General features: G+C 42.2%; 1 protein-coding gene across 2 annotated transcripts; it reads right to left on the bottom strand.

The window, feature by feature from the left end:
* Positions 1-72,064: 72,064 nt before the first annotated feature.
* C2CD4C (C2 calcium dependent domain containing 4C) lies at positions 72,065-136,289 on the bottom strand. 2 transcript variants are annotated; one of them, XM_089667017.1, is made up of 2 exons: positions 136,159-136,289; positions 72,065-74,674 (listed from the first exon to the last, which is right to left on the bottom strand). In XM_089667017.1, the coding sequence occupies exon 2, from the start codon at positions 74,640-74,642 to the stop codon at positions 73,347-73,349; it is 1,296 nt and encodes a 431-aa protein (XP_089523143.1). In that variant the 5' UTR covers positions 74,643-74,674; positions 136,159-136,289; the 3' UTR covers positions 72,065-73,346. The 2 variants fall into 2 exon arrangements, with proteins under 2 accessions (XP_089523143.1, XP_089523136.1); XM_089667010.1 differs by lacking the exon at positions 136,159-136,289 and adding an exon at positions 135,398-135,662.
* Positions 136,290-144,179: the final 7,890 nt, after the last annotated feature.

Below are 144,179 nucleotides of genomic sequence, written 5' to 3'. Positions count from 1 at the left end.
TGGGTCGTTTCTCGGTTGTTCTGGTGGCCATCTCTCCGTTCTGACATCGCCTCATATGTAGCAGCTTGTTCGGTCTGTGCCCAGAATAAATCTCCTCGGCACCTTCCATTGGGCCTTCTGCAACCCATTCCCAATGGGGAGCGTCCCTGGTCACACCTGGGAATGGATTTTATTGTGGATCTTCCTGCGTCTCAAGGTCATACGGTCATTCTTATGGTGATCGATCGTTTTTCTAAGATGTGCCATTGCGTTCCATTCAAGAAATTGCCGACTGCACAGGAACTGGCTACGGTTTTCGCCAAGGAGATCTTTCGCTTGCACGGGTTGCCCAAGGTGATTGTCTCGGACCGTGGGAGCCAGTTTGTGTCCAGGTTCTGGCGCGTCTTCTGCTCCCAGTTGGGTATCGAGCTTTCCTTCTCTTCGGCCTACCACCCTCAGTCCAATGGGGCTGCGGAGCGTTCCAACCAGGCCCTGGAACAATTCCTTCGTTGCTATATATCGGATCATCAGGACAACTGGGCCGATCTCCTGCCATGGGCAGAGTTTGCGAGGAACTCGGCTGTCAACTCCTCCTCTGGGATGTCCCCCTTCATGGCCAACTATGGGTTCCAACCCGCTGTATTGCCTGAGTTGTTCTCTCCACAGGACATTCCGGCTGTGGATAACCACCTGGCTGCTCTGCGCTCCTCATGGGGGCAGATTCAGAGGTCCTTGAAGGACTCAGCACAGCGCCAGAAGCTCCAGGCTGATCGTAGACGGTTGCCCGCTCCCTCATACCAGGTCGGAGATCGGGTGTGGTTGTCCACTCGCAACCTCAAGCTTCGGGTGCCCACACCAAAGCTGGCCCCCCGTTTTGTTGGTCCTTTCCGCATTCTTCGCAGGGTGAACCCGGTTGCCTATGCCCTTGCTCTTCCTCCTGGGATGCGCATCTCCAATGTCTTCCACGTATCCCTGTTGAAACCTCTGATCTGTAATCGCTTTACTGCCTCTCTGCCTCGTCCTCGTCCTATCAGGGTCGACGGTCATGAGGAGTATGAGGTGAGCCACATCTTGGATTCTCGGTTGGTCCGCGGTCGGGTACAGTTTTTGGTCCATTGGCGTGGTTATGGTCCCGAGGAACGTTCCTGGGTTCCTTCCGCGGATGTTCATGCTCCTGCCCTCCTCCGCGCTTTTCACGCCCGATTTCCTCAGAAACCTTTTGTGGAGCCACGGAGGGGGAGAGGCCCTTGAGGAGGAGGTACTGTCAAGGTCCTACCTTTCTTCAGAGGTTGTGCATCTCCATGAGCTGGCCTCCATCTTGGTTTTCTGCAAAGCATGGTGGGAACCTTTATGCCTTCAGGCTTCTGCGGCTCCTCCTCAGAAGGGTGTGGTTGAGCACATTTAAACCTGCTGTCTGCAAGTGTGCTCTGCACTTGTGTCCTGTATGTTGCCCTGTTGCAAGCTCTTGTGTTGTTCCCATTGCTCTCCTGGTAACCGACTCGGCTTGGACAAGACTACTCTCTGCGTTAACCCTTTATCTGACCTCCCGTTGTTGAACCCGGCCCGTGACCTGAGTATTCTTTGCCTACCGTCTAGTACTGTCTGCTCCGTTGTTATTGACCCGGCTTGTCTGACTACTCTACTCGTGATCCCATCTAGCTCCCACCAGCTGTACGCCATTGGCGGCAGTCGTTATCGCAGCTGGGGTCACTCGGGGGCCGCGACCTGGTCTCAGGCTGCGTCAAGTCCATCCCCACCATCAGGGGCCCTGGTGAAGGGTAGCCTGGGGCTTAGACTCCGCGCCCTGAGGGACTCTGGTCTGTGGGTAGTGGCTGTCGTCAGTCGCAGCGTGACCGTACCATAGGCCTGCCTGCCCATTCCAGCGTTCCTGCCCTGACATGGAGCCAGGGATACCCCAAAACCACGGAATAGTGTGGAGAAGAAATTACCTGGAAACAGGCCAACTCCCTGTGAACATCCCCAATAGCTACTTCAACCGGCAGGGTCTTGTGGGTAACCTGCGGCGGTTGCAGGGGCCTGCCATCTATCGCCTCGAGAACCAATGGGGTAACTCGAGCCTGCAGGGGAATGGAGTACTGGGCAGCAAACGAGCTGTCCATAAACAACCCGCCAGCCCCAGAGTCTACCAACGCCTGGGCCATCACCGAGCCCTCCGCTCAAGAGAGGACAACAGTGATCAGTGGTTTATCTTTGCGGGACGCCGGGGACAAGGAAAATCCACCCAAGATCTGTCCCCGACTGGATCTCAGGTGCAAGCGTTTCCCGGACGGACCGGAAGGACTACCGAAAGTGCCCACCGAGGCCACAGTACAGGCAGAGACCCTCCCGACGCCGAGTGGTCCGCTCCTCCTCGGAAAGGCGAGCAAACCCCAGCTGCATGGGCTCACCACCAGATAAGCCATCCCCAGGAGGAGTGGGAGGAGAGGGAGGAAAGGGTGGGACAGAAAACGCAGGCGCCAGTCGGTTGGGAGGCCTCCGCAGGCGCTCCTTGAGTGAAGGCCTCTCCCTGAGCCTGGTGTCAATCAGGATTAGGAAGGAAATGAGTGCTTCCAGCTCCACAGGCAGTTCCTTGGCTGCAATCTCGTCCTTCAACGCATCTGAAAGGCCATGAGAAAAAGCAGCCACCAGAGCCTCATTGTTCCAACCCACCTCTGCCGCCAGGGTACGAAACTCTATGGCATACTCGGCAACGGTTTGTGAACCCTGATGCATGGACATGAGCAGCTTGGCAGCCGAGGCGGAGCGAGCCGGTACGTCAAATACCCTACGGAAGGCGTCGACAAAACCGGAAAACTCGTGAATCACCGGGTTATTGTTCTCCCATAAGAGATTTGCCCAGGCCAAGGCCTTGTCTGAGAGCAGCGAGATTAGGAAGCCCACCTTTGACCTCAGTAGGAAAAGCGTGGGGTATTAACTCAAAATAAATGCCCACCTGGTTGAGGAACCCACGACACTGACTCGGCTCACCCCAAAGCGCTGTGGAAGAGGGGCTGAACCAGTCATACCTCTGGGCACCGCGGGTGCAGCAGCAACTGTGGCGGTAGGCGCAACAACCGAAGCAGCAGCGGGAGCGACCACCGGAGTGACAACCGGCCTAATAGAACCGGGAGCAAGGTGCACGGTGTGTGCAAGCAGAATCTGCAACGCCTGAGCGAACTGATCCAACAGAAGATCCTGTTGATCAAGTCTAACATGGGAAGCGAAGGTGTACCTGCACCATCAGGATTCATGGCATTCATGTAATGTCAGGGCAGGAGCGGTGGAATAGACAGGCAGGCCTAATGGTAGGGTCACGCACCGACTGACGACAACCACCACCCACAGACCGGAGTCCCTCAGGGCACGGAGTCTAAGCCCCAGGCTGCCTTTCACCAGGGCCTTTGATGGTGGGGATGGACTTGACGCAGCCAGGAACCAGGTCACAACCCCCGAGTAACCCCAGCTGCAGTAATGGCCGCCGCCAATAGCATATAGCTGGTGGGAACCAGATGGGAAACGATAGCGTAGTTGGACAGGCCGGGTCAATAACAGCGGGACAGACAGTACAGAACGGTAGGCAAGAATACACAGGTCACAAGCCGGGTTCAGCAACGGGAGGTCAGATAAAGGGATAAGGCTGAGAATAGTCTTAGTCAAAGCCGAGTCAGTTTCCAGGAGAGCCACGAGAGTAGAACAAGAGCTTGCTGCAACACAATCATACAGGACACGAATGGAAAGAGCAAGTGCAGACAACAGACTTAAATGTGATCAACCACACCCCTCTGGGGGATGGACCGCAGAGGCCTGAAAGCACAAAAGGCTCCCACCATGCTTTGCAGAAACCTAAGATGGATGCCAGCACATGGAACAGCATAACCTCTGGGGAAAGGTATTACCTTGACAGCAGCCTCTTTCAGATCAGTCTCTAGCAAGAAAAAGCTACCGTTTGCACCTGATAAAAGTTCCACATAAACCCGCAACACTCTCACTCCCCCCGGCTGAAAGCTCTATGGGATGCCATGGATTCCCCAGACATCCTCCAGGAAGATCAGGAGCAAAGGTTTGGCAGATATTTTGAAGTTCTGGAGCAACAGGCAGTGAAGGTAGAGGAGTACCCTGTTGTGGCTGAAGAAATCTTATGAAAGCAGCCTCAACGGCTTCAACATTGGAACCCAAAATCATATGAGCATACTCACTACCCCCGGGTGGAGGGCTCACATAGGCAATGACTTAAAGTGGGGGATCCTCATCAGCTGTCACACCAGGAATGCGAAGCTCAACTTCTAGACAACCATCCATAAAAACAGAATTTTCTCCCACACCATAAACAGGCATAGAGTCCATAGATTTCAAAGGGAGGTGGCTTAAGTGTTGCTGATAGAAGGGCCTGTAGATAAGTCAGCTGAAAGCCAGTGTCAAACAGAGCAGTAGTGGGTATATCATTGACAAACAATTTGAAAGTACAACTGCGGCCTACTCCAGCCAGTTTTGTGAACATTTTTTTTCTTGATTTTCCCTGTTTTCTTTTATACATTTGTCCAGCTTTACTGTGAAGTTCAGAACTATCAGCAAGCAGTGGACACTGACGAACTGTGTGGCCTGCTTGTCCACAGCGGAAACATTTAATGTGGAAGAGAGACTTATCACTGGAGGTTTTATCAGTAGATAGAGCTCTAGGCTGTGGAAGTCTACCAACTTCTTTGTTTATAGCAACAGTCTAATTTTTGTGCTCACCTGAAGAACTCTGATGAACTTTGCTTTTAGAAGGGGTACTAAAGAGGATATCAGCCTCCTGTTTTTTTACTTCAGTCATAGTTTCAGTAAAAGTAAAGTTTTTCTCTCTCAAAACAACTCTTAGGACCGGTGACATTGGGTGATGCGGCAGTAGCCCCTTTATGATTTGAGCAGTCCTTAATTTATCAACATCTGTAGGAGAGATGACCTTTTCAGTGAGCAATCTTCCTAGGAGCACTTCTAGCCTCCTTACAAACACAGAAACATCCTCTCCCTCTGTATGCTTTGTCTGTTTAAAATCAGCAAGCATCTGATCCAGGTCACGGTGCAGTCCATAAGCATCTGTCATAATATCAATATATTCTTGAGCAGTGGTACTCACATGTGTCTTTGTAACCTCGAACAATAATGGATGCTGGTGGTCTTAAGCTTTCCATGATGAGCTGTTTTTTCTTTTCCTCTGAGCAGGTCCATTCATCTATCATTTGTTGCGCAAAATCTTTCCACACTTCAAAGCTTTCTTCACCAGCAGGGACAGGTAGCACTCCTGAAAAAGCCTTGAATTTGCGGTAAGAATCAGCATGTAAATTCAGTGACTTTTAGCAGCAGATGCTCAATATTCGTTTCCTGCTTAGTGGCTGTAGCAGGCAATATTCCAGTCCCTCCTGATGAAGCAGTTGTATTCAATGGTTCACCCTTTGCAGGCAGGGCTGGTAACTTTCGCCTTACTGGAGGTGAAATCACTGGAAACGCTACAGCACAACCAATTGCTTCAGCCCCTTTTGGATTTATGCAAAAGAGCCCTTTAACTGAATTTAAATCCACCTCACTGAGACAGAGATAATAAATATAAAGTATAAAGTTCAAAACTCTCATCTTCTTCTCTTTTATCCACAAGAGTGGCATACTGCAAGGTTTCATTTGCTTTTAGTGCCTCCTGCAGTCTGTGGGAACTCATAGTGATAGGCACATATGAAATAGCAAAATGTCCTTTTAGCTGGCAGTCCATCTTCCAGGGCCCACTGCCTCACAGCTTGTTGATAACAGTGACATGGTCATTCCTTAACCCCTTGCCTACTGGGCACTTATACCCCCTTCTTTACCAGGCCAATTTTAAGCTTTCAGCGCTGTCGCATTTTGATTGACAATTGCGTGGTCATGCAAGATTGTACCCTTATGAAATTTTTATATTTTTTTTCTCACAAATGGAGCTTTCTTTTGATGGTATTTATTCGCTGCTGGGTGCTTTACTTTTTGCGTTATAAACAAAAAAAGTTCAAAAAATTTGAAAAAAAAAGTTTCTTTGTTTCTATTATAAAATTTTTCAAACAGGTAATTTTTCTCCTTCACTGATGTGCGTAGATGAAGCAGCACTGATGGGCACTGATAGGCGGCATTGATGGGCACTGATAGGCAGCACTGAAGGGCACTGATAGGCGGCACTGATAGGCAGCACTAATGAGGTGGCACAGATAGGAGGCACTGATAGGCAGCACTAATGAGGTGTCACGGATAGGCGGCACTGATGATGGGTACTGATAGACAGCACTGATAGCTGGCACTGACTGGCATCACTACTGGGCACTGACTGGCAGCACTGCTAGGCATTGACTGGCGCAACTGCTGGGCACTGACTGGTGGCACTGACTGGCAGCACTGCTGGGCTGCATTGATGGGCACTGGTGGGCACAGGTGGGTGGCACTGGTGGGCACAGGTGGGTGGGCACAGGTGGGTGGCACTGCTGGGCACAGGTGGGTGGCACTGCTGGGTGGCACTGCCGGGCACAGGTGGTTGCACTGCTGGGCACAGGTGGGTGCACTGCTGGGCACAGGTGGGCAGAACTGGTGGGTGGTGCTGCTGGGCACCGATCATCAGGGCACTGATCATCAGTGCCCTGATGATCGGTGCCGATCCCTGCTCTGACAGCGTGAGGAAAGTGCAGGCGAGAACCGGCAATTGCATTTCCTGGTGATCAGCTTGTCATTGGACACAGCTGATTGTTGGGAATGCAACATCATGTACTATATACACAGTATTGTGTGTTAATATCACTTGACCAGTAGATGGCACTGTACACTAAGGTTACTAGTTGTGCATATCTGAAAACTCATTGGTTATCTCTCTTCTCTCTCTCTCCTTATAACCAAGATGTCTGCTGTTACAGATTACTGAAATGTTTTGTATGTTTGCAACTTAAGCCACACAAGTAAACCAAGTTCTGCCTCATCACAAGCTACTAGTGTCTTCTCTAACTCATAACCAACAGGTTATGGGCCCAGCTCCAGACACTGGAAAAAGGAAAACTACAAGCAAGTAAGTGCTGCATTTACAATCCTACCAAATCCTGTGTGAGGAAACAAGAGCTGTATCCAATTCACTGAAAGATGGCAAGTGCTTCAGATATGAAGTTTACAATAGCAAAGCTCAACAATACCAACTACCAGCTATGGAAGTTTAAGCTTGAAATGCTGTTATCCAAAGATAACTTGTGGCAGGTACTAGATACACACAGACCCAATGACAACCCAGAAGAATGGGACAGAAAAAACAGGCAAGCAAAAGCAGTCATAAGCCTGTTAGTGGAGGACGATCATCTTATTCATATAAGGAAAGAAAGCACAGCTAAAGGTCTGTGGACTGCATTACAAAAACTGCATGAACGTGCAAACCTAAACAGTAAGCTATATCGGCTGCGCAAACTGTACAAGATGAGGCTGGAAAAAGGGCAGAAAATGGGTGAACATGTAAATGCTATGCTAGAAATTGTGAACCAGCTGGGTGCTATAGGTGAAGAAATGAAAGACAATCATGTAGTAGCATTACTGCTATGCAGCCTTCCAGAATCATACAGTGCCCTTATAAATGGTCTAGAAACTAGACCGGAAACTGAACTGACGCTAGAATATGTTAAGGGTATATTAATTGGTGAATACAGCAGAAGAAAGGAAAATTTGCATAGTGAAGAGAACGAGAGACCAGAGGCAGCTCTGAAGGTCCATGAAGGCATAAGACAAAGCAAAGAAACCAGGGTATGTTTTCGCTGCAAAAAGGCCGGTCACCTGAAAAAGAACTGTTCAATCTGGAAAGCTGAGCAGTGAAAGCGGGAGCTACCCACAAGAGAAAGAGCTAAAGCGGTCATGAAAGCAAATGAAAGTGCATCATGGAGTGGTACTTTTAAAGTGACTCAGAATAGTGCCTCGCACAGATGGTACATTGATTCAAGGGGCAACAAGTCACATGACAAGCGACGAGACATTCTTCACAGAAATTGATTTTAGTGTAAAAGATAAAGTCTTCCTGGCAAACAGGAAAAGTATTACAGTGGAAGGTAATGGTCAGGGATTTCTGAACTGCAAAACGCCATCAGGGGGCAAGCAGAGCATCCTTGTAAAGAAAGTTCTATATGTTCCAAGCCTAGAAGGAAGCCTCCTATCAGTTAAAACCCTTGCAAGCAATGGACTCACTGTCCAGTTCAGAGGTAATGAATGCACAATTCAAAATGGAAAGCAAATTCTAGCAATAGGAAGGTTAAATGAACATCTGTACAAAATCGTCACTGAAAGTGAGAAGGCTAATGCGGCAACTCATAACCCACATGACAAGTGCATCCACCTGTGGTATAGAAGATTGGGGCATCAAAACCCAGAAGCTATAAAGGACTTTGCAAAGAGAGGTCTATCAGAAGACATGAAAATATTGCCTTGCCACACACTCAGCAAGTGCACGTGTTGCATCAAAGCAAAGGACACCCGAACCTCTCTTCCACAGACCAGTCAGAGTAAAACCATTAAACCCATGGAACTGATACACAGTGGTGTGTGCGGACCAATGAAAACCATCACACCTGGCGGGAACAGATATTTACTGACTTTCATTGACGATTATTCCAGGTACACAATAACGTATCTAACGAAGCACAAAAGTGAGACATTAGAAAAACTTCAAGAGTTTGTAGCTATGACAAGCAACAAGTTTCAAAGGAAACCTGGAATAATACGCACTGACAATGGAGGGGAATATATGAATAAAGAGATGGAATCATACCTAAAGAAACAAGGTATTATAAACCAAACAACTGTACCATACACTCCTGAGCAAAACGGCGTAGCGGAAAGAAAGAATCGCACTCTTGTAGAAATGACCAGATGTATGATTTCGGATGCTGCCTTACCTAACAAATACTGGGGAGAAGCAATAATGACTGCAACATACCTACAAAACAGGCTCCCATCAAAAGCTATTGAGAGTACACCATATGAAATGTGGAATGGATCAAAACCTAACGTAGGACACATCAGAGTGTTTGGCTGTAAAGCATATGCCCACATTCCAAGTCAGAAACGCTCCAGTTGGAGAACAAAGCCATAGAAGGCATTCTGGTAGGCTACAGTGAGCAGAGTAAGGGATATAGAATCCTTTGTCCAAAGACCAACAAGGTCACAGTAAGCCGCAGTGTTTATTTTGATGAAAGTGAAGCACCAGATAATACAATTCTTGAAAAATGTGGAGAGGATCTACGCGCTTAATCGGCAAGAGACACTGACCCATGCACAGCAGGACAAGAGCCAGAACAAGAAGTAGAACTTACAATCAACGAGCCAATAGAACCCACTGAACAACAAGAAATCAGAAGATCCTCTTGAATGACAAAAGGGATACCACCCTGCAGGTTATCATACGCTGCTAAAACACAAACACAGGAGCCAACATCCTGGGAAGACATAGAAACTTTGCCGAGAAGGGAAGCCGATCAGTGGAGAAAAGCATCTGAAGAAGAAATAAAATCACTTCAAGAAAATAAAACTTGGTCACTAACAGAACTCCCTCCTGGTCGCAAAACCATCGGAAGCAGATGGACTTTTAAAGTGAAATATGATACAGAAGGAAAAATATATAGATACAAAGCAAGATTAGTTGCCAAAGGATACTCCCAGAAATTTGGAGAAGATTACGATGAGACATTTGCTCCAGTTGTGAAACATTCCACCATAAGAACACTCCTTAGTATTGCTGCCAGAAAGGGAATGCAAGTAAAGCACCTAGACGACAAAACTGCCTTTTTGTATGGAGACATCAAGGAGGATCTGTACATGGAACAGCCACCAGGATTTGAGAAAGAAAAGAACCTGGTATGCAAACTGCAATAGAGCATCTATGGGCTCAAGCAAGCGGCGAGAGCATGGAATGAAAAGGTGAACAAAATACTCAGAAAGGAAGGGTTCTCAAAAAGTAAAGCAGGTCCATGTCTGTATTCAAAGAATCAAGAGAACAAATGGACATACATCCTAATATACGTCGATGACATCTTGACGTGTTTTGAACAAGAAGGGGACTATGACCAAATAGTTCGCAAACTGAAACAAAATTTTGAAATTAAAGAGTTGGTGAACATTACTCACTGCCTAGGAATTCAAATAGAGCGGGAAAAGGATGGAAGCTATCTTCTTAACCAAAGTCAGAAAATTACAGAAATATTAGAACAGTTTCACATGCAAGATGCAAAGGAAGTGAAAAACACCAATGGAACCAGATTATCCAAAAAACAATGGAACAGAAAACTTGTTACCTAACAATGATTATTAACGCAGGGCAATCGGAAAATTGCTATACATCGCCACCGTGACAAGACCAGACATCGCCGTAGCAGTGGAAATACTTTGCAGGAAAGTCACAACACCGTGTCAACGTGACTGGATTGCAGTAAAGAGGGTAATGCAGCACCTAAAGGGAACAAATCGGATAAAGCTACGACTTCCAGCATCGTCAAACCCAAAATTGATTGGATATGTGGACGCCGATTGGGCTGGAGACACCACTGACCTCAAATCTACAAGTGGTTACATCTTCCAGTATGGACAAGGAACCATAAGCTGGTCTAGTCGGAAACAAGTGACTGTTGCACTCTCTTCAACTGAAGCAGAATACATAGCAGCAGCACATGCATGTCAAGAAGCCATTTGGATTCGTCAACTTCTACTAGACATGGGACTGAATATGTCACAACCCACACCCATCTTTGAAGACAATCAGGAATGCATAAAGCTTACACACTCTGAGAAGATTAACCCAAGAACCAAGCACATTGATGTAAGATCTGCTCAGAGACATGCAAGAACAAGGGGTTATCGACATCCAGTACTGCCCATCAGAGGAGATGACTGCAGATGCACTCACCAAACCTTTGCCAAGGGAACTACAGAAGAGACTAAATGTCATATAATTATGCACATGCCGTTGAGAAGGGGTGTTGGGAATGCAACAGCATGTACTATATACAGTATTGTGTGTTAATATCACTTGACCAGTAGATGGCACTGTACACTAAGGTTACCAGTTGTGCATATCTGAAAACTTGTTGGTTCTCTCTCTTCTCTCTCTCTCTTTATAACCAAGATGTCTGCTGTTACAGATTACTGAAATGTTTTGTATGTTTGCAACTTAAGCCACACAAGTAAACAAAGCTCTGCCTCATCACAAGCTACTAGTGTCTTCTCTAACACATAACCAACACTGATCACATGGTAAAAGGCCGCTGTGATTGGCCTTTTACCACATCACGTGATCAGCTGTGTCCGTAGGACACAGCGATCATGGAGATTGCCGGGTGCGTGCCATATGACGCCCTCCCAGAACTCGCCGGCCTTTTAAGGAGGAATAAGCTACTGCCAAGCAAAGCTGCCCTCAATTTATTCATTGCTATATACAGTAAGCTATATATAGAGAGACCACACTACAGGGAGAGGCTTTGACAAGGCAGTGTGGCTTCCTTATATGTCTGCAAATGTGTGCAGAAAACCTGTTTTTAGCATAAATTGCTAGACAGTGTAATTTTTTTGCTGGCTAAGTCGAAAGCATAGGTAACTGCAAACATACGATTCAAATAATGAAACTTAAAAATTACCAGCTACATTCATAAAAGTGAAATGAATTAAAATCTAAGTAGTTTTATTCTTATTCACGTATAAACATAATTAAAATAATGCTTGACAAGATTTGGTGCCACTTTAAAGATGATCATTTTCATATCCTCCTAAAGTCTCAAAACCTACTGCTCGGCTCATATATATTATGCCTACTTATTCATCTGAATTCAATTGTCTTTTGATTTTATTGCTGATACTTACAGAGGGATGAGACCACTTCTCAATGCATTTCCCAGTTTTTAAATTTGCTTCCTCAGGAGATAAGTTGTAGTAGATAATTTTATTTTTGCACTTAGCCAACCAGACGCCTAATCCAGCAACATCCCAAAAGTGGGGGAAGATGGCTTCAGGGGATATGAGAATTTTCAAGGGCAACAATAACCCAGAGGTGAAGATTACACAATTATACATCCATATGTTCCTAGCTGGTTGTTCTGCTGCCAAAAGTTAATCACAGTTAATCCATGTTTAGAAGTCGCTACCACCAGTGTGTGTAAGAAAAACAGTGTAGACTGTAACATGTGGCACTACCTCAATCAAAAGAAACATAAAAATATAAAATAGGACTTTTGAGGTGCTAGAATCATCAGGAATGAACAGAGATCATTTATAGCTTAAAAGGATCTTGATTTATTAAACATTATATGTTAAAAGGTGATAAGCAAACGTTAATCAGAAAAGCATTGAATGGGCATTGTAGCCTCATAGCATGAAGATCTCATATCAAGACAATCCACATTGAATACCACCCCACCCACTTCTAGTGCAGTAACAATTACATCTAGTTTATATAGCGCCAAAGGGTTTGCTCAGCGCTGTACAATAGAGGGGTGGACAATACATGAAACATTACAGCACCTACAAACAGCACACGAGGGGTTATAGGGCCCTACTCTTTCGAGCTTACAATCTAGGAGGGAGGATAACAATAATATCTAACCAACAACCGCACAAACCGCTACCTAGAATACATAAAGAAGCCAATGTACTGTAGATCAAATATTGTGTTGCTGCCAGAGGGTGGCGGAATTTTCACATTTTAATGTGTTTCATGGTCTAAGCCTCTTCAGGAGACTTTAAAGTGAAAAAATCATACATAGTAGAGAATGATAAGTGGCGCTGCACAATCAAATGCCAGGGGAGGAACAGAGTCACAGTGTTATGACAACCCAAGGAAGTTGGGCAGGCATCTGAGGGTGCTCCAAGAGAAAACAGCAAGAGCTAATGTGCCACAAAGGAGAAAATCCCATTCCCACTAGTGTGTTCCAACAGCCAGGTATAACGTTCTCCATTTCACAGTGGCAAGCATGCATCTCCCCATGGAGTAGTACCAACCACCACCAGCAATGTGGAGATCATGTGTCTAATCTCTGGTATCAGGTATTTTGGTTAAATGGTTACTGCTCCCTAAAGAAGAAAGAGGGTAGAGAGTCCTCCTCACTCTTGTCTCTCAGCAAGTATCAGTTAGAAGATAGAAAGACAATCAAGTTGAGATGAATAAGTAGATATAATATACAGTATGTGAGCCTAGCAGCAGGTCTGGAAAGTTTAGAATTATATTGTTTATGAATATTAGTGCATAATGAAAATGTTGATATTTGAAATGGCACTTAATATTGTATGATCTTATTGATGTTTTTATGGAGATAAGAATAGAAGCTTGTATATTTTTAAATAATTTATCTTTTGTGAATATATCCTTTTTTTAACACTGGTACCTTTAAAGTTTCATTATTTGATTGGTGTATTTGTGGTTAGGTTTTTTTGGATATGTGGAATTGTCATTGCACATCAGTTCAATAATATAAGTCAACTGAACTGAAAGCATAGCTGTTGAAACAGATGTAAAAGTACTTATTTATATTTTATACATGTAACCAGAACCAGTTACTGGAATGAGCAGGTTTTAAAATGAATTATTAAGTTAACATTTCCTGAATGTAGTTCCCCTTTCTTATCACAAGTTGGAGCTTCTTTGGACTTGGAGCTTCTGATTTTTTTCAAGCACAGAGCACTGAATTCTGGGAGATGTAGTTTGGGCCAGCAGAGGTGCCAATACTATTACAGGCAAAATTACATGATTCAGTGTGCCTGGAGGCAGGAGGACTCATATAATTACATAATTAATCTGGCTGAAAAAAGTACATCCAGTTCAACCAAGAGAGAAAAACCCACGCACACACAAACAGAAAACCTCCATATACACTATCCAATACCCACAGTTGATCCAGAGAAAGACTAAAAACCCCAACAAAGAATGATCCAATTTGCTCCTGCAGGGGGAAAAAATCCTTCCTGATCCCCCGAGAGCCGGATATTCCCTGGATCAACTTTACCTATAAATATTAGTATCCAGTTATTTTATGTGCATTTAGTAAAGAATCCAGGTCTTTCTCAAAACAATCTACTGAGCTGGTCAAAAGCTGCTGTAGCCAGGTGCCAGCTGCAATATGATGAATGCACTGGACATTACCTTCATTGTTCCAGTTTTCCCACTAGTGCTGCACTCACACTGCTTGCATCAAATTCCTGAACCCAGAAGCAAAGGACAGTGGGACTTGTGTTCAGCCATAACTGGACTCCTGAGTCTCTTAGACTACATCTCCCAGCAAGCTGCTAATCGAAAAGGGGGATTCTGGGAAAGGCTATTTAAAGAGCTGTATTCAGCAGGCTCTCTTCACTCTGGGATCCATCATGTACTTCAGAGCTGCTGTTCTGCTACTGGGACTGCAGCTTACTAGGAACCTGTGAACCAATGCTGTTCCTGCAAACGTAAGCCTGTGCGGCATTAGGAGACCCTCTGTCCCCCCTGCAGGCGATCGGCGGACCAGACTGCTGTGTTCACATCTGACCAATCTACTGCATCCATCCTTCCTCTGGCTGGGGTAAAGACCTTGCATTGCTTCCTGTGTGTGCTGACTACCTTCAGGTTCTGGTGAATGGGCTCATGCCCAATCCCCTATTCTTCAGGAACACTCAGCACATGGACATTGCATGCAGACATCATAACCCAGATCACAAAGGAACTTGCCACATTTGCTATACCCATTACTTGCTTGCTGACTACTTGAATCTTTCCACCTCTCTGCGGATATCCCTGTCAACATTACTTAGCTACAATGTGCCAACAAAGACTGTGTTCAGGTGTTATTATTCATTACGGCTTGCTTTTGTGGGTGTCCAACCTGCACCCCTCCAGCTGTTGCGGAACTACAAGTCCCATCATGCCTCTTCTTTTGGGAGTCATGCTTGCAACTGTTAGCCTTGCAATGCCTCATGGGTCTTGTAGTTCTGCAATAGCTGGAGGGCCGCAGGTTGGACACCCATGTCTTAAGGTAACGAATTGCCGAGTATGTCGGTCAACCAGCCGTGGATGCTGTCCCAGGGTTTGGCTGACTGACACATTTGAATCCACTGCTTTGCTTTGGTCAATACAGACATTTGTAGTGTTCAGCTTACATTGTGTCTGTGGTTCATTTAAAGGGGTACATATCATGTCAGAACCTAGAGTTTCAGAAGGGCTGGGAAGTTCCCAGGGTCAGGGCAGCACAAGAGGACAAGCAATATCCAGCTTCCCTTACAGGGGTAGTGCTGCACAGCTCTTGAGGGAGTCTATTCTATGTTTTCACAGCTGTTACTGTGAGGAAGCCTTTCTGTATTTGGAGATTAAATCTTTTTTCCTGCAGATAAAGAGTGCCTCCTTGTCATCTGTGTTGACCTTAAAGTGAATACACCAAGTTCACTATATGGACCACTTATGTGTTTATACATGTTGTTCACGTAGCACTACCCCCTTGAAAGCCACTGGTTTTGCACCCCCCTTATTTCCTGCACAGCCAGCCAAGACACATTTTCCAGGCACAAAAAACAGTCCATGGTCTTGGTTTTTAGAATTTATTATGGAATTCAACTTGAATAAGGTAAAGGGGTTATGGGATGCCCAGCTTGAATGAGAATAACATAAATGAGGACAGTTTCCTTCGCTAGAAAACTGCTAAAATGGCAGATATTTGACTGCTTCAAAGCTGGAACCACAACAGTCTTTTAGCAAAGTAATCCCCTTCTAGGAGTTTGGTGTCCACTGAGTGGATTTTCAGCCAAGTGACATCTTATAGGAGCTCCGAGTCTCCTTTGTGAACAAAATACCATCCCACCTAGCTATGGTATTCTGCCTGGGATTGGTCAGACTCCCATATATATGCAGATCAGCCCCTCCTCACCTCCACCTGACTTCTAGAAGCTTCTCCAAGCTTCTAGAGCAGGGGGAGGCACTAGAGGGCTGACCTGTAGAGCCCTATAGCTTTACCTGAAGTAACCCTCAGTCTAAACCCAGGCTTCTAGTAAACCTCTAACTACACTAAACAAACTATCTACACTAGAGGGTGCTATATTCATATCCCCCTCTAATCTCTTTTCAAGAGAAAATGCATTTAGTTCCTCTAATCTGTCCTCATAGCTGAGCTCTTCCATCCGTGCCTTTTATCAGTTTGGTTGCCCTTCTCTGCACTTTCTCCAGTTTCACAACATCCTTTTTGTGAACTGGTGCCCAAAACTGAACTGCATATTTTAGAAGAGGTATAACTAATGATTTAAATAAAAATCTAGAGATATAAATTATATAAATAGAAGAGCTCAGGAAAGAGCAGGGGCAACTGGGAAATAGCTCTCATTGTATGGAGAAGGGAATGTCCTGTTGTGGTTTGGAGGAGAGAGCTGAGGAATCTGGTTAGAGAGTGTTGCACCAGTAGCAGGACTATGATCCCCCAAGCATGGGGCGATCCGCTTTTTACCGCTGGACAGAGATAAAGACAGGGTCCTACTGACTGCTGTGGTCAAGTACTGCACTGATGCCTGCCGCTTGTACCATTAGGCGATCTGGAGCACAGAACCCAGGCTAGCTGATTGATGCCGTTGCCTCCCAAGGTCCAATTAAAGTCGGCTGGTGCATTGAAGAATCCATCATTCATCTGATCACTGCAGGAAGCCACCTTGGAATATCATCTTAAAGCGGACATTCCTCCATGAAAGAAAGCCTGCTTCTACAGATACAGTGGAGCTGGTGAGTGGGTCATTGACCCATCAGTGATCCATTGTTTGACCTGTGCTTATTCACCTGGAGAGCTTTATTGTTCTTTACCTTACTGACATCTCTTACCTGCTTAATACTGATCACTGTTAGTCCTGCTGGCCAGAGTATACATCTCTCATCATTTCTCAGAGTCCTAATTCTTGTCTGGCCCCTCCTATATCATTATTCCAATAAGCTCCTTGTTTACTAATACTGGTACTGACATTTTTGCAGAGATATCCCTCCCTGCAACAAGCATGCCAACTGTTTTCAAGGGCCTCAGCATAGCCAGCAGAAGACCAGACTTATAGTAAGTTTACCTACCATTGATTACAGTACTCATTGCCTTATCAATTCTATTTGCAAAGGCCTAGGCTTAGCATCCTCATTGTAAGAGCTCAAAGGCAACTTAACCCTGATCTGTGTTTGGTACCAAGCTCATTGTTGTTGTGTACTGCTCATTAGTGAAGAGAGCTACAGTTTATGCTGGTCAATTCTGAAATCATACATAAAGTACATACATAAATTACATAAAGTGTATTTTGTACTTTGTCGTACTATACATTGTAGCTCTCATCATTCGTTTATCTGAGCACTATCTGGCAATATACTCAGTTGTTTGTTGCAAGGACTTGAGTCTTATTTCAAGGTAACCTTAAAAAGGCTCTTCAGTGTCCTCCCAAAATATTGAAAGTTAGCAGCTACAAATACTGTAACTGCTGACTTTTAATGTAAAGACACTTACCTGTCCAGGGATCCATCGCTGTCCTCAACCAAGCCAGTTCTTCACCGGTCTTCGGGTCCCTTATGCCAGAATGTTTACTAATGAAAGCCAACTGTTTGTCCTAGTGGCTTCACGGCCGGTTTCCTACTACTCATGCATGAGTCATGCTGTACTTTGTGGATGGTCACACAGCTTTCTGGAACCTGTGACGTGTCCTAGAAAGCTGCAAGCAAAGGGGGGGAGCTAAACTAGGTGATCCAAACCAAAGTGGGAGTGGGTAACTGTCAAAACTGGGTAGTCAAAAAATAAGTTGTTGAAAGCCAGAATGAAACTCCAAGGAGCCTCAGTGAAGGAGCTAACAAGAACCCGCAACCTGTTGAGAAATCCAAGATAAAAGAGACCCAGATGCTGGAGTTGAGAACAGAGAAATTAGTCCCTGTCTACCCTTCTGAAAAACAATTTAATCCATACAATCCACCCCTAATGTCAGGGCTCCTGGGTGTGACCAGAGGTGTGTGACTGACGCAGGGAAACGCAGACTTCAGATATGTTATAAACAATATAATTTATTAACACTAACAATACAAACATAAACGCAGTGCAATACTAAAACATAACACAGTGCAAACAAACCAAACCAAACCACCCACAGATAACAGTACATACAATGCAAGCGTCGTCAGGCAGGCCGGGTCAATATCAATCGGGCAGGTAGGTACAGGGGGAGCAAGCGGAGAATGGTCGGGGTCACAAGCCAGGTTCAGCAGGTAGCGGGCAGCGTGGTACAGGGGGTCAGGCAGAGGAGAATGGTCAGACAAGCCAGGGATCAGGAGCAGGAGAATGGTCAGACAAGCCAGGGATCAGAGCAGGGTCAGCAGAGAATCAGACAGGAACAGGAAACAGGGCCCAGGAGAAACACAACACCAAGGCAGAGTATGCAGGTCTGAATGTCCCTTAAATACACCAGTATAATTAGTTCCAGGTGTTTGACTGGCTGCAAGGTTGAGTCTCTGATTGCTGGGAGCACCCGCTGGCCAGCCCTGGTACTGCAGCTCATGAGGCAGGTGAGTCCCACTATTGCTGGCCAGTCCATTCCTGACAGTACCCCCCCCTCAAGGAGCGGCCTCAGGACGCTCCAAACAGTCCTAGCTGGACAAAATGTTCCACCGCCCCGGTCTGGTAACTGGCGGGATATCAAAGACTGGCACACCGGGCAGGACTCCGGGCAGCGGCACACCGGGCAGGGGCACACCGGGCAGAGGCACACCGGGCAGAGGCACACCGGGCTGGACTCCGGGCAGAGGCACATCGGGCTGGACTCCGGGCAGAGGCACATCGGGCTGGACTCCGGGCAGAGGCACATCGGGCTGGACTCCGAGCAGAGGCACTCCGAGCAGAGGCACTCCGGGCAGCGGCACACCGGGCAGAGGCACTCCGGGCAGAGGCACATCGGGCTGGACTCCGGGCAGAGGCACATCAGGCTGGACTCCGGGCAGAGGCACATCGGGAGATTACCAGGTGAAGCAGCAGGCACCGGCCCCCAGGCGGGGCGACAGGCATCGGACCCCCAGGCGGGGCGACAGGCATCGGGCCCCCAAGCGGAGCGGCGGGCGCCGGGCCCCCAGGAAGGGCGACAGGCGTCGGGCCCCCAGGCGGGGCGACAGGCATCGGGCCCCCCGGCGGGGCGACAGGCATCGGGCCCCCAAGCGGAGCGGCGGGCGCCGGGCCCCCAGGAGGGGCGACAGGCATCGGGCCCCCAGGCGGGGCGACAGGCAACGGGCCCCCAGGCGGGGCGACAGGCAACGGGCCCCCAGGCGGGGCGCCAGGCATCGGGCCCCCCGGCGGGGCGACAGGCATCGGGCCCCCAAGCGGAGCGGCGGGCGCCGGGCCCCCAGGAGGGGCGACAGGCATCGGGCCCCCAGGCGGGGCGACAGGCATCGGGCCCCCAGGAGGGGCGACAGGCATGGGGCCCCCAGGAGGGGCGACAGGCATCAGGCCCCCAGGCGGGGCGACGGGTGCCGGGCCCCCAGGCGGAGCGGCGGGCGCCGGGCCCCCAGGCGGAGCGGCGGGCGCCTGAACCCCAGGCGGAGCGACAGCTCTCGGGCCCCCAGGCGGAGCGGCGGGCGCCGGACCCCCAGGCGGAGCGGCGGGCGCCGGACCCCCAGGCGGAGCGACAGGTCTCGGGCCCCCAGGCGGAGCGGCGGGCGCCGGCCCCCAGGCGGAGCGACAGGTCTCGGGCTCCCAGGCGGAGCGACAGGCATCGGGCCCCCAAGCGGAGCGGCGGGCGCCGGGCCCCCAGGAGGGGCGACAGGCATCGGGCCCCCAGGAGGGGCGACAGGCATCGGGCCTCCAGGTGGGGCGACAGGCATCAGGCCCCCAGGCGGGGCGACAGGCATCAGGCCCCCAGGCGGAGCGACAGGTCTCAGGCCCCCAGACGGAGCGACAGGTCTCAGGCCCCCAGGCGGAGCGGCGGGCGCCGGACCCCCAGGCGGAGCGGCGGGCGCCGGACCCCCAGGCGGAGCGACAGGTCTCGGGCCCCCAGGCGGAGCGGCGGGCACCGGACCCCCAGGCGGAGCGGCGGGCGCCGGACCCCCAGGCGGAGCGACAGGTCTCGGGCCCCCAGGCGGAACAGCGGGCATCGAGTCAACTGGCGGAACTGCGGGCACCGAGTCGTCTGGCAAGACTGCGGGCACCGAGTCGTCTGGCAAGACTGCGGGCACCGAGTCGTCTGGCAAGACTGCGGGCACCGAGTCACCTGGCGGAACAGCGGGCATCGAGTCAACTGGCGGAAGAGCGGGCACCGAGTCGTCTGGCAAGACTGCGGGCACCGAGTCGTCTGGCAAGACTGCGGGCACCGAATCACCAGGCACGACAGTGGGCTCTGACTCAATTGGCACGACAGCGGGCACCGGGTCATTAGGTACCGGATTGTCTTGCTCGACAGCGGGCATTGGGTCACCAGGTATGACAGCGGGCACTGGGTCACCAGGCATCAGGTCATTTGGCTCGCCAGCGGGCACCGCGTCATCTGGCAAGGCAGTGGGCACCGAGTCACCAGGTACGACAGCGGGCTCTGAGTCAATTGGCACGACAGCGGGCCCCGGATCAGGTACCGGATCATCTGGATCAACAGCGGGCATCGAGTCAATTGGCCTAATAGGATCGTCAGGCTGGATCAGTTCATCATGCTGGGTAGAGGCATCAGGCTGAATGCAGGCGTCCGGCTGAGTAGAGGCTTCAGGCTGAGTAGAGGCATCAGGCTGAGTAGAGGCATCAGGCTGAGTAGAGGCTTCAGGCTGAGTAGAGGCTTCAGGCTGAGTAGAGGCATCAGGCTGAGTAGAGGCTTCAGGCTGAGTAGAGGCATCAGGCTGAGTAGAGGCTTCAGGCTGAGTAGAGGCATCAGGCTGCGTACAGGCATCAGGCTGAGTAGAGGATTCAGGCGGAGTAGAGGCTTCAGGCTGAACCACGGAAGGCAGGTTCACCGGTTTGGATACTGGCAGGATAGTATTGGTTGGAAAGAATTTTCGTTTTTTTCTGGTTTTAACTACTGGAGCACTGCAAGTAAACGCAGGTCTGCAAACGAATGGAGCAGCTGGAGACAGAGAAGAACTGGAGGATTGAACAGGAGAGGGAGCAGTTGCTACAGAGGGCTTTTTTACAGGGTTAAAGGCAGGATAGGTGCAGCGAGTGGGAACAGGGTACTGACATGCGGTAGATAGCAGGGCAGGAGGAGCTGTTGGGAATGCAGGAATAGAGTTTTGAGGAAATAGATTAGAAGCAGGACTGGGTTTTTGTAAGCTGACTGAGGCTGGGTGCAACAAATCTGACCATGTCTGCAGTATGGGTTGAACAAAGCTGAGCTTACACAAAGCCTGTCTGACCAAAGACTGCACTGCGTTTATACAATCTCTTAGTACCTGTGGTGAACATGCAGCATAATGCTCCAAGAAGCAATCCACATCATCCTCTAATAACCATACCAGGGACTCTACCTGGTCGGCACTAAATGGCGGCAAAAATTCATCCCTGCATTCGGGGGAACCAGATGAAACCAACTCCGCACAAATCTGAATCAATGGCTGCACCTCAGAGAACTCTGCGCCCTGATCTACTAGAACATGAGCGAGCCGTATACATTCTAGCAGTTCATCCCGGGGATACTCCTTCAGAGTTTGATAAGCATACTCTCTGTCATCAAACACTAGCAGATATAAATACACAACCTCATCAAGATCCATCCTTCCCATCAACAAACCAAGATGGCTTCCCTGTGCAGCCACTTCTGGTCAGGATTGGCCTTGGTGAAATGTCAGGGCTCCCGGGTGTGACCAGAGGTATGTGACTGACGCAGGGAAACGCAGACTTCAGATATGTTATAAACAATATAATTTATTAACACTAACAATACAAACATAAACGCTGTGCAATACTAAAACATAACACAGTGCAAACAAACCAAACCAAACCACCCACAGATAACAGTACATACAATGCAAGCGTCGTCAGGCAGGCCGGGTCAATATCAATCGGGCAGGTAGGTACAGGGGGAGCAAGCGGAGAATGGTCGGGGTCACAAGCCAGGTTCAGCAGGTAGCGGGCAGCGTGGTACAGGGGGTCAGGCAGAGGAGAATGGTCAGACAAGCCAGGGATTAGGAGCAGGAGAATGGTCAGACAAGCCAGGGATCAGAGCAGGGTCAGCAGAGAATCAGACAGGAACAGGAACAGGAAACAGGGCCCAGGAGAAACACACACCAAGGCAGAGTCTGCAGGTCTGGCCATCCCTTAAATACACCAGTATAATCAGTTCCAGGTGTTTGACTGGCTGCAAGGTTGAGTCTCTGATTGCTGGGAGCACCCGCTGGCCAGCCCTGGTATTGCAGCTCATAAGGCAGGTGAGTCCCACTATTGCTGGCCAGTCCATTCCTGACACCTGGTGAACAGGCACGGGAGGCCAATGCACACTATTTATACACACATATTATAAAAAGAGACAAATACAAGGCACAAAGAATGTGTGGGTACGGACCACAGAGTCCACTCAGAATAAACTGCCTGAATTCCAATTCAAGTAGAAGGAATATACTGCAAAGCGCTGCTGGATACGGGGGCACAAGTGACACTGCGATATTGAGACTTCTTCAATTTGTTTCTGAAGCATATACTGCTCCAAATATGAGAGGAACTAGAGATCTGAAGGATTGGAACACAGAAGTTCCGTTATGATGGGTATGTCCTGATCAAGCTAACCTTCAGTTCATCAGTGGCCGGAAAGCCCAAGACCTTTGACACTTTGGTTGTCGTATGCCCCCTCTTTCCGAGTCAAAACAATTCTTTATTGACAGAAACGAATACTTACCTGGCGAGGAGGATACTCACCCCCATAGCCATGAAGAATGATGTGCCAGCAGAAAACATTCCCCATAGTTGTGTTACAGAGAGAGCAGAAAGCTCGACCCTGGAGAGAGAGTACTACAGCCTGGTGAAATTGCTTGCTTGAGGGCCACAGTCAAGCTAACCTGGGATCAACCTGGACCCTTTGTTGAAGCCATTTCTTGGGGAGAGGGCACTGGGGTTGAGGTGATTCTTGAAGTAATCTCCACCAAGGCCCTTCACCAAAACCATGGGAAGGTACCTATCATAGTTACATAGTCTGGCTGAAAAAAGACAAAACTCCATCCAGTTCAACCATTAAAAAAAAAAGTTATAATCCTACACCCACAGTTGATCCAGAGGAAGGCAAGAAAACCCAGCAAAGCATGATCCAATTTGCTCCTGCAGGGGAAAAAAAATCCTTCCAGATCCTCCGAGAGGCAATCGGATGTTCCCTGGGACAACTTTACCTATAAATGTTAGAAACCAGTTATATTCTGTGTATCCCAGAAAGAATCCAGGCCTTTTTTTAAAACAATCCACTGAGCTTGCCAGAACCAACTTTTGAGGGAGTCTGTTCCACATTTTCACAGCTCTTACTGTGAAGAAACCTTTCCATGTTTGGAGATTACATTTCTTTTCCCCCAGATGTAAAGAGTGCCCCCTTGTCCTTTGTGATGACTTCAAGGTGAATAACTCTACACCGAGTTCACTATATGAACCACTGATGTATTTATACATGTTGATCATATCCCCCCTTTATCTCCTCTTCTCAAGAGAGAATAAATTCAGTTCCTCTAATCTTTCCTCATTGCTGAGCTCCTCCATGCCTCTTATCAGTTTGGTTGACCTTCTCTGTACTTTCTCCAGTTCCCCAATGTTCTTTTTGTGAATTGGTGCCCAAAACTGAACTGCATATTCCAGATGAGATCTTACTAATGATTTGTACAGGGGTAATATGATATCTCTCTCACTGGAGTCTATACCTCTTTTAATACAAGAGAGGATTTTGCTCGCTTTAGAAACCATAGTTTGGCATTGCACAGCAATATTAAGCTTGTGATCTACCAGAACTCCCAGATCCTTCTCCACCATTGATTCCTCCAGTTGTACTCCCCCTAGTATGTATGATGCATCCATATTCTTAGCCCCCAAGTGCATAACCTTACATTTATCAGCATTAAACTTCATTTGCCACATAGTTGCCCAATTAAACAGTGCATTGAGGTCGGCTTGTAAGTTGAAGACATCCTGTAAGGACGTTATTCCACTGCACAGCTTGGTGTCATCTGCAAAGACTGGAATGGTATTTTTAACCTCAGACCCTATATAGTTTATCTTTTAGCCAGTTTTCTATCCATTTACATACGGATTTTTCCAAGCCTGTGGACTTTACCTTACACATTAGCCATGTGTTGGGAACTATGTCAAATGCTTTTGCAAAATCCAAGTATACCACCTCCACCCCTTTGTCCAAGGTTTTGCTCTCCTCCTCATAAAATGAAATCAGATTTGTTTGACAACTTCTGTCTTTCATGAATCCATGCTGTCTGTTGCTTAAATAATTTTTTTCCAGCAAGAACTTATCCATGTGGTCTTTTATTAAACTCTCCAGTATCTTCCCAACTATAGAAGTTAAACAGGTCTATAATTACTTGGTAAAGATTTTGACCCCTTTTTAAATATAGGAACTACATTGACCTTACTCTATGCCAGTCATTAAAGAGTTCCTAAAAATGAGAAACAATGGCTTTGAAATGACAGAGCTCAACTCATTAAGGACCTGTGGGTGTATGCCATCTGGTCCAGGTGCTTTATTCACCTTTATTCTGTCTAAATATTTTTGGATCATATCAATTGTGAGCCAATGTGGATCATCTGGGGCTGTGTCAATACCATGACTATTATGGTCAAGAGCTCCCACATGCTCCTTTGTATACACAGAGCTTAAGAAGGTATGCAATAAATTTGCTTTCTCTTTGTCCCCAGTCACCCACTCTAGATTATTTTGTAAAGGACCTACGTGCTCGGACCGAACCTTTTTACTATTAATATATTTGAAGAATTTTTGGGGGTTTATCCTGCTATCTTTTCCAATCTATAATTTGTTTTAAATTTTTGCGGCCTTTATTTCCTTTTTGCATATTCTGTTATATGCTTTGTAATGTTTAAACGATGATAGCGTTCCTTCATTGTTATAGTTAATAAAAGCTTTTTTCTTATTATCTATAGCCTTTTTAACTTTGGCTTTAAGCCACATATGCTTGATTTTCGATGGGAATATATTTTGCAGTGTGTTCGCATACAGTCTATCAGTGTGAGAAAACAAAACCGAATCTCCAATTAGGCTGAAACCCCGAATGCTGCTCAGGCAGGTGAACACATCAATCCCAGTAGGCACAACCGGTCCCCCCTCTTCTCCCCCCCGCCTGGAGTCTGAGCCTAAGCTCAAGGAGGAGGTGATTGAAGAAGCTGGAAGTGAGCCCACACATTCACGAGAGCCAAAAGAAAAACCTTTCATTAGGCCCCCAAAAAGACTGATGTATGATGTGCTCGGTGAGAGCTCAGAAGAAGTTATTCTTTCAAGTCAGCAGACTCTTGGTGAGCTAATCCACTGCATGAGCCCACCCTATGACACCTCTGGATGAGTTATCCCTGAATCAGTAACTTGCAGACAGGATAACCTCACTCCCTCTAGCAACTGGTGGGAGGTTTCCACTATCAAATCTATACCATAATGTAAGTTGTCTAGGTGTTTGTTCCTGCTAACTAAGGTTTCCTGCTTTTTTCACATGCAGTAAAAGCTTCTTTCTGGCACCTCGACCAAACAGCTAATTTTTGTTCAAGTATCACCATATTGTACTCCTTCAAAACAACCACACCATCTCTTTCCAGAGCAGCCTGTATTTTTTTGAGGTTGCCTGTGGGTTTTGCTTTGAATCCCGGACAAATCTTCTGTCAGTTATGGCTGCAATCTTTCTTGGTCTACCTGACCTTGGCTTGGTATCAAGAGATCCCTGATCTTTCCACTTCTTAATAGGTGATTTAACAGTACTGATTGGCATATTCAAGGCTTTGGACATCTTTTTGTGTCTTTTTCCATCTTTATAAAGTTCCATTACCTTGTTGCGCAGGACTTTTGACAGTTCTTTTCTGATCCCCATGGCTCAATATCTAGCCTAGTCAGTGCTTCCACATAAGAGCTAACAAACTCATTGACTATTTATACACTGACACTAATTGCAATTTAAAAAGCCACAGATGTGGGACATTAACCTCTAATTGGCATTTCAACCCGTGTGTGTCACCTTGTGTGCCTGTACCAAGGACAAACATTTCAGGGTATGTAAATTTTTGATCATGGCCATTTGGGTGATTTCTGTTATCATAATGATTTAAAAAGAAGCCAAACAACAATTTGATAATAAATGGCTTCATATGATCATTATCCTTCAATAAAAGAGCATCTTTTGGCATGATCAGTCATATTTTCAATATCAATGCCAACATTTCACAATTTCTGCCAGGGTATGCAAACTTTTGAGCACAACTGTACAATGGGTCTATTTATAAAATTGTATACAATGGAACCTATATTAAATGGGTCTATAAAATGTGTTCCAGAAAACAAATCATTTATATCTTAGGGAGATTACATTGTTAGGACTCTTCCAGAAGAGTTATATAATAGTAGCCTGTAATTTTTAATTTAAATTGACAATGCCAGTTTTTTTTTTCATTTTGAAGAGGGTTATAACCCCTGTAGGTTTTTTTTGCCATCTGTGTCCCATTAGGGAGAGTTTCCTTCTCTTCCTGTTCCATGTCCAAAACAGGAAGTGGAAGAAAATCCCTGTAAATTAAGAGATCCATTTCATCTCTATTATTTTTCTGGGGACAATCCAAAATGTGTGATTTTCTTTCACTTGCAATGATAATGGTAAACAGGACAGCTAGAGGGAGTGAATTTCCCTAACGGGGCACAGACAGCTATAAAAACTTACAGTGTTCTAATCCATCTCCACTCTATCCAAAAGTACAAAAAAAATTGCCTTTAGGTATACTTTAATGACCGGAGGTTATTTTCTGGTCTAATCTTTTCTGCTCTGCCTCTAAAGTCTTGTGAGTTTTTAGCTACAGCTGGGAAGGAAAGAGATGCTGGCATACCATATCACATGAATAATGTATCAGGATGTCTAGGTTGTTTTATCACTTTGGCACTGAGACATGTCAAGTTGCAATCAGCAATATTGAGAGGGCAGCGACAGCCATCTAAAACCCAAGTGTTACACAGGTATTGATTTTACAGATTGGCTTTAACATACTGAGAAGAAAACATAGCTTGTACGGTTATAATTTCATCTTTTTCACACTCAAGTCAATCTAAGGACGCAGAATCAACATAGGCCCTGTGGTGTTTCACAGGTCCAAAAATACTAAAGAAACACTTGAGCCAATTTCTGATATGTTCACCAAGAAAGGCCAGTGAAGCTAAATTTTACATACAGTCAGGTCCATAAATATTGGGACATGGGCACAATTCTAAAATTTTTGGCTCTATACACCACCACAATGGATTTGAAATGAAACGAACAAGATGTGCTTTAACTGCAGACTGTCAGCTTTAATTTGAGGGTATTTACATCCAAATCAGGTGAACGGTGTAGGAATTACAACAGTTTGCATATGTGCCTCCCACTTGTTAAGGGACCAAAAGTAATGGGACAATTGGCTTCTCAGCTGTTCCATGGCCAGGTGTGTGTTATTCCCTCGTTATCCCAATTACAATGAGCAGATAAAAGGTCCAGAGTTAATTTCAAGTGTGCTATTTGCATTTGGAATCTGTTGCTGTCAACTCTCAAGATGAGATCCAAAGAGCTGTCACTATCGGTGAAGCCATCATTAGGCTGAAAAACACAAAACAAACCCATCAGAGAGATAGCAAAAACATTAGGCGTGGCCAAAACAACTTTTTGGAACATTCTTAAAAAGAAGGAACGCACTGGTGAGCTCAGCAACACCAAAAGACCCGGAAGACCACGGAAAACAACTGTGGTGGATGAGCGAAGAATTCTTTCCCTGGTGAAGAAAACACCCTTCACAACAGTTGGCCAGATCAAGAACACTCTCCAGAGCTAGGTGTATGTGTGTCAAAGTCACCAATCAAGAGAAGACTTCACCAGAGTGAATACAGAGGGTTCACCACAAGATGGAAACCATTGGTGAGCCTCAAAAACAGGAAGGCCAGATTAGAGTTTGCAGAACGACATGTAAAAAAGCCTTCACAGCTCTGGAACAACATCTTATGGACAGATGAGACCGAGATCAACTTGTACCAGAGTGATGGGAAGAGAAGAGTATGGAGAAGGAAAGGAACTGCTCATGATCCTAAGCATACCACCTCATCAGTGAAGCATGGTGGTGGTAGTGTCATGGCGTGGGCATGTATGGCTGCCAATGGAACTGCTTCTCTTGTATTTATTGATGATGTGACTGCTAACAAACGCAGCCGGATGAATTCTGAAGTGTTTCGGGAATATTATCTGCTCATATTCAGCCAAATGTTCACAACTCATTGGACGCTTCACAGTGCAGATAGACAATGACCCAAAGCATACTGCAAAAGCAACCAAAGAAGTGGAATGTTCTGCAATGGCCAAGTCCATCACCTGACCTGAATCCGATTGAGCATGCATTTCACTTGCTGAAGACAAAACTGAAGGGAAAATGCCCCAACAACAAGCAGGAACTGAAGACAGTTGCAGTAGAGGCCTGGCAGAGCATCACCAGGGATGAAACCCAGCGTCTAGTGATGTCTATGCGTTCCACACTTCAGGCTGTCATTGACTGCAAAGGATTTGCAACCAAGTATTAAAAAGTGAAAGTTTGATGTATGATTATTATTCTGTCCCATTACTTTTGGTCCCTGAACAAGTGGGAGGCACATATGCAAACTGTTGTAATTCCTACATCGTTCACCTGATTTGGAAAAATACCCTCAAATTAAAGCTGACAGTCTGAAGTTAAAGCACATCTTGTTCGTTTCATTTCAAATCCATTGTGGTGGTGTATAGAGCCAAAAATGTTAGAATTGTGTCCATGTCCCAATATTTATGGACCTGACTGTATATGGTAATGAAATTCCAATTTAAGGACCTTTTTTTTTTTTACATACACATTCTCCTTCAGTCTCAGGCTCTTTCTTTTTTTCCTTAAAGATAATTGATACTCTTATCATGTATGTAGCGCTACCCCCATGGGAGCTGCTGGTTATACCAGGTCCTGTTCCTACCTTGATCTTTGCAAATGTCTCAGCACCACTGACACCTTGGGTACACAGGGTAATAGAGACAATTTAGTAATTCTGTTCTGTTGAACGGTAAGGTCACCCTGAAATGAGACCTTGTAGCAAATAACAGATAATGCCCAGATGAACAAATGATGACAGCATCTCAGCAACATACACCACGTTCCAAATTATTATGCAAATTCTATTTAAGTGTCACAAAGATGCAATATTTTGTTTTCAGTTTAACTCATGGATGGCATTGTGTGTCTGGGCTCTTTTGATCACTGAAAACAATCTCGGACACCTGTGATAATTAGATTGGCCGGTGAGCCCAATTTAAGGAAAAACTACTAAAGGACGGTGTTCCACATTATTAAGCAGAGCACCATTTTCAAGCAATATGGGGAAGAAAAAGGATCTCTCTGCTGCCGAAAAGAGTGAAATAGTTCAATGCCTTGGACGAGGTATGAAAACATTAGATATTTCATGAAAACTTAAGCGTGATCATCACACTATTAAGAGATTTGTGGCTGATTCAGAGCACAGATGGGTTCGTGCAGATAAAGGCACATTGAGGAAAATTTCTGCCAGATCCATGCATCGGATCAAGAAAGCAGCTGCTAAAATACCATTACATAGCAGGAAACAGATATTTGAAGCTGCTGGTGCCTCTGGAGTCCCACGGACATCAAGGTGTAGAGTCCTCCAGAGTCTTGCAACTGTGCATAAACCTTCTATTCGGCCACCACTAACCAATGCTCACAAGCAGAAACGGCTGCATTGGGCAGAAAAATACATGAAGACTAATTTTCAAACAGTCCTGTTCACTGATGAGTGCCTTGCAACCCTGGATGGTCCAGATGGACAGAGTAGTGGATGGTTGGTGGACGGCCACCCTGTTCCAACAAGGCTGCGACATCAGCAAGGCGGTGGTGGAGTCATGTTTTGGGCCGGAATCATGGAAACAGAGCGGGTCGGCCCCTTTAGAGCCCCCGGAGGTGTAAAGATGACCTCTGCAAAGTATGTGGAGTTTATGACTGACCTCATTCTTCCCTGGTACAAAGGGAAGAACTATGCTTTCTGTAACAAAATAATGCTGCAAAGAATACCTCTGCATCAATGGCTGTTATGGTAATAAAAAGGAGAGAAAGTCATGGTGTGGCCTCCATCCTCCCCTGACCTCAATCCTATTGAGAACCTTTGAAGCATCCTCAAGCAAAAGATCTATGAGGGTGGGAGGAAGTTTACATGCAAACAGCAGCTCTGGGAGGCTATTCTGTCATCTTGCAAACAAATTCAAGCAGAAACTGTCCAAAAACTCACAAGTTCAATGGATGCAAGATGTGTGAAGCTGCTATCAAATAAGGGGTCCTATGTTAAAATGTAACATGACCTGTTAAAATGTTTAAAAAGTTAAAATGTTGTTAAAAGTTTGATTGAAATAGCTTTTGATTTCAGTAAATATGCTGCAAACACAACAAATTACAATTTTCAGTTCTTTACAACCTATAAAGTGTTTTGAAACTTACTGTGCGTAATAATTTGGAACAGTGCATTGTAAGTGTTTTATGTTTAAAAAAAATCCTGTTATCATTAGGAGGTTTGTTCAATAAAATTTGAATTGTACTCTTAATAGTTGATAACATGAGAATTATGCTGACTGTTATTTACATCAATTATTTAGGTAAATGAGAAAAATATTATTTGCATAATAATTTGGAACACGGTGTATACTAGGACAAAGACTCCATGCCTTAGCACCACTGACACCTCTGTTCTGTTGAACCTTAAAGTGTAACTTCACCGAAAAGGGGAAGTTCTGCTTTTCCCCTCATCCTCTAACACTTTTGAGCACTATTTTTTGAAGGGGAGGGGGATCGGGTACCTAGTTTAGACAGGTACTTGGCTCCCACCTCTGCTCAGCTCCCCTCTTCTTGCCCGCAGCTTTCTGGGACACTTCACAGGTCCCAGAAAGCTACTGGGACCATTCACAAAGCGCCTCGAGCATTCAGAGAGTGACTCGAGCATGCACAGTAGGAAGCCGGCTGTGAAGCCACTATGGCTCACAGCCAGCTTCCATTGGTAAACATGCCAGTGCTGGGGGATTTGAATACTCAAGTGAGGACAACACTGGATCCCTGGACAGGTAAGTGCCCTTATATTAAAAGTCAGCAGCTACAGTTTTTGTAGCTGCTGACTTTTAATGTTTTTTTTGGGGGGGAGGGGGAGGGCACTGAAGATCCTCTCTAAAGTCACCCTGAAATGAAACTCGAGACCTTGCAGAAAATATTGTATATTGTCAGATAATGGTCAGATGAACAAATGATGAGAGCTCCAACATATAAGACAAAGACTCTCTTGATGTAATCAGGTAATATTATGAATTCAGAATTGACCAGCATTACCTGTAGTGCTCCTCACTAATGAGCAGCACAAGGAAACAGTGAGCTTGGTATGAAACAGATCAGGGCTAAGTTGCCTTTGAGCTCTTATAGTAAGGATGCAAAACCTAGACCTTTGCAAAGAGATTTGTTAAGGTGACGAGTACTGTAATCAACAGTAGGTAAACTATGTACAATCTATAAACCTAGTCTTCTGCTGGATATGTTGGGGCCATTTAAGACGTTGTCACTCTTGTTGGAGGCAGGGATATCCCTGCAAACAGTGAGTCTGTATTAGTAAACAATGAGCTTTCTGGAACACTGATGTGGGAGGGGCCAGACAAGAATTAGAATTCCGAGGTATGATGACAGATGTATACTTGGGCCAGCAGCACTAACAGTGCTCAGTAGTAAGCAGATAATAGATGTCAGTAATGTATCATTAAAGATCTCCAGGTGAATAAGCCAAATCAAGTCAAACAATGGATCATTAATCAGTCAATGACCCACTTACCAGCTCCACTGTATTTGTAAAAGAAGGCTTCCTTTCACAGAGGGGGGCCCCTTTAAGATGTTGTTGGTTCCAAGCATCTTCCTGCTGCGATCAGATGGTGGATTCTGCAACGCAGCAGCAGACTTCAGTTGGAGAGCAATAAGCTAGTGTGGATTCTGTGCTCTGGATCCCCTAACGGTACAAGCAGTAGGCCTCTCCTGAGGGCCCCACTACTGGTGACTCAGTCTCTAACCAGACTCCTCAGCTCTCTCCTCTAAACCACAACAGGACCTTCCCTTCTTCACACTGGTGACTATCTCCCAACTGCCTCTGTTCTTTCCCAGGCTTTTCTATTTATATAAAACTTATGCTTCCAGGCACACTGGGCCCCGTAGTTTATTTTGCCTGTAATAGTACCTCTCCTGGCCCAAACTACATCTCCCATCATTCAGTGCCTCATCCTTGAAGTAATCAGAAGCTCTAAGTCCAAAGAAGTTGTGGTGAGAAAACAGAACTGCATTCAGGAAATGTTAACCATAATAATGCACTATAAAACTGAACATTCCAGTAACATTGACTCTGGTTACATATTCCCCCCACTAAATCTCTTTGGACCCCAAACAGGAATAATATTTTCAAACATGAAAACACTATGGTGTTGATTTACTAAAGGTAAATATACTGTGCACTGCAAGTACACTGAAAGTGCAGTTGCTTTAGATCCGAGGGGGAGGTGTGAAATGAGGCTCTGCTGATTTCTTTCATCCAATCATGTGCAAGCAAAAATGCTTTTTTTTATTTTCCTTCCATGTTCTCCTCAGATCTAGAGCAACTGCACTTTCAGCGTACTTGCAGTGCACAGTATATTTACCTTTAGTAAATCAACACCATAGTGTTTTTATATTTGAAAATATTATTCCTCTTTGGGGTCCAAAGAGATTTAGTGGGGGGAATATGTAATGCCTATTTGCCTTTAGAAATGGTATAGGGTCACCCTGCTTGCCTGATTTCAGTGATAATACCTAAGAATGAAATCAAAAGCACAAGTTCTGTTCCTGTGCAAAACAAATGATACCCTCTTGATATGATCTAATAGCATAACTTAAGGCAAAATGTTTTTGGACAAAGTGGAAAGGGGTTTGATCCCCTGTCAGATTTTTTTGCTGTCTTTGTCCTTGTTAGGGAGATTTACCCTCTCTATTTGTCCTGTTGACCATTATCATTGTAAAAGAAAAACCAACATTTTGGGTTGTCCTCAGAACAGTAATGAAGTGGAAAAATACCTATGGGAACACTAGTTCTGATGACCTGGAAGGTCCTAAAAGATTCCCTTAATTTGCAGAGATTTCCTCTCACTTTCTGTTTTGGCTATGGGACGGGAAGTGAAGGTAAATCCCCAATGGGACACAGATGGCAAAAATAACTGACTGGAGTAATATCTAACCAAAATGAAAACATGTTGCCAACATTCCCAAAAAATGTTTAGGGAAATTTTTTTGTCATATGTCCAACGAGCCATTGTAGGTGGAGCATGTACTTTAATTAGGGGCAGGGCATTTATTTAAAACAGGCTTGGTCCGGCAAGAAGCATACCACTAACATATTAATTTATTTATTTGTTGCAGTCATATGTAGTGCCTTCTACCCTATACCATTTCTCAGATACTAGAGAACTACAGGTCCCAGTATTGTCACTTATTACCTAGGACAGACAGTTTGGGGAGTTGGTGCACTTTTGTTACTAGTGTGTTGGTAATCTGAGGAACTACAAGTCCCTGGGTGGCGAGACAAACGAAATGGTGAAACTTTCTGTAACGTTGCAGACCTGGGACAATTTTGCCTTCTTTAATGTTGAGTAACTACAACACCCAGCATGCCCATGTAATTATTTTGCACACATATGTTCCCAAATGGAAAAATGAAAAACGTACCAAAACAAAAAATTCATGTAAAGCACTTCAAATACCTTGCAAACTTGTGACCTGTAACCTGAATAAATTCAGTTCACCACTGCAAATCTCACTCCACCACCCCTCTTGTGTTCTTACATTATAGTTAGACCTAATTGATATTAGGCCATAATCACAATCCCTTTTAAGTGGGGGTCTCATATGTTACAGATGTACTCCTTTCTCAGGTACCCGGGTGCTCCTTAATCTTCTTCAGAAAACCTAGAACAATTAAAGAAATAAAAAAACTTTCCTTGGCCCCAGTTGTTTAGCTGCAGGGGGGACCGCAGCAGAAAGCTGACTATTTTTCAATTTTCGGGTGCTGAGGAGTAATCTTCATGCAGTGGCTCCAAATAGAAAACGAAACTCCCAGCCTCTTCTACATCTGTCCGCTGAAGTGATGCAGCGGATTTATATTAAAGAGGCCCGGACTTTAGTTTATCTATTGAGGGCCGCTGCATGAAGATTACTCCTCCGATCCCAGAGGAAAAATAGTCCGCTTTCTGCAGCGGTCCCCCTGCAGCTAAACAAATGGAGCCAGGGAAAGTTTTTATTTTTTTTAATTGCTCTAGGTTTGCCGAGTAGTAGGGAATCCTATCTGAAGTTGTCCCCACCCACAACCCTGATCCCAGATTCCCGGATACAGGCCAGGACTGAGCAATGGCAGGACAGAATCCAAAAAATCGGGATTGTCCCAGGCAATCCATGACAGTTGGCAACTATAGTTTTACTTTAAGCTTGGGTTCACATAAATGCAGTGCGGTATATAGCATGTGATTCGCACAGGAACCGCACCTGTGTAAATCACATGCGATTTGTGTGCGGTGCAATTGGAGCCATATATTTTGTATAGCTCTAATCGCACTGCACCGGCACCAAAAAGGAGCAGGACCCTTTTTTGGGTCCGCACTAGAATTGTATCTCATGGGTTTTCACACCTATGCAATCCGATTCTGCACATCGCACCACGCTTTGCGGACTGCTTTTGGGGTGTTGTTAACTTAACATGCACACCCGCAACGGTTCGCATGAACGGGGTGCGATTCTGATGTGGTGCGGAATTCGCACTGAAAACGCTGCAAGTTCCGCACCGCATCAGTGTGAACCAGGGCTTAGATCCGCTTAGAGAAAGAAAGGAAAGAATGGAGAGAAAAGAGAGAGAAGAGAGGAAAGAGAGGAAAGAGAGAAAAGAGAGGAAAGAAAGAGAGAAAAGAGAGGAAAGAAAGAGAGAAAAGAGAGGAAAGAAAGAGAGAAAAGAGAGGAAAGAGAGAAAAGAGAGAAAAGAGAGAAAGGAGAGAAAAGAGAGAAAGGAGAGAAAGGAGAGAAAAGAAAGAGAGAAAAGAGAGGAAAGAAAGAAAAGGAAAGAAAGAAAGAAAGAAAGAAAGAAAGAAAGAAAGAAAGAAAGAAAGAAAGAAAGAAAGAAAGAAAGAAAGAAAGAAAGAAAGAAAGAAAGAAAGAAAGAAAGAGAAAGAAAGAAAAAGAAAGAAAGAAAGTGATTTAAGTAATGTACTGTATATCATATCCTTTGGGGTTTCTAAAGATACATTGTATGATTGTGTGTTTGGAAAGCTGCTGCATTAATGCAGAGTGCTTGAAAGTTGACTTAGGACAGATAAAGTAAAATTCAGTTTGACAAAACTTAACAAAGCTTCTTTTGGTTCTTGCTTTCTTCACACTTTTGGGTTTCTGGTAGTTGAGATGAGCCCTTTTCATACATCATACGAATAATCAATACCTTTATGTGTGTTTAAAATATATTCAGTTTGTCATTTTTTCACTGTCTAGAGCAGAGGCACAACTTCTTCTGATCTTGTGACCTGCAGCCACATGAAATGTGTACAAGTGCAGTGTCTGTGACGGTCGCTGACAAAATGTCAGCGAGAGTTATTGCTGCTCATGTAGTGTGTAGAGATAGGATGTCACAGGTTAGACATGTCCTTACTCTATAGTAATGTTCTGTGTGACACATACATTTAAAGTGACATTCTCTAAGCATCAAGTAAAGTGTATCATTCAAAATCTCAAAAGTGGTAGAGGTTCCCGCAACCGTGACACTGTCACATTATACTACAAGTACTGTATTTCCAAATGCATGTTTTTTATCATATTGGGGTTTTTTTTTTCAATAATTTTTATTTCAAAGAATATCAAAGCATACAGGCAATCTGTCAGACATAATTCTGACATCACTTCATGTAAAATTCAGTGAACTATTCCGGTACATTAAACAATACTAATGGTGCACCGAAATAAAATTCTGGTGCCAAAACCGACTCCGAAAATTCAGAATGCATGTGGCCAAAAACCAAAACCAAAATGTTTGCGTATGTGGGGGTGGGGAGGCTCATTATTTTTATTTTTTTTAATTTTAACCACTTGCCCTCCTGATTATTTACCCCCCTTCTTGACCAAGCCATTTTTTACATTACGGCACTGCGTTACTTTAATTGACAATTGCGCGGTCATGCAATGCTGCATCTAAATGAAATTTATGTCCTTTTTTTCCACGAATTGGGCTTTTGGTGATATTTGATTGCCTGTGCATTTTATATTTTTCGCGCTATAAAAAAAAAAGACTGACAATTTTGAGAAACAAACAATATTTTTGACTTTTGGCTATTAAACATGTCCAGTAAAAAAATGTAAAAAAAAATCAAATTTCATCATAAATTTAGACCAAAATGTATTCTGCTACGTCTTCGCTAAAAAAAAAATCCCAATAAGTGTAAATTAATTGGTTTACGTGAAAGTTATAGCGTTTACAAATGGCGGTATAGACACTGGAATTGTTTTTTTTTCTTTTTACTAGTAATGACAATGATCAGCAACTTATAGCGGGACTGTGGGACTGCGGCGGGCATTCTGACACTGGGGGGAATTGACTTGGTGTCACTGACATCCCCAGTGACACCAATACAGTGATCAGTGCTAAAAAAAACTACCGACACTGTACCAATAGCACTGGGCAGGAAGGGGTTGACATGAGGGGCAATCAAAGGGTTAACTGTGTGCTGAATGTGTTTTACTATGCGGCCATGTGTTTGTGCTTCACTGTAAGCACACTGATTTCCATGGCTGTGCTGTGCACAAGCTGACAGGGAGGAGAACTGTTTGGAAACAGGAATCACCGGCCGGGACCCGGTGATTGACAGCCGCAGCTGCAAATGGCAGTGCGGGTAAGGCGTGCATGCCCCCCTACCCGGAAATGCTAAATCACGTATATATACATGATTTGCACACCCGTGCTGCCCTGTAGCAGTATACCTGCTATAGGCCAGTCAGGAAGTGGTTAATGTGTATTTTTTTAACTTATGATTTTATTGCTATCACATAGGGGACCAATAGATGTGATAGCATCTGAGTGACATGTCCTCTTTTTTTAGAGATGGGGTGGGGGGGAAGTGTGTGCAAGGAGTGGGCAGGAGAGGAACAGTGTATATAGTGAGGGAGCAGTGTATACACTCCCTCACTGGCTGCCCCTATATTTCACTGCGGGGTTTAAATTCAATTACCATTTTTTTTCCCTTCACTATAGCTCCAAGAATGAGCTGTCATTTTCCTCTCTGCTAAAGGAAACTAAGGGGAGGGGTCACTGGGCAATGTCACTGAGTGACCCCGCCCCTTAGTTTCCCTTAGCTCACTTTTGGAGTTATAGTGAAGAAAAAAAAAGCCGGCAATTACATTTAAAAATTATGCTGTTTTTTAAATCTAATTACCAGCTTTTTTCCCCTCCACTATCTCTCCAAGAATGAGCTGGCATTCTCCCCACTGCTAAAGGAAAGGGGCGGGGTCACCCAGTAACATTACCCAGTGACCCTGCCCCTTAGTTTCCTTTAGCGGTGGGGAGACTGACAGCTCATTCTTCGAGAGATAGTGAAGGGAAAAAAAAGCCGTTAATTACATTTATGTATAAAATGTCAGAAGGCACTCAGAAAAATGGTTATATATAAGTAAGCTGCTAGCACTAAAGGGCCACCCTTTGTGTCCTCAATAATAATAAATGCAGAAAAGGTGCAGCTCTTGCGGTATGAGTTAAGTATAAATGTATATAATAAACATATATCTGAGTGATGAATAGGCTGCAATACCTAATATGATCACAGTGGGGCGCTCTGATCAGCGCTATGGTGGCATATATATATATATATATATCATAATGTGTATGTGTGTGTGTGTATATATATACACACACACACATTATGATTTATATATATATATATATATATACACATACACACACATACATACATACATACATACATACACACATACACACACAAAAAAGTCGCACGATGGCGCTATAATGCAATAAATATAGTGAATAAAGTGTGACATTGAAAAGTCAGTGCTATGGTGATTATAAATTAGTGACTGTAGTGGAATGAGTAGACAGAAAACAGTAAATTATAAAGTTCAGTAATAATTGAATCCATGAGTAATTGGTGACTTCCAGTGATAGGTAGATCCATGAGAATGATACCTTTATATGCACTCACCAGAAGAGCATATACAATGCTCATATACAGCAAAAAGGCACTCTCCTCCACAGGCAGGTCAGTTGTCCTGTTCTGGTAACAACTGCAGAAGTATAGGTTTCTCATAATTTTCTGTCATAGCTACAATGGTCAACAAGACTAAAAGGGGGTTACACTTCTCCAGCTGGTTGCAACAAGGGTCCCACCAAAAAGGTTTACCCCTTTTGATATACCCTAAGCATTAACTAAGTCTGAGGATTAGGAGTAAAAATTTGGCTAAGGTTTAGAATTTGAGGCTAGAATTAAGGGATAAATGCACATCCAGAGGTCTTGGTGTCAATGCAGCACACCACAACCTATGGCAGTGTGTTACCATGTGTTATGGTGGGCTGTAATGCATGCACAATGGAGCTGTGTTGCTTTAAGGCGTTAGGGTACCATTCAAAATAAAAGGCACCGCACCACAATGCATTAATGCACTTAACATGCATTTCAGTAATGCGTTTGCACGCTACCTACCAAAAGCAAAATAGACTGTTTTCAGCCTTAGCATTGGGATTAGAGATATTTTACTTAACATGATAATGTGTACCTTGAGCATCAGTAGTAAATTCATTGTACCAGTGGCCAGGGGTGGACTGACCATTTGGAAACTCAGGCACAGCCGAAGGGCCTGGGGGGTCAGTAGGGGGCCCCATGAGATGCCCATGGTACCTTTTTCATAGGCTTTTTTGAGTTTGGGCAAGGACACAGGGGCCCCATGATCACCTATTGCCCGGGGCGCCATGATTTGTCAGTCCGCCCCTGCCAGTGATGTAATGTGGGTTGCCAGCAACCAGGGCAAGGCAAGTATGGCATCCTTTTCAGGGCAAAATACCAGTGCAGGGATTTTGTGTCAGACCGTGGCGAGTTTATTGGTGTAATACACAGGCTGTTGACAGGTATGTACAGTGCTTCAGATGAAAAATCAAAACAAAGCCTAGGCTTGTCTCAGCTCTCCACTTTCTACACTCAAGGCAATCCTAGCTATCAAGCAGTTCAAGCTTACTGCTTGTCAGCCTCCATAAACAAAGTTTGTGTTCAATAACCTTTTCTTTAGCTCTAATACACGACCTGTCTGTTCCCCAGGGCTGTAGAGCACTGACTCTGAGTTTCAGGTAATCTTAAATGGTCTGCAAGGAACAGGTAAAAACAGGAGTGGACAGATTATCAAAAATTGTGGGACAGGTATCCAGAAGATGTATAAATCCCGAACAGGACTTTTCCAAGCTCCTTTCGAGACACTCTGCTACTTTATATAAGTACCTGAAATAAAAATATATATACAGTATATGCTTATATACACACTCACAGGCCTCTTTATTAGGTATACCTGTTCAATTGCTTGGTAACACAAATTGCTAATCAGCTAATCACATGGCAGCAACTCGGTGCATTTAGGCATCTAGATTTGGTGAAGACAATTTGCTGAAGTTCACCCTGAGCATTAGAATGGGGAAGTAAGGGGATTTAAGTGACTTTGAACGTGGCATGGTTGTTTGTGCTAGATGAGCTGGTCTGAGTATTTAAAAAATTGCTGGACTACTGGGATTTTCACAGACAGCCATCTCTAGGGTTTATAGAGAATGGCCCGAAAAATAAAAAATATCCAGTGAGCAGCAGTTGTGTGGACAAAAATGCCTTGTTGACGTCAGAGGTCAGAGGAGAATGGGCATGCTGGTCCAAGATGATAGAAAGGCAACAGTAACTCAAATAACCACTCATTACAACCAAGGTATGCAGAATACCATCTCTGAATGCACAGCACGTGGAACCTTGAAGCAGATGAGCTACAGCAGCAGAAGACCACACCGGGTGCCATTCCTGTCAGCTAAGAACATGAAGCGGAGCCTAAAATTTGCACAGGTTCACCAAAATTGGACAATAGAAGACTGGAAAAACATTTCTTGGTATGAGGAGTCTCAATTTCAGCTGCGACATTCAGGTGGTAGGGTCAGAATTTAGGTAAACAACATGAAAGCATGAATCCATCCTGCCTTGTATCAACAGTTCAGGCTGGTGGTGGTGGTGTACTGGTGTGGGGGATATTTTCTTGGCACACTTTGAGCTCCTTAGTACAAATTGAGCAGCATTTAAACACCTACCTGAGTGCTGATGCTGACCATGTCCATCCCTTTATGACAACAGTGTACCCATCTTCTGATGGCTACTTCCAGCAGGATAATGCACCATGTCACAAAGCTCAAATCATCTCAAACTGGTTTCTTGAATGACAATGAGTTCACAGTACTCCAATGGCCTCCACAGTCATCAGATCACAATCCAATAGAGAACCTTTGGGATGTGGTGGAAAGGGAGACTCGCATCATGGATCTCCAGCCGACAAATCTGCAGCAACTGTATGATGTCATCATGTCAATATGGACCAAAATCTCTGAGGAACCTTGTTGAATCTATGCCAAAAAGAATTTAGGCTACATTCACACTAGCTTTGTCAGCAAATGTCAGACAGGCGTTTGAAAAGCATTAAAAATGCTTCCGAAATGCCTATGAAAATTCTGCAGAGAGTGAAGAGACCCCCTAGTGGGAAGAGGGATAACTCCATCCATTCATCCGCCTCCAGGAAAATGGAGTTTAGGAGACTTAGGTCTGGAGAGATGCTTGGCCAGTCCATCACCTTTACCCTCAGCTTTTTTAGTAAGGCAGTGGTCATCTTGGAGGTGTGTTTGGGGTCGTTATTATGTTGGAATACTGCCCTGTGGCCCAGTCTCTGAAGAGAGGGGATCATGCTCTGCTTCAGTATGTGACAATACATGTTGGCATTCATGTTTCCCTCAATGAACAGTGCCGGCAGCACTCATGCAACCCCAGACCATGATACTCCCAACACCATGCTTGACTGTAGGCAAGACACACTTGTCTTTGTACTCCTCACCTGGTTGCTGCCACACACATTTGACACCATCTGAACCAAATAAGTTTATCTTGGTCTCATCAGACCACAGGACAAGTTCCAGTAATCCATGTCCTTAGTCTGCTTGTCTTCAGCAAACTGTTTGTGGACTTTCTTGTGCATCATCTTTAGAAGAGGCTTCCTTCTGGGAGGACAGTCATGCAAACCAATTTGATGCAGTGTGTGGCATATGGTCTGAGCACTGACAGGCTGAGCCCCAACCCCTTCAACCTCTGCAGCAATGCCTGCAGCACTCACACGTCTATTTCCTAAAGACAACCTCTGGATAGGACGCTGAGCACGCCCACTCAACGTCTTTGGTCAACATGGCGAGGCCTGTTCTGAGTGGAACCTGTCCTGTTAAACTGCTGTATGGTCTTAGCCACCGTGCTGCAGCTCAGTTTCAGGGTCTTGGCAATCTACTTATAGCCTAGGCCATCTTTATGTAAAACAATTCTTTTTTTCAGATCCTCAGAGAGTTCTTTGCCATGAGGTGCATGTTGAACTTCCAGTGACCAGTATGAGAGAGTGAGAGTGATAACACACCTGCTCCCATTCACACCTGAGACCTTGTAACACTAACATGACACTGAGGAGGGAAAATGGCTAATTGGGCCCAATTTGTAATCCTAATTAAAAAGAATTCAACTACAGGTGTCTAATTAAACAGGTGTCCAACAGACAGTTGATTATAAAAGGGCGTTACTTAAAAAAAGAAAACCCTTTGCCATTTCATGCTGTCATCAATGGTACCACATAGTTACATAGTTAGTGTGGCTCAAAAAAAGTCCATCTAGTTCAACCATAAAAAAAACTAAAGTTATAATCCTATACCCACAGTTGATCCAGAGGAAGGCAAAAAAAACCCCCAGCAAAGCATGACCCAATTTGCTCCTGCAGGGGTAAAAATTCCTTCTTGATCCCCTGAGAGGCAATCGGATATTCCTTGGATCAACTTTACCTATAAATGCTAGTATCCAGTTATATTCTGTGCATCTAAGAAAGAATCCTGGCCTTTTTTTAAAGCAATCTACTGAGCTGGCCAGAACCAACTCTTGGAAGAGATGGAAGAAACATTTCACAAGATCTGAGAGAGAAAATAATTTTGTTACACAAGAAAGGTAAAGGCTACAAGAAGATCAGCAAAGCTTTACTTATCAGTCAGGATACTGTAGCAAAAGTGATACAAAAATGTAACAAAGATTGAACTGCAACCATCTCACAGAGACGTCCAGGCCGTCCACGGAAAGGAACACCTCAAGAGAAGCGTCTTCTGATGAGAAGGGTTGAAGAAAATCACCATGCAAATTCACTTCAGCTAGATAAAGGAGTAGAAAGCTAAACTGGGTTGATTGTTTTGCGTTGTTATGATTTTGATACATATATTACCAAAGAAATACCAGTCCATAAGACAGTTATGAAACACAAGCAATTTCTTAAGAAACGAAGTGTCTTTTCTTTACAATAGACCATGTAAAACAAAAGACATTCAAAATTGTTGACCGACCAGAAGCACTTAAGAAGAAAATGTTAACCAAAACGCTATGTTGACTGAATATAAATGACCTATTTAACTCTTAGGAGCACAAAGAAGTCACACAGCACTGAACCGAAATGACTTGACCCGTGTTGACCAAAAGTCATAAATGTTCATTGTGAAGACAAAGCATCTACGTACCTGGATCATGAGACGAAATCACAAGTAAAGACAATAAGAGACCTTGAGAATGGCTCTTCCCAAACAACCTTATTAACTAAGTAAAGCTTCCAATAAATGTTATAATAGTTAAACAGGACAAGGATATGAGCCTGTCGGGAACGTTAACACCCATTATCAACAGAGTCAAATATCTGCTGGAAGATCAACTGAATGTTTACCAATGAGCTACATAAACAATGGCCCCAGCTACTCTTACACTCCTCAGCTGTTTACATAGACTACAAACTATACAATTCAATTAACGAGAACTAAGGTTCTAAACTCAGCAAAATACTTAGCTGTTAGAGGGTTAAGCAGATATATAATTTTCATTCATGGAACATGACTGCCTCTAGTGGACAGGTAAAGAACATCTAGGATAAATGGCATTCTTGGCTATCCAATCATCATATAATATGGGTGGACCCAGTAGACAATGGATATCCACAGTATTTATACAGGAGGAGAGAAAGGGAACTAAACTTGGCCGATATACAAAAACTTGACTTGATTCTTTGAACTTTTTGCCTGTGACGAGACACACCTTTTTGCTTGAAAAGAAACATTTTTACCAACCTGCTGTTCCACCCAGAGATCTCCAAGAATGCTGTACCTGGGAGTGGTGAGATATTGTGGCCAAGTATCAAAACTTTCATTAATTGCAAAAATTATTACTAGAACTTTACTAATATTTGTATTGTGCTGTAGTGCTGGTATCGTGCATAGTGATATATAGAATGCTAATTAATTTGAAATTGTATTGATCTGGTTAAACCACCGAGATTGGATGGTGTATAGGGAGATTGGTTGCTCAGTTACCGTATTGGGTTGTATTGATTTTAGAATAGTTTTTTTTTCTCTAAATTGGTATGCTGTAAATGTATTGCTCTTAGGACATATTTGAACTGTTTCAATGTGTATTATATCAGAAATATTTTCCTAATTCTCTTCGGCCGAGGGAATTGGAAATTATATACTGAATGCTGACATATAATATTTTGTAAATCACTGAGAAAATCAAGGTTTTGTTATTTGACTCTGCTATAATATATATTTTGTGATTGACCTAATTGCAATTTATTGTGGGTTATTCTTTGATTGTGTGTAGGAAATACTCATCACCAGTAAATTATTTTGTATTAAAATATATATAAATATTTTTGTATATAAATAAATTACTTATCTATTAATCAAATTGGAGATATTTGTATATTTGGTAAGAAATCACATTGGTAAAAGAATTCAGGAAAAATTACATTGTGGTGGTATATTGTATTAACCCCCCTGGAGGTATTCCCGAGTGTAGCTTGGGGTAAAGTTTCAGTACCACAAGCGGTAACTACACTCGGGAATACTATGCGGCGCTGCTCCACAATCCCTCGATCACTTACCTTGTCCTGCGCTCCCGCGATGTCCTTCCTGCAGTGTCCCCGGCAATGTAATCCGGCGGATGCCGGCATCTGTCTTCTGGGTTCCATCTCCTGTGAGCGTCAGGACGTACGGGGACGGAACGTCGGGAAATTCAAAAATGACAAAAAGTGACATTCACTAAAATCACATCGTAAAACATTACTGTATCAAACCATTTCACATACATTTTGTCCCTAGTGCTTTGTCCTGTGCCCTGCCTGCATTTTTACTGTTCTTTCTGCCTGGAAACTGAGAAACGTCCATGGCATCCAAAAAGTGTCCCTTTAGGTCAAAAGTGGTTTTAGACCAGCTTGAGAACAGCGATAGTAAATTAGAACCACTTGCAGAATTGAGTGATAATGATTCGTGGGGGAAATTCGTCATCAGACACTGAAAACGATTTTGCGACTTTGCTCAGTGATGTGCGAACTTGGCGCTATATTTCAAATTTCAGTGTTTATGGTTTGATTATATTATTGAATTAAATTTATTATATTATTATTCTTATGATTATTTATTAAATAATAATTTATGATTTTGTGTTTCAAATTTTAGCATACCCGGGATGTTTACTAGACTCTTGTTCGGACAGATTTCAGTGAATTATTCCTAAAAATTACAGGCCTACAATAGAAAAAATACATATTTCCATGCAAAAAAACGGTACCACTTTCAGCACCAAAAATCAGAAATAATCATACTGCCAGGGAGGTTAAGGTGTCTATATTATTTCATGTTATTAAGTTATTTGCCATAACGGCTGGAGTCATAATTATATACGGACACCGCCCAATTTATTTATAATTAATGATTCCAAAAGTACCACGGCATGACACAATATGGTGTACACTGCAGAAGAATGGCGTACATGGATGTTGTCCACGAAAGAAGCCTCTCCTAAAGCCCATGCACAAAAAAGCCTGCCTAGCATTTGCCAGGGCCCATGCTGAAAAAGAAGACTACTGGGACTCTAAAAAAAACTTTAAAACTGCATGGTGTCACAAAGGTGAGGAGTACAAAGAAAATTCATGGTGCCTACAATGAAACATGGTGGTAGCAGTGTCCTTCTGTGGGGCTCTATGAGTGCTGCTGGTGTAGGGGAGCTGCATTTCATTGATACTGTCATGAATTCACAGATGTAATGCTCTATATTGAAAAAGAAGATGCTACCATCACTTCGTGCCCTTGGTTGTCGTGCACTTTTCTAGCATGACAATGATCCAAAATACACATCTAAGGCCACTGTTGCATTTCTGAAGAACAGGGTGAAAGTGATTCAGTGACCAAGTATGTCTCCTGATCTGAACCCAATTGAACACCTATGAGGAATTCTGAAGAGACAAGTTGAGCATCACTCTCCATCCAGCATCCAGGCTCTAAAAGAGGTCGTTTTTGAAGAATGGAAAAAGATAGATGTTGCAATATGTTGCCAACTTGTTCAATCCATGTCTAGAAGACGTGGTGCTGTCCTTACAAATCATGTAGGTCACACAAAATACTAGATGTAGTAGTTTTTGCTGTGGGGTGCATTCATTTTTGCTTCAACGAATTTGAGTAAAACTGAAGATGTTGTTATCTACGTTATATTATTAACCTCACTGTCATGTAATGAGCTAAACAAATGTTCTATAAAAAACTTAGTTTTGTAAAAATTTTAAAATCATGTGTACATTGAGATATTGATTAAAATCTTAATTTTCAAAAGGGGTATACTTATTTATGCTGAGCACTGTGTGTGTGTATATATATATATATATATATATATATATATATATATATATATATATATATATATTACACACACACACGATATTGCCAAAAGTATGAGGACGCCTGCCTTTGCACGCACTTTACATGAACTTAATGGCATCCCCTGTCTTAGAACACAGGGTTCAATATTGAGTTGGCCCACCCTTTGCAGATGTAACAGCTTCAACTCTTCTGGGAAGGATGTCCACAAGGTTTAGGAATGTGTCTACGGGAATGTTTGACCATTCTTCTAAAAGCGCATTTGTGAGGTCAGGCATGTTGGACGAGAAGGCCTTGCTCGCAGTCGCCTAATTTATCCCAAAGGTGTTCTATCGGGTTGAGGTCAGATCTCTGTGCAGGCCAGTCAAGTTCCTCCACTCCAAACTCACTCATCCATGTCTTTATGGATTTTGCTTTGTGCAGTCATGTTGGAACAGGAAGGGGCCATCTCCAAACTGTTCCCACAAAGTCGGGAGCATGCAATTGGCTAAAATGTCTTGGTATGCTGACAACTTAAGAGTTCCCTTCACTGGAACTGAGGGGCCAAGCCCAACCCCTGAAAAACACCACTACACCATAATCCCTCCTCCACCAAACTTTGTGCTTGGCAGAATGCAGTCAGGCAAGTACTGTTTTCTTGGCAATCGCCAAACACAGACACATCCATCGGATTGCCAGACAGAGAAGCATGATTCATCACTCCAAAGAACACGTCTCCACTGCTCTAGGGTCCAGTGGCGCCGTGCTTTACACCACTGCATCCAATGCTTTGCATAGCACTTGGTGATGTAAGGCTTGGATGCAGCTGCATGGCCATGGAAACCCATTCCATGAAGCTCTCTATGCACTGTTGTTGTGCTAATCTGAAGGCCATGTTAAGTATGGAGGTGTTTAGCTTTTGACTCTGCAGACAATTGATGAGTACTGCTAATTTTGTGCTTCAGCATTCACTGACCCCGCTCTGTCATTTTTCGTGGCCTACCACTCCGTCGCTGAGTTGATGTTGTTCCTAGTTGTTACATAGTCTGGCTGAAAAAAAGACAAAAGTCCATCTAGTTCAACCATAAAAAAAAAAAACACAAGGTATAATCTTATACCCACAGCTGATCCAGATGAAGGCAAAAAAACCCAGCAAAGTATAATCCAATTTTCTCCTGGAAGGGAAAAAAATCCTTCCTGATCCCCCCGAGAAGAACTCTGATATTCCCTGGTACAACTTTACCTATAAATGCTAGTGTCACAATCATGCACACAGGGAGAGGTGCAGTTCTCCATTTTGCTTCAAACTTCTGCATTGTGATATTTTTCTTAAACTAATAAGCAGGCACCTGAGGGGGAGGGGGAGGTGTAGCAGGCATGGACCCCAGAGCCAGGCATTCTCACTGTGTGAAGAAGTCTTAATGTTATCCCCTCATTTCCCCTCCCTCAGGAATGCAAGCAGCATATGATGCTGAGTCCTGCCTAACAATTCTTTGCCAAATAAGGCTTGGCTTGTCCATTGTGGGCAGAGCTTTTGAGTAGAAAAAAAAAAGTGTTGCATTGTGTGTTGAGTGAGAAAAGTGAAGACTGTTGGCTCTGTACCATCTAGCTGACCAAGAGTCTTGTTGGACCATCGTAACTAAGTGCAAGACCAGAAATCCCGTCTAGCTCATCAGACTTGAAACTGCTTAACCCCAGGCATTTATTTGGCAAGTACTTATTTACCTAAAACTTCTTTCTGTTATCGGTTTGCTGTGCTGTTGTGCTTTGTATATTTTTATATATATATATATATGTTACATCTTCTTTCTGTAAATATTCGTACTGCACCCTTTTAACCTTTTGGTAATAAATCTTACTTTCTGAAAGTGTTGAATTGTTTCTATAGCTCTGAATTGCAATTTACGAATCCCTGCTTCTAAAAAGAACGCTACTATGAGTGTTTAACCCTCTGTATAACCGGTCTGTAGAGATAGCGGTATACTGTCGATTAACCAATCATCCTAGTGTATTGCTGAGTTTCCTCTTTCTCTGTATAAAAAGGAGGTGGTGGCAGTGTGAAGGGTTAATTGCGTAATTAACCTGACCCAGTAACAAGTGCATTCAGGCTGCCGGTACGTCGATCGTTGTCCAATTAACTGGAACATCGGTGTGCAGGGTGCAGCTAGGTGTGGCACTGTTACGCACGTGACAGCGCAGTTTTAGATTGGCTAGTCCTTCGGTCACGAGTTTGGTGAGAAGGGCTGGGCTCTGACGCCGCGCCCGTCACATATTGGTGGCAGCGATCCTGGGATCGTCATAGTTAGTATCCAGTTATATTATGTGTATCTAGGAAAGAATCCAGCCCTTTTTTAAAGCAATCTACTGAGCTGGCCAGAACCAACTCTTGAGGGAGTCTATTCCACATTTTCACAGCTCTTACTGTGAAGAAACCTTTGGAGATTAAATCTCTTTTCCTCCAGACGTAAAGAGTGTCCCCTTGTCCTCTGTGATGCCCTCAGGGTGAATGACTTTACACCGAGTTCACTATATGAACCAATGATGGATTTATCCATTTTGATAAATACATCACACAGACTAACTATGTAACTCTGCGAAAGGTGGTCTGTGGTTACCAGAGTCCCCCTTAAATAAGTGTCCTCAGAGTTCCCCTTCACATCAGAGTCTGCAGGATTCCCCCACACAGTGCAAGGGAGAACTCTGTGGATCCTGATGTAAAGACCAACGCTGCAGTCCCTGGCGTAAGTGGGAACTCTGATGTAAGGGGTTGTGAGGGGTTCTGGTGAGGTTAAGCCAAGCAGGCCATTTATTTCTCTTGAAAGACCTGGAAGGGCTCTTACATGCAGTACATGCCACAGAAGAGATCCCTGAGACCCCCAAGAAGCCTCAGTGCAGGACAAAATGTACAGAGGTCTTGTCAAGGCCCGCTCTAGGGTGCTCCCCTTTTACCAATCCTTAAAGGACCTAATTCTATAAGAAAGAAAGGAGCCTGAAAGGTGACTAGTCAGACCAAAGACATGGAAAAGAAGGTTCCCCTTTAAGGGGGACGAGGAGGAAAAATTCTTCAAGCTTCCTAAATTAAATGCTGCTTTGTCTCAAGTTACTAAAAGGTCTGACCTCTCCTTTGAGGTTTCAGGGAGCATAAAAGATCTGATGGATCGTAGGTCAGAGTCCCTCCTACAGAAAGCATGGGATGTTAATACCTCTGTTATGGGCCCAGCTTTGGTGGCAGCATGTGTTGCCCAGACTGCTGTTTAAGGGGGCCAAGTCTGAAGAGGTACTAGATTCCGTTTCTATCATTGGGAAGGCTGTTTCATACCTTGCAAATGCTGTGGTGGAGTCCATTAAGGACTCCGCTAAAACAGCTGTGCTGATGAACTCAGGAGAGCTAGGAGAGCTATTTGGGTAAAAGCGTGGGAAGGGGATGTCCCATCAAAAGGTAAACTGTGTAGCCTCCCCCTTGAAGACACTTGGCTATTCAGGCCAGGGCTTGACAATGTGTCATCTAGATCCTCTGAAAAAGGAAACAAATTCCCCGTTAAGCCCATGAGGGAGAGATACAGGAGGTATTTTTGTGGCCCCCTCAGGACCAACAGAGAGCCAACAATGACAGGGATCTTACTCCCATGTATTTGTTCGCAAACCCTCAGGAAAAAACTGCCTAATTATAAGTCTCAGTAATCTGAACAAGTTCCTACAAGAGTACAAGAGGTTTTCCATGGAGAGTATATACTCCGTGCAAAAGAGTCTGCTGAAAGAGGCCTTTATGACAACACTGGACCTCTAGGATGCCTATTTACACGTTCCAATCCACTCGAAACATCAGGCATACTTGATTTTTGCGTTAATAATGGGAAGAAATAGTCCACTGGCAGTTTAGAGCCCTTCCTTTTGGGCTAGTAGCCAGTGAAAGGATCTTTACAAAAGTCCTAGTCGATAGCCCTGATTCCCTATTGAGATGATCTTCTAATATTTGGTCTCTTTGCTGTCCATATGAAGGCAGATACGGGGAAGGTGATCACCACCCTGGAATCTTTGGGCCGAATAGTGTAGAAAAATCGTCGTTGGAGCCAGAGAGGTCAAAACCTTTTTAGGTTTTATGTGGTGGATTCAAGACTTCAAAAACTCTTCCCACCAAGGGACAAGGTAGAGAAGATATTCCTGTCAGTGGGGCTCTGATAAAGACATTCTCATGCTCCCAAAGAGAGGTCCTAAGGGTGCTGGGACTGATGTCAGCAGCCATCCTGGCCATTGTGTGGGCACAATTCCACTCAAGAGACCTGCAGTTATTACTTCTTTTCTTCTGGGACAAGAAGAATCTCTGGATAAAAAGCTAGTCCTCACTCCACAGGTAAGATTCTCCCTAGAGTGGTGGGTAACCCCCAGCAATCTGCAAGAAGGCAAGGCCTGGGCCCAGTGGGACTCCCTGAAAGTTGTCACAGATGTAAGCTCCAGAGGGTGGGGGGATCACCTAGGAGACACCAAAGCACAGGGTCCTTGGGACAAGGCAATATCCCAGACATCATCCAACTCCAGGGACATCAGAGTGGTAGGTGAAGCTTTGAAGGCCTTTGAGAACAGTATCTCGGGGAGGGAAATTCAAGTCAATTCCGACAATGCCACCACGGTGGCTTACTTGAATCATCAAGGAGGAACCAGATCCAGACATTTCCAAAACCTATCCAAGGAGATCCTGAGCTGGGCTGAGGGAAAAGTGGAAACAGGTGGAAACAGCGTCTGACATCTACCAGCGTCAATATATACTGAAAATGGTCCGTAACATTTTACCACATCTTTCTGCATTATTTGATGATATTAATCATCCCCCCTTTCTCTGGTGATCTAGTGACACTGACTGGCATTTTTGGTCTATAAAATGGTGCTTGCGCATGCGCTATTTTAGAGATCTCCAACAAAATGGCACTGGATATGGAGACATATCTCTTTAGCAAAATGGCGCGAGTGTAATGCGCATGCGCCATTTTCAGTATATATTGACGCTGGTAGATGTCAGACGCTGAAGCACACCCCCTATGATTATGTGCAGTTAGCACGAAACACGTCAGTGAGGAGCTACAACGTCGTGACGTCACGCAACCGGCACCGCGTGGGTCCCGGCGACCATCTTGGAATTCATCTCATGGTCAGTGAATTTGTCTTTCCCCTGTTTTACTGCTTTACTGAAATACACATATGCCTTATGCAAAACGGTATCACACTATTGGCCTCCTCTTTTCTGGGCTCTTTGTGAGCTATCAACAACCCACAGAGCTGTATGAAAGGGGAGACAGAGCCATATTACCAGCAGGAGGGAGCAGTGAGGGGAATACCTAACCAGACCAGATCCATCCATACATCACTCAGACATCACTAACCTGATCAATCACTGTTTTTGGTAGAAATGATATTTCTACATGGCAAATAATTTACTAGCAGGTGTAGTAGAGAAATAGAAATCCAACAGACCCAACAGTCATGACATGCATGCTGCTGATTCTGTGTAATTGAATCACTAATTGAAAGGGGCATGTTCAAAATAATAGCATTCTTTGAAAAACAGGTGGCAATTGATGCCCTTATTTAAGGAAGGAAGGCAGCAAATGTTGTACATGCTGGTTACAGTGCATTTCTCTCTGAAATTCTGAGGAAAATGGGTTGTTCCAGACATTGTTCAGAAGAACAGCGTACCTTGATTAAAAAGTTGATTGGAGAGGGGAAAACATATAAAGAAGTGCAGAAAATGATAGGCTGCTCAGCTAAAATGATCGCAAATGCTTTAAAATGGCAACCAAAACCTGAAAGAAAGCGGAAAACTACCATTCGAATGGATAGAAGAATAGCCAAAATGGCAAGGACTGTTAGGGATCCGGGTATGACCAGAAATGTGTGGACTGACACAGGGAAAAGCAGACTTCAGGTATAGTGTGAATAAGACAATTTATTAAGACTAAACAAAACATAGATGCAGGGCAAGACTAAACAACAACACAGTGCAAACAAACCAACCCAAACCGCTAACAGATAACAATAGAAATAATACTAAGCGTAGTCGGGCAGGCCGAGTCGGTAGCAAAAGGGCAGGCAGGGCACACGGAGCAGGCGGAAGAGTAGTCAGGAATAGCCGAGGTCAAGACAGGCGGAGTTCATGCAGAGTCAGGGATCGAAGCAGAATTTGGATCAGGCAGAAAGCAGACAGGATGCAGGTACAGGGGCCCATGGGAAACATACACCAAGGCCCTGATCACAGGCCTGGCCATTCCTTAAATACACCTGTTGTAATCAGCTTCAGGTGATGGCTCATTGCAGGAGTGAGCCTCTGGTTGCTAAGAGCACCTGCTGGCCAGCCCTGGTACTGCAGCCCACAAGGCAAGTGAGTCCCACCACCACTGGCAAGTCCATTCCTGACAAGGACTCAGCCAACAATCAGCTCCAGGAAGATCAAAGAAGGTCTAAAGTTACCTGTGAGTACTGTTACAATTAGAAGACATCTATGTGAAGCCAAGCTATCTGCAAGAAGCCCCCACAAAGTCCCACTGTTGAAAAAAAAAGACGTGCTGAAGCGGTTACAAGATTGTTCTTTTTGGGTCTAGTGGCCAGAGACAGTTTGTCAGACGACCCCCAAACACTGAATTCAAGCCACAGTACACTGTGAAGACAGTGAAGCATGGTTGCGCAAGCATCATGATATGGGGATGTTTCTCATACTACGGTGTTGGGCCTATTTATTGCATACCAGGGATCATGGATCAGTTTGAATACATCAGAATACTTGAAGAGGTCATGCTGCCTTATGCCGAAAAGGAAATGCCTTTGAAATGAGTGTTCCAACAAGACAATGATCCCAAACACACCAGTAAACGTGCAACATCTTGGTTCCAGACCAACAAGATTGATGTTATGGAGTGGCCAGCCCAATCCCCGAATCTTAATCCAATAGAAAACTTGTGGGGTGACATCAAAAATGCAGTTTCTGAGGCAAAACCAAGAAATAGAGAAGAACTGTGGAATGTAGTCCAATCATCCTGGGCTGGAATACCTGTTCACAGGTGCCAGAAGTTGGTTGACTCCATGCAACACAGATGTACAGCAGTTCTCAGAAACAGTGCTTATACAACTAAATATTAATTAAGTGAGTCAAAGGAAAGCAAAATCTTCAAACATTTTTCAGTTTATATAGTGAATGTTTGAGTTTGTAAAGAAGAATACAAACACTGCTATTTTTTTGAAGTCTAATATTCACTTTTCTTCAATTTTTTTTAGAGGAACAACACAAATTTGATATATTTTTCTTCATGTTTTGATTTGGAATAGAATGTGTAGTGTTCTCAATGCATTTGTGTGTATGGAAATAAAAGCTATTAGAAGGATTTTGAGTTTTATTCACTTTTTTCAACACACTGCTATTATTTTGAACACAACTGTATATGCCGAAACATCCCCATATCAGCTGTAGGCAACATTCTGGTATTGTTTTTTTCAGCCGGTGATGGGCTTTCATGTAAAAGCAATCCTAGTGGTTAATTAGCTGCAGGATTGCTTTTACAAGCAGCGGGAGAAGATTACCCCCTCCCCCGCTGCCTTCCACTGCCTTCTTGGGCAGTGCCATGCCATCGGGGGAAACTGAGAATGCAGCCGGTGTTTCCGCCAGCTGACCATAGAGCTGATTGGAGACCGGAATGGTGCCAATCATCTCTATAGTCTAAGAAATCGAAAGCTACGAGCATTTCATCAGTTCAGTTGCGCAGGATATAAACAGGGCCATTTGTAAATTGGGAAAGTATCTGATCACACCGATTTTGGTTTGATTAGATAATGTAAGGGCAGAGGAGATATCTAGAGGCTGATAGACTCCAGATTTCTCAAAAAAGAATATATGACAACGCCCATTGAAGTTATAGGGGATATTTGAATTCCCTGTGATAGCATTAAAAGTGATAAAAAAAAATGAAAGGGACAGTGCACAAATAATTAAAAAATTCAAAATAACTTAAAAATAAAAAGTACACTTACCCACCCATGCGTGTGCAAGAGTTGACCCCATGCCAGTATGTAAACAGCGGTTGCACCATGCATGTGAGGTATCGCCACGAACGTTAGATCAAGGGCAGTAATTTTAGCACTAGACCTTCTCTGTAAATCTAAAATGGTAGCTTGTAAAGGCTTTTAAAGCATTGCCTATGGATATTACAAATTTATGCAGTTTGTCGCCATTGCACGGAGCATGCGCAGTTTTAAACCTTGTCATGTTTGGTATTTATTTACTCAGCATAGCATCATCTTTTATGAGTTACTAAATAATTCATCAATATATTGTGTTCTTGTGCATTAAAATTTAAAAAAGTGAATTTTTTCAAAAAAATGTGCGTTTTAAGAATTGCTGTGCGAGTACAATGTGACACAAAATTGCAGCACCCACCATTTTATTCACTAGGGTATCTGCTTTAAAAAAAAATAAAAAAAAAATATATATATATATATATATATATATATATTATATATATATATATATATGTTTGGGGGTTCAAAGTAATTCCCTAGCAAAAATACAGATTTTTTTTCATGTGATCAAAAAGTGTCAGAAAAGGCTTGGTCTTCAGGTGGTTAGAAGAGTGAATGATGTGTTGCATAAACTTCTAATGCTGGGCTTAGGATGCCCCCACCCACCAAAACGAGACCCTTTTTGGAAAGTAGACACCCCAAGCTATTTGCTGAGAGGAATGCTGAGTCAATAGAATCATTTATTTTTTTAACACAAATTTTTTGAAAATGACAAAAATATATTTTTTTACACAAAATTGTCACTTAAATAATTTATTGCTCACACATGCCATGGGTATATGTGGAATTACTCCCAAAAATACATTCTGCTACTTCTCCTGAGTATGGGGATACCACATGTGAGAGACTTTTTGACAGTCTAGCCAAGTACAGGACCCCAAAATCCAATAAGCACCTCCAAGCTTTTAAAGGGCTTTATTTCCTTAGAACACTTCCTGACTTCCTATCACAGTTTTGGAGGCCCTGAAATGCCAGGATAGCGCCAAACCCCCCCAAATTACCCATTTTTGGAACGTAGACACCCTAAGGAATTTGATAAGAAGCATTTTGAGTATTTTGCAGATCTTGTTTGTAGCCACAAGTTTTTGGAAAATTAAGAAAACAAAAACCTATTTTTTCTTTTTTTATATTTGGAAACCTTGTGAGAAAAAAAATTAGATCTGCAAAATACTCTCCATGCCTCTTTTTAAATTCCTTGGGGCGTCTACTTTCCAAGAAGGGGTCATTTTGGGGGGTTTGGTGGTATCCTGACTTTTCAAGGTCTCCAAAACTGTGATAAGTAGTGAGGAAGTTACGCACCTTCAGGCTTTCAAAGTGGTCATTGGATTTCAGGCTCCTGTATGTGGCTAGGCTTCCAAAAAGTCTCACACATGTGCTATCCCCATACTCGGTAGAAATAGCAGAATGTAATTTGGGGTGTAATTCCACATATACCCATGGCTTGTGTGAGCAATATATCATTTAAGTGACAACTTTGTGTAAAAAAATAAATGCTTTTGTCATTTTCCAAAAACTTGTGGATAAAAAATAAATCTTCCATGGACTCAACATGCCTCAGCAGATAGCTTGGGGTGTCTACTTTCGAAAACGGGGTCATTTGGGGGTGTTTGTACTGTCCTGGTATTTTAGCACCTCAAGAAATGTGGAAAGTAAAAGCTGTGTAAATGTCATTATATATACCATACTTTGTAGACGCTATAACTTTCACACAAAGCAATCAATATACACTTATTGGGATTTTTTTGTTACCTAAAACATATAGAAGAATACATTTTGGCCCAAATTTATGATGAAATTTGAGTTTTTTGGTTATTTTATGACAGAAATGAGAAAATAGTTTTCTTCTAAATTTTCGGTCTTTTTTTGTTTATAGCGCAAAAAATAAAAAGCGCACAGGTGATAAAATACCACTGAAACAAAGCTCTATTTGAGTGAAAAAAAGGACGTAAATTTAGTTTGGGTACAGCATTGCATAACAGCGCAATTATCAGTTAAAATAGTGCAGCACCGAATAGCAAAAAGAGGCCTGGTCATGAAGGGGGGTAAATCCTCTGGAGAGCAAGTGGTTAAAAAAGAATTTGTATGTTCACTGTATGCTATTAGCAAATGATTTAATTAAGAGGTTGTTTTGTATATATTACTAGGTTGACAACTGCATATTATTGATTAGCGCAACACTTGGTTATAATTTCATTGGCTTGGGAACACTCTCAGTGTTTGCTGCAGCTCGTTTCATTGGTGATTGTTTTTATATCTTTTGATTATTAGTGATTATTTTTATTTCTTTTGATTATTTGGTAGTTCACAAAGTCTTATTTTTATTTATAACCCACCATTACTCTATCCAAAATGGAAAAAAAGTTTAATCTTCAGTTGCACTTTATGTTTATGCTTTATGTGGTTCCACATACATAAAATGTACAGTCAGGTCCATAAATATTGGGACATCGACACAATTCTAACATTTTTGGCTCTATACACCACCACAATGGATTTGAAATGAAACAAACAAGATGTGCTTTAACTGCAGACTGTCAGCTTTAATTTGAGGGTATTTACATCCAAATCAGGTGAACGCTGTAGGAATTACAACAGTTTGCATATGTGCCTCCCACTTGTTAAGGGGCCAAAAGTAATGGGACAGAATAATAATCATAAATCAAACTTTCACTTTTTAATACTTGGTTGCAAATCCTTTGCAGTCAATTACAGCCTGAAGTCTGGAACGCATAGACATCACCAGACGCTGGGTTTCATCCCTGGTGATGCTCTGCCAGGCCTCTACTGCAACTGTATTCAGCTCCTGCTTGTTCTTGGGGCATTTTCCCTTCAGTTTTGTGTTCAGCAAGTGAAATGCATGCTCAATCAGATTCAGGTCAGGTGATTGACTTGGCCATTGCATAACATTCCACTTCTTTCTCTTAAACTCTTTGGTTGCTTTTGCAGTATGCTTTGGGTCATTGTCCATCTGCACTGTGAAGCGGCGTCCAATGAGTTCTGAAGCATTTGGCTGAATATGAGCAGATAATATTGCCCGAAACACTTCAGAATTCATCCTGCTGCTTTTGTCAGCAGTCACATCATCAATAAATACAATAGAAGCAGTTCCATTGGTAGCCATACATGCCCACGCCATGACACTACCACCACCATGCTTCACTGATGAGGTGGTATGCTTAGGATCATGAGCAGTTCCTTTCCTTCTCCATACTCTTCTCTTCCCATCGCTCTGGTACAAGTTGATCTCGGTCTCATCTGTCCAAAGGATGTTGTTCCAGAACTGTGAAGGCTTTTTTAGATGTCGTTTGGCAAACTCTAATCTGGCCTTCCTGTTTTTGAGGCTCAACAATGGTTTACATCTTGTGGTGAACCCTCTGTATTCACTCTGGTGAAGTATTTTCTTGATTGTTGACTTGGACACACATACACCTACCTCCAGGAGAGTGTTCTTGCTCTGGCCAACTTTTGTGAAGGGTGTTTTCTTCACCAGGGAAAGAATTCTTCGGTCATCCACCACAGTTGTTTTCCGTGGTCTTCCAGGTCTTTTGGTGTTGCTGAGCTCACCGGTGCGTTCCTTCTTTTTAAGAATGTTCCAAACAGTTGTTTTGGTCATGCCTAATGTTTTTGCTATCTCTCTGATGAGTTTGTTTTGTTTTTTCAGCCTAATGATGGCTTGCTTCACTGATAGTGACAGCTCTTTGGATCTCACCTTGAGAGTTGACAGCAACAGATTCCAAATGCAAATAGCACACTTGAAATTAACTCTGGACCTTTTATCTGCTCATTGTAATTGGGATAATTACGGAATAACACACACCTGGCCATGGAACAGCTGAGAAGCCAAGTGTCCCATTACTTTTGGTCCCTTAACAAGTGGGAGGCACATATGCAAACTGTTGTAATTCCTACACTGTTCACCTGATTTAGATGTATATACCCTCAAATTAAAGCCGACAGTCTGCAGTTAAAGCACATCTTGTTCATTTCATTTCAAATCGATTGTGGTGGTGTATAGAGCCAAAAATGTTAGAATTGTGTCAATGTCCCAATATTTATGGACCTGACTGTATCTCTGTTGTCCTCCTTCCTTTTGCTCCCTTCCCAGACACTACAGCTCACAGTGGGGAGAACTAAAAAGCTGCTGTTCCAGGTCGCTCTGCTTATCCATACCCCACTCAATTGGGTGCTCACCCAGCTTGTAAGATGGTCAATATATAGAAAAAAATTCCGGATGGCAGCACTCCAGAAGATTCATTTTTATTGATATGAAAAAAGTCACAGACAGTGAGGGCACAAGAGTGAGGCTAACTTTATATAATAGCTCACAGCGTGTGTGTGTGTGTGTGTGTGGGGGGGGGGTTCAGCAGAGGCAGTGCTGTCAAATGCTGACAACCTACAAGCTTGTGAAATCAACAGTGACAATGCTGACAGCCACACTCCCTGCAACATCTTCTCATTCCAGTCTAGTGCAAGCAGGCACAGTCTACATTACAGTGGAAACTCTGCTCTTAATTTAGGAGCAGAGCAGCATTGTTGCCACAACTTCACAGGAAAGTGGACTTCACTGGCAGGGTCAGCAGGTATTTGTAAGACTTTACAGGGGGGGCTAAGAGTAAACTGTTAGCGCAGAAGCACTTAAGTGATGCAGCCTTTTTTTTTGTATGAGAGACAGCAGTCTACATTAAAGAGTTTTCTTCTGAGGGTTCCTCAGACTTGCCTTTAGGTAACTTAGACACTAATTATTTTACAGAGAATGTTAGATAAAAATAAAAATAAGATAAAACCTGAACAGTTTTTATTATGGAAGAATTTTCTGACATTTCGGCACTCATTAAAAACCCACACACAGAAATCAACAAATCACAGAAATAATTTATTCATAGAAATATTATTTATTGCACAGATAAAAATGTAACTTTTAATTTAATATAAACAGACAGCACATTTGTTTGGTTAACGTAATTATTTTTTTTCTTGGGTGTTATTATTTATCCCTACAGCTTAGAATATAACAGAAGATTTTTTTTCAATATTATAAAAGACAGTGACTTACAAGGAAGATGATGTATACCCACTACTGCTGTAGAGACCCAGTGTCAAGAGATTACAACCAGCCTCTTGGGGTGCCCATGCAACATTATAACAAAAGCTTTCTATATTAAAATGATGGACTAATTAAGTGCATTAATGAAACTACAGGGACTGCTTTACCATCACAAAAGGCTATTCAATGAAGTGTTCTATTGCTACGTTCTATGTCTTGCTGGGTTCCAAAATTAATTAAAAGAGCTTGTTTAATACTTAATATATTACAAATAATTCTGTAAATAACCAAAACATGTATGAAGCAAAGCAGCCAACTGGATACGTTATATCAGTTGCCATGAGATAAACTTATAAAAGCCATAATCAGGCTGGTTGCTTGCTTTAGATGTTTGGAAGTGCCTAATGTTGAGCAGACCTATATAAAAACTAAGCTGCAAAGCTTATGTACTGTAAAAATATCTGAACCATGTGGATTGTGACTGTGATGTAAATGGGTATGAAAGTAGCAGGTACTTGTCACTCTGAGCTTTTATATGATGATAATTCAAATATGTAAGAACACATACTTGCAATCCATATTTTCCTGATATTCAAATTTGCCCTAGTGCATGACTTATACAGAGTAGATTTTTCTGCAATAACATTGGGTTGGCATAACCATTATGTTCTGTATTGGATACAGTGGTTGAGAAAAACATGGGAAATTGTGCTTGGGATATCTCACCACTGAAGTTTCTGACATATGTAGGGCAAGCAAACTATTCCACTATCAAGCAACCCTGCAAAACATGTATGCCATGCTTGGGTAGTATTTTTTCTTTTTACTATATACCTTTATCACTACATAAATACACTCCTGAGCAAATAGGAATACATTTAATTGAACTGTATTTCAGAGTTGTAGAGACTGTTTATAAACAGTACATTAATCAGGCTTTGGTTCTATTGTCAGAAAATGCACTTTTCATATAAAGATTATGTTGTTTCCTGATCACCGTATTAAGAACCATATAGATATATAATGGGAAGACTTAGGTTAAGAAGTATTGCTGTTATTGCTAGGAACCCATAGAGAACATAAATATTGATATGAAAATCAAGCTTGAAGACTTTCAATTGAGTCATTCTCTGATTAGAGAAATTCTCATAAAGCTTCATGCTTATACCAATTCTAATTGTAAAAAAACATGCTTCACAGTCTCATGATACCTAGGGCTCGTTAAACACCTTTTTTTACTTTTTGAAGATTAACCTTACACTGTTGCCTTAACACATCTCACTGGAAGCATTAAACATCCGCCTTGAAAAACTCCTTACTATCTCCAAACACCTTCAAATATTCAACAAGAGAAAAGATGGACTAATTGGATTCCATCTGCATACATATTTGGCCTCAGTTAGGAAAGAAAAGGGGTGTCATGTTAATATACTCAATATTTAGACACCTCAGATTTCCAAACTTTGTGGCATTTGTAACTCATGTATACAATAATGTCTGTAAGAGTATCCCAGCTGTCATTTATTGCAGGCAAGTATAGGAAATGAGAATTCTTATTGGTTGCCATAGACAACAATTTACCACATTTTTAACAGGAAGCAAACTTCTAAGCTTTTCCTTCAGTTTTTTTGTTTTTAACTTCACTTTTTAAATCCACTTTGATTACTTATGCTATACTTGATAACGTGTATGAACACAAATGACCAGGTTAGGACATCTATTAAACTGAATATATGCATAAAGTGATGTGAACTAAAAACTCTAATTGTCTTACACTTTGGGAATGGGAAACCCCATTATAAATAAGATACAGTAGTTTCCCCATTAGCCCCAGAATCGTATTATTAACATGTTAAATTCTGTAATGCATTTAAGAAAATGAGTTAATATAATTTTAGAAAGACTGTAATAAAACACTCTGGATACCACAACAGAAAAACGGGAAACTGAATATTAGAGAAAGAACATGTTCTAATGCATCACTGTAAATCTTCATGCAACACAAGAAAAACAAGACCACTATTTTTCCCAAGGAATGTTAGTGGGTCATTTTCAGATTACCAACACATGGCATCTTTTTCATAGGTGCACTAAAATTCGCTCTGAACCATGTGATATGCATAATTATGAGGTGACATTTACATATCGGGAATATTCCTCAAGAGACTAATCATTCTTAAAAGGTATATTTATATAGAGTATACAAAAAGGAGTGATTGTCTGTAGGTAAAGCTTCCGTTTTCTCCCTTTGTGCCAGGAGTAAAACTGTCCATTAGTCCAGTGACAAAGTCACCATAGAGTCCCTGTATAGGAATAAATTTTGGCCCTCCCATTCAAATACTGGCCAATTAAAACCATTTACTAGATAGATTCAGATGAAGCATAGCATTTGCAATATCCTGAGCTATATCATGGTTCATAATATTCAACTGGAGTCAGACAGCAAACCCTCTCTTCACTTCCAATCCACATGGAGTCAGAAAGAAACAGCAGAAACTTTTGCATGTCTTAGTGTCCATCAGACTGGGTGTAAAGGGGGTTCTCACTGCCTAACACCAAATTACAAGCTAGGAGCATTGTTAGGGCATTATAAACAATACCTCCAGCTTCTTAATTAGCCTACAAGTAAGCAGTGTCCAGGTCTACATGACAGCAGGAGGGGGTCACATCCAGGGGTGAGCTCAGGAGTGTTTGAATACTTAAAATTATCCCATCAGGAAGCGGTCACAGCGGACCACCAATCATAGGCAATGCATGGCTTTCCCTGCCCTACAGCCGCACTAATATACCCTTCTTGTATACATGCAGCTGGAAGGTGGGGAATGTTTCAGCCGTATATGGTTGGTCTGCTGTAACAGCTTCTTGGTGGAATAGTTCAGGCTGGTTTGGACTAGTATCTGAACATGCCCAAGCTCATCCCTACTCACCTCTAGTATAAAAGAGCTACCAATTCCTTCCTGCAAGGCCCTGGTGTAGCCATACAGACTGCAAAATGGTCAGTCCACATCGGTCAAGCAGGACATTTCTGGCACAAAAATTGTTAAGATAACATGAATACGAGTAGGAAGAGCACATTGTGCATCCATATATTGCCAGGGAAAATAGGCAGTGAACACATGAGAAGTGACAAGCACGAATGCTTAAATCAGCTATAAAAACAAAACTGTCAAAATAGAAATATGGGAGTTGCCATTTCTGATTTCTTATTTTTTACTACTTAGTGCATCACTAGCCTATTGCAAATGTGCATATATGGTATTATGATGCTGAATATGCACTTCTGTATTAGGTTAAGTTGTGAAGCAAGGATAAAGATAACAGGCTTGTAAACTGTACCTTCAAAAATAAGATTGCAATGACAAGCCCCCAAATTTTTTGGTAACAGATTCATAATATTGCATAATTTTAATTTTCCTCATTATACGTTTTATAATAACAGTTACCAATACCCTCTGGTCTCACTAACTTACCACATCCAAATTATGACTGATTCATTAGCTAAATGCTAATGGGAAAAGTCATGCATCTTTACAAAATCCAGCCCAGTACCAAAGCTGCTGATACAAATACAATTGTGTATAGTCTATATTTATCTCCATTGTAAAACAGGCTGTAGAACATGCAGCTAATAACCAATTGGTAGTTATTAAATGCTAACATTTCATTTTTAACACATTACAAAGTACACTAAAGATCCAAATGTGTGTGGACACCTGACCATCACACCTATATGGGCTTGTTGGACATCCACTTTCAAAGGATAAGTTCACCTTTGGGAACATGTTACATGTTCTACCTGTTGTTAGGGTGGAACATGTAACATGTTCCCACTCTCTGCTGCGCTGCATCTAGTGACAGCTAGTGGGGGATCTTCTCCCTCTGCTAGTTGTCAGTATTAAAAAAAAAACAAACATTAGCTGTGCACGGCTCCACCCACCCAGCAGCATCATTCATTCACAGAGTTCTGTGAATGGGAATCTACAAGTCCCCACAGCCTTTGAGGCTGTTGGCTTGGTTGAGCGCTGTGATAGATCATTTTCTGTTCCTGTCGGTGTATATATGCCTGGCCGTTAAGAGGTACAAGCAGACAGATACACTGAAAAGCCTGCAGGGGTCTGGCATGGAACCTGCAATCTGCTGATGGTGGGTGCAAAGCTTTATAGCCTCCAAGTCAAAAAAAATAATAAAACGCACATTTTTTACCTGCAAAAAGACGTGCATTTATTATTATTTTTTAAAAGGTGAACCTTTAACAAACAAAACTGCTTTTATTATTATTGATTCCCCCCCCCCCCACCTTTGTTGCTATAATAGTCTCCACTCTATTGGGAAGGTTCTCCAAACGATTTTGGAGTGTGTTTTTTCAGAATTAGTGCCCATTCAGCCAAAAGAACATTTGTGAGGTTAGGTATTGATGCTGGATTTGAAGACCAGGCTCACAATCACTGTTTCAGTTCATCCCAAAAGTACTATGAAGGGTTGAGATCAAGGCTCTGTGAAGACCACTTGAATTCTTCCATGGCAAACTCATCAAATCAAGTCTTTTTGGACCTCGGTTTTTGTTTTGCTGCAATAGAAAAGGGCCGTTTCAAACTACAAGGTTGGAGGAGCACAATCTCCTTAATCTTTAATACTATGCCACAGTATTATAAGTAACCTTCACTAGAATCACCTAAACCCAGTTTGGAGAAATGTCCACATACTTTTGGCCAAAAGTTTACATTAAAACGCACTCCAAATGTACCCATAGATGTAATACTTTTGATGTACAGGATGACTTTGTGCACAATGTTAATGCGGGCAATACATCAGCTTATTCATTCAACTATACAACCTTCATAGAAGTCTTTTGTTCACCAATTTTCAAATTGTTTAAAATTAAAAAAGGAAGGCTCAGATTAATGCATATATGAACCTAAAAACAAATATTCAACATCTTGTATTTTACTACATCTTTGCTGTAGCTTTTTTCCTTTTTTTTTTACATGGTAATCCTGCAAATAACACACTCTCTGTCCCTGTGGGGTTCATTTACTAAAACTGTAGAGTGCAAACTCTGGTGCAGCTGTGCATGGCAGCCAATCAGTTTCTAACTTCAGCTTATTCAATTAAGCTTTGAGAATAAAACCGGGAAGCTGATTGGTTTCTTTGCAGAGCTACACCAGATTTTGCACGCTCTAGTTTTAGTAAATCAACCCCTTTATGTCTACAAATTTTTGCCATTGTGTCTATGGAGGAGACGTGGTTGTCACACCACTGGGCTACAAACATACCTGCCTTTTTTCATATCCATACACTGTATATTGATGAGAGTAGTACAACATAGTTTACAAAAGAAATATACAATTGTGTTTTGCTGTCTTTTCCACTCACAGGAAGGCACAAGGACAATGCAAATCTTGCAAGATCAACAGATATTTCTACACTTGCTGGAAAGGTTCTCAGCCTGAAAGAAGGACATGAATGCAGCCACCAGGGCAGGTAAGCTGCAATACATAATTTCTATTTTTGGGTTTAGATAGGCTTTGATTTAAGAAACATCTAATTTGGTTAATTGACTTTTGAGCAGGTATTGGCTGTTTTACAGAGCCTAAGTATAAAACATAAAAAAAATAAAATAAAATCTACTGCACTTCAGCGCTAAATTGAATCTATGCACATTTTCAGATATAGCTGTGGCTGCCAGGCAACAGAGGCTCTGTACTGACAACACAGAGAAGGAAGCCAGAAATCCACTTGGTTTGGAGAATTCACTGAAGTTCCATCAGCATCAAAATTCATAACATTTCGGAGTTTCAAATGACCGCTTTCTCAAGACAGAACATTTTGCATCTACAGTATGCCTTGAGAAAAGATTCACCATATGCCAAGTAGAATGTGGGATTTTTCCTTTGTACTTTGTATTTTCAGTACCTTGAGTGATCATGTTGATATTTGTGTTCCAGCTAAGCACACTAAGACCTGCCTGCTTTCTTATGTGTAATGTGCATCTCAGGCTAAATTTATTACAAAGGCAAATGCAGGCTTTAGGTGTTCACACGTATAAGAATTTTGTATACTCTGTGATGGCAGATATATGTGTAATGCTCACAGTATATTTATGCCCTTAAAGTGGTCTGTGCATTTTATTTGTGAAATTTGTCTGAAAGAAGAAGAGAATGTGTTACCTGCACCCCATGTACTGTGCTCTCAGGAAAGATATCAAGAAGTGGCTTGGCTACAGCAGGCACCTTTGCATCTATTCAATACGTCAGGCCGCCTCTTTCATCATGGAGAATTGGCTAATAATGTGTTGTACAGAGCTAGACAAGTTTAAAACTCAACTGGATGGCCAAATAGCAACGAACTGGACTAATGTACAAGCTATATGAACACTCACCCACAACAGAATAGGGGTAAAGTGGTAATACAGTGTCAAATCATTTTGAATACAAATTTTCAGAAACTATAGTCTAAAAAATGACAATAAAACCAGTTTAAACTAATTCATGCATCTGGATTTTCATGCATTAACAACTCAATATTTACAAATGAACTATCTATACATTTAGTAGCAGGTTATATTGCTAGATTTCACATGGAAGCAATAAGAACGTCTATGGTCCTGAAGATGCAACAATGGTCAGTGTTGGTATAGAAAGTGGTATTAAACCCAAAAACCCAAAAGTAAAATATATTGCAGCTCACCAATCCCTAGATGTGTCGAGTCTGCATTGGTTTTCTTTATTTTTTTTCCCCTACATTTTCACCTAGTTATCTAGCCAGGATCCATACTTCTTTTCTTCATGTGATCTCTTTTCTTAGGGTGGGCAATGATGCTCCACTTGGACTGCAGCATTGTTAATCTGGGGAGAGGGTAAGCGTACCAGCTAAGTTGCACTACTGCTCAAAAACATCCTGCTACACTCCTTTGTCGTGTGATATAGCTGGCTTCCAAAGCTCAGGAGCTCACCTCCGCTCCTGCACTGCACACTGATTATAAAGGAACTGGGCTTCACCCAGTGATGTAGACACAGATGTCAAACACAAGGCCCGAGGACCAAATCCAGCCCTCCAGGTCATTTCATGTGGCCCTCAGCTGTGTCAACTCCCTCATCTCAGCAATCAGTAGAAGAGAGGAGTACAAAACTCCTCCACCAGATCCTGCTCTTCTCCATGCAGATGCGGAGAAGCTCATCTCTGCACCCCCCCACCCCACCCCACCCCACGTCTCAGCAGTTGGCAGTAGAGAGGACAGAACTCATCCTACAGATCCTGCACCTCTCTGTCCAGCTGCAGCTCAACCCTCAAACTGCCAATTTTGCTGGACAGACTTTATCTGCTGCAGGAAGTTATAAAAATACAGACTTTCTAGTAGGATCACTGGGTGAAAACAAAGGAAAAAAAGAAAACATGCAACCACTGCATCTAAGGAATAGTAAAATGCAATATATAAATTGATGTAACTGCATAAATTTACGGCGCTATACAAGTATCTGTAAGGACCTGTAATAAAATAATATTTTTTTTGATTTTGGGTATAATACCACTTTAAGAGTGCAATCTAGAAAAAAATTAAACCCTCCAAAGAAATGTTACAGCACCACTACATAGGTTGTCCTGTTACTGAACTTTTTGTCCTCAGTCCAAATACCATGGAATGCTCAAAAGAAAAGATGTCACATTTCCTTGGGCTTGGTATTAGAAGCACAGACTAATAAGGGAACAATGACAGAGGCTAATAAAACTGTACAAAAAGAAAGGTATGCGCACAGAAATCAGATGTCTCCTTTCGTTTTCTATCCAGTACTAGAAAAGTGATAGTTTGATTCTGACTGACTGCTATGGAAATACATTCCCAATTTTTATAAATAAGGTTCTCAGAGACATTCATTTAAAGCTGAAATCCACACAAACAGCTATAAACACTGGCTTAGCTGCCAAATAATTTATATTTCTGTTCTTCCAGACCAGAAATGTACACAGTCATGTCACACAGCACAGAATGTAACCTGAACCCCAAATTCTCTACTGTGGTAAGGTAAAACAGCTTGGTCACCTCCCTGTGATTGGACAATAAAAGATCAGCAGTAGACTGATTATGTAATTGCCCTCCCTTTCTTTTTCAGCATATTGCCGGATTAGCTGAAAACATAGACTCCCCCACCGCCTTTCCATCATCAACTGAGCAGGGGAATACAAGAGGTCATCATCCTCCTTATTCCTTGCCTTTTTTTCTGCTGCCTTAGTCCCCACTTGTGATATTAGCTCCCACTTTTTCTCCCTGTCACAGGTTTGTTTATTCTTTTATTTTTTTCTACATTTTAAGCAATGAAATATATACTGGCATGGTCTTAATGTCTTCATTTTTGTGGGAACTTTTTTTTAGCTTTTGTTTCTGAGCAGGTTTTAGCTTACTGTGCTTGCTTTACAATATGTACACCTTACAGCTTTGCTTTGGACATAACAGACCATTCCCTAGGGACAACAAAGGCTTAGAAAGTGCTCCTTTCCTTTGCAGCTTCTACTGTCTTAATCCCCCAGCAATGGAAAATCACCTTGAGTTACAGAAAATTTCACAGAATACATCACAGTACTCTGCTCTGTGACAAGAGCAGTAAAGCTAGAAAGCATTCTTTTTAAAAGTTGCATAACAAATGTGCCATACTGTATACATTGTATTAAATGACATAGCAGGGCAGTTGCAGGTTTATATAAAAACAAACATTCCGAGCTGTTGTAAAAGCTGATTACATTGGGCGTACTTCATTAAAAATCAGAAAATTAAATATTCCATGCGGAAAAAAAGTTGTATAGGTTCGCTTCTTGATTAAAAGATGCATCATTTTCATGCAAATTATTTTTCACATGTGAAACTAAAAATTAAAGCTGATTTCCACCTTTTTATACACTTTACAAAGAAAATGCAGCACTAATCTATAACATAATAGATAATCATAAAGTCCAAATAATAATCAAATAGATTTGGATAAATTGCACTAGAGGAGTTCGGCACCATATACCATCACCAAGGCGCCTGAATGAATAAGCCCCTTACCGGACGTTCAGACCGAAACACACCAGTCAATATATGCAGCACAAAAAGGGATCAATAGTGTGGATGATAAAGTTGGCAGTCCTCCTAAGGATAAGGTTCATTTTTCCTCTTATAAAGGTCCTCGAAAAGCCAGAAAAAGGACTCCCATCCAGTAGTCAAACAAAGGCAGCATTAAACATAAAAGTTTCCAACCAGAAAGATGGCCGCCGTCCCTCCAGAACGCGGTGACGTCACACACTGAAGCTCCACCCAACACGTTTCGTCATCCAATTAACTATTGATCCCTTTTTGAGCTGCGTATATTGACCAGTGTGTTTCGGTCTGAACGTCCAGTAAGGGGCTTATTCATTCGGGTGCCTTGGTGATGGTATATGGTGCCGAACTCCCCTCGTGCAATTTATCCAAATCTATTTGATTATCTATTTGATTATTATTTGGACTTTATGATTATCTATTATGTTATAGATTAGCGCTGCATTTTCTTTGTTTTCATTTTGTATGTGCCTTTTTACGCAAGCAGCTTCTTTTATTTTATTTAAATTTTTTTATTTTGTGTGTATTTATCCAAGCGCAGGTTTTTACGTTTTATATGTTATATACTTTACAGCTTGGCCCAAACAAACTATGTCCCACACTAACCTGTTAGGCCGCTGGATGTGCGATATAATCTGCACGTAGCTGAGGCTACATACAGCATACTGCACTTTGTTCCGGGAGCAAGCCGAGATTTCCAGTCTCATCCCTGGTACATAGTAGAGTCTATCACAGTAGAGCTCAGCCATTCAGAGAAAGCAATGTATTCTATCAATGAATACAAAGCGTCCTCTGATTGGCTGAGTCAGAGGTTGTCACATCACAACTGGCCTCTCTAACTCATTGATAGAATACGGTGCTTACTCTGAACGGCTGAGCACCGCTGTGATAGTCTCTACTGTGAGCCAGGTAGGAGACTGGAAATCTTGGCTCGCTCCCGAAACACAGTGTAATATGCTGTATGTAGCTGCAGCTTCATACAGATTATACTGCACATCCAGTGGCCTCACAGGTTAGTGAGGGACCAAACTGGCCCAAACAAACTATGTAAAGTATATCAAAAGGTGGAGATCAGCTTTAAAGCTGAATTCAAAGCATGGGTTGTATTGCATAGTTACATTGGTCCAGTTTGGATGGATGTAAGTATACATAGGCCATACCTGTGGGACTGCTGTGGAAGGGTTCCTTGTCAAACAGGTGCCCTGCTGTACAAAAACCATACTTGGCACAACACACCTTGCATTTGTTTCATTGATCCACGGTGCTGTCAGATTGGAGAGGTATCAATCTCCACTTCGTTGAATCAGACATTTTGCATTCATTGAGAAAAAGACAAGGCGTTCTGTCAGTGATGTCTGTACCGAGCAAGTATCCCTGTCATTACTATGCAGCAGGGCAGCCACTCGCAACAAGACCTGAAAGACAGTGGTGACCACTACAGTGGATTTATTGCTTCCAAAGCAGTTATACAGCTATGGTATATGCACACTTACACATGTGCAAGCAGGATCTATGTAATAAAACCCATTCCTGGAATTCAGCATTAACTTACCATTCATTGTGTGAACATTGCTTAAAACATATGGCAAGTAGTATTGCTTTCTGGGTTGTCCATGGTGCTGATAGCAGAAATGACAGAATAACCTGTAATGAATATCTGGTTTTACAATTATAAAAAAAAAATTAAAATTTTTTTTTTAGTTAGACAAATTTAACTTTAATCACGCATAATTAAAGTTTGTTTGCTCTTTTTAGCTTTAGATAGAAACCTCTGTCAGGATTTTAATTCTGTTTGTGTCCCCACTGGGTGATTTTCCCTCAACTTTTGTCCCAGTGATACTTGAACTAAAAAAAGAATGTAGTTCTTCCCTGCCCTTCCAAAAAGTGCTTTGGTTGTGTCTGTACCTTTGCTAGAGATTTCTAAAAAAAACTAGTGATTCCCAATGTGAATCCCTGTCAGCAAGACAGAAAATATTGAGAAATCTCCTCAATAGGGACATAGGCTTCAAAAAACATTAGAAAATAGGGTTGCACCAATACGAGAAATCTCCCCAATAGGGACATAGGCTTCAAAAAACACTAGAAAATAGAGTTGCACCAATACCGTTTTTTTTTTAATCAGCGAGTAAGAGTACCAATACTTCAGTGCTCACCTATTTGCCAATACCTTTGTGGTGCAATCTGACTCCATACAAAATGGATGGGCTCAAATTGCCCTGCAAAGAATCGCATGTGATTTGAACAGGAATGTGGTGTGATTCCTGTCTGAACTACAGGCAGTTTGCCTGCAGGTACGGTGCGATTTGCAGTGCAATTTGAGCCATAAAAAATGAATGTCTCGAATCGCACCGCATTCCTGTTCAAATCATATAAAATTGTTTGTAGTGCAAGTTTAAGCCATAAACACTGAATGTCTCGAATCGCACTGCATTCCTGTTCAAATCACATACAATTGTTTGCAGTGCAATTTGAGCCATAAAAAATATCTTCCATTTTGTTTGAGGTGATTGTAGTCACATTTGCGACAAACAATTGAGTACTGTCCGTGATACTTTTTTTATTATTATTATTTATTTTAGTTATGTTATGTTAGTGCAAATAAAAAAAGTATCACGGACAGTACTCAATTGTTTCAGCCATAAAAAAATGAAATGTCTTGAATCACACCACATTCCTGTTCAAATTATATGAAATTGTTTGCAGTGTGATTTGAGCCATAAAAAATGAATGTCTCGAATCGCACCACATTCCTGTTCAAATCACATAAAATTGTTTGCAGTACAAGTTTAAGCCATAAACACTGAATGTCTCGAATCGCACTGCATTCCTGTTCAAATCACATAAAATTGTTTGCAGTGCAATTTGAGCCATAAACACTGAATGTCTCGAATCACACCGCATTCCTGTTCAAATCACATGAAATTGTTTGCAGTGTGATTTGAGACCATTCATTTTGTAGGGGCTCAAATTGGACCGCGAAGGTATCCATTTCAGGTATCGGAGCATTTGTACGAGTAAGCCCCATAATCAATTATGTATACTGAAATTTTTCTATATCCGTAACAGCTTTTATAAGGCCTAGTTTGTACTGGATTTCTAATAGAAATATGAAACATCTTTAAGGCATTCTCAAGAATTCAATAAAAAAACTCCATGACCCCCATCCACCTGAAAAGCTACAGTGTTTGCAAGATATAGGATTCAATAATGATTCAACAAGCCCTTATTGAATCATTAAGTAACTTAGCAAATAAGCTTTGAGTAGGTGTATTTGTTAAGTGCTAATTGACAGACTAATCTAGTCATTAACCATGTCGTAAGGCAAAGTGTTTCGCATAGCAAAACTCTAGCGGGGTGGAAGGAGTTGTAACGACACTTTTTCCTGCACAGATTACAACTTCCTTGTTGGAAGTACAGAGTTACAGCAGTCATTTTATACATTAGTAAAACAGAAGTCGGACCAGGCATTTGTTTTCCCTGTATACAGAATGTCTGAAATGCAATGGTAACAGGTCCTCTTTGAATGGGGATGCTGTTATGGAGAAAGCTACAAGTAAACATTATATTTTTGTATAGCGATTACTGTCTAATGCGTAAGGCAAAGTCATGTCTTCTCAGGGCTGTAATGCCCTACAAAAGATGCAAAAGTAACACACAAGCAAATATATGCTGCTCTCTACACTGAAGCACTACTCACTGAACAAGCATCTGCAACTTCAACATGTCAAAAACAGAAATGGAGATCTTACGACTCCTTTATTGTAGCATTGACTAACCTATGAACAAACAGGAAAAAAATACCAGTTATGAGTGAAGTGCTGTGGACATTCCTAATGTCTTCAGCAAAGGTCCTGTATTGGAATGTTTGACCTTGTGATTAAGCATCCACATTATAAATACACAGCTTTTCTCAAATTTCAAGGTGCAAAACGTTATGTACAAGCATTGAGTTACAGAAGGTAGATTAACCAGGAGTGGCAGATCCTACGAGTTTCTGAACTAAAGCTTTGAAGGTATGACGCAATGGGATCTATCACGTGGAAGAAGTGAAGACGGCTGTGTCTTCTGCTCATCCAGGTGAAGACAAATACATCAGTGTGAAAAAGGTGAAGAATTCTGGAAGCATCTATCAATTGTATCAGAGGATTAAAATCCCGTAATACATTATTTTCCTGCAATTGCTTGTAGCACATGAAGAATCTAGTCTCTAGACAGGAAGTAAGAACTGTTTCACAGGAAACAGAGAACTGCCTCGAAAAGACGCAGCACGATTGCAATTAACTAACAGGCTCTGGCTGGTGGTTGTTACCTTGGAGTCTCTGATATTTCTTTTTATCTATTGTAATGACGATAAATAATCCTAACATTGTCAGGTCAGCCTTTCAAATTCAGGCAAACATGAAATACACACAGTGCCTGAGTGAAATTGTTATGCAAACATGCAGAATCTTTGTGAGCTTTATCATGCAGGATGCATGTTTTATTATTTTATTTATGTACTATTGTTTAGATTTCATCAGGCCTGAACCAGCCTCATTATGCGCATCTGTCCCCTTTGAGGGAAGTTCCGCATGTCTAAGCAGATCTATTTATTCTTGAGAATCAAAAACTTTAGTGTTACTGATTCTGTGCAGATCTGTCTGCATTTGTAGGCTAGTTTGGCATTGGTTCTTCACCACTTTTGTTGTGAAGCCGCATAAAGCTTGACTAGAAATGATCTACTGATCATCACTACATGTGTAGAGTGCTTTACTTTTCAACTATACACTGGAAGCTCAGTGCCCTGTAGTTTATTTTTAATATAAGTGAGCTTGTTTGTAGCCATGGAAGTATGAAGCTCTGCAGCTTGATCTAGCTAGAGTGCAGTACTTTCTAGGGGTATGCCCAATTCATTACAGGATATCATATTTGGCTCTGCAAATCCCATGCCCCAGCAATAAGGCCATTCACCAGTACAGAGCACTCTCCCACAACATGCACTCTATCACAGCTACCCTTGTCTCAGAGAAAGGGCAGCAATGCTGTTAGTGGGATCTCTTTCTCTCCAAGCAGTGTGTCCCTTTTAAGACTGCTCCCCTTGTTCAGTACTTTTAGTTTAAGAGACATCTTTTTAGCACTTCCAGCCACCAATCCATCAAAGAAGAAATCCTCATTAAAGACAGGGTTTCGGCTGTTCTTAATAATGGTGCTTCTCTGACGGTGAACTTTTCCAGGGTTCAGATACAGGACCACACAGCAGTTTACACCTTTTAGGTCACAGAGTTTATCAAAGAGATGTTCTGCAGCAATTAACCGCACTCTAAGTCGAGCATTAGAAGGGTCATATTCTGCTGACAGCCTCATACTGCCTCCTTTACTAAGGCCTACATTGTGTTCCTTCTGTAGAAGGTCCAAGGGCATGGTGCCTTGTTGACCAGCAATACCAGCACCCTTGGCTCCTCGTACCCTTCTTCTTGGCATGCTAGGACTAGTGTCTGCTGAGCTGCATTCATCTGTGGATAGTGAACTGTTTCTAGCAACAGAGTGCTTTAGCTTCATAAGTTTTGACTGTGTGTCTGGGGTAAATATCTTTAACAGGGAAACAGAACGGGAAAGCAGTGGTGAACTAAATGGTGAGGACTCTGCAGAGGAGCAAGTGTCACTTTCACCACCGCTGAAATATCGGTAGGGATTCATCAGGGACATTCCAAAGTCTGATGGATTCAGCTGGGACCCTCCTCCCCCCTCTGTTGCACTCCGTCTCTGAGAACTGGGGGAACTGGACTGTGATGGACATGGAGAAAGAGAGCCCTGTTCACTATGAAAGAGAGATTCTTTTCGCCTTGTATGTGGACTCTCCATAAGAGTTACAAACCCATATGATGTCTGAGCTTTAGGTACATATGGCAGAGACATGGCAGTTTGAGACTGTGGATCTGCATTAGTACCCAAATCCTCCTCTGATGCCCATTCATCAGCACTTTCAATCTGAATGATATGACGGTTTGCAGCCTTCACAAGGTTTCGGCTCTCCGAAGTAGCTTTGGTTGGTAAACGGGGGCTACGTTGTGGTCGTCGGCCTGACAAATTTTGCTCAGAAGCAGAGGTTCCAATATTAGGTTTTGATGCTACTCCTTCACCTTCAGCTCCACCCCCTTCAGTTGGCATCAGTTTTGGAGGGATGAAAAAGTCTGGAATTTTGTCTGGGGTCAGGACATTGCTGTAAGATCCACCTTTAGACTGTTTGTCACCAGCTTCTCCTGTTTGTCGAGCATTACTATGGTCTACTGTGCCTCGAATCCTTTCCAGAAGCCACATTGTATCTGAGGTGTGAGTATTGCAGATTTAACCTAGGAAAAGAGCACAGTTTAAAATTTTAGATAAAGCATTAAAACACACTCTGCTTATGAATAAACATTTTGGTACGGATAGTAATATTAATAATAATTGCATAAATTGAACTACTTTTATTAGAGGGAAGGAGCCTACAATTGGCCACTGTAAAAGAGAAATAAGGGTGTATAAAATATAGTCTTGGTTTGGCTTGTCAGGGATGAGGGAATGCGTTCTAGTGCCATGCTGAGGGTTCTGGTTGCATGTTACAATACAATCTTGTGACAAATTCAGTCTGATATTACAGTCTGCCTCAGGCTACTGGTAACATTGACAGATTCAAGACATCTCATTATTTGTCTCTGCTGATATAGTTAAGGTCTAATGCCATGATATTGCTATAACTCTTTTCTGATTCTAATGACATAATTCTGATGACATAATCTGATGACTCTAGTTTGGTTCTGGAAGTAGGGTTGAAGCTCTGATCATATGGTCTAGTACTGCTCATCTGGTTGTAGTAGCATTTCACAGTTCCTCCATACTGACCGCATTACCTAACACTGTCATTTTAAATACTGGAGCAAACATATTATTCATCTTGTTTATATTATGTACTGTTAAAAATAAATTACACCTCCCTTATGTTTAATGCATACAAAACAAACTATTTAATTGATATCTTTAATTTCAATGTAATGCCTAAAGGCCAACCATTTATGTCCTCCCTTATAACAGAGAATGGATACCAGTAACTGTTGGACACTGCAGTGGTAACCTTATGCTAAGCCTTTACTTTAAGTGCCATTCATAAAATGCAGGCCGTGGTGTGCAGCCTGCGGGGTCTTACGAAGTAAACTCTGCAAAACAGTGCAGAAAACACTTCATAATTGGTGCAAGGGTTGGTCATAGGATTTTGACAGGTCATGCGAGTATGCTCTCCTTCCTCTGGCTTTTTATTCCCAATGTACTTATTTTAATTGAGCTCCCTTTTCTTTGCTTGCCTGCAGTGCCTTACGAAGTGTAGCCTGCAAAACAGTGAAGAAAACACTTCATAATTGGTGCAAGGGTTGGTCACATGACTTTGACAGGTCATGCAAGTATGCTCTCCTTCTTCTGGCTTTTTATTCCCAATTTATTTATTTTAATGGAGCTTTGCTTTATAACTTTTTTAAATGCAGTAGTATGTTTGCAGTAAGCCCATACTACTGACTTATAACTGGACCTCAATCTAGTAATTTATTGATTTAAATCAGACCGCCTAAATCACAGACTGCCTATCAAATAATTGCAATAAAGTTCTTTGTGTTGACGTCACCAACCCACCATAACAGAGTTAACCAGAACACACTGCAGCAAAAGGTGCCTTGCACCAAGGACTTCAAAAAGTACTTTTCTCTAAAAATAATACTTATTTGACTTAGAAGAAGAGCTAATCAGATTAAATGCAGTGAAGTTGTTTTTTTTATGAGAAAATAAATAAGCTATTTATACACAAAGTGATTTTTGAAGTCCTTGGTTAAGAACACCACCTTTTGCTGCAATATGTTTGATTAAAATCAGAGAAAAAAATAACAAAGAAAATGTATATTTGTATACATTTTTAAAAATATACATGTAAAAGAGATCATCTTGATATACATAAACCTATAAAGTAAATGTGTTGATATTTTAAAAGCCTTTTTTTTTTTAAGAAACACTATGACAACCAGTGAAAGTCTATTGAAACTACAGAGTTTCCTGGAAACTGACCCCATTATGCAAATAGTGTGTCTTCCCTGCTTCCCTTTATAGTTGAAGCTAGGTGTTCATACATTCTCTCTCAAAATTTTGGGCAACCAAGCTAAATCAGCCTGACAGTCTTGCAGTGATTATGTCACTGGCATCTATCTATGGAATCTATCCCCACTCCAGTCGATCCTAAACTCAGCGGCTAGACTCATCCACCTCACCAACCGCTCCACATCTGCCTCCCCCCTCTGCCAATCTCTTCATTGGCTCCCGATTGCCCAACGCATCAAATTCAAACTGCTAACTCTGACCTACAATGCCGCCCCGAACTACATTACTGATCTGATACCCAAATACTACCCTTCCCGTGCCCTCCGCTCCTCACAGGACCTCCTACTCTCTAGCTCCCTGGTCTCCTCCTCCAACTCCCGATTGCAGGACTTCTCTAGGACTTCCCCCAGCCTCTGGAACTCCCTACCCCAATCCATCAGACTGTCACCTACCCTCCTCACCTTTAGGCGCACCCTGAAAACCCTCCTCTTCAGGGAAGCCTACCCCGACCTCACCTAACACCTGACCTCACCTAACAACTAACCTCCTCCACTCCTCCCACCACTCCATCCCCCACAGCCATTTCCTCCTGTACCACCTTCCCCTCCCTCCTAGATTGTAAGCTCGAAAGAGCAGGGCCCTCGAACCCCTCGTGTATTGTATTCTTACTGTCTTGTCTCATGTTCTGTCCCCCTTGCTATTGTACAGCGCTGAGCAAACCCTTTGGCGCTATATAAATACTGTATAACAATAATAATAATAATATGCGAGTACAAGCTATTATTTTGTGGATTTGGCATACAAGGTCTATTTACCTGCTACTGATGGACTGTATGAAAAGGGCTAGGACCAGGACCAACAAATATTTTTTGGTTTCATACCATAACCTCTTCATAGCTGAGCTTTTAATGGTGAGGCAGAGAAGAAATTTGTTTAGATTGTTTTCTCCTGTACAGTTACGTATCGCAGATGAATGCATTGTATTACAGAAGGTAATGTTTCCATTTTGTCCTCTATGCCAATATATGCTCGAATGTATCAGGAGATGGATTTGTCTTTCTCCCTTGCCATTGGAAATTAAAAAGGGCTAAAACGTGCTGGTTTTTTTTTTGTTTGCATAAAAACTGATGATTTACAGTATCTCACAGAAGTGAGTACACCCCTCATATTTTTGTAAATATTTTACTCTATCTTTTGATGTGACAACACTGAAGAAATGACACTTTGCTCCAATGTAAAGTAGTGAGTGTACAGCTTGTATAACAGTGTAAATTTTCTGTCCCCTCAAAATAACTCAACACACAGCCATTAATGTCTAAACCACTGGCAACAAAAGTGAGTACAACCCTAAATGAAAATGTCCAAATTGGGCCCAATTAGCCATTTTCCCTTCCTGGTGTCATGTGACTTCTTAGTGTTGCAAGGTCTCAGGTGTGAATGGGGAGCAAGTGTGTTAAATTTGGTGTTATCGCTCTCACTCTCTCATACTGATCACTGGAAGTTCAACATGGCACCTCATGGCAAAGAACTCTCTGAGGATCTGAAAAAAAGATTTATAGCTCTGCATAAAGATGGCCTAGGCTATAAGTAGATAGCCAAGACCCTGAAACTGAGCTGCAGCACGGTGGCCAAGACCATACAGCGGTTTAACAGGACAGGTTCCACTCAGAACAGGCCTCGCCATGGTCGACCAAAGAGGTTGAGTACACGTGCTCAGTGTCATATCCAGAGGTTGTCTTTGGGAAATAGACATATGAGTGATTCCAGCATTGCTGGGGGGGGTCAGTGTTGTCACATGAAAAGATAGAATAAAATATTTACAAAAATATGAGGGGTGTACTCACTTCTGGGAGATACTGTAAATGCTCCCTATGTTTGAATGTGGGCACAAAATAAAGCTTATTGGGGCCAGCTTTTAACCTTAAATGTTGTGTAGTCAGCCAACTCACTGAAAACACTGCACTCCCTATGTGACTAATGTTTCAACAGTTGTTTAGGAGATACTACTGTGTCCATTTAGGCTAGCTGTTGGAGCCTGGGGAGGAAGTGGTGGCATTACCCCTTTGGTTGTGTGACAGTGTTTGGACCTATTGATTGGTCACATGGGAGGAGTTTTTCCATCACTGCAGCTCCCATTAACCTAATTTGCATCCTGTATTTATAGGTTTTCCCAGCAGGATAGCCCCATGCTGGGGATACAGTACATTACCAGAGTGATTCCCAATCATATGATCACTATATCTGGTATGACACTATGATCATGTGCAGGCTGAAGGTTTCACTGACAAAATAAGCCTTCAGCCTGCAATGTCATCTATAATGCCATCTATTTAATTATGTAATTGTAGGATACAATTACAGAATCAAAAATAAATTAAAAAGTAAACCTTTTTTTTTTTACATTTGTATACATTTATCAGTCTATAATTAAAAAAAACATAGTATGGTTTTTATTAAAACGGTTTAGAAAATAAAATCCACGTATATCATTAAAAATATTTAACAGTTATTTAGGTTTGCAAATTAGAGTTACTGTTAAGTTAAATGACAAACGCTGAGGTCTGGGCATCTTGGCATTAATGACCTCTTGTCACAAAACATTAAAGGATAAGTTCACCTTTGGGAACATGTTACATGTTCCACCCATTTTTAGGGTGGAACATGTAACATGTTCCCAATGCTGCAGCTGCTGCCCCCTCCCTGTGACAGAAATACGAGGAGAATTTCCACATACTAGCTGTCAGTATTTAAAAACAGCGTGGTCATGCTCCGCCAATGCAGCTGCATCATTCATTTACAGAGTTCCATGAATGAATAAACCTTAGCAGCTGTCGGCTTGTAGTTCTCAATGAAGTACCATGGTGCTGTGGAGCGCCATGGTAGTTCATTGAATCTTCCTATCAGTATATCTGCTTGCCTGCACATCCCATATAGGCAAGCTGATATACTGACAGGTCTGCAGGAGATCTGCACAGCACCAGCGATCTGATGATCACTAGTGCAATGCTTTACAGGCTCCTGGAGCCCTAAAATAATAAATGCTAATTTTTTTTACCTGCAAAAAATTGTGCATTTATTATTTTTGTGCAAAAGGTTAACTCATCCTTTAACATTCTATTGCTGGCGTCCTAAAATCAGTGTGCTTTTGTTCTGAGAGTGTGTCTGTACTCTTGTAACTCTCCTGCTGTTACTTCAGATAGGACCTTGTCACAGAAAGAGTCCGTAGCAATTATGAAAGTATCTAGTTTTATATGGCATGTATGTATCACCTGTGTATGCTCGGCCTTACTGTGCAGTCTGAGGCACAATGTTCTACAATTTATCCTATACGCCCGGTAACCACTTCCCGTCTGGCCCATGTAGATAAACGGCCAGACAGGAGCGCTGCCAAAACAGGTGGATGTTTATAAAATATCCCCCCGCATCCACTGCCTGTGCCAATCACAGCTTGCACAGTATTTCTCAATGGCTCAATAGCTGCATGAATGCAGCCAGAGAGAAGGAGAAATTATCGCTTTTATAGCCTTTATGGGTGTAAAAGAAATCGGTGAAAAAAAAGAAAAGAAAAAATCTTCATCTCCCCCCACAAGTAGTACAGTGTCACTATGGTGATACTGTACTGTTAGGGTGACCTGTGTTAAAAAAAAACAGCAAATACCGTATTTTCCTGCGTATAAGATGACTTTTTATACTTAAAAACATACCCCATAAATCTGGGGTTGTCTTATACACGTGGTATATAATGTGAACCTTTAGTTCGTTTGGGCCGAGCTGTTTGTAGGTGACCAAATACTTATTTTCCACCATAATTTGCAAATAAATTATTTCCAAATCAGCCAATATGATTGTCTGGATTTTTTTCTCATTTTGTCTCTCATAGTTGTGGTCTACCCATGATGCCAATTACAGGCCTCTCTCATCTTTTTAAGTGGGAGAACTTGCACAATTGGTGGCTGACTAAATCCTTTTTTGCCCCACTGTGTGTGTGTGTGTATATATATATATATATATATATATACACACAGTCAGGTCCATAACTATTGGGACATCGACACAATTCTAAAATTTTTGGCTCTATACACCACCACAATGGATTTGAAATGAAACGAACAAGATGTGCTTTAACTGCAGACTGTCAGCTTTAATTTGAGGGTATTTACATCCAAATCAGGTGAACGGTGTAGAAATTCTAACAGTTTGCATATGTGCCTCCCACTTGTTAAGGGACCAAAAGTAATGGGACAGAATAATAATCAAACTTTCACTTTTTAATACTTGGTTGCAAATCCTTTGCAGGCAATTACAGCCTGAAGTCTGGAACGCATAGACATCACCAGACGCTGGGTTTCATCCCTGCAACTGTCTTCAGTTCCTGCTTGTTCTTGGGGTATTTTCCCTTCAGTTTTGTCTTTAGCAAGTGAAATGCATGCTCAAATGGATTCAGGTCAGGTGATTGACTTGGCCATTGCATAAGATTCCACTTCTTTCCCTTAAAAAACTCTTTGGTTGCTTTTGCAGTATGCTTTGGGTCATTGTCCATCTGCACTGTGAAGCGGCGTCCAATAAGTTCTGAAGCATTTGGCTGAATATGAGCAGATAATATTGCCCGAAACACTTCAGAATTCATCCTGCTGCTTTTGTCAGCAGTCACATCATCAATAAATACAAGAGAACCAGTTCCATTGGCAGCCATACATGCCCACGCCATGACACTATCACCACCATGCTTCACTGATGAGGTGGTATGCTTAGGATCATGAGCAGTTCCTTTCCTTCTCCATACTCTTCTCTTCCCATCACTCTGGTACAAGTTGATCTTGGTCTCATCTGTCCATAGGATGTTGTTCCAGAACTGTGAAGGCTTTTTTAGATGTCATTTGGCAAACTCTAATCTGGCCTTCCTGTTTTTGAGGCTCACTAATGGTTTCCATCTTGTGGTGAACCCTCTGTATTCACTTTGGTGAAGTCTTCTCTTGATTGTTGACTTTGACACACATACACCTACCTCCTGGAGAGTGTTCTTGATCTGGCCAACTGTTGTGAAGGGTGTTTTCTTCACCAGAGAAAGAATTCTTCGGTCATCCACCACAGTTGTTTTCCGTGGTCGTTCGGGTCTTTTGGTGTTGCTCTGCTCACCGATGCGTTCCTTCTTTTTAAGAATGTTCCAAACAGTTGTTTTGGCCACGCCTAATGTTTTTGCTATCTTTCTGATGGGTTTGTTTTGTTTTTTCAGCCTAATGATGGCTTGCTTCACTGATAGTGACAGCTCTTTGGATCTCATCTTGAGAGTTGACAGCAACAGATTCCAAATGCAAATAGCACACTTAAAATGAACTCTGGACCTTTTATCTGCTCATTGTAATTGGGATAATGAGGGAATAACACACACCTGGCCATGGAACAGCTGAGAAGCCAAGTGTCCCATTACTTTTGGTCCCTTAACAAGTGGGAGGCACATATGCAAACTGTTGTAATTCCTACACCGTTCACCTGATTTGGATGTAAATACCCTCAAATTAAAGCTGACAGCCTGCAGTTAAAGCACATCTTGTTCATTTCATTTCAAATCCACTGTGGTGGTGTATAGAGCCAAAAATGTTAGAATTGTGTAGATGTCCCAATATTTATGGACCTGACTGTATATATATATATATATATATATATATATATATATATATACACACACACACACACACATTTTATTCAGTAGTTTATTTGCAGCTAATGTTTAGGAAGGTGTGCACCCCACTAAAAAGTAGCTGGAAACACACCAACTGCGATCTTCAGGCAAAAGCAGAAACATATTTTATTTATAAACACTGACATTCTTTAAAAAATAAAATCATACTCTCTGTACCCTGCAAAAGAAGAAGTATTTCACCTCTCCGGCAGCCTGCTACCTGCTACCTTACTTCAGTTTCTGTACTGCATTCTTGCTTAGTTTTTTAACCATTCAAAACTTCTGGGAGTGTTGGATGCCCTTGTACCCTGTTATGTGTTCCTGCCGCCAACCCCTACATCACTACAGAACATATATCAGTTATGCAGGGCTTAGAGGATTAAATCACAATGTGGCAGAGGACAAAGACACCCAAAATTCTTAAAATTTTTCAAATACCGAAGACAATGTTGGGAACTGCAGCACTGAGAGAAGGAATGAGACATGGGCCACTGGAAAGGTAAGTATGGTAGCTCTTCTACTGCAAGGAACTAAATTTTAATTGACTGAACAAATATTATCAGGATAACTGATCAAAACTGGAGCAGAGATAATCTGGAGAGCTGAGCATGGCATCCAATTAGTTTTTACCTTCAGTTTGTTCAGTTAGGCTTTGAAAATGAAAGCTAGAAGCTATTTGGTTATGGTTGCCATGCACAGCTGCTCCAGATTCTGAATGCACCAAATTCAATAAATAACCCTTTATTTGTTTTGTTTTATACAATACTACCTAAGGGGGAAAAAAATGTGTGTATATATATATATATATATATATATATACAGTCAGATCTATAAATATTGGGACATCAACACAATTCTAACATTTTTGGCTCTATACACCACCAAAATGGATTTGAAATGAAACGAACAAGAAGCCAAAAATGTTAGAATTGTGTCAATGTCCCAATATTTATGGACCTGACTGTATATATATATATATATATATATATATATATATATATATATATACATACATACATACATATACACACACACGTGTTTTTTTCCTTGCGAATACATGTGGAAATATATAAAGGGTTAAGGACTGTCCTGCTTTCTGCTTGATTATTCATTGCCAGAGGTTACCTGGCACACAAGCAAGCCTAATAGGTACATTAGTGTTGTATCAGTCACATGCTTCCTGGCTCTTCACACAATTCATTTCACTCTCCCTCCCCCCTTCCCCACACATATGCTCCCTATGTGGTTTGTCACTTGGGTGTGTCAAACATCTCCTGCTGCTAAAAACAATGGGACATTATTATGATTTTATTGCCAGAAAGCTGCAATAGTTGATGAGTGCACCACAGATGTCTAAATGGTTACCAGGTATACAGTTCACCAAAATGATGAAATATGCGTTCTGCTGCTTCTTATCCTATGGATCTTCCTTATGAGCTTCTGGAGGCAGTGTGCACACTTAACAACTGTAACCAGCATCCTAACTTATTAAGTTATATATCTTTCTGGCATGTTATCAATATGTGTTCAATTCTGTGGTAATATAGAAATATATTTTTAAAGTGATTCTAATGGCTTTTTTTTCTAACATGTCTATACTTACCTGCTGTGTGCAATGGTTTTGCACACAGCAGCCCAGATCCTCCTCTTTCCAGGTCCCTCGCCGGTGCTCCCTGCCCCTCCCTCCTGTCGGGTGCCCCCACAGCAAGCAGCTTGCTATGGGGGCACCCAGTGCTCTGTGTCCATTCACACATGGAGCCATGGCTCAGCTTCGCCCCCTTTCTCTTCTCACTCACTGTGTTTGACAGCAGTAGGAGCCAATGGCACCTGCTTCTGTCTCAGCCAATGAGGAACAGGAGTCTTGGGATAGCCAAGACTCCAGTGCACATTGCTGGATCAAGAAGGGGCTTAGGTGAGTATTAGGAGGTGCTGAGGGAGCTGCTGCAAAGAGAAGGTTTATTTATTATTTTTACCTTCCTGTATAGATTGCATGAAGGTAAAAAACCTTGAGCCTTTAGAATCACTTTAATTTTATTTTCCTTCACAATGATCATTGCAAGAATAGGTAAATATCAAATATTAATCATTTGTAACCATATCAAGGCTACTGTCTTCCTGAGATGGGTCAGTTTTGAGTCAAGTCTTAACAATCTGTCCTAGCAAATTGTGCATGCATTTTTGCTACAGTGCCGTTTGTATACATAGCAAACAAAACACTAACAGACCCACATAAACAAAAAAATGGGAACTGCCTGCAGCTCAAATTGCTTCCTGAAGGATCTTTGTGCCTGAAACTGGCATCAGAAGAGGCCTGGCAAAACATAGACAACATTGCAGCCTTGCAAATCTAAAAAACATGTGCCTGATGCCAAAAAGCTCAAGAAGCTCTCACAGATCTAGTAGAGTGAGCTTTGACAGAAAAGGCTGGCACCCAATACTTAAGACAAGAAGCTTTAATGATGATCTGTCTGAACCACTGAAAAATGGTGAAACTGGAAGCTGGTTCCCCTTCACATGAACATGGAGCATGGACCATTGGCTTTGAGGTAGACACACAGGTAGTCAAACTATATCCAGAAATGAGGGTAAAGCTCCTTCAGATGTACTGAGGCCAAGACAGAGGGATAAAAGCACAATGTCCTGGTTGAGGTTAAAAGTTGAAATCAACCTCATCGAGAGAAGGAGGCTCTAGGATGTAATGCCACCCAGTTCAGAGACATACCTTACAGAGGTGATGGCGACAAGGAAAGCAACTTTGTCAGTAAGAGTGGGAAAGAGAATATCCCTGAGAGGTTTATAAAGTGGTCCCTGAAGAGCCCAGACTACCAAATTTAAATCTCAGAGAGTGACAAGTGAACACACGAGAGCAACTGGAAAAAACTGTATAAAGGTCTTAAAGAATAGGAGGCAGGCGGTCTTTTAAATATGATCGCAAATGCTAAGATTTTCCAAGTGTGATAAACCTTGTGTGAAGTGACCTTCCTAGCTTTTAGCAGCGTAGGAATCATGAGTTCAGAAAACCTGTTTCAACAGCTTGTCATTAAATCCAGCAACTGTGAAGCAGTACGTAAAATAGTCCTAGGAACAGAAGATCTGGACATTCTGTAAGAGCCCACAGAACATTAGCAAGGAGTCTGATCAGGTCAGAGTACCACATCCACCTGGGCCAATTTGGAGCTATGAGGATCACTGAAATGGAGGAAGAAATTTCACTAGTGGAAAGGCACAGATCGTGTTGTACTGATCCCATGGAACCAACAGAGCATTCAGTACTTCTGCCAGAGGATCTCTGCTCTTGGAAAGAAACCTGTCCAAGTCTACATTGGGCGCTTCCCATCGTGACACAGGTCTTGGAGCTTTGTGTGTAGGGACCATTCCTCCGGGTCCAGTTGTTGCCAATTTGAGGAAGTATGCCAGTTGTCTATGCCTGGGATATAAAGAGCGGACAAGGCTGGAATAGCCTCAATTGGTTCCTCCCTGATAGTCAATGCTGTGGCAATGTCCAATTTGATCCTGTTTGTATGGCCCTATAGTTGAGATGTCAAGTGTTGTAGGGACAACCAAATCACCTGAAGCTCCAGAATATTGAGTGGGAGACAGGATTCCTCTGGCATCCATGTCCATTGCACAATGTGTCAAGGACTCTTCACTAAGTTTTTCAAACTGGCATCCATTGATTAGGTCTTTAACCACTTGCCTACCGGGCACTTATACCCCCTTCCTTACCAGGCCAATTTTCAGCTTTCAGCACTGTCGCACTTTGAATGACAATTGCGTGGTCATGCAACATTATACCCATATGAAATTTTTATCATTTTTTTCTCACAAATAGAGCTTTCTTTTGGTGGTATTTACTTGCTGCTGGGGTTTTACTTTTTGCGCTATAAACAAAAAAATAGCAAAAAATTTGAAAAAAAAAAGTTTGTTTCCAGTATAACATTTTGCAAATGATAGGCGGCACTGATGGGCACTGACAGGCAGCACTGATAGGTGGCACTGATAGGCAACACTAATGAGGTGGCACGGATAGGCGGCACTGATGAGCTGGCACTGATGATGGGTACTGATAGCCGGCACTGACTGGTGGCACAGCTGGGCGGCACTGCTGGGCACAGGTGGGCGGCACTGCTGGGCAGAACTGTTTGGTGGCACTGCTGGGCACCGATCATCAGGGCACTGATCATCAGTGTCCTGATGATTGGTGCCGATCCCTGCTCTGACAACTGCTGGTTCTTGGCAGTACTTTCCTCATGCTCTGACAGAGTGAGGAAAGTGCATCAGAGTGAGGAAAGTGCATCCGAGAACCGGCAATTGCATTTCCCGGTGATCAGGGTGTCATTGGATATGGCTGATCACGTGGTAAAAGGCCGCTGTGAATGGCCTTTTACCACATTACGTGATCAGCTGTGTTCATAGGACACAGTGATCATGGAGATCGCTGGGTGCGCACCCCCATGGGCGTGCAGGAGAGTGCGTTCTGGGAGGACGTCATATGACAGCCTCCCAGAACTGGCCGGCCGCAGTGCAGCTGTCATTTGGCTACCTGTGGTCGGCAACTAGTTAAAGAGATCAGAATTTCCAAAACTCTAGAACTAGATTCCTGAGCCACCAGGCTAGAGATAGCCTGGTTTATGGTGACAGGCAATTCAGAGTCTAATGTTGGTAGGAAATTGAGTTGTATGAAGTTCTTCTTGTAGCCTGACCTGTGTTTAGGATCAGATCCAGATACTCCAAGCAATAAGTTAGCTCCAACGCAGACTTTTGATGGTTCAGTATCAAAACATTGCTGGTCAGGACTTGTGCCTACTGTTCCATTAACAGGAGGTCATTCAGATATACCACAATGGTTCAGGGTTAGAATTTTAGTGAATCACAGTGTGGAAGAAGGGTCAAATGGTAGGGCCAGACACAGGAAGTGGTGAGGACCCACAGCAAAGCAAAGGCATCGCTGATGTTCTTGAAAAATTAGACATGCAAGTATGCATCCTTGATGTCCTGAGAGGCCAAGAAGTCTCCCTGATGAAAGGAAGCTATTACTGGCCAGAGTCTTGAGATTCAACATGAGGCAGATGTTCCCTTTTGGAACTGTGAAAAGGTTGGAAAAAAACCTGAAACCTTAATGCCTCCAGAACTGGAGCAAAAATTACTTGATTTAGTAGGCCCATAAGGGCCGCATGAAGGTCTACTGATTTATTTGCGGACATGGGAAGATTGGAAGACATGAAATGGAGAGAGAGGTCATATCAGAACTCTAGTCTGTAGCCCCTGGAAACCTCCTGTCATACTCACAAACCTGAGATGCCATCTGAGTACCCATAAAGCTAACACATGTCCCCCCACTACGGAAAGTGGGGGCTTCTGTACGTTTTAGTGATTTAGGGGCCCAGTGTTTGCAGTGAAATTGGCTTTCTGGCCTTTCTGCCTTAGAGGTCGAACCCTGTGAGTAGCCATCTTGACATCAGGTAGGTGGAAGGGGGAGTCTTTTTTTTTTTTTAGCTTGAACCCTAGTCTGCTTCTGCTAGGTCAGAGCAGTAGTTACCATCAGTGGCAGAGGTGTACTCTTACCATCAAGGATATCCTTAATAAGGATGTCTAAGGCAGCTCTGAAGCAATATTGTTCATAGAAGGACATGCTCATAAAAGTATTTATACTTGCCTGCTCTTCAGCCCAAAATTTCAAACAAAGGTCTCTACATGTTCACTGATAAGTGACTCATACAGGATTTAAGATGGGAAACAAGTCTACACTGTTGTGCAAGACTGATAGCATGATCTTTAAGTGCTTCACAAATAAGAGGATAATAGTGCAGGGAAGCTGGATTCCTTTCTCATAAGCTTAGTTCATTCCCCTAACAATTGACAAATTAGTATTTTGGCCATGTCAGGTTGCAATGCAGAGCAAGCCAAAAAAAAAAGATTTTGGAAAGTGTTTCAATTTGTTTATTGATAGGATCCTTAATTACAGGTGTATCTTCTAGGACAGCATTTCTCAACAATCGCAAGTCACCCAACTTAAGTTGCACTGTAAATATTATATACTATCAATGGGAAACCTGAGTCTGAAGTGATAGAGCTTATTTGGTTGTTATGGTGTTCGGCTTAGTTCACATCAATGCAGTGTTCGTTTTGTCCTTTTTGCAGTGCATTTTGCGTTTTTACACAAGTTTTTGCTGCGTTATGAATTTTTTCAGCTTTTTTTTGGGTTGTTTTTGTTGCTGGGCAGAATAAAACTGCAGAATGCCACAAAAACTCACAACATGCATTTTAGCAGCATCTCAACTGAACTCTATTGTAGCAATAGCACTGCTTTTTGCATTTAAAAAAGTCCCTGACCCTTTCCAAAAACACAGCAGCTCAAAACAGCATAGATGTGAACGTGTCCCATAGGAAACCATGTTAAATGGACTGTACTGCGTTTCTGCAAAAAGCACTAAAAACGCACTGGTGTGAACCAGGCCTTCAGGGATGGCCTACCTACTGTACATCATGGCAGTGCATGATGCTGATCCAGGATAAACCGCTTCCCTTAGTTATATAGTTAGACTGGCTGGACAAAGACAAAAGTCCATCCATTTCAACCATATAAAAACAAAAAAGTTAGAATTCTACACCCACAATTGATCCAGAGGAAAGCAAACAACCCAGCAAAGCATGATGCAATTTGCTCCCGCAGGGGAAAAAATTCCTTCCTGATCCCCCGAGAGGCAATCGGATATTTCTTGGATCAACTTTATCTATAAATGTTAGTAACCAGTTATATTGCAATGCGCACTCACCAGACCCGCATAAAATATGCGCCTTTGTATATAAATGATCCAGATGTCATCCGGTAATGGGTGGTCCTCCCTCAGCTGTATATGAGGCTGATGATCCTCTCCACTTAGGGGTCCCCCTGATGTTTACTGGTGAGAGATCTGGTCCGGGTCCCTCCGGTGTATCCAGGAGTAGGTCTGTAAATTAGAGTGCTCCCCCAGGGGGTAACAAAGATACTCCCATAGTGTAGTAGTTGGTAACAAAATAGGGTTTTATTGAGGTTAGGCATAAAACGTTGCAGACAGTTATTAGTACACAACTAACCGTCTGGAATGCTAAGATGGCCGCCAGAGCTCCGCGTTGCTCTGACGGTGTGACTTCACGGCGTGTTATGGCTCCTCCTTACGCGTGTCGTGCTCCAGCACGTCTTCAGAGGGGGGTTGCCACCCATTACCGAATGACATCTGGATCATTGGATCATTGGATCTGGATCATTTATATACAAAGGCGCATATTTTATGCGGGTCTGGTGAGTGCGCATTGCTTTATCACTTACGTGCACGGATACCAGGATCAAGTCACCTGATCACCTGAGCACCCATTCTCTTACATTCATTTGCAGGAGGACTTCTTATATTGATCGAATATTCTTCTTATATTGATCGAATATTTGTCATTTTCTATAAATGTTTAGCGCTGCACTTTATTTATATGTTTATTACGGTCTTTTAGGGGTTATTGGTACCTCATTTGTGCATAGCAGCTTTACAATAATTAGTACTAAGGCGCTTCTTCCCAGTCACTTTTATATAACCAGTTATATTGTGTGTATCTAAGAAAGAATCCAGGTCTTTTTTGAAGCAATCTACTGAGCTGGCCAGAACCAACTCTTGAGGGTGTCTATTCCACATTTTCACAGCTCTTACTGTGAAGAAACCTTTCTGTGTCTGGAGATTAAATTTCTTTTCCTCCTGACGTAGAGTGCCCCCTTGTCCTCTGTGATGACCTCAGGGTGAATATCTCTACACCGAGTTCTCTATATGAACCACTGATGTATTTATACATGGTGATAATATCCCCCTTTAATCTCCTCTTAAGAGAGAATAAATTCAGTTCCTCTAATATTTCCTCATAGCTGATCTCCTCCATGCCTCGTATCAGTTTGGTAGCCCTTCTCTGCACTTTCTCCAGTTCCCAAATGTTTTTTGTGAATTGGTGCCCAAAACTGAACTGCATATTCCAGATGAGGTCTTACTAATGATTTGTACAGGGGCAATATGATATCTCTCTCTCTGGAGTCTATACCTCTTAATACAAGAGAGGATTTTGCTCGCTTTAGAAACCGCAACTTGGCATTGCATGCCATTATTAAGCTTGTAATCTACCAGAACTCCCAGATCCTTCTCCACCATTGATTCCCCCAGTTGTACCCCCCCTAGTATGTATGATGCATGCATATTCTTAGCCCCCAAGTGCATAACCTTACATTTATCAACATTAAACCTCATTTTCCACATAGTTGCCCAATTAAACAGTGCATTGAGGTCGGTAGGTAAGTTGAAGACATCCTGTAAGGACGTTATTCCACTGCACAGCTTGGTGTCATCTGCAAAGACTGAAATTGTATTTTTAATCCCTGACCCTATATCGTTTATAAATATATTAAAAAGTAAGGGTCCCAACACTGAACCTTGGGGTACACCAATAACAACCGTAGACCATTCAAAGTATGAATCATTAACCACTACTCTCTGAATACGATCTTTTAGCCAGTTTTCTAACCATTTACATACAGATTTTTCCAAGCCCATAGACTTTACCTTACACATTAGTCATGTATGGGGAACTGTGTCAAATGCTTTTGCAAAATCCAAGTATACCACGTCCACCACCACCCCTCTGTCCAAGGATCTCCTTATAAAAAGAAATCAGATTTGTTTGAAAACTTCTGTCTTTCATGAATCCATGCTGTCTGTTGCTTAAAATATTTTTTTCTTTTATTAAACATTTATATCTTTTATTAAACTCTCCAGTATCTTCCCAGTTGTAGATGTTAAACTAACAGGTCTATGATTACTTGGTAAAGATTCTGACCCCTTTTTAAATATTGGCACCACATTGGCCTTCTGCCAATCCAGTGGTACTATGCCAGTCATTAAATAGTCCCTAAAAATGAGAAACAATGGCTTTGAAATGACAGAGCTCAATTCTTTAAGGACCCATGGGTGCATGCCATCCAGTCCAGATGCTTTATTCACCTTTATTCTGTCTAAATATTTCTGGATCATATCAATTGTGAGCCAATGTGGATCATCTGGAGCTGTGTCAATACCATGCCCATTATGGAGAAGAGCTCCTCCATGCTCCATTGTATACACAGAGCTGAAGAAGGTATTTAATACATTTGCCTTCTCTTTGTCCCCAGTTACCCACTCCTAGATTATTTTGTAAAGGGCCTACATGCTCGGACCGAACCTTTTTACTATTAATTTATCTGAAGAATTTTTGGGGGTTGGTCCTGCTATTTTTTGTAATCTGTCGTTCGTTTTCAATTTTTGCAGCCTTTATTTCCTTTTTGCATATTCTGTTATATTCTTTGTAATGTTTAAACAATAATAGCATTCCTTCATTTTTATATTTAATAAAAGCTCTTTTCTTGTTATCTATAACTTTTTTAACTTTGGCAGTAAGCCACATAGGTTTGATTTTTAGCCTTTTAAACTTGTTGCCCATGGGAATATATTTTGCAGTGTGTTCACATACAGACTTTTTGAAGAACTCCCATTTCTGTGTTGTGTTCATCGATGCCAATATTCCTTCCCAGTCTAAGTCTTGGAGAGCAGCTCTCAGCCTTGAAAAATTAGCGCTCTTAAAATTGAGCGGTTTTATTTTTCACGTATGTGCTTGTTGTTTACAGCTAACAATAAATGAAATCATGTTATGGTCACTGCTACCCAGATGTTCTTTTATATGGACATTCGTAATAAGCTCTGCATGGTTTGAGATTACCAGGTCCAGCATTGCATCATTCCTACCTGGGGCCTCTATGAACTGTAACATAAAATAGTCCTGTAGTAGGTTTATAAATTCTTGCCCTTTAACTGTTCCTGCAGTACCATTACTCCTGTCAATTTCCGGGTAGTTAAAATTCCCCATTATTTTCACTGTCCAGCCCATGCAGCCCTTTTGATATGTGCAAGGAGCTGAGTCTCCAGCTCCTCATTAACACTGGGAGGCATTTAAACTCCAAAGATTACCTTTGTAGTACGCACCCCCATGTGCATTTCCACCCATAATGCTTCAGCTTCATCACAATCTCCACCAATTAGGTCCTCTTTCACACTCGCTCTGACATCACCTCTAACATAGACACAGACACCACCACCTTTCCTTTTTACCCTGCCTCTCTGAAAGAGAACATAGCCAGGAATATTAATGGCACAGTCACGTGAAGAATGAAGCCAAGATTCACCAATACCAATTAAATCATAGTTCTGCACCAAAGCTTCTAACGCACCTATTTTTCTTGGCAGACTTCTGGCATTGGTGAACAAACACTTTAATTTATTGACACCTTGTGCACACGTATTTTGCATATTTTTTATTTTTATACAAATGGTACCAATTCCGATGGTTGTTTTAACATGGGAACCTTCTTATCTGCCATAGCCCTCCACCCATCTTTCCCCATTCCACCCACCAATAAGAATTAACCCCTTACTGATCTGTCTACCCCTTTATAATCAAATTCTCCCTCCCTCCTCGATCCTAGTTTCAATACTCCTGCAGCCTCCCCATAAACCTCACTCCCAGCATAGCAGACCCCTTTCCATTTATGTGCAAACAATCTCTAGCATATAGGTTGCACCCCAATGTTTGCACAACCCCAGGGGAAACCAAACACTGAACTGCACAATATTTGGGAGGTGTGAACAGTTTATTAGAATTTTCCCAGTCTATGTAGAAGATGACTACAAGCTGTCAGCTTGTAGTCCTCAGTTAACCATTACGGCACTGTGGAGCAATGTAGTAGTTCATTCATCCTGTCAGTATATCTGCTTGCTCATACATCCCGTACGGGCAAGCAGATATACTAACAGATTTGCAGGAAACCTGCATGGCACCAGCGATCTACTGATCACTAGTGCATTACTTTGCGGGCTGCAGACAAAAATAATAAATGCAAATTTTTTTACCTGCAACATTTATTATTTTTTACTAAAAAGGTGAACTCCTTTAATCTGGCCAAACATAGTAAGATTTCTCTCATTAAGCCCCGCGAGCTGAACAAGAGAAATCACTTGACTTCCCCATACACACTAAATAGATGAGAAACAGATGAATAAAAAAAAAGTGCTATGTATCATATTTTAACAGCGAGCATCTGCAGCTGTCAGAATATCTGAATAATGCCTACATCTGTTTGGATGCAGGTGCTGTTCAGCTGAGAATTTTCCATCAGCTTCCCTCTACACAAGTCAACTGAAAAATCATCCTGTGTTGAGCTAGGTTGTGTCGACAAGACCGGCCATCTTGCTTAAATGGATGAATTTTTCATGTATGGTCAGCTTTAGGATGATTAAATCATGAAAAAAAAATGATCACTTTATTTTCTTGAATATGTACTATGTAGATTTATCTAATCTGCAAAGAATCATGCAATTTAGGAACTCACGCAATCAATCATTCATTATAATGTTAATTGTTGCAGGCTGGTTTCAGTCTGACTAGCTACTATTTAATAAGGTGAAAATACACAAATAAATGCTTTAGTATTTGAACTAAGACAATACATAAAGTCTATTTATAACTAAACGTATCTATATTAGTATAGAGGTAATTATACCAAGGCATTTTACAAATTACATTTATTTTTATATGAAGCAGAATATCAATAATCTTTTGTAGAGAAATACATTTTTTTTCCTGGGTAATCTCATTTTCAGATATTTACATTTTCTACGTCATAAATAAAGGGAGCAGATGGCATTTCTATCTCTTACAATTTTGAGTACAATACTTTAATGAGACTAGCAAATATTGAGACTGCAGAAGTAATATGAGCAGAGACAGAGATATATCCTTTGCATGCTCTCATGGTGATAAATGAACAGAATTTAATGGAAGTGCTTTAATTTTATCGATTCAAGGTAGAGCACCATACTATTGTTGGTCATGCTCTCTCTCACTGAATACTGTATACAAAGTTCAACTGTTTATGCAATGCTCTAAATTGTAGTCTGCTTGGTTGAGCTGTCCTTTTTATAAGTATATCTAAGCCAAAACGTTTTCTTAAGGTTTGGATGGGATGGTGAAGTGCCAAAACCTCAATTTTAACATGATGCCATCAAGCTTCCTAAAGCACTGGGTATTAATTGTCATGTTGTTTTCTTTTAGCAAATACTGTTTTCACCTTTGTGTTTGTGTTTTTCATGTAAGCATTGCTGATCTCCTCCATCCACTTTACAGACACATCTTGTCTTCATGTATGCACTTCAACAACACCTGCATGTCATTGTTCAGGACTGGCTTTCCCATAGTGGATCAAAATCTCTTGGTTGGACTGACTTAATGGTCTCCCAAAGAGACTTCATTTTGAACTACTAATTCTAATGAAATTCTAACACCTTCTTTCTTGCATTCTCTAACCATAAATCTGTCTTAAGACTTCACCTCACCTAAGGCCAACTCCTAATTCTAAATGAAGTACACCTTCTAAGGAGATGTTCTGAGCTCTGAACCACCTGTAGACTGGGTGACAAAATCTTTCAACGAATCTTGCATAACCTGTTTGATCTGGGCCATTACCTCCCTCTTACCAGAATCTCTCTTTCAAGGTTTCAACAAAGCAATTAACACAGTGTTAATCCAGGAATGGCCTTCCTATGGAGGAAGACTTCACCTCACCTATGGCCAACTCCAAATTCTAAATGGAGTACCCTTTCCAAAGGAGATGTTCTGCGCCCTGAACCACCTGTAAATTGGGTGGCAAAATCTTTCAGACAATCTTGAATAACCTGCCACTACCTCCCTAATGTCAGAATCTTTCTTTCACGGTTTTGACTAAGCAACTAACACTAACAATTGGCAGGAGATCTTGTTATGGATGCTACATTCTTCTCTTGATATCTGTCTTGAGCAGGAACTCACCCCAACAGGACTGAAAAGATAGATCTGGAAATCAGATTCTGCCTTCTTGAATGTAGCCAAATGTCTCACCTATGTTGCCCCCCCCTATCGATTTTCATAAGGCTGAAGCCCCTGAGATGACAGCTTCATAGTGCTCTTCCTAGCCAGTCAGTTTTATAAAAGGAGCGCACGTCATTAAATTCCACATTTAATTCTGCGTATTAGTCACACCTCTCCTCTCCATCTGGCCTACTTGTAGGTAGGAAGACCCTACATGTACCACGGGCTGTTTGTGGCAACCAGAGCAGGACAAATGCAGCCCCTGGCTCAAATAGATTGTGCCACCCCCACCCCCCGCATACAAAGTGCCAGCTGCTAAATGGGCAAAACTCACCAAAAAAGATGGTAAAGAATGCTAACAGGCCCATGAAACAAACTGTGAAAAGAAGGGCTCAAGAGAAAGCATCTTGAAGTACTTTATACTCAAAACTGGCATCAGACAAAGCCGAAACATCCCCCTAGTAAAACTTTGATAGTAGAGAGAATTTTCCTTTGAATGTTTCAGAGCAGGACATAAAAACGGAGATACAATGTCCTGCTTAATGTAGATTGAGGAGTGAGGCAACCACCTGGATGAGAAAGGAGGTCCTAGGCCTGTGCAAGGAAAAAGCTCCCTACAGGATTAGGCCGCTAACTTACAGACTCAAGGGTTCCATGCCATTCGAATAATCCAACTTTTAAGGGTCTGGCAGAAAGACATGGTCACAACTGTGGGTTGTATAGAGGGACCAACCAAAGAGAATGAGGCCCTGAAAAGGGGTTTTAAACATTTGTCCACAGCATCCCTAAATACAGGGACATTCTTTACAGGGACAATTAAAGTCTTTATAAGGAAAGAAATGGCAGGGTCCATCAATGAGTCAACACACTTTTAAAGAAACCCTCCTCAAATACTCCTCGACAAAACGCTTGAGAGAAACAAAAGTTTTTTACTGAGTGGGCTCAGACACTAGACAACTCTGGTTTCGGAAAAGGTGTACAGGAAGAGTCTTTGCAGGCTTCATCATTCATGGTGAGTAAAACTGGCAGAGAAGGTTGAGACAAAACATTTAACACTGAGAAGGGTGCTTACAATGGTAAGTTTTTGTTTGTTCATGTAAAACCTTTATGCCAAAAGGAAAACAAATGTTGCTGTAAATGGATAAAAGTGTTAGGTGGAGTTCAGCTTTATGGTCTATGTTCACACCAGCCACTGCGTTACAATGCAGTGGCTGGTGTGGCCTGGCCTGTTTAGCACAGTGCTCATGTGCCGATCTGGCATGTGGTGTGAGTGTACCCTTACTCTGCTAGTACATCTAACACTAACCTCTCCCCAGATTCACAATGCTGCTATCCAAAAGGTGTCTACGTTGCTTCCTGTCTTAGGGTGGAGACACCCTAAGAATGGAAGTGTGTTACTGGTCAGATCACCAGGGGAAAAAAAAAAGAAAAGAAAAAAAACAAAGCCTAAAAAAAGAAAACCAATGCTGCCTCCAACATGCAAGACACAATCATACCACATCAATAAGGACTGAAATTGTATTGTTAGGCCTGTTTCACACAGACTTCAAGTTGTATAAGAGCAGTGTGAGAGCAAGCTTTTTTGAAACTTTCAGCAAGTTTTTGGAAAGCTCTTGGCAAGCTTCTAGCAGCTTCCTCTAAGCCTTCTAGGCTCGGTTCACACTACTGCAACTTCATTGCCATGCGACTTCCCATGCGAGTTTATGTGGTTTGAGTCACAGACTGGAAGTCGCATGACAAGTTGCACTAGGATGAACTGAGCCTAAAGCGGACTTCAGCGCTTGTTTGGAAATGTTATACACAGATCTTTTTGGGAGGCTTTCAACAAGCTTCAAGTAGTTCTGAAGCCTGCTAGAAGCTTGTTTAAAGTGCAAATCAGCACTTAGATTTGTGTTCAACTTTTACAAACTGGAGCTAGAGACCGCTTTAAAAATTTCAAAAGCTTGCTGAAAGCTCTGCAAATGCTTTGTAAAAGCTTGCTGTTCACACTGCTCTTATACAAGCTGAAGCACATATGGAACAGGCCAAAGTCTGCACATACATTCTGACATGGTGGCTGAAAATTCCTTCCTTAATATGCAGGAAGAGGGAGGTGCTCCAAAAATGAGAATTGAAGTATCTAAGTAAAGAATAGATTCAGATAAGGAACCATGTTAAGGGTTGGAAAAATTAGGGCCTTTTGGGGAGAAATTGCAGACCTCCCAGAGCCGTTTTCTGAGCAAGACCTGGGCTGACCAGTTACCCTTGCGCCATGTGGGTGAAGTTAACAGGTTCTCACACCCATTATACTGTGCTGCAGGAAGGGTTACTGTGGCAAACACTGTATGTGGATGGAGCCCAGGAAAGCATTCAAGCATCATTGTGGGTTATGCTTAGGCTGGAAGCCAGGCTGGTAGGCACATGCCAAGAAGGGAAGCAACATGCACAGAAAGCTCTGTGAAACTGAGGCTGCACAGATGCAATGGTGGTTCCAGCTGGCGGCTGAAGTGCGACAAGAAAGACGCACCATTTCAAATGAAGTGACAGAAGGCACAGGTTTTCCTGCTCCATGGCTGTCACTAAATAAAATGGTAAGCTTACAGTCCTGTTCACACATTGCGTTTGCTTCAGAAATTATACCCCTTGTTGCTTTCTTGGTGATCAAAGGTGTCTCCAAAGCCACCACAGAAGTATATAACAAAGCTCTCTCACAGCACCTGCAGCTGTCAGAGCCTGGGTCCAAACCTGGTCTTTCTGCAGTGAATGGCAATGTTTCTTCGTGCTGAGCCACCTGGAATGCTGGACAGCTCCCTGGACAATTATTTGGATGATCCTACATTGACCTTGTTTGTCATGAACCTTGAACCCCTTGCTCCTCTCATGAACTTCCTGATATAAGCCATGTCTCTGCATTTCCTATTTGCCAGATTATTGTGCTCTCCAGCCAGTATCTTGCTTCTTGCCTTTTCTGTTGTTATCCATATTTTGCTACCACTCGTTATTGACCCTTGGCATTTTCTCGACTACGCTTCTGCCTGATCCCAACTTGCGACTGCTCATTGCCGACCTTGGCTTGTTTACTGACCACGCTTCCATTTGATCCTTACCTGCTTATATGCTACTGGACCTCCGCTTGCTCACCTCCTGGTGGAGTGATCCTGAGGACCGCGACCTGGTGCTAACATGCAGCAAAATCCATCTCCACCATCAGGAGCTCTGGTGAACACCGATTGGTACTTTGACTCTGCACCTCAGGTGATCCCACTCCTCCGCCACGGTGACCTGCCTGTGTACCTATCCTGCTGGATTCAGGTGTGCCTTTCCACTGCTATAGCAACTGGTCTTCGAGCCTCACCCCTGATCGTGACAGCAGTTTTTGAGGGGCTTTTATCCAAAGTTTCCTTTTTTTGGTGGTATTGCAGGTATGAAACATTGCAAAATGCACTGGGAAACCAACAAGCAAACCAGAAAGATGTCACCAGCTGTCACTTCTGGTTCATGTATATATTCTGGGAGTGTCTGGTGCAGACGTCACATCTGGGGAGAAGCAGGAAGGTGAGCGGGGTCTGGACTGGAGAGAAACAGCTAGCAACGGCAAATATGAGGTGCAATATGGGAATACCATAGCGGAAGGTGAGCAAGAGGACTGGGTGGTGGAGGATTAGCAGAGCTGGTAGAACCTTCCTATCTTGTATGCAAGAATCCTGCACAGAAACCATTTTCTTGTTCTGTAGCGAAGGTGTAATTTTTAGCATGTCTTACTCTGTGCAACCCAAGTTCACTGGGTAGGGCAGCCCATACATTTCAATAGCTGCCCTACCCACAGAAACATGGGTGGGAGATGCCCCTGAACAATCTGTTAAACAGCACTGCATTTTGCCTAGTCTGAAGCTAGTCCAGCTTCTCAGTATCTGTTCTTCTGAGAATATGAATAGTCTTACTCGTTAGAAACAAAAAAGAATAGAGTCATAAAATATGAAAATAGCAAATATAAACAGTTATCTACATGCGGCGCGCTTCATATGATGTGGTTTGCCGCGATTGCAGTGCAATTTATCACCTGACAATCGTGTCAGAAGCGCGCCAAATTTTCAGGTGCGATTAAAATGTATGGCACCTGAACACGATTTGTCATTTTAGCAGGGTGTTTTGAAATTCAGAGCAGAATCGTATGATTGTGTGAATGCAGCATAAAAAAAGAAAACGTTGTATAAACAACTTTACATTTCCCCGGTTACACTTTTAAAAAAAACTAAGGACTCCCAGAGTGGAGTGGGGTCGAAGGAGTTTGCCTAGGAGGCATGCCCAGCAAACATTTTGCCAGTGTCCAATCACCTGAAGGTAGCAGTCTATAATCCAGAGTCTATGATATCCAGCCTGTTTTCTGTACTGTACAATTAAGATAGTTATACAGTATATACAAAATGCATGTTAAAGATGAGCATCTTGTCATTATCCCCCAACTCTTTAACCATCTTAAAGCAGTATCAAACCCAAAACCAAAAATGTAATATACTACAGCCTACCAGTGATGGCTGCATTCACTTTCTTTTTAGGTATCTTTTCCCTGTGTCTTCACCTGGAGATATGGCCAGTAACACGCTTCCTGCATTACAGTGTCAACACTTTGTATGAAGGGACAACAGAGACACCTTTAGACAGCAGCATTGTCAGTCTGGGGAGTGGAATGTAAAATGCAGTAGTACATGTAGGGCTCATTCACACTTGACTTTATTTCTAACTCTTGCCAAACGACCCTATAGCGTTTGGGAAGTGTGTTTAACGCTCCCAAAATGCCCTATGCAGGGTTTTGAGGCAGTTGATAGACGTTTGCCAAGCGTTAAAACCACACCACAAAAGCCTATAATGAAGTTAAATGGTATTAACGCTCCACAACCGCCTCACAACCACACTGCAAACGCCTGCCTGGAGTTTGCGGAGTGGTACCATAGACTTGAATGGGAGGCTTCAACTCCTTCTGACTTGACACGAGGCTTCAGTTTTGCCGAGACACAACACTAACGCTTCAGTGTGTACAGCACTGTGTGCTGCCATGTGCAAAATTTTCATTCCCAAATGCCTGTCTGACACCTGCTGACAAAGGTAGTGTGAACTAGACTTCACATCCAAGAATTGGTAAGCTGCAATATATTAAAATGTTTGCTTTTGGGTTTAATACCGCTCTAAGTCAAAACCATTTCACCATAACATTATATTGTTAGAAACAATTCATTATGTGTTAATTTTTTGTCCTTGCACGCCAATGATATTATTTTACAATATTAATAATAATAATAAAAATATAAAATGTTCCCGTCTAGGTTATGTATTGTCAAATGAGCGCCATAAACTCTGCCTGAATAGCTTACATTTTCCAGCCTCTGGATTCTAAAGCGGTATTAAACTCAAAAAGAAAAATTTATTAAATAACTTACCAATTCTTAGATGCGATGGCTGCATTTGTTTTCTTTTTAGGCTTTTTACTTATATCACCTGGTTAACCTGCAAGGAACAAACTTCCTGTCTTGCTGTGATTGCATCCTGGATTATTAAATAGTAAGGGAAGATTTAGGCGTGTTCTAGAGCAGGGGTCTCCAAACTTTCTAAGCAAAGGGCCAGTTTACTGTACTTCAAGCCATAGGAAGGCTGGACTGTGGCCAGTGGGAGTAAAAAATGCCCTGATATCAGTGCCCCATCACTGGTTTTAAAGGGAGAAATAGTGCCCCATTGTTGATATCAATGAGAAGAATAGTGCCTGATTGATGGTGTCAGTAGGGAAAATGGTGCTTCATCATTGGTGTCAGTTGGGGGAATAGTACCCCAAGGGCCAGATAAAGGAAAGCAAAGGGCCACATCTGGTCCCTGGTCCACAGTTTGGAGACCAATGCTCTAAATCTACTGACAGGCAGCAAGATAGCAATGTGACATCTCCTCACTGCTTGTTTTAACCCCATTTCTGCTCAAAATTGTGGCACCATTGCAGAGAGTTTGTAGTGTTTCACCTTTGACTTGCGTTAGGTGAGCAGATCAATGTAGGGTCAACACTGCCATGGCCACAAAACAAAGCATTGGTGCCGAGGAGTGAATACATCCCAGTCCACTGGTTACTGCAGATTAAGGGGGGAGGGGGGGGGCATTAGCTGCCCTCCAACCACTAGTTCAAACGAGTCCTAAAGCAGACACTTTTAGACAGCATCATTATCTGGGGCAGGGTAGGGTTAGGCAGATTTAGATGGACTTGACTACCAAATTGAAGCTGAGCTCCAGCTAACACTTTGTAAGCAGTTATAGCAACCTTTATTTTCCCTAAAGGTTTTGCATAAATTAATAAAAGCTGACCAATGTAAGCACCCCTGTCAGTGTTAAATGGTTTCTTTCAACCCTCTAACTGCTATTTTGTCTGGACAGCCTGGCCTGTGAAAGTAAGATGAAAAACAATAGACTTACTGGCTGGTTCACCAGGTGAACACAAAAGGTAAAATGCAGCCACTGCATTTAAGAATTAGTAAACTGCTAATACATTTTTGTTGTTAGGATTTAATACCTCCCCAAAGGGGAAGTTCTGCTTTAAGGCTTTGTCCCCTGCTCCCCATTAAGGATTGGCACCTTTGGGGAGCGGGTACCCAAATTTGACAGATACCCGATCCCACTTCCACTGCAATTGTCTAGGTGAAGTTGTCCTCCAACCCCTTCTCCCCCCCTCTCCAAAGTCTTCTGGGACACATGACAGGTCCCAGACTACGCAGCCATTCACAAAGCGCAGCACTTCTCATGCATGTGCAGTGGGCACCCGGCTGTGAAGCCGCAAGCTATCACAGCCGGGTGCCCACACTAAAGATGCCGGTGCCAGGGAGAGAAGATGACCGCCGAAACCAGCGGTGGTGAGGACACCGCTGGACCGAGGGACAGGTAAGTGTCTGTATTTTAAAAGTCAAAAGCTACAGTTTTAGTACCTGCTTATTTTTTTTTTTAGCTGGAACTCGGCTTTAACCTCCCTGGCGGTATTCCCGAGTGTAGCTCGGGGTAACATTTCAGTACCAAAAGCGGTAACCCCGAGCTACACACGGGCTTACCCTGCGGCACTGCTCCGGCATGTGTTCTTCACTTACCTTACCCTGCGCTCCCACGATGTGTCCCCTGCAGCGTCCCCGGCCATCTCCTCCGGCCGATGCCGGCATCCGGCTTCTGTGTCCTGTCCCTGTGACGTCGGGACGTACAGGCGCCCCGCCGCCGGCGGCGGGAAATTTAAACATTTTAAAAAATGTCATTTTTTTTTTTATATTTTACATAGTAAAACATTGCTGTCTCAACCAATTTCACATACATATTGTCCCTAGTGCTTTGTCCTGCGCCCTGCCTGCATTTTGTCTGTTCTTTCTGCCTGGAAACTGAGAAATGTCCATGGCGTCCAAAAAGTGTCCCTTTAGGTCAAAAGCGGTTTAGATCAGCTAGAGAACAGCGATAGTAAATCAGAACCACTTGCAGAATTGAGTGATAATGATTCGTGGGGGAAATTCGTCATCAGACACTGAAAACGATTTTGCGACTGAGCTCAGCAATGTGCGAACTTGGCGCTATATTTCACATTTCAGTGTTTTTGGTTTGATTATATTATTGAATTAAATTTTTTATTATTTTTATATTATTTTTATGATTATTTATTAAATTATAATTTATGATTTTGTGTTTCAAATTTTATCATACCCGGGATGTTTACTAGACTCTTGTTCGGACAGATTTCAGTGAGTTTTTCCTAAAAATTACAGCCTACAATAAAAAAAATACATATTTCCATGCAAAAAAATGGTACCGCTTTCAGCACCAAAAATCTGAAATAATCATACCGCCAGGGAGGTTAAGTAAGGTATATGCTTCCTTCCAGATTTCTCACCCTCTGCACAAATCCACAAGAAAATGCTTGACAACTCCTGGTGACAATCTAAAGCACATTTCCTGTTAGGTACAGGCAACCCTTGCATGTTTTCTCTCACATACATCCTTCTATGAGTGAACAGCCAGGCAATGTCACAGAATTCTAAAGGTAATCTGGAGCTATTCAGAAAGCTATACTCAGCTGTAGTGCTGAGAGTACAAGTGGTGAATAAAAGAAAGTCCTACAAGGTCTCAAGGTAGGACTTTACAATCCCTACCAACTGCAGACATCAGAGTTGAGCCTAGATATGGCAGGAGGTAACCCTGAATCCATCTCTCCCTCTTGAAAGAGCCACCTTGCATCCAGGATTCTGCAAATGTTTATATCAAGGCCTTAACACCACTGACCCCAAGCCCACCATTAAAGTCCTAGCATTCAAAATTAACTTTTAGAAACAAGGACCCAAAAACACCGTTGATTCATCATAACCATCCTCTTTCTTTTGCAGGTAAGTAACCCCTTATTTTTATTGGGTTCAGCCTATACTCCTTCTAAAGAGGCTGAACTTGCAAAATGAACAGTCTGGGGGAAAAAGATTATGGCCAACGCAAAACCATAGAGACACTAAGATAAGTAGGAAAAAAAGTAAAGGTATGTTCACACCAGCAGCAAGTATTATATTCTGTATAATGTGAGAATGCTCATGTGCACTGTGAAGGGGTGCTGCAATGTGTTACTACAACGCATTACACTGTACTTTTTTTTTTCTTTTAACTTTACTGAAATGTCACAAAATGACATTTCATTCTTTTACATATACTGAAACACATTGCAATGTGGAGTAGTGCTTTGCAACACATTGCAAAAGAATGCAGCATGTCCTAGTTTTTTCAGTAACCACCAGCATAGCACTTTGGTGTGAACTGAGCTAATAAGACATAAGGCAAATTGCCTTATCTACGTGTTGGAGTTGCATTGGGCAAAGTTTTCCAATGTGTACTGTGTAAACAGACCCTAACAACATTGTGACCCTTTCTTGAAGGTTTACAATTCTTCCATAGCTGAACATTTGCATTTTACAGCATCCAATTTCTCCTCCCAAATTTAACGCTTGAGACCTTAAGATGTCTTGAGACTTTTGCAAAAATCTGTATCACCCTGCAATGTCATAAGGAGTAGACACCAATACAGTGCCATCATCTGCACAGGTGGCTATAGATATGGTTGAACTATAGAGGAAAGGAACTATAGCACACGCATACAAGAGAGATCTTAAAAGACAACCCTGCCTCAACCCAGCTTCAGCACTAACTACTCTTACGCATGGTACAGAGGTTTGAGAATCAGCATTTCTGGACATTAATTTTGCATGTATTTATGCACATATTTGTGCGTATATGTACAATCACATGTACAATACATTCCTAGGCAAAATCCATCAATGTATGCTCATGTGAGCATATTTGCGCGCATTTACCTGTAACGGCGCAAAATACTGACCAGGAATACAAATTTTTCTATTTTGTACTATTTTTTTTACTCAATACGCACACACATTGTAAACAATGCGCTGAATTTTAGATCAGAAAATTAAAAACACTGTAGTGAGCTTTTTCAATTTGAAGTGCACAAGATGCCTAAAAGTGCCACCTTAGTATCCACTGATCAGAGGGAAGCTCAAAGCCTACCAATACTTTTTAAACAACCAATAACCTTGGAATACTGTACTTTGAAAAAGTTGTCCACAGATACTTGTGGTCAACTTTAGCTTTGTCTTAACTCTAAACATACTTTCCCCAAGATTCTGACCTGAGACTTTTACACTTCTCAAACATAATGAAATGATAGCACCAAAAATGTTCTGCACTTTTTCTGTTCCATACTGACAGTCTGTCAATAGCACAAAGCAAAAACAGACCAATCTAGAGAATAGTAATTCTGCAAGGATCTTTGTATCTAAATTCAAGTTGGCAATAGACCTCCAGTTCGTGATGTCACTAGGTTCTTAACATTTGGCAGTAGAACCAATGATGATACTTTTAAGGATGGAGGCATCAGGTCTGTCCCCAAAACATCCACCAGAAAAGGTGCCAGGGGATCCTTAAATTTTTTTTTTGGTTGCAATAGCATCCGTTTAATTCCTCCCTTTTTTTAATACACAATTCCACTGTTACGTCTGCTGTCAAAGTGGGAAATAGAGATGAGCGAATTATTCAAAAATTCGATTCGGCTGATTCGGCGAATTTCAGGAAGAAATTCGATTCGATGCGAATTTATTCGCTACGAAGTTAACTTATAAAAAGGGTTTCTAGGCTTCAGAGAGCCTTTAAATTAGTGCAGAACACTGTACCTTTAATTTAAATGCCCTTGGAGATGAGGAAGGAAAAGGAAAAGGAGAAGGAGAAGGAGAAGGATGAGAAGAAGGAGAAGGAGAAGGATGAGAAGAAGGAGAAGGAGAAGGATGAGAAGAAGGAGAAGGAGAAGGATGAGAAGAAGGAGAAGGATGAGAAGAAGGAGAAGGAGAAGGAGAAGGATGAGAAGATGGAGAAGGAGAAGGATGAGAAGAAGGAGAAGGAGAAGGATGAGAAGAAGGAGAAGGAGAAGGATGAGAAGAAGGAGAAGGATGAGAAGAAGGAGAAGGATGAGAAGAAGGAGAAGGATGAGAAGAAGGAGAAGGATGAGAAGAAGGAGAAGGATGAGAAGAAGGAGAAGGATGAGAAGAAGGATGAGAAGAAGGAGAAGGATGAGAAGAAGGATGAGAAGAAGGAGAAGGATGAGAAGAAGGATGAGAAGAAGGAGAAGGATGAGAAGAAGGATGAGAAGAAGGAGAAGGATGAGAAGAAGGATGAGAAGAAGGAGAAGGATGAGAAGAAGGAGAAGGAGAAGGATGAGAAGAAGGAGAAGGAGAAGGATGAGAAGAAGGAGAAGGATGAGAAGAAGGAGAAGGATGAGAAGAAGGAGAAGGATGAGAAGAAGGAGAAGGATGAGAAGAAGGATGAGAAGAAGGAGAAGGATGAGAAGAAGGAGAAGGATGAGAAGAAGGATGAGAAGAAGGATGAGAAGAAGGAGAAGGATGAGAAGAAGGATGAGAAGAAGGAGAAGGATGAGAAGAAGGATGAGAAGAAGGAGAAGGATGAGAAGAAGGATGAGAAGAAGGAGAAGGATGAGAAGAAGGATGAGAAGAAGGAGAAGGAGAAGGATGAGAAGAAGGAGAAGGATGAGAAGATGGAGAAGGAGAAGGATGAGAAGAAGGAGAAGGATGAGAAGAAGGACAGTTCTGTGACAGTTTCTGTCTATTTCTGACAGTTCTGTGACATTAACTCCATACAGCGGTTTCAACCGCTGTATGGAGGGAATGTCACAGAACTGTCAGAAATAGCCTATTTCTGACAGTTCTGGGACATTCACTCCATACAGCGGTTGAAACATTGTATCTATTTGTTTCCATAAATGGATCCATTTATGGAAACAAATAGATACAATGTTTCAACCGCTGTATGGAGTGAATGTCCCAGAACTGTCAGAAATAGACTATTTCTGACAGTTCTGTGACATTCACTCCATACAGCGGTTTCAACCGCTGTATGGAGGGAATGTCATAGAACTGTCAGAAATAGTCTATTTCTGACAGTTCTGGGACATTCACTCCATACAGCGGTTGAAACATTGTATCTATTTGTTTCCATAAATGACATTCTGCAGATACACTTAGAGGAGCTCTGCAGATACACTTTTTGCCGGCTTGGAATTATTCTTATTTTCATCCTACTTCTTCTTCTTCATCCTCATCCTCTTCTTCTTCTTCTGAGGATGAGGATGAAGAAGAAGAAGAAGAAGAAGAAGTAGGATGAAAATAAGATTAATTCCAAGCCGGCAAAAAGTGTATCTGCAGAGCTCCTCTAAGTGTATCTGCAGAATAGAGGAGCTCTGCAGATACACTTTTTGCCGGCTTGGAATTATTCTTATTTTCATCCTACTTCTTCTTCTTCTTCATCCTCATCCTCTTCTTCTGAGGATGAGGATGAAGAAGAAGAAGAAGAAGAAGTAGGATGAAAATAAGATTAATTCCAAGCCGGCAAAAAGTGTATCTGCAGAGCTCCTCTAAGTGTATCTGCAGAATAGAGGAGCTCTGCAGATACACTTTTTGCCGGCTTGGAATTATTCTTATTTTCATCCTACTTCTTCTTCTTCTTCATCCTCATCCTCATCTTCTTTTTCTTCTGAGGATGAGGATGAAGAAGAAGAAGTAGGATGAAAATAAGAATTCCAAACCGGCAAAAAGTGTATGTGCAGAGTTCCTCTATTTCTGACAGTTCTCTGACAGCTCCTTCACATGTACAGCGGTTGAAACATCTGTATCCTAAATGGAAACTAATAGATACAATGTTTCAACCGCTGTACATGTGAAGGAACTGTCAGAGAAATGTCAGAAATAGCGGAGCTCTCTGCAGGGACACTTTTGCCGGCTGATCGGGAAAAATCCGATTCGCGCACCCAAAGTAGGCAAATATTCGGATTCGACGCGAATCGAATTTTTCTTGAAATTCGTATCGAATTCCGGTTCGCCTGGTTCGATTCGCTCATCTCTAATGGGAAAGTCCAAATTATCAGTATCAGAATTTGGAACCACCTCTAAAACTGGGTTATCTTTTCCTTATCCAAAACTTTATTTTGAAAAATGTCAGAATAGTACAAGCTTACCACTCTCAGAATACCTGTCTGGTGCTCCTGCAAAGTCCCCTGAAAATCAGATCTGTTTTCAACCTTTTAGTCACATTATCTAGACCGTTCAAAAAAGGATCAGGTGTTCCTGGGAATCTATAATCTTGTTCAAATATCAGGGAGCTACACTTGCTATACGGATGCTCATTTATCTTGGCTTTCAGTTGGTTAATTTTTTTCCTTCCTCCAAATGATACAAATAGAGTGACTTTCAGCTCTCCCCACATCATGAGATACTGGCTATTTACTTTGTAACTTACTTTTTAGCTGGCAATTTCTTCAAGAAGGAATAGCAATCCTCCTTGATATCCGTCCAATTTGCAATACAATTACAAAAATTCAGCAGCTTTGTATGGTGTTGTCAGAGAATTTGTACTTGGCATTTTTACCGATATCAAGAAGCTTACAGGTCTCTAGACAAAAAAGTGTTTGTGACAGCTATGTGGTTTAAGGTAAAATATCTGGTTTACACTCATACTGGTTATGAATTCCATATGACTCACTTTCCAATACCATATCTAATCTGCTCTTCTTTGACTAAGGAAGAAGGTGAAGCCTGGCTTTCTACTATTCTGTGCAAAAACATAACTTCCTCCAGCTTGCAGAATAATGTGGTAAAGGGCCCTGGCATCACCACCCACCATCCTACCCAAAGAACAGTCACTTAACTCCCACTACAATAATAGGAACAGATGTAAATAGATATGGTTTCAAATCATAAAATAACCTAATTCTTCCCAATATTTACTGAAGCCTATAAATGTTAATGAATCTGAATCTTCTGCCATGAATTGTTGTCTCGAACATGAGAACTACCCACTGATAGAGATTTATGTACTATACCATTTCTAGTGTTAGAAACAGAAAAATCTGCATAAAACTCCACCGAAAAAGACCTAAAACAATGGTCCTAAGTGCTTCCCTTAAAAACCATTTCACAATGTCTACTGAGCCAGATTACAATATCCTTGGTGGTGCACCGACTCATTCCAGCAAATGATTTCTTATATTAACTGCCAGTATTTCTACAGGCATAAACCCTATCTGATGACACAGCAACTCCCTTATCGCAACCCCCTATCAAGCTGCTCTCTGGAACCGCTATGGTTGGCTCTGACCACATTTCTACTCTTAAAAACTTGGCTAGTACAAATTAAACTGACTGTATAAGAAGGAGCCCCATGGCTCCAGACATTTTAGGATAAGACACAGCCAGTTGCTGTGCCATTGGTATTAGAAGCAGGTGGCATATTAAGTAGAGGCCGGAAATAGTGGAGGTTATTCTGCACATACTGCTAGATCCCCACATTCTCAGGGACCTCAAACTGTTCATGTACCTATTAACCACTTGCCCTCCTGAGGATTTACCCCCCTTCCTGACCAGGACATTTTTTTGCATTACAGTGCTGCATTACTTTAACTGACAATTGTGTGGTCATTCAACGCTGTACCCAAATGAAATTTCCTTTTTTTGTCCCACAAATTGAGCTCTTTTCGTTGGTATTTGATCGCTTGTGCGGTTTTTTTTTTGCGCTATAAGAAAAAAAAATACCGACAATTTTGAGAACTATATTTTTAACTTTTTGCTATTAAACATGTCCAGTAAAAAAAATTTAAAATCAAATTTCATTATAAATTTATGCCAAAATGTATTCTTCTACATATCTTTGCTAGAAAAAATCCCAATACGTATAGATTAATTGGTTTACATGAAAGTTATAGCGTTTATAAATGGCGGTATATATACTGGGATTTTTTTTTTTTAATAGTAATGGCGGGATTGCGGTAGACATTCTGACACGGGGGGGGGGCTGACGTGGTGTCACTGACATCCCCAGTGACACTAATAAAGTGATCAGTGCTAAATATAAGCACTGACACTCTACTAATGGCACTGGGCAGGAAGAGGTTAACATGGGAGCGATCAAAGGGTTAACTGTGTGCTGGGAGTGTTTTACTAGGGGGCTGTGACCGTGTGCTTCACTGTAAGCAAACTGCTTTGGATGGCTGTGCTATGCATAGCCATCCAAAGCAGTGTGACCGAGCTGACAGGGAGAACTGTTGATAAACAAAACAGTTCTCCTCCCCGTCGGAGATCCTCAGAAATCAATGGGCGCCGGGACCCGGTGATTGACAGCCGAGGCCGCGAATGGTGGTGAGGGTAGGGCATGAGCGTTTCCTACCTGGAAATGCAAAATCACATTTTATATATATATATATATATATATATATATATATATATACACATACATACATACACATATACACACACACACACACGATTTTGCGCACCCGTGCTGCCCTGTAGCAGTATTTCTGCTATAGGGCGGTCAGGAAGCAGTTAAGATTTTGACATCAGTATTAGAGACACTAGATTTATAGACCACGTCAGCAGTAACAACACTAGCATTACCCCTTTACTACAGCAACACACATACAGTTGTGTTAAAAATAAGGGTGTTGAAAAAAGTGAATAAAGCTCAAAATCCTTCTAATAGCTTTTATTTCCATACACACAAATGTATTGGGAACACTACACATTCTATTCCAAATCAAAACATGAAGAAAAATATATCAAATTTGTGTTGTTCCTCTAAAAAAAAATTGAAGAAAAGTGAATATTAGACTGTTAAAAAAAATTTCCTCCTCAGCATAAGGCAGCATGACCTCTTCTAGTATTCTGATGTATTCAAACTGATCCATGATCCCTGGTATGCGATAAATAGGCCCAACACCGTAGTATGAGAAACATCCCCATATCATGATCCTTGCGCAACCATGCTTCACTGTCTTCACAGTGTACTGTGGCTTGAATTCAGTGTTTGGGGGTCGTCTGACAAACTGTCTCCGGCCACTAGACCCAAAAAGAACAATCTTACTTTCATCAGTCCACAAAATGTTGCGCCATTTCTCTTTAGGCCAGTCAATGTGCTCTTTGGCAAATTGTAACCTCTTCAGCACGTCTTTTTTTCAACAGTGGGACTTTGCGGGGGCTTCTTGCAGATAGCTTGGCTTCACATAGGCGTCTTCTAATTGTAACAGTACTCACAGGTAACTTTAGACCTTCTTTGATCTTCCTGAAGCTGAGTGTTGGCTGAGTTCTTGCCATTTTGGCTATTCTTCTACCCATTCGAATGGTAGTTTTTTCACTTTCTTCCACGTCTTTCAGGTTTTGGTTGCCATTTTAAAGCATTTGCAATCATTTTAGCTGAGCAGCCTATCATTTTCTGCACTTCTTTATATGTTTTCCCCTCTCCAATCAACTTTTTAATCAATGTACGCTGTTCTTCTGAACAATGTCTGGAACGACCCATTTTTCTCAGAATTTCAGAGAGAAATGCACTGTAACCAGCATGTACAACATTTGCTGCCTTCCTTCCTTAAATAAGGGCAATAATTGCCACCTGTTTTTCAAAGAATGAATGACCTCACTAATAGAACTCCACACTGCTATTATATTGAACATGCCCCTTTCAATTAGTGATTCAATTACACAGAATAAGCAGCATGCATGTCATGACTGTTGGGTCTGTTGGATTTCTATTACTCTACTACTACTCTACTATTTGCCATGTAGAAATATAATTTCTACCAAAAACAGTATATTCCCCCCCTCCCGTTCATGTAGCATAACTTACAACCCCAATTCCCAAAAAGTTGGGGCGCTGTATAAAATCTATATAAAAACATAATGCAATGATTTGCAAATCTCACAAACCCATATTTTATTCACAATAGAAAATAGAAAACATATCAAATGTAAAATCAACTGGTCTTCTTAGTTCCTAGACATTTATAGAGACTTGCTGAAAGAAGAAGGGGTGCTACACTGTGGTAAACATACAGTTAGGTCCATAAATATTTGGACACAGGCACAATTTTAGATTTTTTCAGATATTTACTAAAACATATTCAAGCTATAGTTATATAATGGATATGGCCTGAAAGTGCACACTCGCAGGTTTAATTTGAGGGTATGTACATCCAAATTGGAGGAAGGGTTTAGGAATTACAGCTCTTAAGAGTAGTCATGCCCCCTTTTTCAAGGGACCAAAAGTAATTGGACAAATAATATAATCATAAATAAAACGTTCATTTGTAATATTTTGTTGAGAATTCTTTACTGGCAACGACTGTCTGGCAATGACTGTCTGGAACCCATGGACATTACCAAAGACTGGGTTTCCTCCTTTCTGATGCTTTGCCAGGCTCTAACTGCAGCTGTCTTCAGTTGTTCTTTGCTTGTGGGTCTTTCTGCCTTTAGTTTTGCCTTCAGCAAGTGAAATGCATGCTCAGCTGGGTTGAGATCAGGTGGTTGACTCGGCCATTGCAGAATATTCCACTTCGTTTCCTTCAAAAGCTCCTGGGTTGCTTTTGCAGTGTGTTTTGGCTCATTGTCCATCTGTACTATGAAGCACCGTCCAATCAACTTTGCTGAATTTGGCTGAATCTGGGCTGACAGTATATCTCTAAACACTGCAGAATTCATCTGGCTGCTTCTGTCTTCTGTCACATCATCAATAAACAGCAATGACCAAGTGCCACTGGAAGCCATGCATGCCCATACCATCAAACTGCCTCCACCATGTTTTACAGATGACTTTGTGCGCTTTGGATCATGAGCTGTTCCAAGCCTTCTCCACACTTTTTTCTTCCTAATTTCATCTGTCCAGAGAATGCTTTTCCATAACTGGTCTGGCTTTTTTCGATTTTTTTGGCAAAGTGTAATCTGGCTTTTTTATTCTTCAGGCTTATGAATGGTTTGCACCTTGTGGTAAAACCTCTGTATTTGCTCTAGTGAAGTCTTCTATTGATTGTAGACTTTGACAAGGATACGTCCACCTTCTGGAGAGTGTCCTTCACTTGTCTGGATGTTGTGAATGGGTTTTTCTTTACCATAGAGAGGATCCTGCGATCATCCACCACTGTTGTCTTCAGTGGACGTCCATGCTTTTTTATGTTGCTGAGCTCACCAGTGCATTTTTCTTTCCTCAGAATGTACCAAACTGTTGATTTGGCCACTCCCAATGTTGCTGCGATCTCTCTGATGATTTGTTTCATTTTTTAAGCCTTAAAATGGCCTGTTTCACTTGCATGGACAGCTCCTTTGAACGCATGATGTAGGTTCACAGCAATAGATTACAAATGCAAACACCACACTTAGAATCGACTCCAGACCTTTTACCTGCTTAATTGATGAAGAAATAACGAAGGCGTAGCCCACACCTTGCCACAAAACAGCTTTTGATTCAATTGTCCAATTACTTTTGGTCCCTTGATAAAGGGGGGATGGATACTCTTAAGTGTTGCAATTCCTAAACCCTTCCTCCAATTTGGATGTACATACCCTCAAATTAAACCTGAGAGTGTGCACTTTCAGCCCATATCCATTATATAACTATAGCTTGAATATGTTTTGGTAAATACCTGAAAAAAACTAAAATTGTGCCTGTGTCCAAATATATATGGACCTAACTGTAACCCTATCCAAACTTTTTTGAGATGTGTTGCCACCATCAAATTTCAAAAATGACCTTATTTCCGTCTTAAAATGGTACATTTTCTCAGTTTAAACATTTGATATGTTTTCTATTTTCTATTGTGAATATAATATGGGTTTATGAGATTTGCAAATCATTGTATTCTGATTTCATGTAGATTTTACACAGTGTCCCATGCAGAAACACTTCTATTGTTCTGCATAACAGGTACAGTTTTGAGTATCTGTTCTTGTTCTGTATATATGTACATATGAAAATGTACAATACCACTTCTGTAATCTGAAAGTGTGGCTATAATCCTCAATATCTGTTATTATGTGTGTGGACATTGTACCTTTTTGATCTGAATGCTGAGTGTAATTCTGTATCTCTAAGCAATGCACCATGTCAACTCTCTTGTTCTGTAATTCATCAGTTCAGCGTCTAAACAATGATAATAAAACATTTTTCAAAAGAGAACACAGAAGGAAAATTGCAATATAAAGTGCTTCTTTTTAAATTAACCTGCTATTCAAGCAACTTTAAAAAAAATAGATTTTATCTATTACAATCTTAAAGTAGACTTGCATTGCCCCAACATTATCTAAACTAAAATCACTGCAGTGTGCTACACAGCATAAGGTACCAGATAATATTTGCAGCAAGCTCACTTAGGCCTCATGTACACTAATCACGTTTAGGAGCTTTCAGTATTTTTTGTTTGCCAAAGCCCCTGAACTGAACTCAAAAGCCTGTGTGTCCATGCACACGTAGGCTTTTACCAAAGTTTAGGGGCAGTTAAACATCCTTCTTCTGAATGCAGAAGAATTGCGATCAGGAGAGGAAAGTTTTGGCCAAGAAACACCAAATGCAGTAAAAACAAATATAAAATGTGTCGGAAACAATAATAGCAAAAACTCCTGTGCTTAAATGGATAATCCCTAACCCTAAACTGCTCACACCCAAACCTTTACCCAATAGGTGTAAATGAACTAAACAATATTGATAAATAGTGTGGCGCTAATAACACAATAAAATATCTAACATCAAAGTGTAAATAATGTAAAAAAACCAGGTGGTCAGATCCTTCTAGGATCTATTAGTGAAATATTATACAGTGATAATGTGAAAAAAAAGGAATAAATCCTGTAGAATGGTGAAAACACAACCCTATATCCACAATCCCCCCCTATCCACAATTGAGGGACCAAACAATCTCTGATACAATGGTGCAAATAAGTAAAAAGTGAATCCCCTACCAGGGGGATACAAACCTATACATAAGTGATAAGTGCCACAAAAACAACACACTTAACCACATCCACATAAATACAAGTGTAAAATTGTAATTCATAGGCTCAAAATAAATACAAAAAATTATCCAAAATTGATGAATTGATATATATATACATATACACCTGGTCCAACAACGAAATCATGCAAGTGATGTAGTGAATGCGTGGTCACAGCAATAGTGAAAATCCTCAAGTGGCCAAAATGCCCCCTCACCTCCTTACAGTGACCCCAAGGGTCAGCTCACTTTTAGGATCACACCACGATCCTTACAGGTAATGATTCGTCACAGGACAATATCCGCACTGGATCCCATCAATGGTGGCACTTACTCCTCTCCTCTCAGACCTCCTCCAGACACAGGTAACAGCAATACCGCTCACTCCATAGTGTAATCATGTTTAATGAGACAAAAAATGATTGCAAAATAACAATTGCCCACTCACATGTTCTCCGTTTAATGTCAGCCTTTTCACCTCATGCTATGGGTTTCACCTCATGAGTGGGCAATTGTTATTTTGCAATAATTTTTTGTCTCATTAAACATGATCACTCTCCCATAAAGGATCATATCAATAAAGCAAAAAGATACTCCATAGTGTAATCGGTATTGCTGTTACCTGGGTCTGGAGGAGATCTTAAAGGATCTAACAATTGCCCACTCATGAGGTGAAACCCATAGCATGAGGTGAAAAGGCTGACATTATATGGAGAACATGTGAGTGGGCAATTGTTATTTTGCAATCATTTTTTGTCTCATTAAACATGATTACACTATGGAGTGAGCAGTATTGCTGTTATCTGTGTCTGGAGGAGATCTGAGAGGAATAAGTGCCACTATTGATGGGATCCAGTCTGGATATTGTCCTGTGACAAATCATTACCTGTAAGGATCGTGGTGTGATCCTAAAAGCGAGCTGACCCTTGGGGTCACTGTAAGGAGGTGAGAGGGCATTTTGGCCACTTGAGGATTTTCACTATTGCTGTGACCACGCATTCACTACATCACTTGCATGATTTTGTTGTTGGACCACGTGTTTTGTATTTATTTTATGCCTATGAATTACAATTTTACACTTATTTATGTGAATGTGGTTAAGTGTGTTTTTGTGGCACTTATCACTTATGTACTGTATAGGTTTGTATCCCCCTGGTAGGGGATTCACTTTTTACTTATTTGCACCATTGTATCAGAGATTGTTTGGTCCCTCAGTTGTGGATAGGGGGGGGGATTGTGAATATTGGGTTGTGTTTTCACCATTCTACAGGATTTATTCCTTTTTTTCACATTATCACTGTATATTTCACTAATAGATCCTTGAAGGATCTGACCACCTGTTTTTTACATTATTTACACTTTGATGTTAGATATTTTATTGTGTTATTAGCGCCACACTATTTATCAATATTATTTAAATATAAAATGTGTGTAACCGTGCCTAAGCGCTAGCAGCGTTTAGCACTTGGGCATTTCTTCATTTCAATGGCAAGTGCCGCGTTTACATGTTTTTGCTGCAATTAGCATTTTTTCTGCTGCCAGTAGAGTTAACGCCTAAAGGCAGTTCTAGTGTCCAAGTAGCCTTACAGCCATGGCACAAGGCACGACCATTCCCCAACCTAAAAAACAGTGGTCAATGTCTGAGAAACCAAAACAGAATGTTGGCCCTATGACAGCACAGGCTTTCAGGAATTTGGTAATTTGGTCTTCTGGTGGGAATAATTTTAAGTTGGGAAGGTTGCTGGTATGAATGTAAAAAAAAAATAGCCTTTCAAACTGTTAAGCCTTGCAAGTCTAATCATACTATATTTAACTGAAACAAAAAGTCATTAGCAGTGGTTCCTGAACTGGTATGCAGTGGCCTAGGTAGCTTTCAAATACCACCTTTGTTAATTCAGTTAACTAAAGGTTTCATGTTTTTCTCCTGCTTTTCTCAAGCCATTACGATTGCCTCAGTTTAAAACTTTTAAACTACAACTACATGTAAATTAGTGTAGCACCCTCCTATATACAGTGAAGGAAATAAGTATTTGATCCCCTGCTGATTTTGAATGTTTGCCCACTCACAAAGATATGATCAGTCTAAAAATCGAATGGTAGGTGTATTGTAACACAGAGACAGAATAGCAACAAAAAATTCAAAAGAAATGCATGTCTAACAAATTATGCACTGATGCTACTGCCACATGGACTCAGGTTGATGACATGAGGGCCCAAATGCTGAGACCCAGGTTATGCTATGCTGCCTATTGAAGATTTGGTCTAGTATCACAGAGGAATGCATCCAGTTGCTCTTGGGCCTTGTGAGTACAGACATCCATAAAAGATCTTAGACACTGTGTGCTGTTTAACCCCCTCTGGTGCTAGGAAGTCAACTGCGGGTCTAGCAAAGGGAACACTGGCTGGTGTTCTGAAGAGCTTTGCCTACCTGGCCTACTTTTTAAAGGGATATTGCTCTGGGACTGTAAAGAGGCTGCTACTACTTTCTACTACTGCCTTAAAGCTGAAGTTCACTGTGTGATTCAAGCACAGACTCTGATAACTTGCCCTGAAGATTAGATAATGTCCTCAATGCACACAGTATCCCACTCATTTCCCTCATCCTTGTCCTCGTTCTCCAAAAATAAAAAAAACACTTCTAGACTGGTTATTGGAGAAACATGTGAATGAGCCTATGTGCCTGGCAGTGAGGCAAAGTAACTGGGGAGGACCTGGTCAGTATTCCAGAAGCTCCTATGGGAGTAGCGAAACCTCAGTAAACATTTTAGGTCAGGCATTGCAACATCAACAATTTATGAGAATTGTCATCAAGCAAAGAAATTAGGTTGAAACCCCGAATTTTTCTCAAAAAGTACAAGTGGCTAATATCCAGCCCCATCTACCATTGAAATTGTCTGTGCTTTCTACTCCTGCATTATGCTTGAAATAAAAGTAAAGCTTATTTTATAACTAAACTTACTTTTTAAAATTAATATTCTGACTCTAAAAGAGGCTTGCTCAAGGAATGTCTGCCTGGCGGTTGCAATCATTTAAAACCTTCCTGTCAATATTCATTTTCAGTTATTTACATTGATCCAGAAGCATAAATTGCTCTTGCAAGAGCTTGATCAATTATCTCCTGATTTTCAGGCACCATTTTATCTATAAATGAAGGGATTTTGTATTGTTGTGAGGCAGTGGTTTGCAACACTTTCTTAGGCTGCTTTCACACTGATCAGTTTTTTTTCAATTTTTACCTTACCTAAAAAGTGGAGGAAAAAACAATCAAGACCTTTTAAATCCTATGGAACTCTTCACATCAGTCAATTACATTTTAGGTGCATTTTTTTCTGCATCAAACATGCACCAAAAATGCAGCATGCAGGACTTTTGAAAATGCACCTCCCAATTGAAATGAATGAAAAACATAAAAAACGCACCCATGGTTTTTGAGTCACATGTCCTTCCTTCACAGATGAGAAAGGCACTGGAAACATAGCAAAAACACATATACGTTGTTACTGTGTTTTTGCAATGGAGCAATGTAAAAGCAGCCTTATTTGAAAATGTGGTGGTGAAAAAACACTTTGCAATGATCCAAAAGTAGCAGAAGGAGTATTTCTCGAATAAGAACTCTGTAGTGAAAAACTACTTTCATTTACTGCATTTTCAATATGTTCCTCATCATTTAATTCCATAAAGTAATTTCTAATGTCTTTAGGGCACGTCTGGCATGCAAGGAGGTGTTTTACCTTTCTTTGGAAAAAAATATTTCTTCTCACAATATTTGCAAATTCCATCTTTGCTCTCAGCAGAAATTGGGCTGTGGAAATGTATCCAAACTCTAGATGTTGGTCTCACATTTTTATTGAGGGGAGGAAATGAAAAACCAATTTACTGAGCAGACTTTAGGTAAACATTATGCTGCAATGGTGGAAAACATTAATAGAAATCATTTAAAGGTTATGAAGATAAACTTTTTATCAGACAGATTTACCCCTTACCTGTCAATTAAGGTCTGAGAGAACAGAAACTACTGTATCCCAACAATCACCCAACTATAGGAGGTACAAGATAGAGGCCACAAGCAAACTAACTTGGAGACTTTCCCCAGTGGCAGAAATGCATATTTTTCTTGTTTGAAAACTGCATTGAGAAGTACAGTGTTACTTGAATTGTATTCCTAGATAACTGAGAGAACTTGCAATATTTTAAAACTTTACATAGAGTCTCAGAAATAGCTTGAACACCATGTCATAGATATATTATTGATCATTGTAAAAGAACAAAACTTCCATGTTGTGTACTGTGGGAGACCAGATATAGTGAACGCAGGGTGCTGTTCCACTTTAAGTACATCAAATCAAAACATTTTAAAAGTGAGTCACCAGCACACGTAATACAAATCTAAATATACATTGTAACGGAACCGATCTAGACTGCGCTTGAGTACTTCCTTTAGAATACCACTTCCCCTTCTGAACACCGACAACAGACACCACAGCCGACCATACAAGGCTAGACGACACCAGTCTTGAAGAAAACCAGAGATAGACTACTTTATTTGAACACAGAAACAGGATATATACACTCAGGGGCAATCCCCCCTCCCTGCATAATGACACAGGGTGGGGCAATCTACATTTAGTAACAAGAGACACACAGGAATTCAAACGTCCCATCAGGAGGGAGGACTGCTGGAGACACCCCCTGTAGAAATCATTCCCACAGAGATGGACGTGGTTCAACCATTTTGGCTCCAACCTCCATCTTGGCAAAGGATCATCCATCTTGTACAAACATATCTCCCATTATTCTCCCCCTCCCTCTCTGAGAGTCACAGTGACATTTGGTTGGTGTGTGTGTGTTGGAAGTGTCACAGGCCGGCCAGGGCACAGCAGGGAGCTCCGAGCTATAAACCATCTCGGAGTTGGGTGCCGGCTGGCTGGGAAGCTGAGCAATCTGGCACCTCGTAAAAAGATAACCCAAGCCTTCCCCTGAGTTCAAAGACATTCCAGAGGAGTAAGGAACTAGATAACACTTTTAAAATCCATTTTTCCCCTATGTCTCATATCTTGGAATATGAGAGACTTACATAAAAACCAGGCCTATCTTCAGATTGCCCACGATCAGACAAATTGTTTGATAGGTCACACTCCCTGGCTGGAATACCTAGGAAAGCAGAAAATTACATCTCTTGAACCCTTCAAGTATGTATTTCATATTTCATATGTAACCGTTTCTCAGAGGCGTCTGCATATTATTCTACCCGCGGCTGGAATGGTACTTGTGCCTAGGAAAAGTTATGAGCCAAAATATGAACTACGAGAGATTTTGGTTCTAGTTTGGGTCTCCGCCCAGACAATCCCTCCCCAAATGAGGCATTGGTCCTTGGCTTCAGAGACACCCCCTACTGGGGGGACTCATAATAGGCTCTCAGGCCTAAGAGTGGAAGTTGAAGAATTCTCCCGTTTAACATCAGAACCAACTTGGGAGCCCTTTTGCTCTGAAACTTGATCTGCTTAACCCAAGGCTGATTGGCAAGTACTTTAACCCTTTAACCTCCTGTTACCTCTTTGCTGTGCTGTTGTTCTCTGTATATTTACATATCTATTGGTTACATCTTTTTTTTCTGTAAATATTTTTATTGCACCCTTTTGACCTTTTAGTAATAAATCTTTCTTTCTGAAAATGTTGAACTGTTTCTAAAAGCTCCTTATTGCAACTTACAAATTCCTGCTCTAAAAGAGCGCTACCGTGTGTGTTTAACCCTCTGTATAACCTGTCTGCGGTGACAGTGCTATACGGACGATTATCTCAACCATCATATTGTTATTGCTGATATTGCCGAGTTTCCTCTTTCTCTGTACAAAAAGAAGGTGATGGCAGTGTGAAGGGTAATTGCGTAATTAACCTGACTCAGTAACCATCGCATTCAGGCTGCTGGTACATCGATTTGTGGTCCATTAGCTGGAAAATCGTTGTGCAGGGTGCAGCTGGGCATGGCATTGTTACGCACGTGACATCGCAGTTTCAGATTGGCTAGTCCTTCGGTCACGAGTTTGGGGAGAAGGTCAGGGGTCTGACGCGCGATCGTCACACCCCCCACTAAGCTAATACACAAACACATACATCCCATAATAGTTTGCTCCCAAGCCAGACAGACAATAGAACAATGGGATGCAGCCACATAACATTAAACAAATAAAAAAAAAACCCACCCCACCTATCTCCTAAACATGTCTACACAGTCTGAGACAAAGCCCACACAATATTAGGACAGATTACTCTGTACCCTTAACAGGCACAAGGTGATTTACACATAAGAGGGATATGGGGAGCTGAGACAGGGGTCTCCCCATCTCTCCTAAGTGAGCTGGGTTACATAGGCCCCCCACCCAAAGTGACTCCTGTCACAAACATAGCAGCAGTACTTAACATATTTAAATGTTGTAAACTGTTAAATAGATCCCTGACAATTAAAAAGCTAAATATAAATAGTTGCTAGTATTTGTCACCCAGAATGCAGAAAAGGGCTGTCATGGGATCCAGGGAAGCCTAATATAGGCCATAGATGGATCAAAAGCATCAGTGGCCAAATTTCCAAATGGTCAGTCCGCCCCTGATTCTGGCCATTGGAATGCATTAACGTGCAAACACACTGAAAAGCGTCTAGCATTTATATGTGGGTTTTATTTTCTGCCTAAAAGCCCCCCCCCCCCCTCCCGAATGCACTGGTAATGTTTTTTTGCCTGTAAACGCTCCTCTTCTAACACACCAGTAAATGCCAATGTGAGCATGAACACATAGGTTAACATAGAGATGCTTTGACAGGCAGAAAAAAACCACACTAAATGCCTGTAAAAACTGAGTTTAAGCCCAATGTGCATGAGCCCTAAGTCCGTCTCCATTTGTAAAATTCCTCTTTTTGGCCAGTAGTTAAGGCTGCGAAGATACTTGGATGACTGGGAGGAGGTTGTGCTAAGGACTTTTATATATTTCACTGGATGGTGAACTGACAGACTGTTTGCTGGGTGAAAACACTTTGGAGAATTCACCTATCACTCTGAGTTGATTAGACTGATTAAAAACCTATTGTATGGACTCTGATCTACAGTATCTGCTGAAGTAAGCAGGGTGTTTCTTTGCTAAGGCAGTTCATAGACTATGTGATTTTCTATCTACCGACATGCTGGTTGTACCCAAGTCAAGCTGTTTTCTGTTGACTAAGTACATAAAAATAAACATGGGACCAGTAATCCCATAAAGATACTGTACTGTACAATGTCTATCTGCGCCAGAGCTACCATCTGAGCAAGTCCCATGTCAGAATTAAAAAATTACATTTACCTTCAAAAGAGCAAGGACCTGTTTGTTGGGAACTGTTTCTATTTCCCCTATAATGAAGGATGTGGAAAAGGACCTTTTCCAGGCTATGGCTCATAGCAGGAGGCCACCAAGCACCAAGGACACTTCATACACCTTTGCAACACTCCAAAAGCCATCATTGCCTGTGAAACCCAAGACATAGTCTGAGACCAGAAATAGGTTCCTAGTGATGTACCACTGTGGAACCCTGCATGAAGTATAGGCACTGTGCTGAGCCAGGTCACTTTGATGCCTCCTCTCCAAACTGGGAGGTGATAGGAGGGGGGTGGAGAGATAAGAAACCTATGGATTGCAGCCTGACCAAACTTCTCCTTGTATTAGTGTGTACCGATAACCAACCTGGCTTGGGACTACTGGATGCCATAACATTGGGGTTGTATGTATCCATGGTGATAGTCAAAGCTAATGGTCTCAGGTAAAAAAAAAACAAAAAAAAAACAGCATAGTGGAGCAGGAGCGCCTGGTGAACAAATGGGCCTTGGAATCCTTAATCCCTTCCCGCCTGGCATGTTGTAATATGATGACCGGGTGGGAGCCCAATTATCCTGTAAGAACATCATATGATGCCCTCCCAGGATTGGGCTGTGCTCCGGCACAATCTACCAGCTGCTGACAGATCACTGTACTTGCCCTCTGCTGGTACCATGTGACTGCTGTTGCTAAGCACAGCAGATCACATGACAATTGTACACAATAAAAGGCTTTTCGTTGTGTACTATTGTGATTAGCTCTGTGATTGGTCACAGTGATATGGTACAGACAGGGCCAATCACAGCCTGTCTGCATCATGTGATTGGCTGTGGCCAATCACAGCTAATCCCAATAGTAAACACTGAATGGATAGCTTTAATCTAGAAACAATAGTTGCTTATAACTGTAAAATTCAGTTAGAAGCAATCATACTGTGTAAAAAAAAAAAAAAAAAATCTGAACACCACCCCACTTTAGAACAGTGTTACCATGGTAACACTGTATTGCTCTGGTCACTGTATATTTAAAAAATGGTAAGAGAGAAAAAAAATGATAAAAAATATATATATAAAATATATATATTTTGTACACACTGTCACCAGTCAGTGTCCCTGACCACCGCCACATCAATATATGTTAATTGTGAAAAAAACCTAATATACCTTGGACTGTCTACTTTCCAAAAAGGAGTAATTTGGGGGATATTTGAACTGTTCAAGCATTTTCATGCCTCAAGAAATAGGAGACTGTCAGGATTGATCAATTTTCAGATATATACCATAGTTTGTGGACTCTATCTTTCCTACAGACTAAATATTATACACTGATTTGGGTTATTTTCACCTAAGAAATGTAGTAGTATACATTTTGGCCTAAATTTATGAAGAATGATTATTTGCAAAATGTTATAACAGAAACAAAGAAAAATTTGTTGTTTTTTTTTAAATTATTGGTCTTTTTTCGTTTATTTAGCAAAAGATTAAAAAAACTGGTGATTAAAACACCACTGAAAGAAAGCTCTATTTGTGTGTAAAAAAAAAAATATTCAAAATTTGATATTGACCAAGCAATTGTCCTACAAAGTGTGACAGCGCTGAAAGCTGAAAATTAGCCTGGGCAGGAAGGGTAAAAGTGTCCAGTATTGCAGCGATTAAGGTACTACCTCTTGGGAAGGAAATTCTGCATGGATACAGATCACTCACCGCTCAAGTGGATATGCCAGATGAAGGAGAAAAATTCTAGAGTTGGGGCACTCTAGGACTTTTGGTGCATTTTCAGAAAATGCATCAACTCTGTCCGATGGAAAAGAAGTCTATGGCAAAGCGCAGGTAACGCGCACAATACCTGTGGGTACACTGCATCAGTGTGAAAGCGCCCTAACATAATGGTTTCTTGTGTTGAAAACATAGAGCCAGGAAACTTCACATTACTGTAGATGCCTTCTCCAAGGCTAGCTGGGCTCCATTCATGAAGTGGTATTCTCCTCTTTAAAATCTGAGATGAAATATTATTGGCATTCACAAAAAAACTCTACTAAAATAAGGCATGTAGTACTTCATTGAAATTGTCTGTATTTTATCTCATGACATGATATCTAGTGGGATGGATACAGTGGAGAAGAATTAGAACCTCTGTCAGTTTTGTAAAGTGCTACTAAAGTTTCCTCTTTTTTTTGGCGGTGGTAGTGTTATGGCGTGGGCATGTATGGCTGCCAATGGAACTGGTTCTCTTGTATTTATTGATGATGTGACTGCTGACAAAAGCAGCAGGATAAATTCTGAAGTGTTTTGGGCAATATTATCTGCTCATATTCAGCCAAATGCTTCACAACTCATTGGACGCCACTTCACAGTGCAGATGGACAATGACCCAAAGCATACTGCAAAAGCAACCAAAGAGTTTTTTAAGGGAAAGAAGTGGAATGTTATGCAATGGCCAAGTCAATCACCTGACCTGAATCCGATTGAGCATGCATTTCACTTGCTGAAGACAAAACTGAAGGGAAAATGCCCCAAGAACAAGCAGGAACTGAAGACAGTTGCAGTAGAGGCCTGGCAGAGCATCACCAGGGATGAAACCCAGCGTCTGGTGATGTCTATGCGTTCCAGACTTCAGGCTGTAATTGACTGGAAAGGATTTGCAACCAAGTATTAAAAAGTGAAAGTTTGATTTATGATTATTATTCTGTCCCATTACTTTTGGTCCCTTAACAAGTGGGAGGCACATATGCAAACTGTTGTAATTCCTAGACCATTCACCGGATTTGGATGTAAATACCCTCATATTAAAGGTGACAGTCTGCAGTTAAAGCACATCTTGTTCATTTCATTTCAAATCCATTGTGGTGGTGTACAGAGCCAAAAATGTTAGAATTGTGTCGATGTCCCAATATTTATGGACCTGACTGTATATATATATTAGATTTCAAGATATTAAAGTGGTTCTAAAATATCAAGGTTTTTTACCTTCATGCATTCTATGCATGAAAGTAAAAAACCTTAGGGGTGTAGCAGCCCTCCCATTCCCCACCCCAACACTTACCTGAGCCCCATCCCAATCCAGTGATGTCCACGAGAGCCTCAGTTCCCCGGGGACTCACTCCTGAATGGCTGAGGCAGCAGCAGGAGCCATTGGCTCTCACACTGTCAATCATAGCTAGTAAGCCAATCAGAAGAGGAAGGGGCTGTGTGTGTGAATGGACACGCAGGGCCGCGACTTGGGAGCACGCCTGCTCAGGTGCCCCCATAGCAAGCTATTTGCTATGGGGACACCCAACAGGACCCAAGAAGAGGAGGATCTGGGCTGCACAGAGCAGGTATGGATAGAAATGTTATTTATTAACCAGTAAAAGGAGACTTTAGTATCACTTTAAGCATTTTCCAGTATTGAACCGTCATTTTTTATATGTATGCATATGCTTTTTCTTTTTTTTTTTAGTCATCACATAATCTCTGTTCTCATTTACATAAGGCCCTTTGGAGGTGAAGAAATAGCATTACATGATCTACCCAGTCAATGGCTGCGCAAGAGGGTGTCAGCACAAGTCTTGGCTATTGGAGGACAGGCAGGCTGTTCTCCCAGCACAGCCAGAAACCTAACTATGCTGGATTGGATGTGTTTTCATGCCTAGCGTGGTCAGCTTGAAAAAGGATAGTAGGGGACTGGAAAACCTGGTACAGTATTTCACACAAAGGAAGAAATGCAAAAATAACATGATACTTTTGTAACACAAGTACATGGTACAACAGACACACATCAGGAACTAGCAGCATCACCAGGTGAAAACAGAGTGAAATCCTACAAAAAAAAAAAGGAATACAACCTTTACATCTGATGATTTAATGATTGATAAGCTGCAATATATTACATTTTTGGTTTTGGGTTTAATACTACTTTCAGGTCTGCCTTTTTCTGTAAGATGATTCTCCCAATTTTGTTATCTGATCCCCTCTACCGCAAAAAAAAGGAAAAAAAAATACATTTCCTACGTATATATTATTTTCATCTGGACAGGGTTTTGGATGTTTATCCAGGTAGGAATAGAAAAGTATTATAGAGTATTTTATCTAAATATCCACAGAAGGTCTCTTTTAATCCTATGAAAGCCCTATGAAATGAAAAAAGCACAATCTAGGTAGATTTTCCCTGCTGTGAATGGATCAAAGGGGCAGATAAGATAGATTATCAGCACAGTGAATTCAAAGGTGTTTGATCATCTCTGTTATATTTCGCTTACACTTACATGTAAATTATGAGGTTTACAGTCTTTAGTACTGCATTAAACACATGTATGGGTTTTGATTGAGGCTTTGAGGAATATTTCTAGCTGATTCAGGAGAATTCTGATCAACGCTTCATCATTCGCATATGCCTGGGGCAAGATACAGTAAATGTTCAGAATAGCTCTGTTTGTAATGTCTGTGTGCCCATTACAAATTGCTTAACACTGCACAGAATATTTACAAATAAAATGACATCAGGCTAATTGATTGACCAATGGAAGACTATGCCTTCGGGTTTCTCAAATGCATTTACACCAACAGGTATTAGTTTATAGATTTGACCAATGATGCAGACACATTGGGGCTGATTTACTAAAGGCAAATAGACTGTGCACTTTTGAAGTGCAGGTGCTCCAGAGCTTAGTAGTTCTGCTGACTTCCATCACCCAATCATGTGCAAGCAAAAAATGTTTTTCTTTTTAATTTTCCTCACATGTGATTGGGTGTTCTTTTGTAATGTGAAGGATTACCTCATTTCTGAAGCTCTGGAGCAACTGCACTTGCAAAGCGCACAGTCTATTTTGCCTTTAGAAAATCAACCCCATTATTTGCAGTTTAGGCATATTCATACCTTCCTTTCCAGTAACTGGCACATGTATGTACTGCTGCACCTTGATAGCTATCCTTTCTATAGTTAAAGTGGTAGTAAAGCCCCAAGTGTTTACTTGTGCCTACAGGCAAGCATAAAATATGGCTGACCTGTAGGTACGTAAATATCTTCTATGCATCGTTTAGGGAATATTTACTATAGTAGCAGCCGGTGATGTCACCGACGCATGTGCACTGCGCTCTCAATGGATGGCGTGCTGTCCACTGAGAGAGCCGTACTGCAGCCATGATTCACGGTAGTGGTGTCATCGCAGCTTGGCCAGTCAAACAGCCTAAGCCAGCAGACCCGGAAGGAAGACCAGGTGAAGACTGAAGCGCCTAGGATAAAAAAAAATTGCAGTAACTGCTTAACTTCTTCGACCCAAGAGTATGCAAATATGCGGCCTTGCGGCGGGTGGGCCTTGACGCCGTGAGGCCACATATTTGCGTACCAAAATGTAAACAAACTTGTGTTGTGAGGCCAGATACCAGCGCCTAACAGAAAGCTCTCGATTGCATATAGCTTTCCAATCATGTGACCGCTGTGACAGTTAATCAAGGCAGTCACATGATCATAAATGCCGTCCCCCCACCTCCCAGCATCAGAAACCCCTTAAAGGGCCAGGAGAAACCGGCATTAAGAGGTTAATAAGTGCTATCTAGAGTTGGTCTTTAATTAATAGTCACCTATGTAAAGTCCATCTAAATTTACTGCTCCATCTAACACTGCCCTCTCCACTGATTGACAATGCTGCTGTCCAAACGTGGCTACGTTGCTCCTCCATACATACAGTGGAGGAGTGAATATAGCCACAGGTGGTATGTGGACAGGTGTGCTGTGTTACTGGCCAATCTCCACATGAAAATATAGGGAAAAAAACCTTGAAAAATAAATGAAACATCTAATGACTGGAAATCTACAATATATTAAATGTTTGTTTTTAGGTTTAGTATGCTTTAAATACTACTTTGGATTTGCATCTAGATTTTTTCAATGCATCGTTGTAGTTGTTGGGAAGTCAGAGAACTGTTTACAATACACTTGTCAAGGCTGAATATATCTGAAAATATTAAGAAAATTCTATTCAAGTTTGCTGTATTGACATCCTGAATTATTAATTACATCTATGCATGCTTGGTTAAATAGAAGTTATAGGGCTCAGAATCACTAATTATTACAGATGCACAGTAGTCTGCACATATATAAAATCAGGTGGTACTACAGTTACTTCATTACTGTGTGTAATGGTAAGATGGAGAATACAGTCCATATGTTGGTGTATGAGAAGTACATAGAAGCAGTGTGTAACAAAAACAGTGTGTAGGAAATACATATAAAAGGAAATTAAGTGAGTTGAGTACATGGCGAGAGTGGCCAATACCTCCCTGCTGATGAGTGTGCACCATTGACTGGGTGACACCTACGTTTAAAAAGTGCTCCTTAGATCAGTCAAGTTCTGAAACAGTTCTGAGGTTAAATTTCATTGCTAAGTAAGCGTGCACACTTGCAGCACAGCTGACAAATAGGTGGTCAGCTACTATTTAGCTTCACTATGAGGCAAAACTAAATCTTTGCACACAAACTGCACATTTTTTTTTGATAAGCGAAATACTAAAAGGTAAAGCATCTAAGGTGTACAGTGCAATTATACAGAGAAAAGACAATGCGTCTGCAAGGGGAGCCTAATATAGAGTTCCTTCATTTATACTTTCAGGCATGTTTTTCGTAGCCTAATGAAGGGCAGCCGCTACCATAAGACACAAGGAAAACTAAAGTAGAGGAATAACATTCAAGATGAGAGTTTGGCCTCCCATTCCATTTAAAATACACCCATCAAATATATCAAAGAACTAATGTATAGCTGTCTTTTCTCTTTTGATGATTCTAAGCCAAATCAGCTATGCGTCTCTTAACTGGAAAAGCATTAATTAATAGGATAATATCTAACCAGGTTTGAGTCTACCACCATACCAGCCCACAGAGGTGATATGGTGGTGAGGGGATGGGTGGTAAAGTCCCGTACAGTTCTTCTTGCCTGCCTCACCATTCTTACTGAATGAAAGTACTCCATCTGGACTCTAGAGTTACTTTGTGATCACACCGATTCCCAACCCAACAGTGCCTGCAAAGTTCCTACCTTGACATTATCTAGCAGAGCTAGAGTCAGATTCACTACCAGTATCACCTTTTCCCTGTGGTTCTACCATAAACAAGCTTCAGTGCCTGCTTCACCAAAAAGGTACATACAGTATGTAACTGCTATAACACCAAAGACCATATAACTGCTAAAAAAAAACAAAGACCATGCAAGACAATCTGACTGTACAATATTTTTGAAATCTGTCAACAACTATAGTGTAGGGGCCTGGATGAATGGATATAAATAAGTCCTTGATATTACATAATTTTGGCAAAACTAAGGAGATTGTTTAATGAGACTGTAACATGTATGGCCAGCTTAAGAAGGCCCCTTTTCTTTGCTGAATACCACTGTAGAGGGGTTCTTTCTACTCCAACAAACAAAAGTGTAAGGGGGCCCTTATTCTCTGCTGACCACCAGTATAAGAGGGTCTGTCTTTGCTGACATCCATTGTAAGTTCTTCTGTGTTGGTCACCGGTGTAAAGGGTTCTTCTCCACAGAACACCATTGTTAAGGGGTCCATCTTCTCTGCTGAACACAAATGTAAGGGGCCCTTCTCCACAGACCACCAATGTAAGGGGGTACTTCAGCATGGAATACTAGTGTGAGGGGGCTTCAGCTTTGTTAAGGGGGTCTCCTCTGCTGGCCACCAGTGTAAAGGGGCCCTTTTTCTCCGCTTTCTATGTAAGTGGGTCCTTTTTCTCTGCTGACCTCCAGTGTAAGGGTGCCCTTCCTCCCCAATGAACACTAGTGTTAAAGGGCACTTCTTCTCTGTTGAACATCAATGAGAAAAAAAAAAACCTACCTTCTCCACAGACCATCAGTGTAGAGGAGGCTCTGCTCCACTGAAAATTAGTGTGAGGGGGAATTTCTTCTCTGCTCACCACCAGTGTTAAGGAGCCTTTTCTGTTGACCAGCAGTGTGAGGGAAGCTTTCTTCTCCATCTGACCATCAGTGTGAGGGTGGCCTTCTCTGCTGACCACCAAAGTGAAGGGGCCTGCTTATCCGCTGACAACCAGAGTGAAGGAGACATTCTATACTAACCACCAGATTGATCACCAATGTAAGGGGGGCCTTGTCTTCCACTGAAAACCAAAGTGGGTGTGTCTTCTTCTCCACCAACCACAAGTGTACAGAGAGCATTTGCAGTGGCCATCAATGTACAGGGGCCATTTGCATTGACTATCAATGAACAGGGGGAAGTTGGACTGACCGTCCATGTACAGCAGGGAGGGCATTTGCACTGACAACCACTGCACAGGAAGTGAGGGAGGGCATTTGCACTGACCACCAGTGCACAGAGGGGGATATATATACCCTGACCTCCAGTGCACAGGGCAAATTTTCACTGAACACCAGAGCACAGAGGGTCTTCACACTTCCTGCTAATGTAGAGGGGACATTAACTGTCAATTTACACCGGGCATTTACAGCGATTACTGATGTACAAGGGGCATCTAAAATGACCACCAATGTACAGTGACTGCCAATATATAAGAGCCATCTACACTGACTGACCGTGTAATGGAGGCAAATATATTGAACACCAATTTAAAGGAGTCATTTTCATTGACTGCCAACGTTACTAGGCATTTACATTGACCATCAATGTAAATAATGTCTTCCATGGTATCTCCAATAAAAAAATTGATTGCTTTCAGAGTCGGGGGAGGGGGGGGGGGTTAGAATCATTTTTTGGTGCATTTGCAGAAGCAGATAATTAAAAGTAGAATCAAAGCCAAAGCCTTTTTCAGGAGTTGTGGATACATAAGGATGAGTTAGATATTTTGTTATGTTTTTGTTGCTGTATGTATCCTATTCTTATTGCAGTGACCACATGACATCACTGTCTGCTGAACTTGCTATCACAAGCCCCTGGTGGATTTTCTAAAGGAATATATGGAAAATGAACACCAGAGAGGGGAAAATGTGAAGTACAGCTCACAGCAATTCCCTGGATGCCAGCATGACAGCACACTGACAACAATAAAAATCAAATGGAGTATCTAATCTTTCCCCATTCTAAATGAAATAAGAAAAGAGAAACAGTTTTGGCTGCAGTTCCCCTGTAATGTAATAGAACTAATAAAAGGTTGATTAGCTTCTATGTTTAGGGTCCATGTAACGTGCAAGCTTTTATTAACTGAAAATCACATAGTGCAATTTCTCTCTAGACTAATGACTGCTGCATCATTTCAGTTTGAGAAGCGAGCGGCTACGACTGATCCTATCAGTCAAGTAACATTACTTGGGAGCAGAATGCAGGAAAGAATAACTCCCATGTGGCCTTAGTCTAACTGTATAGAAATGCATTTTTCTACCTCCTTATTAGAAAAAGTCCCAACCATTCATACAAAATGTAAGGTAGGTGGCCATGAAGCCAACTTGCAAACACAGCACAACCTACCGTATTTAATGTAATCTGTAAATATGAACAGGATACACTACATTTAAACAAATACGGAAAAAGAAGATTTTCTTCAATTTGGTATTTTTTCCTTCATCACATACAAGAACAATCAACATTTACCAGCACTTGGACAGTAGACATCAGCATCAAAAGCTATGTCACAAAGCAAAGACGTATATTTCTGTGCTAATCACCAAAAGCCAGCAGACGATAGCATAGCCATGGCCATAATAACTGCTGTTGCTATCCTAGGCAGATGTGAATAATGGCTTTGTTTTATTCATGGTCCTTTAGTTGCCACTAATGTTACAGAAACAGCGCAATGACACTTAGAACCAATTAAATTTAATGGCAAACAATACTAGAAGAATAAGATATGTGGCCTCACAGAAAACAGTATCACTGGCCTTATTCGACTGGCTGAGTTGCTATTGTTAAATAACCTGAATACCACTGAAGAAATATAGCTTTCTACATATATGAATGTTGCCCCATCCTTAGTTTCCTGTCGGAGATAACATACTTCCTTGGTTATAAGCCTTTGGACAACGCAGTCCACCTACAGAGGCTGCAAAGACATGACACCTACATATTACTTGTTCTGCAGATGTTCCCGACCTTTTTTGCTTTTCATATTACCCTGTTTAGTGTGTATCATATGCACTTTATTCCCTTTATTATAGCACACAAGAAACTGCCATCCCCGGTAATATCATGCGAGCCAACTAACCAAAAACTGGTTAAGTGTGCTTATTAAACTGCCATGCAGTGACAGCTTATCTTGTAGTACATGAATCACTCATTTCACGGTAGCACTGATCTTGTGTATCTATGGTTCCTGTAATGACCTGAAGGTCTTGGCAAACAGTCACAAAATGCCACATACAGACTTGTATAAAAAAGGTACAGAGCTTGCAATCTTCTGCTTTTAAAATCTCCTATTCATATGGAGCATATCTACAATAGATTGCTGCAGGTCTGCTCACTACCCTTATATATTTGTAAATATGTATTATACTATATGAAAGCTACAATATCCCAAGAACTGAAAAGCTTAAAATGAAGGTACCGGTTTTAAATGCAGGTAAAATCATTGGATCTATGACATTGGGTTTTCATCAGATCACTGTTAAATAATGCAGCAGGTAAGGATGTTATTAAACTAGTGTCATCTGTTTAGAATGTCAAAGAGAAATATGTGATGCCTGGAGAACCAGAAGTCATTTAATTAGACAGTACCCAAATGTAGAAAAGTGAATTACTCATGTGAATCACTGAAACTCTTTGCAAGAAACAAAATACGGGATATTTCCCAGTATGTGGAATTTCTTACAGATGCAATGCTCTTTCAAACCTTGCTTTACAGCAACAAGTCAAATCCTAATGATGATGGTCAGAGATCAGATGTTTTATCTAGGCCAGTGGGTAACTGGCATTGGCCTTGTCAACACATCTAAATCAAATATGTCAAGTGCAAAAATGGGGGCAATTTTTTTTTCTGCCCATTTTGTAAATGTAATTAGTTTAAGATTTCCACTGTCATATAAGAGAAGATTTACTAAAACTGATGCTGTCAAAATCTGGTGCAGCTGCTCATGGTAGCCAATCAGCTTCTAACTTCAACTTGTTCAATTAAGCTTTGGCAATAAAACCTGGAAGCTGATTGGTTTCTATGCAGAGTTGTACCAGATTTTGCACTCTTCAGTTTTATTAAATAACCCCCATGGTGTTCTTTATTGTTTCATATAGAGGTCTACCTGTGCCTACCTTGCTTTTTCTATTTTTGTTTTTACTTATAATTTTAATAGCTGAGCAATGTATATATTAAATGTGCACCCAGGTCTCTTCGCAACATATAAGCTCAACTATAAAATGTTCGCTTTACAGAACTATTTGCTTTTGTCTACAACTATAAGCCCATGCATTGCAGCTACCTGTAATTTTGTGTCAACAGTGATGTGTGAACATTTTGTAAGCTGTGCTGTGTGCAATGTAAACAGAATTTTTACAATACATACACGGAAACAATGGCTCTGCATGTAATGACTGCATGCTCCTTTAACTAAACACCCATATGTACACACACACGAAATAAGGGGAACATTCCCATCTGAGTCATAGAAAATACATACATACGTATGTACATATTGATTTATAAGCCAGAGTGGTTGTAGCACAATGAGCTTCATTTACTGCTCAAAATTTAAAATTTAAATTTAGTACTATATATATATATATATATATATATATATATATATATATATATATATATATATACATATATATACATACACACACACACATACATGCATACATACATACACATATATATACACATATACACACACAGTAGATATATATGTATATATACACACAAGAGGGAGAGAGACAGACATACTCTTCATTTCTGCTAAAGGATTCAGAAATGTCTCATACCGTTTGTATGATACCAGTTTTGTCGCAATACTGTTTCTTTAGGTTTTAGCTTTTGTTGCTATGTCCAGCAAAAATTGAATAGTGTGTACATAGGTATGCTCTACTAAAATAACTAATGCTGCTTCTGTAACTTGGCAATAAAGCCAAATGTCAGATCTGCTTTTACACCTTATTGAATAATTCTAGCTTTCTCAAGTATCGATACCATGGGTATATGATTAAGTATTATCTATGTTAGATATCAGAGATATCATTTATTTTATTTTCTTTTCCACCTTCAAATCCAGAAAGCGAATGCAACTGCTCTGTATACTAGTATTACAGACAAGACGAATGAAACTGTGGGCTTATTTGCTTGAACAGAAAGAAAAAGATTATGCACCATTTATCTAAAATCTTTAACATCAAATCTTGTAAAATCCAATCAGTCCCTGACATGTAAGTTATTCCCTTGCAGATCTGGATCTGAGGACATCAAATTATTTACCTGCAGGTTAAAATGTACAGCTAAGGAGATATCTATGTTTATGGGTACCCTTTAGACATCCCCAGCTGACCAATCTTAGGGCAAGTAACAAATCGGTCATGTTGTATATTTTCCACCAATTGCTTTTTCTTGCTCTGTAATAAACTGCCACTGGAGGTGTCTACCCCTTCAACCCACAGTGACATTAGCAGAAATGCCTACTTGATCTAAGCATACAATAGAAGGATTTTCTAAAAGAAAGATCAGTTCGTGAGCCTTTATATCTGATGTCCCTCTCATGCCTATGGCCAGCTTAAAGCAAGGAACATTTTAAAAAAGCTGTTTCATTCTTGATCAAAGCCTAGGAGAACAGTGGAGGTCCTGTTACATCATAAATTATGTGAAAAGATTCTTATTTATACTTATGTCATGTACCAAAATAAAAACATGTTACAGAAACTCAATCTAAGCACATTTTCTTTATTCTTTTCTATATTTTTTATTGTTATAAAAAACATACATTTATGAGATTTATCTCACTGCAAGATCAGGATTCTGACTTTAGACCAGTAACAGCTGTATCCCTCTTTCCTGGACAGCTTCTATTCTCCAGCACTGCTGTCAGCTGTCCGTTCCATCTCGCCTCCTGCCCCCTTACAGGTCTATGGACCTCAATATCCTCTGACAGCAACACTGTAATTGAGGAAGGCTAATGACGGCTTGTTCATTCTACTCAATACAGCACAAGGAAAAAGTTTAAATCAATGAAAATGCAGAATTGGGCTTCCTACAGCACGGGGTCAATGATGTGATTAGACAGGTGGCAGTTTCAGCGGCGAGGAAGAATACCATTAACATAAGGCACACAATAGTGTTACTGACCTCTCCAATTGCTCCAGGAAAAGAACGAGTTACTGTCTGCTCTAACAATAGACAAATGGACGAGCATTACAGGAGGTGGCTGGAAGTCTGCTGCCATTCTCTTTCTGGCTGCAAAGGCTTGGTTATGTCACTGATCATCTTAACTCTAACATCTGCAAACCCAAAACACGCACCAATTTCTAACTAGTGTTAGATCTCATTTCTAATAACTTTAGAAACATTTTAAAGCAATAAGGCAGCACCAAAAAGACACAATTTGGCATTAGAAAATGTAAGAGTATTCATCGGCTGTACCAAAATGAAGCACTTTAGGATTTTTCCTTGAATGCCCTAAGAATATTGTGATGGATCTAAGGCAAAAAGGCACTGAGGGGCTTTGAGGTAAGGTCTCCACTCTTCTGTGTAGTGGATGTCTTTGGTGCTTGGATTACAGGAGTCTTTACCTACCTGTAGCTTCAAGTCTAGACAGGTGGTTGGTTGTGGGCTATGATCAGAAGAGCTGAAGGTCCTGGTCTCAGGAAAGGTCTATGGTCTCAGGGATGAAATGGAGATGGTCTCCTCAGATTAGCCTTAGAATTCACAGCAGTCCTAGAAGTAGAATATAGTCAGGAGCCCTTTCTGTGGTTCAGATCGCAAACAGAAGCTGCATCTGCTTTGATTGCAGTGGCCGATGTAGGTGGTCTTCACTGGCTCCCACCGACTGCCTATGAAGTAGCCGGGACTGTACTGTAATATATATCTACAGGCCAGCCAACCACATGTGCTGCTCCTAATACACACCTCCCAACTCTGGGAGGCACTAGATGCACACTCACCTAGTTCCTAGCAGTCCTAGCAAGCAACAAGTCTCCTGAGCTTTCTGACTCGTCCAACGTCGTTCTGCCAACGAAAGCATGCATAATTGACAAATCTGAGCATACATACATCTTCTGTATACATGTATAATTATCTCTACCTCCGACTAATCAGTTCATGTATTTAGTACCACTAAGGCACTCCATGTATTGCTAAAAATACCATGAAAAAAACAGTTCTAAAGGTCAAATCAGTCTTAAAAGTGACAGTAAGTGCATCTCTGAATCCTACTACCCTGGGGACTTGGAGAGATCTCCTTCCCTGTCCCTGCATATGGCACTTGTCACCCCACCAATCCATATGCAGGACAGCCATCAACATACCTTCCCCCTCCTACCTTGTGCTGTCCTCACCTGTAGGAGGCAACTTTCTTTCCCCTGTACAGTCCTTCCTGGTAGCTCTGCTTCTCTCCTCCGTCTGAAGAGCCGGGCATGATGATGATGCTGCTGCACCAACCTTTCCCCTGGGGGATCTTAGCTTTGCAGTTCAGTCTGACACGTGCAGTAAGCCAGGAGTCAGCAAGTATATGGGGTGCGCGCCATCTAGTGGCCAACTTCAAAAATTACAAGGATCCTCTTTTCCCCCAGAAATACAGTATGCTGTTGTTCAGAACGACTCAGTGCCACCTGGCACATGCTGATGACGTCACATACTACTTTCTTTTCAAGTGTATTTAAACTTTAACAATGAACTTCCCTTATGTTATCCCTTTTGGTTTGTTAAATATACCATTGAAGGTGCCTAATATCTGTTCAATACGGCTACTTTCAAACTGATCCGTAACAAAAATGCATAATGTGTTTTTGCCACGTTTTTACTGCGATTGCAGTGGTTTTTTTTTTTGTACACGGCATGTGACTCAAAAAATGCACCATAAACGCAACGTGGGTGCATTTTGCATGCATTGTTCCTGCATTTCACTTTCATTTCAATGAGAAGATGCATAACCAGGGGACTAAAGATGGCTTGATCCAGTCCCCCTCAACCAATACCTACCCCCCTTTTAAATCAGTAACTACACAGACAAAAAAAATGGAGTTAATGGCCCAAAACAGCCTTTTATTACAGCCATTAATAAATAACATTTAAATAACAAAAACACAGTATAACATACGTTTTCCAAGGTCCCAATAGGCATCAAGAAAATGAATACCTGCATTCTGCTTAACCCCTTCGCGCCGGCACCTCCCGGCCTTTTAAGAGTTTCAGAAGCAAGGAGGTGGGGCGGGGTTTAGGGTCATGTGACCGCCGTGACACGCCGTCACGTGATCGGGAAAGGTCCCGATCGAAAGAGATCGGGACCTTTCCGTGAGTACCAGACATGTGTGCTGGGATCGCGCACTCTCAGCACATATGTTCTTTTTTAATAGAACGCAAATGTGCGGCCGCTCGGCATCTAGGCCCAGACGCCAGGAGGCCGCACATTTGCGTTCGGCCGGTGTGAAGAGGTTAACTAGGCCCCCAGCCGCAACACCACCGACTCGGAGACACCACTGCAGATACCCCCACCAGAACAACTGGAAGCCGTACCTCAGACGGGTTCCTACAAAGTGCCTTTCTTGTGTCCACAGTAACCAACAAGGATCTTGCACCCCACCGGTTGTCCCCCAGCAAAAACTAGCATAACCACCACTAAAACAAACCATGAAGCAAACGGGCGGGAGGGAAGTTTGCCTTGTGAAAACTCTCTTCTGACTGAAGACCCCCTGCCACACCCTGTCAGACCACCCCTTGTAGCTCCACCCGCTCCCTCCTTAAAATCATTTAGACTCCCCCCTTAGCTAATGAGACTCTCCTCTCCCAACCCCATTTAACCCCTGTCATGCTGGCCCTTCATTCAGGTCTTCTTTATTCTACTCTGGGCCTCCCTTTTTTGATGCTTTTTTTACCACACCAAATCTGCATAAAAATGCAGAAAGCAGGGTTTTAAAAAATGCAGAAGACCCTCAACAGATCAGTCGGAAGAGTTCCATAGAATTACATGGCCACACTTTTCTTTTATGCAAAACCGAAAGGAAAAATCGGAACAGTTTGAAGGCAGCCTAAGTGAAAAACAAAAAAAAAAAAAACTTTGTGTCAGAAATTCAAAGCTTTCCAGTGTTCACTTTCTATGTTAATTAAAGGAGTTAATTAACCCTTTTAGTTGTTGTCTTAAACCAGTGGTCTCCAAACTGCAGCCTGGGGGCCAGATGTGGCCCTTTGCTTTATTTCATCTGGCCCTTGGGGCATTATTCCCTCCTTTGTCAGCAACAGGGCATAGTTCCTGCCACTGACACCAGCAATGGGGTACTATTCTTCCCACTGGCACCAATGATGGAGAACTGTTCCTCCCACTAACACCAATAATGGGGCACTATTCCTCCCACTGCCACCAATGATGGATCACTATTCCTCCCCCTAATATCAAAGATGGGCCACTGTTTACGGCCACTGACACCAGAATATTTTCTACTCCTACTGGCCACAGCCCGGCCCCCATAAAGTTTGAAGGACAGTAAACTGGCCCTTAGTTTAGAAAGTTTGGAGACCCCTGTCTTAGACAACAGGCCCCCATGCAAAGGCCTGTGGGCCACATCTGGCTCACAAGATTTTATCCCATCTCCAGCTACAGTGGTATTTCCTCAATGTCCACTGACTAAGGCTTAGGGTCAGCAGAGGCTGTCTATGGTCTCTGCTTATGATGTATAGAGGAACTCTGATGGGGACCCTGATGTAAGGGGCCACTCTAATGGGGACCCTGAATGGGGAACTGTTGGGACTTTGATTCTTTCAGGGGGATTCTGAAGGTAAACAAAAAAGTGCAGCGCTTTCCAATTACCAAAAAATGTATCATTAATATATACACAACAAAGAAATCTTGTGCACAATAGTGAATATATAAGTCCCATATATCTTGACATAACTTTAATCTTTCAATATTCTATCTTCATATGAACAGTGTTCCTCCACCAACACCCAAGTTGTGATCCCCCTGAGCAATCCATGTGACCTGTGCCGTAACATGTAGGGGAGGGGCCAGCTGAAGTCATGACGCAATGTGGAGTCAGAGTATAGGATAATGGAGGAAGTGTAACATTGCTGTTATGCGGTATATATTTGGTGAGATTTAGCACCAAAAGCACGTGAGTGGCATTTTTAATCTATCTTAATAAAGTGTTTAAACGATAAAGCACTATTTCTGCCTATTCTGTTTTTTTACAGATCGCTGGGGAGAGGAGGAGAAGAAGATGGACAAAATTTAAAGCCCATTGTGGGAAGGAGTGCTAACAGGGGAACCTGCATCTTACTTTGTCCCATTTAGAGGACACAAGCGTGATGTGACCAAAACATTGTATAATGTAAGGTCAAAAAGCTCTAGGTGAGAGCACAACTTGGATGTTGGTGGAGGAACACTGCTATATGTCGTATGAAGATAGAATACTGAAAGATTAAAGTTATGTCAAGATATATGGGATTTTATATATTCACTATTGTGCACAAGATTTCTTTGCTATGAGTATTAGAGATGAGCGAATCAAACATGACGAAGTGGAATTCGTTTTGAAGATTAGGAAAAATTCGATTCACGCCGAATCCGAAAATTAGCAAACTTCGGATGCACGAATCGAATTTTCCCAAAAATGGCGGCGACATGTGTGGCGACGGAGCGGGGATCTCTGGGAAGGCACGCAGACAAGACGCGCTGACCCATAATGCATTCATTCATGACATGTGATCGCATTAGCCAATCAGCAGCCAGCCAGCCAGCCAGCACTGTGTAATGGTGGAGCTATAAATCGCGGCCATCTTAGAATTCTCCATTAGCCTCCGGTCATTCAAGAGAGACAGACCTGTCTGTATTAGGGACAGAGTTAGGGCCACAGAGACTTTAGGGCCACAGAATCGTTACTCAGGGACACAGAATCGTTACTCAGGGAAACAGAATTGTTACTCAGGGACACAGAATCGTTACTCAGGGACAGACACAGAATCGTTACTCAGGGACACAGAATCGTTACTCAGGGACACAGAATCGTTACTCAGGGACATAGAATCGTTACTGAGGGACACAGAATCGTTACTGAGGGACACAGAATCGTTACTCAGGGACACAGAACCGTTACTCAGGGACACAGAACTGTTACTCAGGGACACAGAATTGTTACTCAGGGACACAGAATCGTTACTCAGGGACACAGAATCGTTACTCAGGGACACAGAATCGTTACTCAGGGACACAGAATTGTTACTCAGGGACACAGAATCGTTACTTTCTGCTTCACAACCACTATTGTACGTTCAAAGAGTTAAATCCTGTTTTATGTTTGGGGTGCTTATTGAATTAAAGAGTATGTCAGACAACACGCAGAGGAGTGGCAGAGGAGGCAATGTTTCAGGAGCGAGCAGACGTGGCAGCAGAGGAAGGGGTCGAGGCAGCACTAGTCGCAGCCAGAGGCCAGTGCTCCCGGGGTCATCCAGCGGTCGTGTCTCCACCGACAACCCTGCCGTCATCGATTGGTTGACTCGGTCGTCTTCCTCTTCCCAGGTCACCTCTGACACCTACAGCCAACGGTTGGTGGGTACGTCAGACACAACCGTTAGTTGGCATGGCCCGGGAGCAAGCCCACTGAAATCACGTGTCCTCTACCTGCCCCTGTCCTTTGGTGTTCCCTCACCAAGCGAAGTATCGCATGCTGTGGGCTCAGCCCCACTGTACAGTGAGGAAGAGCTAACAGAGGGCGGTCAGGAACGGGGGGAGACATCCGCCTCTTCAGCAGCCAGGCGAAGAAGTACTGGCGAGGAGAGTGGCTCGGTAGCCGGTCTAGAGACAGGTCTGTCTCCTGACCCACACGCAGCCGAGGGGGCTAGTAGTGACGCGGAGACCCTAATTGATGATGATGAGGCTGATCGCACTTGGCAGCCTCGTCGTCATCAGGCTATTGCTTCCGCATCATCAGGAGAAGAGGGTGGCAGCTTGCCAGCGAGCAAAACAGTCGGTGAGTTGCCCAGGAGGCAGCAGGGTCGCAGCAGTGTCAGTGGAGGCAAACGGCCACGGAGTAGAGCACCAGCTCCACTGCAGCCTACCACCACGGCCAGTAGTGGTGCCGGTGTGCACGGAGGAAGTAGCAGTCAGCCAGTGAGGAGTAGCGGGGGCAAAGTTTCCTACTCGGCGGTGTGGCAATTTTTTGTCAAGCCGCCCGAGGAAGCAAACGTAGCCGTATGTCGACTATGTGGCCAGAAAGTCAAGCGTGGCCAGGGGGCCCATGTTGGGACTACAGCGTTGCGTCAGCATATGCAGCATCGCCATTCGGTGGCCTGGGAAAACCGTGATAAAGATACGGTGGTTCTGCCTGCCCCAGCCCCCGCTCCATCACCCGCTCCGTTACTTGCTCCGTCACCCGACGTCAATCGCCCTCTATCAGCCAGTCAAGGCTCCAACACCTCTGCTGAGGGGAGTTGTCGCTCGTTGGCATCTTCCGCTCGTTCAGATGCTCCTTCTCCTGCTACTCCTCTTCATCCGTTTCCAAGAGACAACAGTTTGCGAGCACGCACCGGACGGTGCAGAAGCTGAACGTCCTGCTGTCCAAGTTGCTGGTGCTGCAGTCCCTCCCTTTCCAAGTGGTGGACTCAGCACCTTTCCGAGAAATGATGGCTTGTGCCCAGCCGCGGTGGAGAGTGCCAAGCCGGCATTTCTTTGCCAAAAAGGCAGTGCCAGCCCTGCATTCACATGTAGAAGAGATGGTGGGCCAGTCTTTGAGCATGTCGGTCTCTGCCAAAGTGCACGGCAGCGCCGACGTGTGGAGCTGTAACTACGGTCAGGGACAGTACATGTCATTTACAGCCCACTGGGTGAACGTGGTGCCGGCACAGCCGCACCAGCAACTTGGACAGGTCACGCCGCTTTTGCCTCCACGTTTGCACGTCCTTGGTCCAGCAAAGATGTCCGCCTCTACCACCTCTTCTTCCGCCGCGTCCTCAGCAGCCACCCCCGTGCCAAGTCCCATTACCCGACCGGCATATCACATGTGCAGGGTGCAACGGTGTCACACTGTGCTGCACCTGGTATGCCTTGGCGAACGTAGTCACACAGGGGAGGAACTTCTGAGTGTAATGAACAGAGAAATCGACAGATGGCTGTCACCGCGCAAACTGAAAATCGGAACCATGTTGACCGACAACGGAAAGAACATGGTGTCTGCTCTGCGTCAAGGAAGGTTGTGCCATGCACCATGCATGGCTCACGTGTTCAATCTGGTTGTCAAGCGGTTCCTAAAATCCACCATCCCACTGCAAGACATCCTTAAAATGTCACGTAAACTTTGCATGCATTTCAGCCATTCCTACACCGCAAAGCACACCCTCCTTGAGCTGCAGCGGCAGAACGGAATTCCACAGCATCGCCTGATCTGCGACGTTGCAACAAGGTGGAATTCAACCCTACACATGTTAGACCGCCTTTACGAACAGCGAAAGGCCATCACCGATTTCCTGATGTTACAAGCGGATAAAGGTACTCCCCTGTGTAACTTAAATGTCAGCCATTGGCAGCTCATGCGTGACACCTGCCGCTTGCTCAGGCCCTTTGAGGAGGCCACGCTATTCGTGAGTCGGCAGGACTATGGGATGAACGACGTCATTCCTCTGTTGCACGTCCTGGAACAAATGCTGTTAACAATGGCTGGTCAGGGTGCGGTAGACGTGGCGCACAGATCTCAACGCCACATGACCCCTGTGGGGGCAGGACAGGAAGAAGAGGAGGAGGTAGAGGAGGACATTTGTGCTCAGGAATTATTGAGTGAAATGGGTGGTTTTTCCACTCAGCGGACAGGAGTGGAGGAGCAGGAGCATCTGGTAGAGGAGGAGGAGGAGACAGAGGACCCAGACGCACCGTGGCAGTATGCTGTGGAGATGGAGGCAGGGAGTCCCTCGCATTCCTTGGCACAAATGGCCCATAGCATGCTCGGTTGCTTGCGTAGCGACAGCCGAATAATAACCAGACAGAGGGATGACTTTTGGCTGTCCACCTTGTTGGACCCTCGCTACCGTTCCAAAATGGTGGCCTTTTTCACACCTGCTGAGAGGGAGGCCAAAATAAAGTACTATAAAAACCACCTATGTAGTCAGTTGGTCTCTGCCTTTCTGCGCCAACGTCCATCCTCAGACACTGTGGGCCCTGTGCGCTCGCGTTCCGCTGCCATGGCAGCAGGGGAGGGGTGGGGTGGTAGGAGCAGTGGCAGCTCCACCAGCAGCGGCTGCCTCAGTCTGCAGTCGATGATGAGTAGCTTTCTTCACCAGCGCAGTGAGGAAACTACTAACCAGCCGCAGCAGCAGCAGCATCAGGTGGACCTGGAGCAGGACCTCAAACAACAGGCTCGGGCCTACTTGGACAGCACCCTGCCAACCGAGGTAGACAATCCCCTTGACTACTGGGCAACGAAACTTGACCTTTGGCCCCAACTAGCTGAATTTGCCCTTGAAAGGCTGTCATGCCCGGCCAGTAGCGTGGCATGGGAGCGCGTGTTTAGTGCGGCAGGAGGTATTGTAACTCCGCGGAGGACACGACTGTCCACCCAAAGTGTGGAGAGACTCACGTTTGTGAAAATGAATCAGGCCTGGATTAGTCTGGATTTCAAACCACCAGTTCCTGACACAACTGACTAAATCCGCCATGAATCATGCCCCAAACATGTTATTATTTTTAACATAGGCCTCTGTATGGCCTTCAATTTAAGCTGCTTATGCTTTGCCACTCTGCCATGGGCCCCTGTACCGCCTCCTCTTGCTGCTGCCAGGTCCAGAGTGTGTCATGGGTCCCTGTACGGCCTCCCATTGCTGCTGACTTCATCGCCAGACTCTGCCATGTGCCACTTTCAGGTCTCCTTACACTGTTGGTGGGTTCCATTTTGTGATAGGGTGCTGTATGGCCTTCCATTGCTGCTGCCTCCACCGCCACCCTGCGCCATGTGCCTCTGTCGTCTGCTCACGCTGCTGACGGCTTCCGCTTTTTAACCAAGGCCTGTGTTTGGCTTCCGAATACTGCTGCATCCACCGCCACCCTGCGCCATGTGTCTCTGTCGTCTGCTCACGCTGCTGACGGCTTCCGCTTTTTAACCTAGGCCTGTGTATGGCTTCAGAATAATGCTGCCTACACCGCCACCCTGCGCCATGTGCCTCTGTCGTCTGCTCACGCTGCTGCCAGGTCCATACTGATTCATGGCCCCCTGTACCGGCTCCTCATGAACGTGGTTCAGCGGGTTTGCATCATTTAACGGCAAATCGTTGACAAACGCTGGGACGTTCAGTGTTGTGCGCATTAAGCCAGACACCAAAGGGCAGCACAGACCTGTTATTACTCGCTCAAGCATGGCTGAACAAAACCAGTCTCTACCACAAA

Source organism: Staurois parvus, unplaced genomic scaffold (assembly GCF_062004578.1).
Source record: "Staurois parvus isolate SC_StPar_1 unplaced genomic scaffold, SC_StPar_1.0 ptg000053l, whole genome shotgun sequence".
Classification (NCBI taxonomy): domain Eukaryota; kingdom Metazoa; phylum Chordata; class Amphibia; order Anura; family Ranidae; genus Staurois; species Staurois parvus.
The sequence above is the reverse complement of the archived record's forward strand: the minus strand, read 5'-3'. Positions and strand labels throughout refer to the sequence as shown.

Coding starts and splice junctions, on each gene's coding strand:
- C2CD4C (XM_089667017.1), bottom strand. CDS start 74,642: ATGTGGCTTCTGGAAAGGATTCGAGGCACAGTAGACCATAGTAATGCT.